General features: G+C 39.5%; 1 protein-coding gene across 2 annotated transcripts; it reads left to right on the plus strand.

The window, feature by feature from the left end:
- The first annotated feature begins 13,309 nt into the window (after window positions 1-13,309).
- ARMC3 (armadillo repeat containing 3) lies at window positions 13,310-105,469 on the plus strand. Of its 2 annotated transcripts, none has more exons than XM_060161461.1 (18): window positions 13,310-13,357; window positions 21,640-21,757; window positions 28,540-28,665; window positions 40,226-40,294; window positions 40,540-40,715; window positions 43,085-43,279; window positions 45,661-45,844; window positions 51,734-51,886; window positions 51,988-52,093; window positions 76,341-76,590; window positions 80,636-80,772; window positions 81,571-81,739; window positions 84,123-84,220; window positions 84,896-84,997; window positions 85,391-85,507; window positions 99,046-99,246; window positions 101,068-101,230; window positions 105,260-105,469. In XM_060161461.1, exons 1-18 carry the CDS (start codon window positions 13,310-13,312, stop codon window positions 105,467-105,469), a joined length of 2,622 nt encoding a protein of 873 aa, XP_060017444.1. The 2 variants fall into 2 exon arrangements, with proteins under 2 accessions (XP_060017444.1, XP_060017454.1); XM_060161471.1 differs by having other exon boundaries at window positions 85,412-85,507.
- Window positions 105,470-144,179: the final 38,710 nt, after the last annotated feature.

Genomic DNA, 144,179 nt, shown 5'->3' on the forward strand with positions numbered 1-144,179 from the left:
TTTTTAGATTCTATATATATGTGTTAGCATACAGTATTTGTTTTTCTCTTTGACTTACTTCACTCTGTATGACTGACTCTAGGTCCATCCACCTAAATACAAATAACTCAATTTCATTTCTTTTTGTGGCTGAGTAATGTTTCATTGTATATATGTGCCACGTCTTCTTTATCCATTCATCTGTCGATGGACACTTAGGTTGTTTCCATGGTCTGGCTATTGTAAATACAGCTGCAATGAACACTGTGGTACACGACTTTTTTTTTTTTTTTTTTTTGTGGTATGCGGGCCTCTCACTGTGTGGCCTCTCCCGTTGCGGAGCACAGGCTCCGGACGCGCAGGCTCAGCGGCCATGGGTCACGGGCCCAGCTGCTCCGCGGCGTGTGGGATCTTCCCAGACCGGGGCACGAACCTGTGTCCCCTGCATTGGCAGGCGGACTCTCAGCCACTGCGCCACCAGGGAAGCCCCCCATGACTCTTTTTGAATTATGGTTTTCTCAGGGTATATGCCCAGTAGTGGGATTGCTGGGTCGTATGTTAGTCCTATTTTTAGTTTTTTAAGGAACCTCCATACTGTTCTCCATAGTGGCTGTATCAATTTACGTTCCCACCAACAGTGCAAGAGGGTTCCCTTTTCTCCACACCGTCTCCAGCATTTATTGTTTGTAGATTTTTTGCTCCATTTATTTTTTAAACTTGTTTTACTTGGCATTTCTTAAAATAAGTGATGGAAAATATAACAACTTTGAAATGAAAGTCTGATGATTCTGCCCAAAATTAAACACAAAACTTCAATAGTTTGTGGAAATTAAACTTACTATACCTGAAATGATGCTGCTTTGGAACCAGATCCATGTAGGGTGGCCCACCCCTGCAAATAAGAAGGGCCTTCCAAATTCAGGCCCAAGAACCCTCCTTGGGTCAAGGTTATAGTCACCAACTGTCATTGGAAAAGCATGAGCTCAGACCTCCTTTTCTAGCAGTAATCATGTATCAGTCAAGATCCAGCTAAAATCTCTGGCCCAATTTGGTTAAGAAAGCCAAGGAGGGATCAGACCCAGCAGCTTGGCCTCAATAGTACCATGTGCTACTGTTTACCTTACAACTCACCATAACAGGCCAAGAGGAGAGCTCAGAGAACCCTCTCCTACTAATGCGTTTGTTTTCTTGGGAAGTCCCCAGACCACATTATATTCAATATAGTTTATTCTTGTAAGTCTGATCTGGGTTGTATTTTAAATCAACCCACTTATTCTCAGTTCAAGGGATCCTTCCTTAAACAGATACAATTGTTCAATTTCTTTTTTAAAAACAAGCTAAATGCCAGAAGCCAACTCGGGGAATGTCTTCATGTGCAGGCGTTACTCCGACAGCAGTTCCTGCTGTGTATCCACAAGCATAGGTTACACATTCTGTGTAGAGGGCTGGTCAGTGGTGGGGAAGTCATTCTGGAGCATCCTTCACAAAATGAGATGTTATCTCAAGTGGATAAGTTGTCTCAGACTTTCTGTAAGTGGGATGCATCCTATTTTTTCTCTTAAACCTCTAACCTGTAACAAACAGGAAGATTATCTCCACAGTGCAAATTATAGAAACTTGAGTTCAGAGTCCAAGAATGTAGAACCTAGACTAAGAACTAAATGACTACTACATATGGAACCAGTCCACTAAGTTAAGCTGATTTTAAAGGCCTGGAGTCAAGTACATGATGAGTAATGTTTACTTTGTAATTCTATCTTTCAGGCTTTTCAATGATCTTTTTTATGGTGTGGCTGCCTTTAGTGTGAGTGGATCTTATTTTTAGCAGTGGGAGCTTAGTCGTATTACCCTTTTGAATGGCCAGCAGGGCTCCCCACTGTTTCATGACCATTTGCAGAACAGTGTCAGTCTCTGGGGCCCTTCATTTTTTTCTCCCCTGGTACAACAAGACAAATGCACTGAAATTGTGCCAAGATTTCGCTTCAACCCTAGCATGAGATAAAGAGGATTTACAGGCAAAGAACTCCCTTGAACAGCAGCCAAAAAAGCAGATAACTTTTAAATAACACAATGTGGTGGAAGAAACTGCCTACAGTGGAGGAAAATAGCAACTATTTACAGTACATGTTGGCAAACTATCTGTTTAAGCTCTGGAAAAGGTGAAGGGTTACCATACTGTTTATGCATTTCCTTACACCGCTAACACTGAATTCAATGTTACAAACAGAAGTCTTACATTTTTATTGTTTATTTTTAACCAAGTTCAATTGACTTACAACAATCAACCACCTGACTAAGTCAATTTGAATGGAAATGAATTCAAAGGATACATTAAAAGGAACATATTATGATAAATTACCTAATATTATACAGAGGTACCCCCTCCACTTTAAGCGAATTTAGATTTATAAAGTAGATAAATAATATATAATTGCTTTCTTTTACTGAAGGGCTCTTTTCTTTTTTTACATAAAATGATTCATCCTCAGATTTCTCTAAATAGTGAACTCTCAATGTTCTTAAAGTATAATTAGATTGCAAAAATTCTTTTCAAAAACATATTTTCTGGAACATATCTATTGAATCAAATGAAGTTTGTTATGCTAAGACTCTCAAGTCATTAACATGGGAGAGTTGATAGTGTTGTGAGGTTTAATTAGTTTACAAAACCACAGTACTTGTGGGTGGAGCATGACAGTGATAATACCTAAAGACACTGATTTTTGTTGTTGTTGTTGTTTTGTTTTGGCCATGCAGCTTAGTTCCCTGACCAGGGATCAAACCTACCCTGGAAGTGAACGCCCAAGTCCTAATTCTCAAGGCAGTATACATTATTATATTTCCTGTGATCTTTCCAATGTTGGCTCATGTTCATTAACACACTCAAAATATTAGTTCATACATTTTTTTTAATTAATTAATTTTATTTTTGGCTGTGTTGGGTCTTCACTGCTGCACGCGGGCTTTCTCTAGTTGCGGTGAGTGGGGGCTTCTCTTGTTGCGGAGCACGGGCTCTAAGTGCGTGAGCTTCAGTAGTTGTGGCACTCAGGCTCAGTAGTTGTGGCACTCGGGCTCAGTAGTTGTGGCTTGCGGGCTCTAGAGCACAGGCTCAGTAGTTGTGGCACAAGGGCTTAGTTGCTCCGCAGCACGTGGGATCTTCCCAGACCAGGGCTCGAACCCGTGTTCCCTGCATTGGCAGGCAGATTCTTAACCACTGCGCCACCAGGGAAGTCCCAGTTCATACATTTTTTTAAGCCAACAAACCAACCTTCCAATTTTCAAAGTAAGAATTATCTATACCCACACTTACAACCAAAATTTTAATTCTTTTAGCTCAGAAACTCTTGAGAAAATTTTTCATTGGTCATCCTCTTTGGTATGAACTGGCAGAGTATTTTTTTAATCTTAATTTTTGCATAAAGCTGTAAACAGCTATGACTGCAGTGGCTTGGATTCACCATTTTGAGACTATCATTTAATGTAGAATATGGATCCATGGAAAATCTTTACACCAACATTTCTCTGTAATCAAAACATTGAGTTCTTTCACTGATAGGATTTTGGGAACAAACTACAGATGTAAACCCTTTAACCTACAATTAAACCATCAATACATACATTTAAGCAGTATTCCTAATACATCTTATTTGTTTCAAAATATTCATTAGCACTTTAAATATTTTACCTTAAGGTCTTTGTTTTGGTGCCTCTTTGCAGAATAAATAATGTCTTTTTTGAAGCATTACTCTTCAGGTTATGTAACTAGATCTATTAACTCGTCACACTTCATAATGTCTGTGGATTCATCAATCATTTGATTTAATTATCTTCTAGATTAGTGCTATTTTTATGGCACCTCACATGCCATAAATGCATCTACTTATGGTGCTCTTCAAAAATCACATCTTTTCGTTGCCTTTGCCTTGCTGGTCCCAAACACAGACAATTTTCACAGAGGCTGTTAAACTGAACGATTCTGCAATTGTGCGTGTGTGACTTGGCTTTAGCTATGAAATTGAGCTTAATTTCATAAAGGTATAACTATTTTCATAAAAGAATTTCATTTTTTATTTTGAGCTTGCAGATGCTTTAAGAAGTTTAAATCTTTCTCTCTTCAAGGTCTAAGTTGTGTGGAGTGGAGCTGGCCTGATTCGTTAGGCACTATTGCTTCACTTGATAACTTTTCCATGACAGCAACAACCAAAAAACTGGCTGAGGCAGAAAAGAATTAATGAAGAAGGTAAATGCTAATTGGAGAAAATCCTCCTTATTCTGCATGAAAGTGACTTAAACTTCCTGATTCCTTGGCTTTCTTGTTTGGCCACTTCTGCAGTATTTTTCGCAAGCTTTACTGAGATATAATTGACATACGACATTGTATAAGTTTAAAGTGTACACTATGATGATTTGATACATGTAGGTATTATAAAATGATTACCACAATAAGGTTAGTTGATATATCCTTCACCTCATATAGTTAACATTTTGTTGTTGTTGTTGTTATGATGAGACTATTAAAGCTCCATTCTTATAGCAACTTGCAAGTATACAATACAGTATTGTTAACTATAATCACCAGGCTATACTTTACATCCCTGGAATTTATTAATCTTATAATTGAAAGCTTATACCTTTTGATCAACATCTTCCCATTTTCCCAGACCCCTCAGCCCCTGGCAACATCATTCTATTCTGTTTCTATGAGTTCGATGCTTTTAGGTTCCACATATAAAGTGAAATTATATTGCATTTGTCTTTCTCTGTCTGACTTATTTCACTGAGCTTAATGCCCTCAAAGTCCATCCATGTTGGCATAAATGGCAAGAGTCCCTTCTTTTTATGGCTGAATAATCTTCCATTGTACATAGATACACATTTTCTTTATCCATTCATCTGTCAGTGGACACAAGTTGTTTTCACTTCATAGTTATTGTGAATTATGCTCTGCAGTATTGTTTTGAAAGTCATCTCTGAAATATCAGCCTAGAACCTGTTTCTCCAGCCTTTGCAACAATGCTATAAATCTCTAATTCCCTGCTAACTAGAACAGATTTTGTTGTCTGCAATGGGACTTCAAATGACACAGTAATTGAAACTAGAAGTGATTATTGATCTTAGAAGTTCAAAGATGTAAATCTGGGACTGGCTATTTGACCTGATTGAATTTGAAAACTGAATATTTGCTTACTTTGAGAGGATGACTTATTGGGAGTCACTTGTGGTCTCCTAAAAAGAAGTACCTATTGAAGAGTTCTGACAGAATAAGTGACTACTGCCATAGCACAGTGTGGTGGACAGAAGGGTTACAAGGGATGTGGGGAGGGTGAACTACTTCTAATTATATTTAGTAGTTCTGAGACAGAAAATGACAGCTTTAAGATCCCAGTAGAAGCCGTGGCTAGAGAACCAGAGAGTGCCTACGCCTGCCCCACAATGATATCTTATCTGTTATAACCATGGTCTGGATCTGTAGATATCTGGTTTATAATGTGTGCTGAATTCAGAGCTTCACCAGGCTTCTGAGAAGGCCTAGAAGGAATGACCAACCTAGTAGCAATGAGCAACGCTAGTGTTTAGATTATGGTCTCTAAATTTCATTTTCCACTGTAATGAACCAGGTCCAAAAATATTTCCAAATTATATATATGATAAATGACCTGATCCAGAATGTATAGCAAATTCTTGCAACTCAGTAATAAGACAAACAGCCCAATTAAAAGTAGGAAAAATATTTGAACAGATGCTTCACAAAAGAAAATGCAGAAATGGTTAACAAGTACAGAGAATCAGCTCATCATGATTAGTCATGAAGGAAATGCAAATTAAAACCAGAAGGAGATAGCACTACATACCCAATAGGAAGACTAAAATTAAAAGCCCTGACAATATCAAGTGTTGTAGGGCATATAAAGCAACTGGATGTCTGACTCATTGCTGATGGGAATGCAAATATAGTATAGTTCCTTTGGAAAACAGTTTGGCAAGTTCTCATAACATCAAACACACACATGGCATAAGATCCAGAAATTACACTCTTGGGTATTTTCCCAAAGAAGGAGAAACATATGTTCACACAAAAACCTGTGTATAACTGTTTAGAGCAGATTTATTTATAACAGTCCAAAACTGCAAAGAACCCAAATGTCCATCAACCAGTGAATGGATGTTGTACATCCACAGAGTGCAACACTACTCAGCAATAGAGAGAAACAAACTATTGATACATGCAACACCACGGACAGATCTCAAAAGTATTTGCAAAGTTAAAGAAGTTAGACCAAAAAGGTAGTGTACTGTGTGGTTCCATATATAAGATGTTCATAAACATGCAAAATTAAAGGGAGAGAAAACGGATCAGTTGTTCCCAGGGAAGTGGGATGGAGAGAGAGATTTGACTTCAAACGGGCATGAAGGAAATTGAGATGATGGAAATGTTCTATATCTTAATTGTGGTAGTGGTCACACAACTGTAAACATTTGCCAAAACTCATCCAACTGTATAAATAGGACCTCAAAAAAAATAGACATGTGCAGTAAAGACTAAGTCTGTGGGGAAAAACAGAATCAAAACAGCAGTTTTAATTATTTCATGAAAACCCTTTACAATTTGTTATAACACCGAATTTTCAGGATGGGCTGGTATGACATGTTGGTTCAGAACATGACTGACAGTCAAGTTGACCTCAGCTCAACTCCTGGCTCTGCCATTTATTGATAGAGTGACCTATGCCAATTACTTCATAGGTACCTTACAGGGTTATGGTGGGGGTTTAATGCTGCATTTTAACCACTTCATAATTGTCTGGCTCATAATAAGTACTCAATAAATGAGTTATTTGAAGAATATTCAGAAACAGCCAAGGTGGGGAGACACACACATTAACAAACGAATTACAATATCATGTGAAAATAGCAGAAATAGAGCAGGTGTAAGGTATAAAATGAGAAATGTTTATTATGTTTGGAGAATTAAGACTTTCGGGAGGAAATCATGACTAAAATAAATTTTGAAAGACAGATAGGTTTCAGGTTGATTAGGAGAGTTAAGAGCATAAAATGTCATGGTGTCCTTGAAGAATTATGAGAATTATTTTTTTTTTGAGTGATTAGAGAAGCTATTGCAGTAGGGAGGAGTCAGCCAGAACAAGGTCTTGAATGCAAATTTAGGAATCTTATTGCATCTCATCATGTATGTGGTGGAGTGACTGGGGACCAGCTAGGAGAGAGACAAATTACAAAGATTAGCTGGGTCATCCTGGAGAAGATGGACTGAAGCCAGGAGAAAGTTAGAGGATGGGAGACGTGTCAGAAGGCTTGTTTGATGAAATCAAGCAAAGGATTGGTGACACTCTGTACCCAGGCTATGGGAATGGAAAAGTGAGAATAAATTCAAGAGACTTTTAAGGGAATCCAAATAACTGCATACGAGGGAGAATAAGTCTAGAATGATTGTCAGACTTCATGCTTGGGTATCTAGGTGGGTGGTGGTACCCCTTGATAAATAGAAAAATGCTTATATTGGGAAAATAATGAGTTTAGGTGGTAAACACCTGTGGACATCCAAGTGGAGCTTTCCATAAAAAGAAGGATACATGATATAAAATATAGGTAACCAACAAGGACCTACTGTATAGCACAGGGAATTATACTCAGTATTTTGTAATAACCTATAAGGGAAAAGAATCTGAAAAACAATACATACGTACATATATGTATATATGTGTGTGTATATATATATATATATATATATATATATAACACACACACATATGGGAATCTCTTCGCTGTACACCTGAAACTAACACAACATTGTAAATCAACTATACTTCAATTTTAAAAAAAGAAGGCTATATGAGCCTATAGCACAGTACTGGAGTCTGGTGGGGAGCTATATATATGGCATTTGAAGTCACAAAAATAAGTAAGATCACCCTGAAAAAGCTATAATATAACAAGAGAACCAGGGACAAATCCTTGGGAAATATCAACATTTCAGGCTGTACAGAAAGGACCTTAAATAATGCTTATGAAACTAGGAGGATCAAGGAAACCCAGGAAGGTGTTTCAAGTATGAGGTATCATCAAGAGTGTTATTTGCAGCAGCGATGTCAAAAAAGATGAAGTCTAAGTAACAGATAATGGATTTGGGTAGTTTTAGTGGTAGGACCAAACCAGATCTCTATGGCTTGAAGAGTGAATGTAGGTTAAAAATGTGGAAGTATCAAATGCAAGCTACTTTGGGGGAAATTCATGGTCAAGAAGAGAAAGAGAAAAACAGAATGATAGCTAGAAGGAGCTACAGGTTCAAAGGAGGCTTTTTGTTTTTTGTATGAAGCAAATGAGAAACTTCACAGTATTCATATACTGAAGGGAAGAGAGAGAGAGGCTGAAGATGACAGGAGTGTATTATTCAAGGTCCAATCAGGAGATGGAAATCACATGTTATTTGACCATACAAAATCTAATATAAAGAACTGTTAAATATGTATAAAGCTGTTTATCAGGTAATTTAAAAGGTAAGAAGAGGACATAAAGAGATAGGAAAGAAGCAATTGTAAGAAGCATCTAACACTCTTAGGACTGGGAGGCCAACGGAGACAGGTAGCAGATGGAGTTCAAAAAGCCTGAGGGGAATTCAGGAGAGGGAGATATTTTTTTGCTAAGATCAATCAAAGAGTATTTTACGAAGATGGCATTGGAGCTGGGCTTCATTATGCAGAAATGAAAGAATATTCCAGAAGTTGTGCAAGTTGCCCATGACCTGGCAAATGGTGGATACTTAATAAATATTTGTTGAATAGATGAAATGATGAAGGAACAGACTGAGCAAAAATCTAAAGGACAAAAGCATGGAAAAATTTGGGGGAACAGTAAGTTTGGCTGGGGCTTGTGTTTGGGACAGGGGCGGGCTGCACAGATAGAACTGGGTGGGGGGCAGATGGCTTTGAAGAACAGGCTAACGAGCTTAGACTTTACTTTAGGAAGCCGCTTAAGTCTGAGTAGGGGAGTGACATGACTAGGGCAATAATTTCCGGAAGGTTGATCTGTGGTACCAAGGGAGCACTGGAAAGAGAAACCGAAACCAACACTTAGAAGGCAAAAAATGATGACCTAGACTGGGGTGACAGTAAAGATTTAAGAGAGGGAGTAGACGGGACAAAAAGTGGAGGGCGGATTGCTTTAAGTGCTGACTGGAGTTGGGGGAGGAGGGGGAAGGGAAACTGAAGTTCTAGGCTATTGGGAGAAATGGCAGAAAGAGGAAACAGGTGTAAGAGGAGGAGGTTCTGAAGGGACATGATACGTTCTGTGGGGACAGACTGGACACCCTCGAGCATGAAAAGTTAGCAATGCTGGTCGGCAGCTCGGCGGAGTCCGGGCAGAAGGTGGCGATTTGGAAGTCACCTCACAGAGACTCTGGCCGAGGCCTGTCGCTGGGAGAACGCATCCGCCCCTCAGAGTATGTGAATCCATAGCCAGTCCTCTGGCCAGCTGCTGAGGCGGCCCTGCCTCCCGATTTACACTTGTCTCTAGGGCTGGCCCTCAACAACTGGAAGGAGAGGATTCCCAGTGTTTATCCTGCCCCGAAGCCCGGGACTTACGTACACAGGTCGCACACGGTTCCTCGGGTACCTACCTCTACTCGCGAAGGGGAATGGAGCGCCTCGGGAAGCCGAGCGCGCGCTTCCACTGACGCGGCGCACGCGGGCGCGGATTGCGCAGGCGCGGCACGCTGTCGCCTAGCAACCAGGCACAACAGTGGACTAGAGACGCGAGCTGGCTGCAGCCGGTGCAGTTGGCCAGGTCTGAGAAGCCGCTGCCCGGCGGGATCTCCCTGCAGGTAAAGGCGGGAGGGCGGCTGCACCGCTACCCCTGCGGTTTGAAGAGCGGCCCAGGGTAGAGGCCCCAGCAGCCTTTGGGGAAGGAGACAGTGCCCCGCGTGTGGGGGGCATCTGGGGCAACTGAGGGAACACCTCGTAAGGACCTCTGGGTCCCTGCCCTACGCCCGCAGTGTTAGACTGTGGTCCCCGTGGATTTCATAAGTGTGCCGGCCGCCTCCTATTTAACAAAGAGGTGACAAAACTGAGGCCCAGAGTGAGGATCTGAGGGTCTAAGATTCCGTTACTTGACTCTGAGCAACTCAAAAAGTGGGCCCCCAATTGTTCTAGCCCTTCTCAAAATAAATCTCGTTAGAAAATGTTTAAGATCGCATAGGCTGAAAGTTCACAAAGAAGATCAATAAATTCGTGAAAAAATGTGACTCCTTTCCAATAACCAAGAAGATGCATATTCAAAGCAGATTTGTTTTCATGTCCAATGCCGTGAAGTTCATACCTTTTCACCTAGTAGTTATTTTACTACTAGGGATTTCTCCTAAAGAAACAGTTGCAGATGTGGATGAAAATTTTATTGTATAAGAGTGTTCATTTGCAGCCTTGTCCATAATTCCAGAAAATTGGAAACAAATGCTCAACAACAGGGGACTGGCTAGATGGTGGATTTTAAAATATTATTTTAAATGACATGCTGATCCACTAATGATGATTGAAGCAATAAATGGAGAATGAGATTTCATGAACTTGTCCATTAGTTTAAGAATTTAGTAAGAAAATGGTCCCAGGAAGGGAAGTTGAGAATAGCAGATAGAAATCCAGGTAAGATGGTAAAATCACTATAGAAAATACACAAAAAATGAGCTATATCCAAATAGTGCTGATCTCCCTGAACTTATTTCTGAGTGATTTTTTAAAAATTCCATATTCCCTTCCTTGTTTTCCAAATTCTCTGTAATGAAATGTTCTACCTTTATAAGTGAACAGTAGACACAGAATTATACACTTAAAAATAGTTAAAATGGTAAATTTTATGTGATGTATATTTTAGCACAATAAAAACATCAATGGGCAGGTGGTAAAATAGTCAAGGAAAACAGGTTTAGTTTGCTTCAAAAAGTCAGAGATTTATTTTCTTAATTTGACGTCTCTGTAGCTTTAAAGGGAAATGAGTCTTTAAAGAATAAAATAAGGTAATTTAGTTGTATCACGTTGATTACAAATTAAAAAAAAACCTTAGGGTCATCTCTGGGGTACACTGCCCCTGGACTATGTCAGCTGTGTATTTTCTCCCCTGTTAACTGTTATATCCAATATGGTAAAAACAAAAACAAAAAAAAAAACAGTGGCTTCCCTGGTGGCGCAGTGGTTGAGAGTCCGCCTGCCGATACAGAGGACACGGGTTCGTGCACCGGTCTGGGAAGATCCCGCATGCTACGGAGCGGCTGGGCCCGTGAGCCATGGCTGCTGAGCCTGCGCTCCACAACGGGAGAGGCCACAACAGTGAGAGGCCCGCGTATGGCAAAAAACCCAAAAAAACCCCCAAAAACCCGAAATGCTTCCTACTTCACCATATTGCCAAGGGCCAGTTCTCTGTAATCCTGTATGTTTAGGCTATTCCAGCCTCTGTATTTTTCAGTGTGCAATTACTCAAAACCACTATCCTGAAATGGGAAAAATAAGTTCCTGAGTGAAAATCAGATGACTTCAAGTAACTTTCTATGAGTGTAATTTACTTGCTTCTTGAATGTTATTCATAAGGAATTGTTTTGTAAAGCAAAGGCTGATATATCTTGGAATTGGTTATAAAGAGCTGTGAAATCTCTTTTTCCTAGAGAAATCACAGGTCAGATTTTCATCTGTCCAGAATAGTCTGTGTGTCTGCCTGAAACATTATAGGCACAAAGTCTGGGATCTGTGTGCTTTTCAAGTATCTGTGAAAGAAAGATATTTGGGGTCTGAAAAAAAGCATTTGGTCTAAAATATGAAAAGAAAATTCAAAAATATTAAGTGTTTTATTAATATTAAAATTACATTTGAAAACAATTTTCTTATTTTGCAAGAATTTCCAGGTGTACAAACCGATGAGTCATTTCAAATGCAAAATTTCAAATCTTTTTTATGATGAAAATTATATTTAACAGGGGATGTGGGTGTATTTTAATGTTTTAACATATTAGGTATAGCATGAGGTAGTGCACAGCATAAGCTTGCCCAGGCCCTCAACGATCTTGAAATTTATGTGACTTCAAGTTAGGGACCTGGAATAGATGTCTTTCAGAAGTCACTATGAGTTTCTATGAACATGTGGCTTTTTAACTTATGTGATCAATTCTTGGTGTTGCTGTTGTCCCTTGGCAAGCCATCTGAACTAACCCTGACATTGTAGATTCTCTCCAAAGATTTCCTACTTCCCAAAATTTTCTTGAGACTATTGTAATTACCTTGAGACTAGAATATACCATCTGAGATTGCCCTAATACCAAACATAACCCCACAAACTCTCATTGGAGAAAACATGAAAGATTTCTAGGGTTATTTATTTATTTTTTGCGGTACGCGGGCCTCTCACTGTTGTGGCCTCTCCCTTTGCGGAGCACAGGCTCCGGATGCGCAGGCTCAGCGGCCATGGCTCACGGGCCTAGCCGCTCCGCGGCATGTGGGATCTTCCCGAACCAGGGCACGAACCCATGTCCCCTGCATCGGCAGGCGGACTCTCAACCACTGCGCCACCAGGACAGCCCTAGGGTTATTTTAACAGTCACCATCTTGGAAAGTTCTCTGTACCCAGGTGGAGTTAGTAACCCCAGTTTCCCTAGAATACATCTTTTGAGATTCTCAATTACTTTTTTATTGAGCTATGGAATGCATTAGAGAAAACATTTTTTTATATGGAATACATTAGAGAAAACATTTTTTTATATGAGAAAATGACACAAATGTTCACTTGGTCTTGGTAGATCTTGGATATCATTCAGAAAATAATTACCCCCAGGAACAACAGAGTTAATGATTTTTATAAATGTCAAATGCCCAGTATGTACCAGACCCTGTTCTAGGTGCTTGGGATAGATCAGTGCAAGAAAGCAGACAGAAATCCCTCCTTTTGTGGCAGAACATTCCTGCAGATCTCAAAAGTAATTTAGATTTAGTCTCCCAAGCCCTACACAAGTGAGCTATAAGCATGGTAAACCATTACCTGTTATGTAAGTAAAATTTATGTCATTTATGTCATTAATGTATTCTCCTTCTTTCCAAACTGGAAGCCAGGACAAATGCCCAACAATCTTATCAATAAGTTCCTTTAAAATTGTGAAGTCTGGGATGTAGGTAACATATTTGTATGTGTGCAATATTTTCTACATGTATTGCCTAGTTTCTTTTTAGGGAAAATTTAGAGGACGAAGTACATCTCCTCCTAGGAATGCAGGTAACTGAGAGATTTGTACATATACAATGTACAAATGACATTTTAACCATTTGTGGCATCTTTTTCCAGAATGGGTAAAAAGATAAAGAAGGAATCAGAGCCCCCTCCCAAGGATGTGGTAAGTTTCTGATTTGAATACTAGCAGCATGTTAACAACCAGTTTTAAAAATAAACTGTTGAAACAGTTTGGCATGTACCAGTATATAGATGAGTGCACGGTGGCAGAAGTCCAAAGTCTGACTAATGATAAGATTAGTCAGAGAAATCTAACATTATGTAAACAAACATTTACAACATTGTCATTACTTGATTAGCACAATTAGAGAGTAATTATTAGCTTTTCCAGTATGTGGACAGCATGTTTATAAGCCTAGTTAATGAACAAATAGTTTTGGTTTGTTCTTTCAAATACTTTAAATTTACATTTGCCAGTCTCTCATTAATGTTAATTATCCAAATGAATTTTAAAAAATGACTGGAAGTTATGCTATAGCTATTAGGTATGTATGTGAGGTTGTCTTAAGATGACTATTTGGACATTAGAAGTCCTGTATTTTCCAATTCTATGGAGAGAAAAATCTGTGTTCATCACCTTTTTCTCTTTCCAGTGCTTGAATAATGCATTCCCCACAACACAAAACCTTGTCTCTCCCTTTTAAAAGCAGGGTTCAACAATGTCCAATAGGTTGGTCATTTGGGACAAGGTGATCTTAGAAGTTGTAAAATAATTTAAAGTGATCATGGTAAATAAGCATGGATCATACAAAAAATTATTTCCATAGCGGTAGTGATTATAGAAGTAACAAAAATGTTTTATAATAAAACCTTAGTTAAATAAATTATTCCATTTTGATAAAATGATGTCACTGAATATTTGATAGCATGGGAATATGATCACAATATTTGAATTAAAAAGCTATGATATAAAGAGGAAAGAAATTGAGTTATTTGTAGTGAGGTGAATGGACCTAGAGTCTGCCATACAGAGTGAGGTAAGTCAGAAAGAGAATAACAAATACCATATGCTAATGCATATATATGGAATCTAAAAAAATGGCACTGATGAACCTGGGGGCAGGGCAGGAATAAAGACGCAGACGTAGAGAATGGACTTGAGGACACGGGGTGGGGTAAGGGGAAGCTGGGATGAAGTGAGAGAGTAGCGCTGACATATATACACTACCAGATGTAAAACAGATAGCTAGTGGGAAGCAGCCGCATAGCACAGGGAGATCAGCTCGGTGCTTTGTGACCACCTAGAGGGGTGGGATAGGGAGGATGGGAGGGCGATGCAAGAGGGAGGGGATATGGGGATATATGTATACATATGCTGATTCACCTTTTTGTACAGCAGAAACTAACATAACATTGTAAAGCAATTATACTCCAATAAAGATGTAGAAAAAGAAAAAGAACCCATCTGAAAAAAATGGAAACTCACCAATTTTTGGTTTCTGCTATGCTTACTGGGAGACTGAGTTAATCAGTTTATAAAAAACTACTATTCTTGAACTGTAGTTGTTCTACAGAAAGTGGAGATACAGAACCTATTCTAATTACAAAAAAAAAAAGCTATGATAAAAAATTAAAGCAGGGTTTTATTGTCTCTCTTTAAAGTTTATGAACTACTGATTATGTTAAAAATAGAAAATGTCCTCAATTTTCAATTTAAAAACTTATTTTGAAACAGACATTTGGTGTGGTTGTCTTCAAATAAAATGTGAATGGGAAAAAATTGTGTATAGTCAAAAGACTCGCAGGATTTTACTGTTTGAAAGAATCTGAAGTTAGTGCAGGAATTTTCCTAACAACACTGGAACATTGTGGTTACAAATGTGACCTCTGTCCCAGCTCTGCCTCTCATAAACTGTTATTTTCGTGAAGTTGCCAAATTTGGCCAAGTTATTTCAGCTTTTTTTTTAATCTCTTAAATGAGAATTGTCATGTCCAAGTCATTTTGGTTGTTCTATCGATTACAATGAGAGTATATGAAGTTCACAGTGCCTGGCACATAGAAAACACTCAATAAATAAGATCTGTTGCCTTTCGAATTCTTTAGATTCTGCTACACACACACACACACACACACACACACACACACACACACACACACATCCCTATATAACTTCTGTATGATCCTTCAATGCAGCTGGAAACAGAGGCTACAGAAGACCTGTCTGCCCAGGTCTAGGAAAGCTTTGCAGAGAAGGTCACTGTGGTCTCCTGATATAGATCATCAGTCTGGCTGCTCTCCTTTGGACATACCCCTAAAATGTTCTAAATTCTCTTAATTTTTCACTGCATCTTATTTGCATTACCCTTCTTTTTGCTGCAAAACAGCATTATTGACATCCTGTTACTACCAGAAAGTGGAGTCATGAACACAGTACTTGACGACAAACACTTTCTGATTAAAATTAGAATTAAGGAACTATTAAACAATAGATATATTTGTCTAATACACTCTCCATAATTTTATAATGTCTTGCTGGTGTTGTCCTCTGTACTCCAGTCCTTGAGGAGCACAATCAAGGACTGAGAAACAATTCCAATCCTCAAGTTAACAAAAATCTAGCTTTTGCTTCCTTGGGTCACAGCAGTCTTGAGGGCAGCCAAAGGCATGTGTAACAGTGACCGTTGCTCTCTGACAGTCCCGAGGATCCTTCCATCCTTCCCCTGCTCTGATTTTATGTTAATAAAGCTGATAGAGTAGTATTAAAGTATCTAACTGCTGTTCTGTCTTATAAATTCTAATACTTCAAAACACTATAGCACAGTTTAAACTATCTGAACTTGGAATTTGTTCCGAGGTATACCTCTTCAAAGTCTGTGAAAGGTTTGTTGTACAAATTAGAAATAAAAACCAGATTTAAAAGAGGGATATATAAGTGCTTGAGAAAATAAACTTTTCTGTGTCAATTCATGGCAATTTGCTTCTTACATATCTCCTAAAACATTGTTTCCAAAGATTTTTATTTTTATTAGTCTTTCATCTACTGGTTAAAATGGGTAACGGGGACAGAAAAAAAGAGTGTTTGGTGATAAGGTTAAAACAAAATGCTCCCTTTGCTTTTGTTAGTATTCTCATTGTCAAAGCATACACTAATGTGTGCATTTATGGTTTATTATTCTCCGTTTCTTCTCATAAAGGAGAACACTAGCTAAGAAGATGCCTAAATGGGGGGAAGCTATGGCTTGAATAAGCAACACAACTATATTATGCTTTCCCAAATCATTTCCAAGTCTGGCTGAAAGGCTGTTTGTGATGCTTTAACAAAAGGCAGACTTTTTCTGTGGACTGATTGCACGAAAGAATTATTAACAGAAACAACGTTAGTAGGCAATGTTTGGTATAAGGCATGATATTCGGTAACTGAGTATGGGCTCCAGGGTTATACTGTCAGAGTCTGAATCCTCACCTCATCATCCACCATCTGTGATCTGGGGCAAATCTCCTAACCTTGGTATTCCCCAATGAGGATGTAATCATGTCCACTGCATACCCACTCACAGCAGCGGGGCAAGGTTAGAGAAGTAAAAGATGCTTAGAACAGTGCCAGGCATTAGGTAAGAACTTAGTAAATGTAATTATTAATGATGTAGTTGAGGGTGCTGTCCATCATTGTACAAAACTGTTGAAGTTTGCGTGAACTGTCCAAGGAGGCAGGGGTATCGGCTGTGAAAGCCCATCCGGCCACTGAAGTTCCCAGAGGCCTAGAGCACAGCCATCACAATTCATGGTCAGGTCTTCGAGTTTAAGAGCACGGAAATTTTGTTCTCTTATGTTTCAGAGGCAGTTGAACTTTAGTGGGTAAATCCACAGTATTTAAACTCACAAGAGACTATGATTTGGCCTTGGAATCTTAGTGGTTAAGTATCAAGTCAACTGAACATTTATGTTAATGGGTCAACGCCTTCCTGCTAGGTGCATACAGGGAACCAGCATGGTGGGTGTTGAATCAGAGGAACGAGCAATAGTGGAAACTGCTCCCTCACCTGGGCAACCAAACCCAGTTCCCTGGAAGAGTGGGATGTCCCCAGGGTCTTGTTTTTCTGGACTCTTCATCAGCCTCAGAACTCAACCTTTAACTCTGTCATAGACTGCCAAAACTGCCATAGACTTTTTTTCTAGGAATGAAGCCTCTTAGGGACTTTATTTTCCTATCTTTCTCCCTCATCACAGATGTATGTATAAATAACGTACATATACAAAACTTTATGAATAAATATCGGCTTGCTCACCTTGCTCTAAAGATTTGCTATTTTGATTCAGGTTGTAAAGCAAATGAAAGGCCATTTTAGCGGTTTTCATTTTAACCTTTACCCTTTTGCAGATTTTAAGTGCTGTCTAGAGAGTCTGTACTAAAAGTCCATGCTCGAGTGGTGCAGTCTACTTCCTTCTGTTTATCTGTCTCCCTTTTCCTGTGCAATTGGCTTCTCATGATCGGAGACCACTGACTTGGTAAACACATTCCAGCAGAAATCAAAAAAGCCTTTTATTTGCACTTAACGGCAGCATAAAAATCACTCAACTCATGATTCATCTCTTTTCACTGAATTCAGCTTTATAATTGTATGTTCCTTTAGACTGGTGCTGTCTATGTATACAGTAGCCACTGGCCACATGTGGTTATTTACATTTAAAATAACTAAAATTGTATTAATTAAAATCAACAATAAAAAATAAAGGGGAAAATTCCGTTCCTCAGTCTCATCAGTTACACTTCGAGTGCTCAGGAGCCACATGGGGCCTGTGCCCGCCGCACTGGACAATGCAGGGTCGGAACATTTCATCGCAGTTCTGTTGGGCAGCCTTATCCTAATAGTCTTATTTCCTTAACAGAGGTAGAAAAGCATCTCTACAAGTCTATGGCTTCTCTAATTGACTGGGTTTAAAACGCAAAGCTTAGCCAAAACGCTTCCCCTTTCTTTCATTCTCTTTGTAAATAATTTTAGTTCATCGTTTATTCAGTACAGAGCACGAAATTATAATTTCACAACCAGCTTGTTGGTGACTGACTATGAGTTCTTCATGGGAAAGCAGATGGAATCTGTAATTACAGCACAGGATTATATATTTAGTCATGTGGCATTCTGTTATAGCTATCATTTTATTCTCGGCGCCCTTTTTAATAAAAAATTACTATAATGCCGCAGGCTCTGTAGGAGAAACACATGTCATGCCAAGTTTCTCCACTGTCTGCCAAACACTGGTATTTCTCCTCCTTTGACAGCCCTTACAGTGGTAACTCTCACGGTCTCAAAGTTCCTCTTAAGCTTCTTGTACCCCCATCACCTTTTTCTTAAGGATGACCAGAAGATATGGCAAAATACTGAAGCGTTTTCTGAACCACTGAAGGAGCATTAAAAGATATTTAAATGTATTTCCACCTACCCTGCTCCTTTGAGAATTGTAGCCATTCTGTGGAGATCACGAGAAATCTATGCTTCAACATAGTTTTTTCATTCACGTGCTAGTAAAATCAGCTTTAAAAATACTGAAATATCAGACGTCTCTGAAGTGGAAGTTCTAAAATGGAAGGAAAGGTAACCAGCCAGGATGCTAGGGAAACTGACTTAAGTGGAAAAGGTGATCTAAGGCTTTGATTCTCAAGGGTTTGGTGGGGGGTTGGGGGCCTTACAAGGGTAGGATTGGTGACTGTGGACTCTCTCCCTGTAGAATGCACACCAAAAGTTCTGCACATAATTTCAGAGAGACAAGCTGTCCCTGGAGCCCACTGATGGCTCCGTGAACCTCAGATTTGGAATCTTCTTTTCTGGCATCAACAGACAGTACAACAGTTAAGGCACTTCAAGGCCACAAATATAAAAAAAGAAGTTTCCAGAGGCACTTTAATATATTTCTTTATAGACATTTATTGAGGATTTCCATATATTGGGTATTGTTCTAGGTAGTGGAGATAGAGAAATAACAATCTTTTGTCTGAAGAAAGTCATTCATTTACTGGACAAATATTGAGTACATACCATATGCCAAGTATTCCTTTACATCCTGGGCATATAGATCAGGCCTCAAGGCAACTTACATTCTAGTGGCGGAAACAGTCAATTAACAAATAATGTAATTCAGGTAACGATAAGGTCAATGAAATTTTACCTGAGTTTTGTTGAAAAAATCTAGAATTTTAATTCCAAATCATTATTAACTTTTTTCCTTATTATGTCCTCATTACTTCAGAAATCCCTTCTTAAGAATTACACTGTGATTCAGACCATCATTATCATCCAGTTTAAATATCAATTTATCAATTTATTGATCCACCACTACTGTGTTTATATTTTGTCCTCCCCAATCTTGGCTTAAGTATTTGCCAAGTAATTTGTTTACGTGTACAGTTGATATACTTGTTGAGTTTGTGAATGCCTGAACATGTCTTCTTCACGTATGAATGATAACTTAGCAAGGTATAAATTTCTAGAGTCACAATCCTTTCCTCTGAACTCTGTTGATTATCCTCAATAGAGGGCTGGTGAAGGGAAGGTCTAGGTCACTTGCTGAGGCCTCATCTTTCCTTATTTTTCAGTAATATTCTGCTTCCTATTACATATTTTCTATTCAGTCAAACTCCTATTTTATCCACCATAAATGCAGCATTCATTCCCATTTTAAACCTTCCTGGTGTCATTTTTCCCATTTGAATATCCTTCCTCCTTATCTCAGCCTACCCCATTGTATCCATTCTTCAAATCACATCTAAAATTCTACCACTACCGCGGACCTTTCTCCATTTATCCCAGTTCAAATTAATTCCCCCTTCCGCATCACAACATTTATTGTCTCTGCCATATGTTTTTGTACTTCATAGTATCCTAGAATTTTACATCTAGAAGAGATCTGAGAGATATAATCCAACTCCCTAATTTTTCAGATTAAAAAAGATGCGGTTTGTGAGCTAGTGATGACTCCAAGTGCTCTGGCATTCTGGGGCTACCCTTTAATGCCTATCTAAGATGTTTCTCAAGCCTCAATCACCAGGTACTTTTAATAGTTCTTCCTTAAAATTTCTCTGGATTTCCAGGCCCTTATGCTCTCCTGGTCAGCGTTGCAGACAGCATCCTAGCCATTGCTCTAGGCTCTTCTAGAGGCCGTTTTTTCTCACTGGTTCATGTCACTGGAACCCGTAAGTGCAGCAAGCCTGGTGCATATGGCAGACTTTTACTGATGATTTGTCTCCCAAAGAGTCTAAGAGGCTTGAGACTTTGATAACTCTTTCAGCTTCTAGTACAGAGCTAGACATGCACAAACAACAGCTTCAATTTGGATGTTAGATAATGCTGTCCTAAAATCCAACAGCCATTTTCCCTCCAAGAGGTATTTTTATCCCAGCCACGTCCTTTCGGGTCATTGCTTACTGCCATCTTCTCTATCTTTACTCTTTTAACCTCACACAGTTATATCTCCTTATTCAGAATAATCTATCTCTCCATCCTCTACCCAAAACTGAACATCAATTTTTGCTATGTCTCAAAACACATTAAGATGTCCATTTAGAAAGGGCCAACACAAAGAACCAGGTAAAGCTTTGAAATTCAATTTTCTTTTTCCTTTAACATAAGCAGAACCTCCTCCTCCATGGTCTCTGGAAATGGAAGAAAAATAGTATAATAATTTGTTTTCTCCTTGACCAAACAAAACCCACGGGGGTCATGCATTTGTTATTGTTCATTTCAGCTCCACATGAATTCTCAAGATCTCACAGCAAGATATAGGACTTCTTAGAGTCCTATACTTTTTCTTTATACTATATAACCTTTTCCCCTGTTCCAGATTTTATCCAGTTATACATTTTGTGATATGCTGTTATCTTTTGCTTTTTAGTTATTTCACATATGTAATTCCTGCTTTTCAAGAGAGGGTATAGTGGTTAGAAAGCAAGTACTGATCACTGAGACTGTCAGGGCATCTAATACATACAGGTTCTCAAGGATTCTTGTGTATTGGCTAAGAACTATACTAATATATGTTATTTAATGAGCATCTATTATGTGCCGGACAATGTGCTAAGTGCTTTACATACATGATCTCTAATCCGCTCCTTAATCCTTTGCAATAGGTATTATTATACCCGTTATTCAGAGAAGGAAACTGAAATTCTAACAGCTTAAGTAACTAGTTTGGTTCCCCATGGCTAAAATGAGAGACTACACCTGCCGGATTCCAAAATACTTTGCTCTTCCCTCCATACTCCAGGAATTCCAAAGCCGCCAATGTTGACAACTGTGATACTTTTTAAATAAAAATTTTACAGTGCACTTTGTGGGCAGTGACCACATCCTTTTTGTAAGACTATGCTCTCTTTAAGTTTCAACACACCACTCATGTTTTATGTGCTTTTAAAGCTTGTATGTGGCTCTGATATTTTTCTCTTTGAATTTCAGTTTGATCCCTTAACAATTGAAAGCAAAAAAGCAGCAACCGTGGTGTTAATGCTTAATTCTCCAGAAGAAGAAATTTTGGCTAAAGCATGTGAAGCCATTTATAGATTTGCTTTAAAAGGTTTGGATTTTTTTCAGTTTATCTTTCTATTTCATTAGTTTCTTAAAAATACTTGCTACATAATGGGCACTTTTCTCCCCAGTCTTTAACTTACTTCCTGTCTGATGAATTCTTTCAGACAATCAGTATATCATTTAATGCATCACCTGAAAGTAATATATCTCCCTATGTGCCTAACCCAGTCTTAAGGAGCAATTTAGTCAATGGGTAGAAGAGTCATTTTGAAGGCTTTATTGCAGTTTAAAAAACTGTAAATGTCACAGGAGCTGAAAGAGCTCCTAAGGATCAAGGCTGGAATAATTTGAGCAACAAAATAAACAAAGTATTGGATTTATAGCCCGATAATTTATATTAAAGAAGAAAATAAATATCCATAAGTCTATACAGACAAATAAATGATTGAATAAGTAAACAAATGGGAGAGAAAAGACAAATCTCCAATGCAGAAGGATCCCAATTTATGCAGATACTCTGCCCTTGAGGAGGTGGGATGCAACTTCTATTCTTTAGGGGCTGTGCATAGTGACATTTTTCCAAAGAGTGCAAGATGGACACAGGGGGAAAAGAGTAAGTTTGTAGCAGAGAAACCTGACAAACACTTCCTCTGCCAGGTGATCGAAATCAACATCAACAGAGATAAGTCATTTGATAATAAATGCCCTTGACATGACATAATGAAAATGGCATTTCTATGTTATTTTCCCCAAAACCTATAGCCCCAGTCTAAATATGATTTAAAAAAAAAAATAAAACAAATTCCAATTCAGGGACATCCTCCAATTACCTAACCAGTACTCTCAAAACTGTCATAGCTATCAAAAACAAGGAAAGTCTGAGAAACTCTCACAGCCAACAGGAGCTAAGGACACACAGTGACTAAATGTCATGGGGGATCCTGGATAGGATGCTGGAACAGAAAAAGAAAAACTAACAGTAAGGAAATCTGAATAAACTGGAATTTCATTAGTAATAACATATCATTATTGGTTCATTAACTGCATCAAATGTCCCTATTAATGTAAAATGTAAAATAACAGGGGAAACTGGGTGTGGGACACATGGGAAGTATCTGTATTATCTTTGAAATTTTTCTGTAAAACTAAAACTGTTGTAAAATATAAAGTTTACTAAAATGTTGTAAATGTTACAAATTAGATTTTGTTGAAAGACTTGTTCATAGAGGATTTACAAACATAAGAGATAGTTACATTTTAGTTCATTCCAAGTGGTGATAAAATCAGACTTTTATTATACTGTGTAACATTGAAATTGGAAATATTTGAAGAGTTTAGTGTAGCTTGGTATTTTTAACAAAACCTTTTTAAACTAAAATGGGAGCAATTTGATTTTAAAGAAATGGTACTTCAAAACATTGTTTGGACCGCCTGGAGGGGTGGGATAGGGAGGGTGGGAGGGAGGGAGACGCAAGAGGGAAGAGATATGGGAACATATGTATATGTATAACTGATTCACTTTGTTATAAAGCAGAAACTAACACACCATTGTAAAGCAATTATACCCCAATAAAGATGTTAAAAAAAAACATTGTTTGGGGGACTTATATGAGAGAACAACAAATCATTCAATTAGCAAATGGTAAAATACTCACCTGGCTAGTCATCACCATCACCTCACTCTAGTCATCGTTGGGAATTCTGATAAAAAACAGAGTGGTTCTGGAAGGTATGGTTCATGAGTAGATTGTGTAGAATACTGGGTCAAATTTCAGGGAGATATTGGACCATGCATCTATAGAACAGAGTCATCACATGTCATCTCTTTTTATATTGTAAGTCTGATGTTCAGTACTAGCAGTATTTTCTGAAATATTTTCTTAAGTTAAATGATGGGACTTTGCCTTCTTGCCAAGATGAAGTAAGGGGCCAGATTTAACCTCCTTACCAGAACAAGTAAGAAAACAGAAAAATATATGAAATAAGAGTTGGCAACACACTGAATATCAGGCCATTGAGAAACAGGAAACAAAGGAAATTAGCCCTCTGATTGCCCCAGCCTATTGATTTCAGAGAGTTTCCAGGCCATAGCCCAGGAAGGGGTAACCTGTGCAGAGCCTGGTGGACTCTCTGAGTTGAGACGATAGACCTGAAAATCCAGGAAGATGAAGGCAGCAAGTTTTCAGGACAGAGTAACAGAGAGGAAAGAGTTGCACAGAGAGAGAACTCAGGAGGTCTGTAAAGGCTCCCACTCAAGTGTTCAGCTTGATCCACATGTGTATGTGTGGGGACTACTTGAAGTCAGACAAAGCACCCAACAGGATCAGAGGTAACAGTGCCTAGTGCTCACACAGGGTCAGAAGTAGTGCCTGTTCGCATCAGCCAGACTGCAAAACCTCAAGATTCATGGAGAATTGTGCAAGTACACAGAAGGGTCTTGCCTCAATAGTTAGAAACAATTAGGCCTAGATTGAGCCCTGTTCTAGTACTATCAAATAAATATTTTAAAAGCAAACCTGAAAGGATCAAACTTTCTCCAGATAACTGTGTCCCAGAACAAACTTCAAGGTAACAACAATATCCATTGCCCAACTAGGTAAAATTCACTATGTCTGGCACCCAGTAAAAAATTACCAGGTGTGACAAAAAGCAGGAAAATACAATGCATAATGAGGATATAATTCAATTTGTAAATCAAAACTGACCCAATGTATGTGTAACTTGAGTCTCTGAATAAAGGAGTGAGGAACAGAATAAGTATTTCAGAAAATAATGGTTAAAATTTCCCCCAATTTGATGAAAACTCGAAGCCCCCAGATCCAAGAAGCTTAACGAAACTGAAGCACAATGAATATGAAGAGAACTACAAGGCACGTTATAATCAAATTTCTTGAAAAGACTGATAAAGAGAAAATCTTAAAAGCATCCAGAGGAAAAAAATGTTACATTCAGGGTGACAAAAATAAGGATGACAACATATTTATTATCACAAATGATGCAAGCAAGAAGTCAGTGGAGCAATATCTTTAAACTGAATCACTTTTCTGTGCACCTGAAACTAACACAACATTGTAAATCAACTATATTACAGTAAAAGTTAAAAAAAAAAAAAGTACCGGAAAAAACCCCCAAACTTTCAACCTAGATTTCTACACCCTTCAAAAATATCTTTCAGAAACATAAGTGAAATAAAGTCTTTTTCAAACATTCAAAAACTGAAATAGTTCATTGCAAGCAGACCCGCACTACTAATTATATTAAGTAGGTCCTTCAGGCAGAAAGAAAATGGCACCAGATGGAAATATGGATCTACACAAAAGAATAAATACAGAACACTATAAATGGTAACATATAAGGGTTTTTTTGCTTATTATTTAAATCACTTAAAAAGCAAATTGGTTATTTTAAACAAAACTAATAATCATATATTGTGTAGTCTGAAACATATAAAAGTAAGATATATGACAACAGAACCAAGGTAGAGAGGTGAAAAATGGAAGTATACTATTGTAAGTGTACTATATGTGAAGTAGTATACTACCACTTGAAAGAAGACTGTGCTAAGACATACACTACAGACCCCAATGCAACCACAAAAATAACAAAGCAATGATATCAAATAAGCCAACAAAGGAACAAAATGGAATCATAAAAAATTCAATTCATACAAAGAAGGCAGAAATGAAGAAAAGAAAAACAACAATGACACACATAAGAAATAAGTAACAAGATGGTATATTTAAACCTAACCACATCAATAATCAAATTAAATGTAAATGGTCTGGATACATCAATTAACAGGGAGAGAGTGTTTTATTAGGAAAAAAGCAAGACCAAACTGCATGATGCCTTCAAGAAATGCACTTAGAATATAATGACACAAATAACTTGAAAGTAAAAGGATGAAAAAGGATATCCTATGCTAGCACTAATCAAAAGAAAGCTGAAATAGCCATATTAATATCACAAAAATAGACAAAAAAAGGAGTGGTACCAGAGATAAACATGGCCATCTTATAATAATAATAAAGGGGTCAATTAATCAAGATGCTATGAAAAATCCTAAACAATTAACGTACTTAATATCAGACTTTCAGATTACATGAAGCTAGAAATGCAAGGAGAAATAGACATCTACAATTATAGCTGAGGATTTTGATACTCTTCTCTCAATAAATGAAAGAACCAGTAGACAGTAAATCTGTAAGGATATAGAAGATTTGAACAGCAATATAAATTAATTTAACCTAATTTATATTTATAGAACACTCCAAGAACAGCAGCACTTTTCAAGTGCATACAGGACATTTATCAAAATGGATTATATTCTGGGCCATAAAACAAGCTTTAATAAATTTAAAAGAATTCCAGTCATACAAAATATATGCTATTCCACATAAGAATTAAATTAAAAATCAATAACACAAAGAACTCTAGACAATCACTAAATAGTCGGAAAGCAAATAACACACTTCTAAATAACCTGTGAGTAGGGGCTTCCGTGGTGGTGCAATGGTTGAGAATCCGCCTGCCAATGCAGGGTACATGAGTTCGATCCCTGGTCCGGGAAGATCCCACATGCTGTGGAGCAACTAAGCCTGTGCGCCACAACTACTGAGCCTGTGCTCTAGAGCCCGTGAGCCACAACTACTGAGCCCGCATGCCACAACTACTAAAGCCCGCACGCCTAGAGCCCGTGCTCCACAACGAGAGAAGCCACCGCAATGAGAAGCCTGTGCACTGCAATGAAGAGTAAACCCCGCTCACTGCAACTAGAGAAAGCCCGCGTGCAGCAACGAAGACCCAACACAGCCAAAAATAAATAATTTTTTAAAAAAAATAATAATTAGTAAATAACCTGTGAGTGAAAGTAGAAATCAGAAGGAAAATCCAAATTAAAAATGAAAACACAGCATATAAAAACTTGTAGGATACTACTAAAAGAGTATTTAGAGAGAAATTTATTGCACCAAGTGCCTGTTAGAAAACAAGAACATCTCTCAAGTCAATGACCTGAGCTTCCACTTTAAGAAAATAGAAAAACAAGAGCTAATTAAACCCAGGCATCAGTAATAAGGATATAATATATACCTGAGCAAAAATCAATGAAACAGAAAATAGAAAAACAGTGGACAAAAGCAGTGAAATGAAAATGTCTAGCCAGATTGATAAGTAAAAAGAGAGAAGACAAATTATTGATATGAGGAATAAGAGCATCACTATAGCTCCTATAGATATTAAAAGGATAATCTAAATGTTATGAACAATTTAATGCCAATAAATTCTACAACTTAGATGAATTGGGCAAATTCATTTTAAGACACAAACTCTCAAAGCTCATTAAAGAAAAATAGATAGCCTGAATAGCCCCTTATCTATTACAAAAATGGAAATTTGTAATTTAAAAATCTCACAAAGAATACTTTAGGTCCAGATGTTTTCACTGCTGAACTCTGCCATACACTTATGGAAGAAATAATACCAATTGTACACAAACTCTTTTAGAAAATTGAAAAAGATGGAATATTTCTCTATTGATTCTATGAAGCCACCATTTATTTAAGTATCCTAAAATTTATCCTTAAATTAAAATTTGGGACTTCCCTGGCGGTCCAGTGGTTAAGACTCCGTTCTTCCACTGTAGGGGGCGAGGGTTCCATCCCTGATCAGGGAACTAAGATCCCACATGCTGCGTGGCGCAGCAAAAAAAAAAAAAAAATTTATTTGACAAAATATTTTCATCTAAGAAATTCACTTTTAGAACCCCAATAAAATGCAAACATTATGGAAGGTTTGAGAAGGACGTTTGTAATAGTCAATAATGCATATTTCAGCATATTCTTATCAAGTGACAGATTTAATCATTTAGATACAGGGCAGTTCCACAGGCTATAGGAAGGTACAAGTCTGTGTTCAGAGAACTGAGTTATCAGAATGAACCTATAACTTCAAGTATAAAATATTTTAATTTTAAAAGAAAACTGAGGCAAAAATGTTTAAAAGACTTTATTTTACTCAAATTAATTTTGAAAATGAAATTTGCATTTTCATAGCTGGTGAAATTGAAAAGCTGAAGTTAATCAGGACCTAAATATTATTCCAGACTTTGCAGAATGATATCCCACTTATTGGGGTAGGGATAAACTGCTTTTACAGTTAGGCCAGATGCTGGCCTTCACTGACCTTCTGGTTCTGGGGCTTCTTGCCACAGCTAAGGAATCCCAGTAACCCCGGTGGCTCTGCTTTGTGTGTGTGCCTCCACGCTGGCTGCAGGCAAACCCACTGGGTGAAAAATGAGCACCCTAAACTCGACCACACTTGAATTTGAAGAGGGGACTCTGTGTGTTAATTTTTATAATTAATTATGCAAGTAAGTATTATTGAGTTTCCATTACATGCCTGGCACTGTGTTAGGCACGACGTTATAAGAGAATAGAACAGAAAGGGTATCTGTCTTCATGGAAAGTTAAGTAACAGGGGTGTAAGCGAACAATGCACGGAGATCGTTGAGTGGTATGAAGGAAATAAAGCAGCATAAAGAGATATCAGAAAGACTGGGATGTAGTGATGACATTAGGTAGGGTGATCAGAAGAGACCCCTCGGGAGGTTCAGTGTGAGCTAAGAACCAAATGAGGAAGCCAGCTTTGTAAACATCCAGGGAAGGGAGAGTAGCAAGTCTAGGATACCTGAGCTCTAAGGTTTATTCTGAGAGAAATACGTGTGGAAGCAGAGGAATGTGAAAGACAAATAAGATATTGAAATGACACAAAGAAGAACTTTGATGAGATTGCTATCCATGTCTGATTTTATTTTACCTGTGATGTCAGGTGAAGAAAATAAAGCAACCCTCCTTGAGCTTGGAGCTGTGGAACCGTTAACTAAGCTGCTCAACCACGAAGACAAAATTGTGAGAAGAAACGCTACTATGATATTTGGAATTCTGGCTTCTAATAGTAAGTATCTGCTTTTAAAACTAATCAAATAATCTCACATGATGCATTATACTTTTAAATTTAACCTTAAAGGACTCGTTTTAATTTTATTTAAGCTGACTTTAATGTCAACAAGAAAGTTAAATAAGTGTAATGTGCAACAAATGTATGATTTCATATTTTAAGTGATATTTTTAAATACAAAAATATGTGCACATATATCCATGGAAAAACTCTCAGAGTTGGTGATGTAGTATATTCCAGTCTTATAAGTTAGAACAATCATTGTCTCTTAAAATTAAAATAGTTTTTTTCTTGAGTTAGGATAATGTAATTTGAATGTCTGCCTGTGTAAGTTACACTTCATGTGTATTTCATTGTAACAAGCCCAGAGTAAAAAGTTTTGATACACTTATTTTTTGAAGCTGCAAGCTATATTTTGCCAAACATAAATTTAGATATGTATTTACTCCTTAAATCAGACCTATTACTTGCTTTACTATTTTCACATATTTAATATGGTGGAATAACAGTATTACTTAAAATATGCTGTCACTTCTATTAGAATATCAGTTTGACTAAAACCATGCAATACAGGCAGTCCCTGACTAGTGAACAGGACGTGTTTTCCGTTTGTAAGTCATTTTCATGTTACGGTGGTAGATTTTCGAGTTGGACAACAAAAGCCTTGTTATTTATAATAAAAAATGACTTTCTTGGTGGAGACTGAATTCTGTCATGAAACTTGGGCTCATAGGAATAAACATGTCTCTATCATGGCATGTGGCTAAAATCATCCTACCTTCTCCTTTTTACCATGGTCTCAGCAAACACACAAGCACAGATTCCTCCTTCAGCTTCCTGCAGTGTCCCAGCTCACATACCCTGGACCCTCTGTGATGCAATGGGGGCCCTTCATTCCATGGTGTCCAGCAGGGACTGTGGCCTTGGTGTCTTCAGAGACAGTTATGAGTGGAGGAAGGGGGAAGGGAGGGGAAGGAGAGCCTTCTCTGGCATCTGTGGCATCACAGCCTCAGCTGCGGAGACCACGTGAACAGTACCTGCAGTGTTATGGGGTTGGCGGGGGCACTTTGCAGTTAGTGGAAAGGTTTCTGGTGGAAACTCCAGGGGCCCTAGCAGTGGCTGTGCTACAAGGCGGGGGCTCTGGGAGTATTTCCGGGAAGGACGGCAGGATGAGGACAGTCAGTGGGCAGTGGATATTCCACCAATGTAGATTACAGTAACATTGGTCAACACTTACAAAGTACTTACAATGTGCCAGGCACTGTCGTACATAGTATTTATATATTAAATCGCTTAATGAGGTTGGTGCTATTATTTCCTTTACATATGAGGTGACTGAGGCACAGAGAAGTTAAAATAAAGTAGTAATCATTCGTATTGTGGGGCCTTCATAAATCTGTCTCGGGTTGTCTGTAGACTAATTCTGCCATATTGAATGTGCCATATAGATTTATAACCAAAACAGGGAAAATATTTAAATTTGTTCCGTTTTATTCTGCATGCATACCACAGAGTTTGAAAACCAAAGGTGCTTTGTAACACCCCATGTGCAACTCCTTATTTTATTTTATTTATTTTAATTAATTAATTTATTTTTGGCTGTGTTGGGTCTTCGTTGCTGCACGCAGGCTTTCTCTAGTTGTGGCGAGCGTGGGCTATTCTTTGTTGTGGTGCGCGTGCTTCTCATTGCGGTGGCTTCTCTTGTTGCAGAGCACGGGCTCTAGGCGCACGGGCTTCAGTACTTGTGGCATGTGGGCTCAGTAGTTGTGGCTCGCAGGCTCTGGAGCGCAGGCTCAGTAGTGGTGGCGCACGGGCTTGGTTGCTCTGCGGCATGTGGGATCTTCCCAGACCAGGGCTCGAACCCGTGTCTCCAGCATGGGCAGGTGGATTCTTAACTACTGCACCACCAGGGAAGTCAAACTCCTTTTTTTTTTTTTTTTTTTTTTGCGGTACGCGGGCCTCTCACTGTTGTGGCCTCTCCCATTGCGGAGCACAGGCTCCGGACGCGCAGGCTCAGCGGCCATGGCTCACGGGCCCAGCCGCTCCGCGGCATGTGGGATCTTCCCGGACCGGGGCACGAACCCGTGTCCCCTGCATCGGCAGGCGGACTCTCAACCACTGTGCCACCAGGGAAGCCCCAACTCCTTAAACATCAGAAAGATCCCTCGAAGGATTGGGTTCCTTGCCCAAAGTCATGCAGGTGGCTAGTAGCAGAACTGAGATGAGAGCTAAATTACAACTTTACTCTCTGACTCATAGTTCAGTAGACCTTCTGTTCACTAAAATCTTTTACGATCCTTAACATTAGTGTCCATGCTAAGTCAGATTCTCCTTCTAAATGATTTAGAAAGGAGAGTTATAATTTCCTGTTTACATTTGTATTTTCAATTTAATATCTAGGTCTCTGTGATTTTTTCCCTTTTTATGTCAATTTCTGTTATTCATTTTATTTTGTATTTTCATCTTCTAATATATACAAGTTTATCATCTGTGAAACCCTACAATTTGTTTGCAAATTTTTCTAAGTAGGTTTTTAAGTTGAATTTCATGAGTTTCTAAAGGAGTCTGTGGCCCCCAAATGTAAAGAATACTGTTACATTTGGGTGCTAAATGAGATGGCTCCCTTAGACCCGTCAAACCACAGTCTGTAAGCTGGCTGGCTGGGCTATAAACAGCTCTAGAACCAGTGCAGTCTGCAACTGCAAAGCTTAACCATGGAAAGAGCTTTGCTGTCTTCAACGTCTCCACTGAGTACCTGGGTCTCAAGTATACTGCATGAACTTGTAAGGACCTTCTTTTGATTCTGTGAAGTGGGTGAAAAAAATCAAACCATTATTGGGATTAACTTACCTGATTTTCTCTTTGAACTATCTGATGACATGGATAAAACACATGGCATCCTCAACTGCTTGCAGAGCTCCTTTTTTGGTAAGAGAGCCAATACAATAGCTAGTGCTTCACTTTTCATACATGTCCAAGGAAACTTGGAATAAAAAATAAGCAACAAGTCTTTTGACCTAAATGCAAAGTCATGTTTCCAGACCAGTATGTAAATAAATGCACCTCTGAACCTGCATGGTTAAATCATCATCTTTGGACAGTCTTAAAATAACTGATGCTTCTTCAGAAATTTGTATTTTCGTACGGTTTTCCACCACTATGCTCATAGTGGATGAACCAACAGAATGTTCCAACATTCCAGGTGCTAAAGGATTGCTATGAGAACCATCTTTTCCCTTTTGCAGTTGCAAATAAATTTTTTTTTTCTAGAGTGATTGAGCTATGTGTTTGTGCCATGCTTGGGTCATTCAAGATAGGAATTTAAATTACTTTGTTAAACCTTTTTATCAAACAGGAGCTGCTGGGGCTTCCCTGGTGGCGCAGTGGTTGAGAGTCCGCCTGCTGATGCAGGGGACACGGGTTCGTGCCCCGGTCCGGGAAGATCCCACATGCCGCGGAGCGGCTGGGCCCTCTCAACAGTGAGAGGCCCGTGTACCGCAAAAAAAAAAAACAAAAACGGAAGCTGCTATCTTCTTTCACCTTCCAGTTTGTATTTAGTTCAATGAGGCCATACAACAGAGACTCATTTAATGAAGAGGGTTCAGCTAAAGAGAGAGTTCATTAGGATCCTCGTGAGGAGAAGTAGCCTTGGAAGCCCAGACATTACATTACTTAAGGCAGCAGTCCCCAACCTTTTTGGCCCCAGGGACCGGTTTCGTGGAAGACAGTTTTTCCACAGACCAGGTTGGGGGGCTGGCGGGGAGGTCAGGGGATGGTTTTGGGATGATTCAAGTGCATTACATTTATTGTGTACTTTATTTCTATTATTATTACATTGTAATATATAATGAAATAATTATACAACTCACCATAATGCTGTCAGGAGGCAGAGCTCAGGCGGTAATGTGAACGATGGGGAGCGGCTGTAAATACAGATGAAGCTTCGCTCACCCTCCTCTCACCTCCTGCTGTGCAGCCCAGTTCCTAACAGGCCACGGATCAGTACCGTTCTGTGGCTTAAACGCCTGATTAAGGCAATCTGAAGAGCTTGCCATCTTAGGAAAAGGTTGATGTAAAAGAGTATACAAGATCAAGAGTAAATTAGGTGGTCAATATTATGCAACAAAAAAACTGTAAATAAGAATTAATCCAAGAGCATGGGATATCTTTCCTTTTTTTTTTTTTTGCGGTACACGGGCCTCTCACTGTTGTGGCCTCTCCCATTGCGGAGCACAGGCTCCGGACATGCAGGCCCAGCAGCCATGGCTCACAGGCCCTGCCACTCCGCAGCATGTGGGATCTTCCTGGACCAGGACACGAACCCGCGTCCCCTGCATCGGCAGGTGGACCCTCAACCACTGCGCCACCAGGGAAGCCCCATTTCTTTTTTAAAATTTATTTATTTATTTTGGGGGGTCATCCTTGCTGCACGCAGACTTTCTCTCTAGTTGCGGCAAGCAGGGGCTACTCTTCGTTGTGCGCAGGCTTTTCTCGTTGCAGTGGCTTCTCTTGTTGTGAAGCATGGGCTCTAGGAGCATGGGCATCAGTAGTTGTGGCATGCAGGCTCAATAGTTGTGGCACACGGGCTTAGTTGCTCCACGGCATGTGGGATCTTCCCGGAGCAGGGATCGAACCCGTGTCCCCTGCATTGGCAGGAGGATTCTTAACCACTGAGCGACCAGGGAAGTGTCTCCATTTCGTTGAATCATCTTCAGTTTCTTTTATTAGTGTTTTATAGTTCTCAGCATATAAGTCTTTCACCTCCTTGGTCAAGTTTATTCCTAAGTACTTTATTTTTTGGATGCGATTTTAAAATGGATTTTTTTTTTTACATTCCCTTTCTAATATTTCATTGTTCGTGTAAAGAAATGCAACAATTACTGTATGTTAATCTTGTATCCTGCTACCTTGCTGAATTCACTTATCGCTTAATTCTAGTAGTTTTTTGTGTAGAGTCTTAGAGATTATCATACTAAGGGAAGTAATTCAGAAAGAGAAAGACAAATATCATATGACTCCACTTACATGAGGAATCTAAAATATGACACAAATGAACTTATCTATGAAACAGAAACACACTCCCAGACATAGAGAACAGTCTTGTGGTTGCCAAGGGGGATGGGGGTGGGAGAGGGATGCATTGAGCGTTTGGGATTAGCAGATGCAGACTATTATGTATAGAATGGCTAAACAACAAGGTCCAACTGTATAGCACACGGAACTGTATTCAATATCTTGTAATAAACCATAATGGAAAAAAATACGTATATATTTGTGTAACTGAATCACTTTGCTGTGCAGCAGAAACGAACATAACATTGTAAGTCAACTATACTTCAATAAAATAACCTTTTTAAAAAAGGAATGCACTTAAAACAGATGGCATGGGAACTACAATCCTGAAGCTGTGGAACAAAAACCACATTCACAGAAAGATAGACAAGATGAAAAGGCAGAGGGCTATGTACCAGATGAAGGAACAAGATAAAACCCCAGAAAAACAACTAAATGAAGTGGAGATAGGCAACCTTCCAGAAAAAGAATTCAGAATAATGATAGTGAACATGATCTAGGACCTCAGAAAAAGAATGGAGGCAAAGATCGAGAAGATGCAAGAAATGTTTAACACAGACCTAGAGGAATTAAAGAACAAACAAACAGAGATGAACAATACAATAACTGAAATGAAAACTACACTAGAAGGAATCAATAGCAGAATAACTGAGGCGGAAGAACAGATAAGTGACCCGGAAGACAGAATGGTGGAATTCACTGATGTGGAACACAATAAAGAAAAAAGAATGAAAAGAGATGAAGACAGCCTAAAAGACCTCTGGGACAACATTAAACGCAACAACATTCGCATTGTAGGGGTCCCAGAAGGAGAAGAGAGAGAGAAAGGACCCGAGAAAATATTGGAAGAGATTATAGTCGAAAACTTCCCTAACAGGGAAAGGGAAATAGCCACCCAAGTCCAGGAAGCTCAGCGAGTCCCATACAGGATGAAGCCAAGGAGAAACATGCCGAGACATGAAGCAAATTGGCAAAAATTAAAGACAAAGAAAAATTATTGAAAGCAGCAAGAGAAAAATGACAAATAACATACAAGGGAACTCCCATCAGGTTAACAGCTGATTTCTCAGCAGAAACTCTACAAGCCAGAAGGGAGTGGCATGCTATACTTAAAGTGATGAGAGGGAAGAACCTACAATCAAGATTACTCTACCCGGCAAGGATCTCATTCAGATTCGACGGTGAAATCAAAAGCCTTACAGACAAGCAAAAGCTAAGAGAATTCAGCACCACCAAACCAGCTCTACAACAAATGCTAAAGGAACTTCTCTAAGTGGGAAACACAAGAGAAGAAAAGGACCTACAAAAACAAACCCAAAACGATTAAGAAAATGGTCATAGGAACATACATATCGATAATTACCTTACACGTGAATGGATTAAATGCTCCAACCAAAAGACACAGGGTTGCTGAATGGATACAAAAACAAGACCCATATATACGCTGTCTACAAGAGACCCACTTAAGACCTAGAGACACATACAGACTGAAAGTGAGGGGAAGGAAAAAGATATTCCATGCAAATGGAAATCAAAAGAAAGCTGGAGTAGCAATACTCATATCAGATAAAATAGACTCTAAAATAAAGAATGTTACAAGAGACAAGGAAGGACACTACATAATGATTAAGGGATCAATCCAAGAAGAAGATATAGCAATTATAAATATATATGCACCCAACATAGGAGCACCTCAATACATAAGGCAACTGCTAACAGCTATAAAAGAGGAAATCGACAGTAACACAGTAATAGTGGGGGACTTTAACAACTCACACCAATGGACAGGTCATCCAGACAGAAAATTAATAAGGAAACAGAAGCCTTAAATGACACAATAGACCAGATAGATTTAATTGATATTTATAGGACATTCCATCCAAAAACAGCAGATTACACTTTCTTCTCAAGTGTGCACAGAACATTCTCCAGGATAGATCACATCTTGGGTCACATATCAAGCCTCAGTTAATTTAAGAAAATTGAAATCATATCAAGCATCTTTTCTGACCACAACGCTATGAAAATGAATTACAGGGAAAAAAACATAAAAAACACAAACACATGGAGGCTAAACAATACGTTACTAAATAACCAAGAGATCACTGAAGAAATCAAAGAGGAAATCAAAAAATACCTACAGACAAATGACAATGAAAACATGACGATCCAAAACCTATGGGATGCAGCAAAAGCAGTTCTAAGAAGGAAGTTTATAGCAATACAAGCCAACCTCAAGAAACAAGAAAAATCTCAAATAAACAATCTAAACTTACACCTAAAGGAACTAGAGAAAGAAGAACAAACAAAACCCAATGTTAGCAGAAAGAAAGGAATCATAAAGATCAGAGCAGAAATAAATGAAATAGAAACAAAGAAAACAGTAGCAAAGATCAATAAAACTAAAAGCTGGTTCTTTGAGAAGATAAATAAAATTGATAAACCATTAGCCAGACTCATCAAGAAAAAGAGGGAGAGGACTCAAATCAATAAAATTAGAAATGAAAAACGAGAAGTTACAACAGACACTGCAGAAATACAAAGCATCCTAAGAGACTACTACAGGCAACTCTATTCCAATAAAATGGACAACCTGGAAGAAATGGACAAATTCTTAAAATGTATAACCTTCCAAGACTGAACCAGGAAGAAATAGAAAATATGAACAGACCAATCACAAGTAATGAAATTGAAACTGTGATCAAAAATCTTCCAACAAACAAAAGTCCAGGACCAGCTGGCTTCACAGGTGAATTCTATCAAACATTTAGAGAAGAGCTAGCACCCACCCTTCTCAAACGCTTCCAAAAAATTGCAGAGGAAGGAACACTCCCAAACTCATTCTATGAGGCCACCACCACCCTGATACCAAAACCAGACAAAGATACTACCAAAAAAAAAAAAAATTACAGACAAAAAAATCTTAAAATTTGTATGGGACACCAAAGACCCCGAAGAGCCAAACAAGTCTTGAGGCAAAAGAACGGAGCTGGAGGAACCAGACTCCCTGACTTCAGACTATACTACAAAGCTACAGTGATCAAGTCAATATGGTACTGGCACAAAAAGAGAAATATAGATCAATGGAACAAGATAGAAAGCCCAGAGATAAACCCACGCACCCATGGTCAACTAATCTATGACAAAGGAGGCAAGGATATACAATGGAGAAAAGACAGTCTCTTCAATAAGTGGCGCTGGCAAAACTGGACAGCTACATGTAAAAGAATGAAATTAGAACACTGCCTAACACCATACACAAAAATAAACTCAAAATGGATTGGAGACCTAAATGTAAGACCAGACACTATAAAATTCTTAGAGGAAAACATAGGAAGAACACTCTTTGACATAAATCACAGCAAGATCTTTTTTTTTTTTTTGTGGTACGCGGGCCTCTCACTGTTGTGGCCTCTCCCATTGCAGAGCACAGCCTCTGGACGCACAGGCTCAACGACCATGGCTCACAGGCCCAGCTGCTCTGCGGCATGTGGGATCTTCCCGGACCGGGGCACGAACCCGTTTCCCCTGCATCGGCAGGTGGACTCTCAACCACTGTGCCACCAGGGAAGCCCAGCAATATCTTTTTTGATCCACCTCCTAGAGTCATGGAAATAAAAACAAAAATAAACAAATGGGACCTAATGAAACTTCAAAGCTTTTGCACAGCAAAGGGAACCATAAACAAGACGAAAAGAAAACCCTCAGAATGGGAGAAAATATTTGCAAACAAATCAACGGACAAAGGATTAATCTCAAAAATATATTAACAGCTCATGCAGTTCAATATTAAAAAAACAAACAACCCAATCCAAAAATGGGCAGAAGACCCAAATAGACATTTCTCCAAAGAAGACCTACAGATGGCCAAGAAGCACATGAAAAGCTGCTCAACATCACTAATTATTAGAGAAATGCAAATCAAAACTACATGAGGTATCACCTCACACCAGTTAGAATGGGAATTATCAGAAAATCTACAAACAACAAATGCTGGAGAGGGTGTGGAGAAAAGGGAACCCTCTTGCACTGTTGGTGGGAATGTGAATTGATACAGCCACTATGGAGAACAGTATGGAGGTTCCTTAAAAAACTAAAAATTGAGTTACCATATGATCCAGCAATCCCACTACTGGTCATATACCCAGAGAAAACCATAATCCAAAAAGACACATGCACCCCAATGTTCATTGCAGCACTATTTACAATAGCCAGGTCATGGAAGCAACCTAAATGCCCATCGACACATTAATGGATAAAGAAGATGTGGTACATATATACAATGGAATATTACTCAGCCATAAAAAGGAATGAAATTGGGTCATTTGTTGAGACGTGGATGGCTCTAGATACTGTCATACAGATTGAAGTTAAGTCAGAAAGAGAAAAACAATTATCATATATTAATGCATATATGTGGAACCTAGAAAAATGGTACAGATGAACCGGTTTGCAGGGCAGAAGCTGAGACACAGATGTAGAGAACAAACGTATGGTCACCAAGGGGGGAAAGCGGCGGGTTGGTGGGGATGGTGGTGTGATGAATTGGGCGATTTGGATTGACATGTATACACTGATGTGTATAAAATTGATGACTGAGAAAAAAAAAAAAAAACCCAGATGGCATGAAGGTACTCCGGGAAGGAAGGTGCTGGCAGTTCTGAACCAAGCTAGAATTGTAGGTGTCCCACTGCTTGCCTAGAACGTGTTCATGTGGCCCAACCACAAGTCCAAGTTGCCATATCTGAGAGTGTTCTCTGCTGAGAAAGAAGGGGACAGAGATCAATATTATATTTAAAGTGACAGAAGTAGCAGCTTACCCATTATTTCTGCTGATTTAACCTCAAGAACAGAAGGACTATTTGAACAATCTGGTGTCAGAAAGTTGAATAACAAGTTAATCAGCTATGCCACCAATTTACAAGAGCTGCCATTGAATCTGAATGATCCATTGAGCCTTAAGAAAGTGGTGTAGTGGATAAACCTCCTAGATCTGTTGTTGAACAGACCTGGGCTAAATTCATATGTAGAAAGGAATTTCGTGGCCCAGAGAAGCCTCTGATGAAAACTTTTAACTTGTTTGGGCACAGCAAGGGGGTGGTGGCACATACAGATGCAGCAAGGGGCCCTCTCCCTGTGGGAGCAGATGCTTCCTGCAGGGAAACACAAGGAGCAGAGAGTACACAGGGCCAGAATCTTCCTGACCTCATGGTCAGCGTTGTAGCAGAAACTCTGAAGTAGATGTAAGATTATCTTGTATACTAAGTGGAGAATGTACTTGGAGATCTAAAAGCCCAGAAATGCTTTTCTTCTAGCATGTAAAAATAGGGAACTTTGGTACAACCTTCCAAAAAATCATTGCAAACAACACAGACTGGACTCATAAGAGTGAGAAGAGAATGACAGCATGCTTTTCCAGAGGGGGCACCTCTGCCTAGTTTACCAGGACACTTGGAAGGATCTGACTATTATGCCATGGCTATTATTTCTAGACCTGTGGAGGTAATGCGTTTTTCAGAGGAGTTTCGACTGTAAAATATGAAGTCCTACACTTCCCCAAAACTCAATTATTCTTTTGTGCTGAAAGCCTATCCATGTGCATATATAGCTAGCTGTAAGTTCGCTAGCCCTCTTTGAGCCATTTTGAACAGAACAGAGAGAAAGAAGTTTTGACAGGTTGAGGAACAGCCACATCCCTGAATCACACAGGAAAAGGTGTCCAAGAAAAGGCAAACGTATCCAGCGGTTAATTCCCGAGACCATCTGCTTCAGCTGCTGCAAAGTGAATTTTTCCAAACTTCTGGTAACACTAATTTTGGCTTACAGAAGAGATAATCGACCAAGAAGAGAAATTGCAAAACTGAAGTAGCAGCTATGCCTTATTTCTCAGAAAAAGGGGGTTAAGGATGGCAAGAAAGAAGCAGGGGCATAATTGTCTAGCTTTAATTAGGCTCCTGTAAATAATACAAAAGTGAACTTTAAAAAATTAATATACTTATCTTTAAGCATCTTTGGCATTTCTGATAAGCAAATGGAACATATACAAGATGTATTTATGGGAAAAGGCTGAGGATAATTCTTATTTGCATTTTATACTAGTTTTATTAAAATCTAAATTTAAAAATATCCTCCCAACAAAACAAAAAGAATTACTGTTATATCATAAGCAAGTGTAGGGCACAGTAACTCAACTTTACTGATGGTGTTCTAGGCACTTTCGTGCATTTATGGTTATCTTTTCTAGTGTTTTGGAAGGTCGTACAGCTGAGCAATCAAGCAACATGGGCTATAGTCTGTCTGGGGTCAGACAGACCTGGGTGTGAAACCCGTCCCCACCTCTTACTTGCTGTGTGATTGTGAACCTCAATTTCCTTATCTGTAAAATTAGGTAATAATAGAACCTATCTCATAAGGAACTATTCCACAGACATTGCCATTATTATTATAATTAATAAACATTAATATTCTGTTTCTTCTTTTGTAGATGATGTCAAAAAATTGTTAAGGGAGTTAGATGTCATGAATTCTGTGATTGCTCAGCTGGCCGCAGAAGGTAACTCTGCATCCTCCATCTATCAATATTTCAAAAATGGGGAATGATTTATTTTTCGCATCTGATTAAAGTACCGATTGAAAATAGTTTATGAAACACCAATTCTGTATTGTCATTAAACTCTCTCAAACTAAGATGGGCTCCAAGCAAGGTAAGATCTGTGGAGCTTTGGTTTTCACAGCGTGGTTTAACATAATGGTTGAATACGCCTTTACATACTTGTGTTATTTGTTTTTGATACACAGAGGAAGTAGTTATCCATGAGTTTGCTAGTCTTTGCCTAGCAAACATGTCTGCAGAGTATACCAGCAAAGTGCAAATATTTGAACAAGGTGGATTAGAGCCTCTCATCAGACTGCTAAGCAGCCCAGACCCGGACGTGAAGAAGAATTCTATCGAGTGCATTTACAACTTGGTCCAGGTGAGATTAATTTCTAACAATGAGTTTTGACAAAAGCTGGTTATAGAATTTATTTTCCCATTAAAAAAAGGACAAAGCTTTAAAAAAAGGTCCAGTTTTAATTAAAATCACTCCTTCTCAGTACTATTTAGTAGTTATCATTCAGAGGAAAAATAATGGAAGTTTAGAGTCGATACCTTTCAGTTTTCACGTTTTGTAAGTAATTGTCCCCCATAAAAGGGCATTTTAAAAGAATAGAATGGGCTTGCAAATTAAGGCAGGATTATACTAGGTAAGTACTATTTCTTCCAAAACAGGAAATCTAATATTGGTGTTGAACTAGTTTTGACCTAGGCAGTTAACTGTTGATCTAATCTTGGTGATCCAATTGGTTGGTATCATCTGCCTTACACAATGTACCAAGATTTTGGATTCAGCTTATTTGTTGGTGAAAAGTTGAGTTTTGCTGAACAGAACTCATCATTCACAGTTGCAAGATGCTACCTCACTGTGATGCTTTCCTTCATAATGGAAGAAACACCCTACCCACCCTCCGCCCACAACCTGTCCTGTCCTCTGGCCCCTCCCCTCCAATCCCCAACCCAGCACACACACCCTCACACCCCCAGCAGGTCAGCTTGCTGCCACTTTGGACAGCCTTCTCTGCTTCTTTTCCTGTTCAGGTTCCTGAACAATTCCCACACACGTTTGATAAGCTTTAGATCACCTGGAAGTACAAGACACCATTTTAAATAGCCGTCAAGAGAATGTGAAAGAAGAGATATGGAAGCAAAGGTGAAGGAGGTTTCATTGAGAAGCAAAGTATCTAGACAAAATATATAGAAAAAGAGGACAAAGGCACTCATGCCAAAAGGCACCCAAAGCATGCAACCCTGGCCCTGGCATGTCCTTGCCACGTAGCTGGGCACCCACTGGTGTTACCTTTCCTCTTCCTGAAGAGCAAGTGCAGCCATACCCCTTCTCTGGTGACTTTACTTCATCCTATAGGCCTAAATAATCCTGAAAACGTGTCTGTGTGTTTCATGCCAAGACTCCTCATTAAGTCTATTTCTCTATATTTTTTATCAAGTGGAAATGAAAAGACTTACCTCCACTATTCTTCATAACAGAAGGACTAGCTAATAACAGTGTATTCATTTCCTAAGGCTGCTGTAACAAAGTACAACAAACTGGCTAAAACAACAGGAACCTATTCCCTCACGGTTCTGGAGGCTGGACTTCTGACATCAAGCTGTCATCAGGGCCATGCTCCGTCTGGGACTCTGGGTAGAATCCTCCCTTACCTCTTCCCAGCTTCTGGTGGTGGCTGTGAATCCTTGGTGGTCCCTGGTTTGCAGCCTCATCACTGCAATCTCTCCCTCTGTCAGCTCTCTCGCCTCCTGTTATAAAGACACCAATCTTATACGGACACCAATAATTACCCACCCTACTCCCCCATGACCTTAGCTTAACTAATTACATCTGCAACGATCCCATTTCCAAATAACGTCACATTTTGAGGTACTGAGGAATAGGACTTCAAGATATTTTTGGGGGGGTACAATTCAACCCATAGCAAGCAGCAACCTACAGTTTTTATGTCTGAAGGAAGCTGACTATGAGAGGCCAGTTGAAGGATAGAGGGAAGATAAGCTGGAAGTGGGGTCTTTTCTGTCTTTAATTCTATTTTAAGTTTACCCTGTTTTGATTTAAAATGTCATGATTTAGTAGTCAGAGTTTGGGGGCTTTTCATGACTTTTTTGCTTTGTTTTCTCTGTCGCTCACCCCAACGACCCTCCCTCCACCACTCACCCAGGATTACAGGCACACCATGCAGAGCGACTTGTCTGGACTCTAATGACCCCTTGCTCTTGTAAATGTCTTAAATTAAGGTTATGTGTCAGAACTAAACCTGATGTAAATTTGCATGCACAGGTCCTGCCAACAGCACTGCATGCAGATTAGCATTTTATAAACCATCCATCTGAATGACAATAATAAGGAATGGATACCGTAATTTCATTTTATCGACTACTATTTGAAACAGGGTATAGCGTGTGAAAAGAATTTCATTATGCATAGATTTTATTGTGATGCTGTTTGTAGTAAGAGGAATTTTCTGTATAATAAAAAAACAGTAGCTGCTGAGAAGTCATAGATCATGCCTATTTCCTATTATTGACAAGGTCTGTATAGTTAAAATGAATATTTTGGTGTCAATCCAGGGTTTGCTTATATTTGTTTGTGAGTTATTTTGGAAGCAAATCCAGAATAAAAGATGGGAACATTATAACTTATAATGTTCTTTGTTAGAAAATAGAATCTCTCCATTCTTAAGACTGTATTTTGCTTTAAAAACCACTTATTTGAACATTTATATTTCCTGGCAGGATTTTCAGTGCCGAGCGACACTTCAAGAACTAAATGCAATCCCTCCTATATTAGATCTCTTGAAGTCAGAATATCCAATTATTCAGTTGTTGGCTCTCAAAACCTTAGGTGTTATTACAAATGATAAGGAGTGCCGGGCAATGCTAAGAGACAGTCAAGGAGTGGACCATCTTATTAAGATCCTAGAAACTAAGGTACCTGTAACATTCATTCAACTCTCTATGAGGAGATGTATCTCTCCTAAGTGTTGTTATAAAATACAAATTATAGAATATTTTTAAATGAAATTTTATTATATTTAAGCATGATGCTAAGTAGAACGGACTAATTTGCTTATTGCTACATAGTTTACCAGCACAATTAAATCAGAAAATTGGTAGAGGGCATTCTAAAATAATTTAATTTTTTAAAATCTTCTGATTTAAGATTTTTAAAGTTTTGTTTGTGATCTTATGTTTCTTGAAACACCTGGAATTAGTCTTTTAACCTTTGTCTGCCCCAGTTTTCTTTAGGGTAATGCAAGAAGAGTCATTTACCACACATGATGGAGGGTAACCTGCTTTACTCAGTCTACTGATTTAAATATTAATTTCACCTAAAAAAATGCCTTCACAGAAACATCTAGAATAATGTTTAACTAAATATCTGGATACTGTGGGCTAGTCAAGTTAAAACATAAATATTAACCATCGCTAGTCAATCTGGCATCCGTACACAGCTCCTAAATCATTAATCTCCAAATAAAGACAAAAAAAAGATCATACTTCTACTTAACATGGTCCAGCTGTCCTGTGTACAACAAAACACACACTGTCCCCTTCCCCATAGGAGGATGCAAAGTCCTTGGATGATGTTTCCTCTTCTCCTTGACATCCCATAATAAGATGTAAAATTAACCGTACTTAAATACCATATTGTAAAGGCAGTACATCTCATGTTGCCTGAGGGGATAAGAGAGAGAAGAAAAGGATATTTCATACACACACACACACACACACACACAAACGCACATTCATAACAAAATAAGGAAGCAATACTCATGACAATTATAGTCCTCTTTTCTGTAACTGATCACATGGTTGTAGTTGGTATTTATAACTACCTTCTTCCGATACCCATTCCATATTCCGCTTGCCCTCAGCAAGCACCTCAGCTCATCTTGATTCTTTTTTTTTTTTTTTTTTTGCGGTACGCAGGCCTCTCACTGTTGTGGCCTCTCCCGTTGCGGAGCACAGGCTCCGGACGCGCAGGAGCCCGGCATGTGGGATCTTCCCAGACTGGGGCACGAACCCGTGTCCCCTGCATCGGCAGGCGGACTCTCAACCACTGCGCCACCAGGGAAGCCCCATCTTGATTCTTTACTTGATGTGGTGACCCAAACCTTCATTCCTGAAGAGCCTGGACCATTAGTAGTGGTACCCAGATTGGGTCATTATAGTTTTCCATCAACCTTAATCACAGGGTATGGTATTACTAAGAAATGCCATAAGGGACCCCCTGTATTCCAGGCATAGTCTTCCTCACCTCTGTTGTGGAGTAGCAGTCCAATTTCCCTTGGATAGGTGGGCTCTATCACCCCAAACAGCACAGTAACTCTCTTCTTTGCCTGTTGATTCAGAACCATGAGGCTCCCAAAGAGGCCAGGTGGCAGTCTTAGCTTTTAGTTCTGTGGACTCATGGTTGTGTCTCCTGGTGGAAGTATCCCTCCCTTTGGATCTAAGATTTCTAGATCAGCAGAGCATAAGGTTTACAGGTACAGGAAACAAAATTTTTGCTACTGAATTGCTATGGGTAATAGTGAGTGGTGCCACTCCCATATCCATTCCTTGGTTCCTGGGAGTAACAGCAACATATAGGATGCTGTTCCAGAGAACATATAGCCCTGCAAGTTAGCTAGCCACTTAGCTAGCACTGTCACTGTGTCTTGCATAGGCCATTCTATCAAGCCAGCTGCTTCAGGATGGTAGGGAACATGGGAAGGCCAGTGATTTCTGTGACCATCTGCCCACTGCTGCATTTCTTTTGCTGTGAAGTGAGTTTCTTGATCAGAACCACTGCTGTGTAGAATACCACGGCAGTGGAGCATCTTTACTGTGATTTCTACCTTAAATTTCTAACTGTTCAGAAAAGGCTTCAGTTTTCCACTGCTATGGGGATTCTGGAGATTCCTCAGGCAAGAAAGCCACACACTCACAATACCTCCCTCTACCAACTGGAGATTTTAAGGAATATACTTTCAGCTTCTGTCTGCTTTTTCAAAAAATATTTTCTTTAGATTTTAAACTTGTCGGTGGAAGGCTGTTTGAGCAACATCACTTGGATACCATTGCTGGAAGTTTCCAGCAACTATTTTTTATCTGTAAAACATTTTGGAATAGGGGAAATAAGAGATGGGACTAATGGTCAGGGAGAGAGATGTCACATTAATAAACAGAACTGTTTCCTTGGGCCTCTGTCACAACAAAATTAATTACATTATGTTCTGACTGATCTGAGTCCCTCTTGTAATAAAATTTGGAAAGTGTGGATTGCTTTTATTACAATTTTCTAAAGTTGTGTTTGCTTTTATTATTAGGAATTGAGTGACCTTCATATAGAAGCGCTTTCCGTGTTGGCCAATTGCCTTGAAGATATGGATACCATGGTGATGATTCAGCAGACAGGGGATCTTAAGAAGCTCCTATCATTTGCAGAAAACTCTACAATTCCTGATATTCAAAAGAATGCAGCAAGAGCAATTACTAAAGCCGCTTATGATCGTATGTCTCATTTTGTATAAACTAAGCATACCTATTTCCTCCTGTAGTCTTGATTTCAATTAGTACTAACAAATGCTACAGCATTTGTCTGCTTTTAGATGGTCATTTGAGGATAGTGCTATACTTACTATTCAAGATCAAAATTCATCTCAATGCTAGTAAGTAAAAGTAGAGATTGCTTTGTCCAGGATTTAATAAACTCAATATGATTTAATTATAACCTATTTTTAAACAGTTCATTCCTAAATTAAGTTTTAAGCTTTTATTTCTCCTGATTTTGAAATTTTACAGAATGTATGCACTCTCTGTAATCCCGAAAACATCATTTCAATAAATCCACATTTGGAATGATATCTATACAGTAATTTCGAGTTGCAGCTGGAGTCTAGCTGTTCCATGTTATATAGCTGTGAAAAATAATATGCTCATACTATACACAAAATACAATTTTCATTTCACTGGCAAGCTATGTTGACATAAATCTGTAAAATATGGGAGATTAATTACATCGTGAGCACTGAAGATAAAATTATAATTTCAATATATGTATATGTGGAGTATTTTATTTAATAAAAGATGTGATTTTATTTTCCCCCTTCCACATCACCCCTCTTATAAATGATGACAGCTTTGACTAGTTTAAGTGATTTATATTCTAAACATATATACTCACATCTGTATATATGTCTATATTATGGGAAACATTTCCTTTTCAACCCATACTGGATTTCTTCAAAGTTTTAATGCAGTGTGCCAAATTTCACCTCCCAGTACTAAGTCAATAGAGAGGGGCCTCGTGAGTTACATCATACAGGCCAAATCTAAAGACAGCCTGTAAAATTAATTTTGACAAAATTGCTTAATTCAGAATTCTCCCAAAAGGAACTTAGGCGTTGTCATTACCTGGTCAGTTCTGTTCTCCATCTATCCCAGGCCTTCTTAGTTATTTGAGACCAGATGAGAGGGCAATGGAAAGACATGAGCAATGTCAAACCTAAAATTTTTACGTATCTCAACTTCTCTTTGGGTTTCGGCCCCTCTTGTGATACAAGTTTCGTGAGTTTATTACCCATCACTCGATACAGTAGTGAAAAGAGCACGGGATGGAGAGCTCTTGCACTCTAGTTCTACTACTAATTACGCTATTGGCACTGCAGTGACCTAGGGATGTGTCTGTGAGTGAGCTACAGACTATCTGGACTGTTTATGAATTCATTTATTAATGTTTATTAAGCCCCCAGTTTGTATCAACAAACCCAGGGCAGGCAAGTAAGCAGGCAGTCGCGATGCCGTGTTAAACGTGCCTGATGATGGGGGAACAGGATCCCCCAGGAGGGTCCACCTAACGCAGACTCGGGTCAGACAAGCCTTCCTGGAACAGGTGATTTACAGGCTCAGACCTAGAGGAGATGAGGGAAACTGGCTGGGCAAAGAAGGTCCTGGTGGGTCGTGGGTGCTCAGCAGTGCTCTGAGGAGAAAGGACAGTGTGTAGTGGCCAGAGAGGGACAGAGCGTGGTGAGTTCCAGAGCTGAAAGTTTTCAGAATGGCCAGTCAATAGAGTGCAGCAGAAAACTGAGAGTCCAGGCCGGAGAAGTAGTGAGGCGCCACATGCTAACGGGCATCACGAGCCAAGTTTAAGAGCTTTGGACTTTATTTTCATGGCAACAAAGCACCCCTCAAGTGACTTAGAGAGGGGAGGGAACCCTACAGATTTTCACTTTTTAGAGAAAGAGCACTCTTGCTGCAAAGTGGAGAAGAGATTAGACATGCACAGGACCAGATGCAGGAAGACCGGGAAGGGGACTGCTGCAGTGATCGAGGTGAGAGGAGGGGGGTCCTGAAGCAGAGCCGAGGTGGTCGTGATGGACTCAGAGGCGTCTGCAAGGAGACCCAGCAGCACGGTGCTTGAGGGTCCATATGGGTTTGTTGAATGACTCTGTGGGTTGGGGGAAGAAGAAGGTAATGCCAAGGACAAGGCCTTCTGGCTTGGACAGCTGGACGTAGAATGGTGCCACTCACAGAAATGGGGAACTCAAGAAGAAGGGCAGGTTTTGACTGAAGGAAAGGAGATGAGGTCTGTTCTTTTTTGAAAAATTGTAAAATACACATAATATAAAATTCACCGACTTCACCATTTCTAAGCGTACAGTTCAGTGGTATTAAATACATTCATGTTGTGCTACCATCACCACCATCCAGCTGCAGGCCTCTTCGTCTCACAAGCCTAACCTTCTGTACCCATGAATAAATAACTCCCCCCTTCTCCCTCCCTGCAGTCCTTGGAAACCATTCTTTCTGTCTCTGTGAGTTTGACTACAAGTACTTATATAAGTGGAATCATACAATATTTGCCCTTTTGTGATTGGCTTATTTCACTCAGCATAATGTCCTCAAGGTTCATTCATGTTGTAGCATGTGTCAGGATGTCCTTCCTTTTCAACTCTGAAAAATATGCCATTGTATGATTATATCACATTTGTTGATCCTTTCATCTGCTAATAGACACCTGGATTGCTTCCACCTTTTGGGTACAGTGAATAATGCTGCTATGAACACAGATGTACAAATATCTCTTTGGGCCCCCGCTTCCAATTCTTTAGGGTATATATCCAGAATTGGAATTGCTGAATCATATGGTAATTCTACGTTTACTAATTTGAGGAACTGCCATACTGTTTTCCATAGCAGCTACACCATTTTACATTCCCATCAACAGGGCACAAGGGTTCCAATTTCTCCACATTCTTGCCAACACTTGGTATATTCTGTCTTTTTTTCTATTTTTAATAGTAGCCATCCTAATGGGTGTGAAGTGGTATCTCTTTGTGTTTTGATTTGCATTTCCTTCATGGTTAGTGATGTTGAGCATCTTTTTCATGTGCTAAATGGCCATTTAAAAAATCTTCTTTGGAGAAATGCCTATTCAAATCCTTTGCCCATTTTTAAACTGGGTTTAAAATTTTTTTGTTATTGAATTGTAGGAGTTTTTATATTTTCTAGATATTAACTCTTTATCCGATATATGACTTGCAAATATTTTCTCCCATTCTGTGGGTTGCCTTTTTAACTCTATTGATTGTGTCTTTTGATGCAGAGACATTTTAAACTTTGATGTAGTCCAGTTTATATTTTCTTAACTCCATTCATAAGTAGGTTTTTACAAATGTTGCTCCTTATACTGTTCCATATTCATTTATAACATTCTCTTTTTACTTTCCATCATCATAAAAGTTTTTTGTAGGCTAGGGTTAGGGTTAGCATTGTCACTGCATGTCAAAAACACAGTTGAAACAAAACCACATAATATATACTCTTTAAGTTTTGTTTGCTGAGTAAAGTTTTAATATGCACCCCTAAATTAGTATGCCTTTGACCTGGCACCAGGAGGAGGAAGGTGTTAACTACCATTTTGCCATGAGGTTTATGAACTGCGTTAACATCTCAGCAGGAGCACAGGTGGCCCACTAGCAACTTCTGAGAATGGGTAAAGAAAAGCATCATTACATACAGATTTATTTTCAGATACAAAACCTCATGCTTTTAAATTTAGTGATACTGAACAAATGTTATTTTTAAAGGACATTATTCTATTAGTAGCATAATTACCTTGCCATCTTTACTTTCTGTGTAATTAACACGTAAATACTTCTCAGTGTAGCAATTCAATGAAGGTACTTGGTTAATATGTTAATTCATCTTTTAAATCCATTATAGCCACGCTGCAGTCAGCACTTTTGAGGTCTGGTGAACACAGCTGGATTTTGAGAACACTCCCAGCAGGGTTGAGAAACTAATTGCCCACAGTATTTAAATTAGTTTTTAAAAATTGTTCCAATAATTGTGTATACACTGTTTATTGTAACCATCACATACTCCAAAGTTAGTCTTTTCAAATTAATTCTTTTGGTCGATTTTCTTGATAGAATCCACTCAGAGTGTTCTGTTTAGTGAAGTTGATTGAGCATCATCTCGGAAGTTTTTTTTTTTTTTTTGCGGGACGCAGGCCTCTCACTGTTGTGGCCTCTCCCGTTGCGGAGCACAGGCTCCGGACGCGCAGGCTCAGCGGCCATGGCTCACGGGCCCAGCAGCTCCGCGGCATGTGGGATCTTCCCAGACCGGGGCACGAACCCGTGTCCCCTGCACCGGCAGGCGCACTCTCAACCACTGCGCCACCAGGGAAGCCCATCTTGGAAGTCTTAATTATAAATCTGAGGATTTTAAGTCAGAGATTCTGGAAAAGTTTGAGATCTTGTTTATTCAGGGAAAACTAATAAGGACTACATATATTTTAAAACATTTTAGGGGCCATATACTTGAGATTTAAAGTATTAATCGCAGCTTGTTAATGAAACAGTTATGGCCTGACTGAATTCCAGTTTTAAATGAAAGGAGCAGGGATTAAAATGATAGGATTATAGGACATGGTTCATGATTGCTTTAAGATGAATGAACAGAAGTGTTAGTGACTTAGCTTGTGCCAGTGATGGCCAGATTGCTCCGGCATACATCTGTGTATCAGAGGAACAAAGGCCAAAACAGTATTTGCAAAGGTGGTGACATCTGACCATGATACCGCTTCTGTGAAAAAGGTAATTTTTAAAAATCATTGTTGAAAGAAGACAAAAATCAATAAAAGTGGAAACCTAGTTGCTATAATTTCTGAAGATATCTCTGGGAAAAAAGTTAATTAAAATATGTACAAGTAGTGAATTATTTCCACATGTTGATGTAATCTAAGGTAGTATCAGCATTTTTTGCAGAGATCTTTATTCTAACAAAATATTCTTCTCTTGTATATCAACATCCTAAGAGCACATATCACACATTCTTCCATTTTAATCATTTACATTGACTTTATAAAGGTTAATTAATGAGAACCAAACCTATGACAAAATTTTCTTAGGAACTGTAAATAATTTAGCAAGGAATTATTTGTAAGCTGTTTCTTTTCCAACTTGTCTCTGGTTCTGTTATAGCATTAAAACTGAGTTCGGTTTAATATATATTTTTTCTAGTACATGCTTTTAATAAATAGTAATTTATTTAGAATTAACTGTAGAACACAAAACAAAAATTGTTTAATGTTCTAATTTAATTCAATGCAGTATTTGCTTTTGTATAGTGATGAGATTGTCATTTATTAAAAAATCAAACTAAATAGAGGAACATCGGGAACAAAAAGAACATTAAAAATACTTTGGTTTTGGTTTTAATTTAGTGTTTTATAGTGGGGTTAATATCATGGTATGTACTTAAGAGTCATAACTTTGTTTTCAAACGGAACTGTCCTATGTTTATGTTATTTTATGTTTATGGCAACTTAGCAATTAAGTAATTATTATAGTTTTTGCTATGTCAGCATGTATTGTAACAAGATAAAAGATGATCATAAATTCCTTAAGACTTGGGATCATATCAATACTTTATTACTCATTTTGACTTTCTCCTCCTCTCTGCTCTGCTCTTGAGCATCCAGCTCACAAGTTTGTGCGTCTTAGGCATTCTTCAAATATAGGGCTTTGTATTTAAAATAAACAGGTTTTTGTATTCAGTGAGAAGACAGCGCATGTGAACACAGCACCATGACAGGCACATGACTAATGTTAAATAAGTTCTTGCTAAGTCTGAAGCTTGCCTCTTTCTTATTACAGAATTTTCTCTGCCATAGTACTGATATCATATGAGGGAATATGAAAAAAATGCAATGCCCATAATTCATTTTGCATAATCACTGTGTTCTAAAGGATAAATAGGTATATATTTTAGACTGTGACTAAAGCTAACAAATAGTTTGAATTCCTATCATATTTTGGATGCGGAAGTCTTTACACTTGCACAGTTTTTGCAGCAAAATTCTGATTTTTTTTTCTCCCTTTTGGTTTATGAAAGCTGAAAATAGAAAACTTTTTCACGAACAAGAAGTTGAAAAATGCCTTGTAACCCTTTTGGGTTCTGAAAACGATGGAACTAAAATTGCCGCTTCCCAAGCTATTTCGGCAATGTGTGAGAATTCGGGCAGCAAAGAATTTTTCAATAATCAGGGTAAGCAAACTGGAAAAGGCCACTTTGAACATTTTTAGGTTGCCATATTCTAGTTCACATCGATGTCTGTAAAGTCACATTTTACCTTTCTTTTTCTGTAGGGATCCCACAGTTAATTCAGTTACTAAAAAGTGACAATGAAGAGGTAAGGGAAGCTTCGGCCCTTGCCCTGGCAAATCTGACCACTTGTAATCCCGCTAATGCAAAGTAAGTACAAAAAGACTCATTCAACAGGGACTTGTTTATGGGATATTTAACAGTCCAAGATGTGCTCATCGTAATCTCCTGGCTTTCAAGGCAGTTTACATATTCTTTCAGATGCTTCTATGTTGAGTTATTTATTCCTTAGGAACCCTTATGAAAATAAGAGTCAGCAGATAAGCCTGTTTTCCAAAGACATTACAAAATCTTGAGGGTTTCTGGGCTTGCTGGGAAAATGTGCAGGCCATTTGATGCAGGTAACAGGCTAAATCTTGTAGAAGGTTCCAGAACAGAGAAAACTGGCTAATGTTGGAAATATTAAAGACAGTCTACAAATATTGGTAAATCAAGAAAAAAAATTTAAAGAACCAATTTTAAAAGGACATAAACGTTAGATAAATCGAGAAACATTTTAAAAGTCCATTGAAAACAACATATATGGGTATATACTTATGGAGAAGGGTTGAAAAGGAAGGTCCTCCGTATTCCAAACACTGTGAAATGTAATTTATATTCATTTAAAATTTTAATTGTCTAGATACTCCATCTACTAATGAGGAAACTGAAGCTCTGCAAGTTTCCCTAATTTTCCTGGGTACACATATTCATTCAACTAGATGCGCTAGAAATTAAAGCCAGATCTGTTAGACCCCAAAGCCTTACTATTTCCTCTACAGAAGATACAGTTGCCTTATAAAGCAGTAAGAATTTTTAGAAGGCAACTTTCATAAATAAAATGATTATTGCCATTTGCGATAACATGGATGGGCCCTGAAGATATACTGAGTGAAGTAAGTCAGATGGAGAAAGACAAATATTCTATGATTTCACTCTTATGTGGAATATAAAAAACAAACCAACAAAATAAATGAACAAGCCCAATCAAACAAAAACAAATGTATCGATACAAAGAACAGAGTAGTGATTACCAGAGGGGAAGGGGCGGGGTGGTGGGGCGTGGGAGTGGGAAATGGGTAAAGGGGATCAACTGTATGGTAACGGATGGAAACTAAATTTTTGGTGGTGAGCACACCATAGTGTATACAGAAGTAGAAATATAATGTACATATGAACTTACATAATGTTACAGGCCAATGTAACCTCAATAAAAAGTAAATCTAAATAAATAAAGAAGAGTAAAAAAAAATTTATTTACCTTCCCTAAATATGGTATGAGTATTAGTCAGGGTTCTCTAGAGAAATACAACCAATAGGAGATATATATATATGAGATTTATTATAGGGATTGGCTCATGAGCTTATGAAGGCTGAGAAGTCCCACGATCTGCTGTCTGTGACGTGGAGAACAAGGTTGTAAAGGTCAGTCCCAGTGTGAGAACCAGGGGCACTGATGTCCAAGGAAAGGAGAAGATGGCTGTCCCGTCTCAAGCAGAGAGCAAATTTACCCTTCCTCCTCTGTTCTGTACAGTTCCTCAGTGGATTGGATGATGCCCACCCACGTTGATAAGAGGGATCTTTATTCAGTCTGCGGATTCAAATGCTGACCTCTTCCAGAAACACCCTCACAGACACACTCATAAATAATGTTTCACCATTATTGACTGGGCATCCCTTAGCCCAGTCAAGGTGACACATAAAATTAACCATCTCAGTACGTTAGTTTTTAACACTCATTTATTATTGTTTTGTGGCATTGTGCCTAAAATTACCCATTTCTTACTTGAAATAAATCCTCCTCCATCCCCATCATATAGTTCGTCTGTCTCTTACCCTTTCTTTCTTTTTCCATACTCCCACACAAATATTTTATAAGACCTTAATGGAATGACTAAAAATCTAACAATGTCCAATAAAAACGTAGCTGAAATGCATAAGCATCAAAACAAAATTACGTTCCTTTAATAGCTACAATCTTTGACATGATAATTTCCTAAATTCAGGGCCATCATCATCTGTATGAAAGCACACACATTTCTAGAATATTGGGTCATAGTAAGTAGCAATTTGAAAACAACATATTCAGTGATTTTTACAGTGTAGTCATGCCAGTGCAAAAAAATCTTATGACACAAAACACTTCTATCTCCAGTGCCTTTAGATTTATATATTACCTAACACACACTAAAAGGTCTCCAGTGTACACAGCCCTCTTGATTTGATGTGAGTTTGCCTGGCTTACGTCGTTTTATATAAAATCATAGAAAATTAGGATGGCAAGTAGTTCTAAAAGAAGCTGCCTTCAGATCTTCTCTCTCAATTACCTATTTATGAGATTTTTGTCTTCTGCCAGTATAGTTCCATTTTGTCAACACAGGGAGGCCAATTAGGGCTAAATGTTACCTGACTTTTCCTCTATGACAATCAACCTTATTTTTGTAATTTAATTTTTTATAAATTTTAATTGTTGTTATTTCTTTAACCTATTATGTACCATACATTGTGATTTCTTTTTTCCAACTTACGTTTGGTGAGGGAAATGGGACATGAATAAAAGTGTTTTATGGATTTTTTTTGAGGTCTGTATAGCTTTTACTTTGGACTTTTTTGAGCTAAAAGATACTGAAAATTAATGGTTTTGAGGAGGAAATGGAGTCAGATTTGACCTGTTTGTGCCAAATGCTGAAAACTGGGGTTGAAAAAGATTTTATAGTCAATCAAAAGGAATGAACACAAACAAGCCCCATTGTCGATCTTTCTAGGGTGGTACTTACTGAAGTCAACCACAGCAGAACAGACAACAAAGATGACTGGTTATTTGTAGTAAAAAAATGTTTCCTACTCAGATCATTTTTAAAAGATTATCTTAAACTCGGCATTGGTGAGTGTTTCCAGCATCGATTTTTAGAAGCAGTCCATTTCATCAGCTTTCCTAGCAAAGTGCTAGCTATAGGAGCAAGGCTGAGTCCCTGCCTCTGCTGCTGGGGGGCTGGAGCTGAGGGTTAGAAATAGTTAGAAAGTTGCTTTTCCACCACACCTAAGTAGTAAGAGAAGAAGGCAAAAACCCAGAGCTATTGTCTTCCAGGTGCATTTGGTAGCTGTTTGGATACCTGATAATTGCTAGCCTTTTTTTTTTTTTTTTAATGCAGTTAAGCCCTGAGAATTCTAATTTTGTTTGTTAAAATGTAACCCCTTCCCCTATACTTCTATCTCAAGTGCCTAAAATGGATTTCTAATTCTTACACTCAGGGTACCTTCTGGAGCTGGAGACTCATTTCATGAACTGAGTAGTAACTGGCATGTTATGACAACATATAATGCTGGTATAATTTCCTTTATGTAACTGAGTTTTGCTTGGAAAGTTGTGGGTAAATCAGAATTTTCTGAAGTAAAGAAAATAATCAACCAGAGGAAAGAGGAACATACTTTGCTGTGACTCTCTTTGCAAAACTGGCAAATGCTTTTTTAAGTCAAAGTATTTTTATAATCTAAAAACAGAATTTTATAATATACATAAAATAATTTACAATCTAAAATACCTGGATTCAGATTTGTGCTCTTGCAAGAGAAAACACACCCAAATGTAATAAAATAGGAGAATGATGAGAAATTTGGTAGCAATGATAAATAAATAACCAGGTCATCCATACCCCTTGGTGGAAGATTTTCAACTTGAATTATAAGTATCTCTTTAATTGGTACCAAAAGATCTTGCCTAATTGTTATTTTCTGTGAATGAGGCTTCCTAGATAAAGTCTTCTAGACACTTAAAATTTACTTCTATAATCAACAAAGCTTTTAAAAATTTGTAATGAGTTTGAATCAAAACTTTGGGGGGGTGGGGTATGGTTATCATTTTGAGTAAGTGGCTATCGTACGCTCCACAGTGGTGTCGTCAGGGCCCCTTAGGGAAGGTGGGTGCTTGCCTCCTCTCTGAGTGTAGCCTCTAGGTGGGGTGCCTTTGGGGTTGGTGCATTTTATTGACTCCTACTGGCAGGCTGGCAGTGTTAATATTCACTGCTGTCTGTAGATCTGATTGGCAGGCACAACCCTGCCGAGGTTCTCTTCAGATCCCTTCCTTTCAGTCAGTGAAAAGCTTGGATACCAGGTAACCAAGCTTTATCAAAGTTTACATAAAAGCAGTAAGGGAGGACCTGAGGCTACTGCTCTAAGGGGTGTTTTGGTCTTCACAGGCCATTTCTTTCTTCCTTTCTTTTTTTTCTGATAGTTCTCATGTGTGTTCTGGATACGTGAAGTCTCCAGGTATTGAGTTATGGATAAGTGAAATTGTAGTTAAAAAAATAATTTAACAAACACAAATCCCTTTACTTACAAACAAGCCAATGTCAGAGAGTAAAATGATGAAGCGTAAAATAGATATATTCTGAGAGTACATTCACCTCCCAGAAGTGTTTTGCTTTAGGCCTTTTGTATGATCATCCTCTCTGCGTGGAATGTTCTTCTACTCCAGGATGCCCACCGCTCAGTCCCTCACCCCCTCAGGTCTGCCCAAATGTGGTGACCACAGTGGTTACAACTGTACCACCCACACACATACTCCATCCTCCTTTCCTACTGCCCTTTTCTCATAACTCTTATCATTTTCTTACATACCATACAGCTCACTCATTATGTTCTCTGACCAGCACCCAACACCTTTGTCTGTTTAATTCACTGACACACACCAAGCATCTAGAATTGTGCCCATCGCATAGCAGGCTTTCGGGGGGAAATACAACCAAAAGGAGAAGGACAGTGAAAAACAGAAGGTCTATCTGACAATGCCCATAACTTGAAACAGAAAGTGATCATCTGTATTGTGGTGTCTGTTTGTTTTCACATAATTTGGATCACAAAGTGGAGAGCTACTTAGCTCTAAGAGTCTTCTAGCCATACTTTTCGTTCTTTATTATGTGCAGAAAAAGGTCACTCAAAGTGGACAAAAGGCAATGAATAAGAATAAAAATAACTATTTGAGGGTATAGGAAAAGAGGACAAGAATAGCCAGATTCACTTATTTAAAGTGACTGGGGGAAAACAAGTAATATCATTTTTAAGTGAATAAGTAAAAAGTGAGGTTAAAACAACCCCCATAGAAAGAGATAAAAAAGGAAACCAAGAAGCAATAATGAATTTTAAATAAAAATGTAATCCACTTAGTTAATTTGGACACCATTATCTGTTTTGGTTCACTGTTAATCTTTCTGACAATTCCAATTTATAATACTTTTTGGAAAGGAGAAAGTTGTTCGCTTTTGAAAGAAGTACTATTTCAGCTAAATTTCATGTTATATTTACTTTGTACTCTTTTATCCAAGTAGTCATATCAAAGTTTTATATTATGTATGCAAGTACTGAGAGAATTTATTCTTGGTTCACATTTTCTGAGGGGCAGAGTCTACATATTATAAGAATATTTTACACTATTAATTTATAACATCACTGCCATCTGTTGGATCTGATCAGAATTAGAGTTTTTAAGTTATTCCAAGAATGAAAAGAGTTCAATGCTTCTCATTTCCCAATGTGAACACTAACTAAATGTTGGCTATTGGTAAACAATGAAAAGATTAGAAAATAATACGATTGTTGACTAGATATTTTTCAAAACATACAATTATTTTAAGAAATAAAACAGTGAATAAAATTAAATTATAAAAAGTAATAACTACAATTGATAGGTATACACTACTATATATAAAATAGATAACTAATGAGAACCTACTGTATAGCACAGAGAACTCTACTCAATGCTTTGTGGTGACCTAAATGGGAAGGAAATCCAAAAAACAGTGGATACATGTATACGTATAACTGATTCACTTTGCTGAACAGCAGAAACTAACACAACATTGTAAAGCAACTATACACCAATAAAAATTAATAAAGAAAAAAAGAAGCGGTATATATATATATATATATATATATATATATATATATATATATATATATAATGGAATACTACTCAGCCATAAAAAAGAATGAAATTTTGCCATTTGCAGCAACATGGATGGACTTGGAGGGCAAAACGCTAAGTGAAATAAGTCAGAGAGAAAGACAAATACTGTATGATATCACTCATATGTGGAATCTAAAAAATACAACAGGCTACTGAATAAAACAGAAAAGAAGCAGAGTTAAGCAGATTGAGGGAGGAACCAAGATGGCGGAGTAGAAGGACATGCTCTCACCCCCTCTTGTGAGAACACCAGAATCACAACTAGCTGCTGGACAATCATTGACAGGAAGACACTGGAACTCACCACAAAAGATACCCCACATCCAAAGACAAAGGAGAAGCCACAATGAGATGGTAGGAGGGGCACAATCACAGTAAAATCAACTCCCAAAATTGCTGGATGGTTAACTCACAAACTGGAGAACACTTATACAACAAAAGTCCACCCACTGGAGTGAAGGTTCTGAGCCCCACGTCAGGCTTCCCAACCTGGGGGTCCAGCAACGGGAAGAGAATTACTAGAGAATCAGAGTTTGAAGCCTAGTAGGATTTGACTGCAGGATTTCGACAGGACCTGGGAAAACAGAGACTCCACTCTTGGAGGGCACACACAAAGTAGTATGCGTATCGGGACCCAGAGGAAGGAGCAGTGACCCCAAAGGAGACTGAACCAGACCTACCTGCTAGTGTTGGAGGGACTCCTGCAGAGGCAGGGGGTGCCTGTGGCTCACTGTAGGGACAAGGACACTGGCAGCAAAAGTTCTGGTAAGTACTCCTTGCCCTGAGCCCTCCCAGAGTCTGTCATTAGCCCCACCAAAGTGTCCAGGTAGGCTCCAGTGTTGGGTCACCCCAGGCCAAACAACCAACAGGGAGGGAACCCAGCCCCATCCATCAGGAGACAAGTGGATTATAGTTTTACTGAGCTCTTCCCACCAGAGCAACAGTCAGCTCTACCCACCACCAGTCCCTCCCATCAGGAAACTTACATAAGCCTCTTAGGTAGCCCATCCACCAGAAGGCAGACAGCAGAAGCATGAAGAACTACAATCCTGCAGCCTGTGGAACAAAAACCACATTCACAGAAAGATAGACAAGATGAAAAGGCACAGAGCTATGTACCAGAGGAAGGAAAAAGATAAAACCCCAGAAAAACAACTAAATGAAGTGGAGATAGGCAACCTTCCAGAAAAAGAATTCAGAATAATGATAGTGAAGATGATCCAGGACCTCAGAAAAAGAATGGAGGCAAAGATTGAGAAGATGCAAGAAATGTTTAACAAAGACCTAGAAGAATTAAAGGACAAACAAACAGAGATGAACAATATAATAACTGAAATGAAAACTACACTAGAAGGTATCAATAGCAGAATAACTGAGGCGGAAGAACTGATAAGTGACCTGGAAGACAGAATGGTGGAATTCACTGCTGTGGAACAGAATAAAGAAAAAAGAATGAAAAGAAATGAATACAGCCTAAGAGACCTCTGGGACAACATTAAATGCAACACTATTCGCGTTGTAGGGGTCCCAGAAGGAGAAGAGAGAGAGAAAGGACCTAAGAAAATATTTGAAAAGATTACAGTCAAAAATTTCCCTAACATGGGAAAGGAAATAGCCACCCAAGTCCAGGAGCGCAGCGAGTCCCATACAGGATAAACCCAAGGAGAAACACACCAAGACACATAGTAAACAAATTGGCAAAAATTAAAAACAAAGAAAAATTACTGAAAGCAGCAAGGGAAAAATGACAAATAACATACAAGGGAACTCCCATCAGGTTGACAGCTGATTTCTCAGCAGAAACTCTACAAGCCAGAAGGGAGTGGCATGATATACATAAAGTGATGAAAGGGAAGAACCTACAACCAAGATTACTCTACCTTCAACAATCTCATTCAGATTCCATGGAGAAATCAAAACCTTTACAGACAAGCAAAAGCTAAGAGAATTCAGCACCACCAAACCATCTCTACAACAAATGCTAAAGGAACTTCTCTAAGTGGGAAACACAAGAGAAGAAAAGGACCTACAAAAACAAACCCAAAACGATTAAGAATATGGTCATAGGAACATACATATCTATAATTACCTTAAACGTGAATGGATTAAATGCTCCAACCAAAAGACACAGGCTTGCTGAATGGATACAAAAACAAGACCCGTATATATGCTGTCTACAAGAGACCCACTTCAGACCTAGAGACACATACAGACTGAAAGTGAGAGGATGGAAGAAGATATTCCATGCAAATGGAAATCAAAAGAAAGCTGGAGTAGCAATACTCATATCAGATAAAATAGACTCTAAAATAAAGAATGTTACAAGAGACAAGGAAGGACACTACATAATGATTAAGGGATCAATCCAAGAAGAAGATATAGCAATTATAAATATATATGCACCCAACATAGGAGCACCTCAATACATAAGGCAACTGCTAACAGCTATAAAAGAGGAAATCGACAGTAACACAATAATAATGGGGGACTTCAACACCTCACTTACACCAACAGACAGATCATCCAAAATGAAAAAAATAAGGAAACAGAAGCTTTAAATGACACAACAGACCAGATAGATTTAATTGATATTTATAGGACATTCCATCCAAAAACAGCAGATTACACTTTCTTCTCAAGTGTGCACAGAACATTCTCCAGGATAGATCACATTTTGGGTCACATATCAAGCCTCAGTTAATTTAAGAAAATTGAAATCATATCAAGCATCTTTTCTGACCACAACACTATGAGATTAGAAATGAATTACAGGGAAAAAAACATAAAAAACACAAACACATGGAGGCTAAACAATACGTTACTAAATAACCAAGAGATCACTGAAGAAATCAAAGAGGAAATCAAAAAATACCTAGAGACAAATGACAATGAAAACACAACGATCCAAAACCTATGGGATGCAGCAAAAGCAGTTCTAAGAAGGAAGTTTATAGCTATACAAGCCTACCTCAAGAAACAAGAAAAATCTCAAATGAACAATCTAAACTTACACCTGAAGGACCCAGAGAAAGAAGAACAAACAAAACCCAAAGTTAGCAGAAGGAAAGAAATCATAAAGATCAGAGCAGAAATAAATGAAATAGAAACAAAGAAAACAGTAGCAAAGATCAATAAAACTAAAAGCTGGGTCTTTGAGAAGATAAATAAAATTGATAAACCATTAGCCAGACTCATCAAGAAAAAGAGGGAGAGGACTTAAATCAATAAAATTAGAAAAGAAAAAGGAGAAGTTACAACAGACACCGCAGAAATACAAAGCATCCTAAGAGACTACTACAAGCAACTGTATTCCAATAAAATGGACAACCTGGAAGAAATGGACAAATGCTTAGAAAGGTATAAACTTCCAAGACTGAACCAGGAAGAAATAGAAAATATGAACAGACCAATCACAAGTAATGAAATTCAAACTGTGATTAAAAATCTTCCAACAGGGCTTCCCTGGTGGCATGGTAGTTGAGAGTCCGCCTGCCGATGCAGGGGACACTGGTTCGTGACCCGGTCCAGGAAGATCCCACATGCCGCGGAGCAGCTGGGGGCCCGTGAGCCATGGCTGCTGAGCCTGCGTGTCCGGAGCCTGTGCTCCGCAACGGGAGAGGCCACAACAGCAAGCGGCCCACATACCGCAAAAAAAAAAAAAAAAAGAAAAAAAAAGAAAAAATCTTCCAACAAACAAAAGTCCAGGACCAGATGGTTTCACAGGTGAATTCTATCAAACTTTTACAGAAGAATGAACACCCATCCTTCTCAAAGTCTTCCAAAAAAATTGCAGAGGAAGGAACACTCCCAAACTCATTCTATGAGGCCACCATCACCCTGATACCAAAACCAGACAAAGATACAACAAAAAAAGAAAATTACAGACAAATATCACTGATGAATATAGATGCAAAAATCCTCAACAAAATACTAGCAAACAGAATCCAACAACACATTAAAAGGATCATACACCATGATCAAGTGGGATTTATCCCAGGGATGCAAGGATTCTTCAATTTACGCAAATCAATCAATGTGATACACCATATTAACAAACTGAAGAATAAAAACCATATGATCATCTCAATAAATGCAGAAAAAGCTTTTGACAAAATTCAACACCCATTTATGATAAAAACTCTCCAGAAAGTGGGCATAGGGGGAACCTACCTCAACATGATAAAGGCCATATATGACAAACCCACCTCAAACATTATTCTCAATAGTGAATAAATGAAAGCATTTCCTCTACGATCAGGAACAAGACAAGGATGTCCACTCTCACCGCTATTATTCAACATAGTTTTGGAAGTCCTAGCCGTGGCAATCGGAGAAGAAAAAGAAATAAAAGGAATACAAATTGGAAAAGAAGAAGTAAAACTGTCACTGTTTGCAGATGACATGATACTATACACAGAGAATCCTAAAAATGCCACCAGAAAACTACTAGAGCTAATCAATGAATTTGGTAAAGTTGCAGGATATGAAATTAATGCACAGAAATCTCTTGCATTCCTATATACTAATGATGAAAAATCTGAAAGAGAAATTAAGGAAACACTCCCATTTACCATTGCAACAAAAAGAATAAAATACCTAGGAATAAACCTACCTAAGGAGACAAAAGACCTGTATGCAGAAGACCATAAGACACTGATGAAAGAAGTTAAAGATGATACCAACAGATGGAGAGATATACCATGTTCTTGGATTGGAAGAATCAATATTGTGAAAATGACTATACTACCCAAAGCAATCTACAGATTCAACGCAATCCCTATCACATTACTAATGGCATTTTTTACGGAACTAGAACAAATAATCTTAAAATTTTATGGAGACACAAAAGACCCTGAATAGCAAAAGCAGTCTTGAGGGAAAAAAACAGAGCCGGAGGAATCAGACTCCCTGACTTCAAACTACACTACAAAGCTACAGTAATCAAGACAATATGGTACTGGCATAAAAACAGAAACATAGATCAATGGAACAGGATAGAAAGCCCAGAGATAAACCCACGCACCTATGGTCAACTAATCTATGACAAAGGAGGCAAGAATATACAATGGAGAAAAGACAGTCTCTTCAATATGTGGTGCTGGCAAAACTGGACAGATACGTGTAAAAGAATGAAATTAGAACACTCCCTAACACCATATACAAAAGTAAACTCAAAATGGATTCGAGACCTAAATGTAAGACTGGATACTATAAAACTCTTAGGGGAAAACATAGCAAGAACACCCTTTGACATAAATCACAGCAAGATCTTTTTTGATAAACCTCCTAGAGTAATGGAAATAAAAACAAAAATAAACAAATGGGACCTAATGAAACTTCAAAGCTTTTGCACAGCAAAGGAAACCATAAACAAGACGAAAAGACAACCCTCAGAATGGGAGAAAATATTTGCAAACGAATCAATGGACAAAGGATTAATCTCCAAAATATATAAACAGCTCATGCAGCTCAATATTAAAGAAACAAACAACCCAATCCAAAAATGGGCAGAAGACCTAAATAGACATTTCTCCAAAGAAGACATACAGATGGCCAAGAGGCACATGAAAAGCTGCTCACATCACTAATTATTAGAGGAATGCAAATCAAAACTACAATGAGGTATCACCTCATACCAGTTTGAATGGGCATCATCAGAAAATCTACAAACAACAAATGCTGGAGAGGGTATGGAGAAAAGGGAGCCCTCTTGCACTGTTGGTGGGAATGTAAATTGATACAGCCACTATGGAGAACAGTATGGAGGTTCCTTAAAAAACTAAAAATAGAATTACCATATGATCCAGCAATCCCACTACTGGGCATATACCCAGAGAAAACCATAATTCAGAAAGACACATGCTGGGAGAAAATATTTGCAAATGAAGCAACCGACAAAGGATTAATCTCCAAAATTTACAAGCAGCTCATGCAGCTCAATAACAAGAAAACAAACAACCCAATCCAAAAATGGGCAGAAGACCTAAATAGACATTTCTCCAAAGAAGATATACAGACTGCCAACAAACACATGAAAGAATGCTCAACATCATTAATCATTAGAGAAATGCAAATCAAAACTACAATGAGATATCATCTCACACCAGTCAGAATGGCCATCATCAAAAAATCTAGAAACACTAAATGCTGGAGAGGGTGTGGAGAAAAGGGAACACTCTTGCACTGCTGGTGGGAATGTGAATTGGTTCAGCCACTATGGAGAACAGTATGGAGGTTCCTTAAAAAACTACAAATAGAACTACCATATGACCCAGCAATCCCACTACTGGGCATATACCCTGAGAAAACCAAAATTCAAAAAGAGTCATGTACCAAAATGTTCATTGCAGCTCTATTTACAATAGCCTGGAGATGGAAACAACCTAAGTGCCCATCATCGGATGAATGGATAAAGAAGATGTGGCACATATATACAATGGAATATTACTCAGCCATAAAAAGAAACGAAATTGAGCTATTTGTAATGAGGTGGATAGACCTAGAGTCTGTCATACAGAGTGAAGTAAGTCAGAAAGAAAAAGACAAATACCGTATGCTAACACATATATATGGAATTTAAGAAAAAAAATGTCATGAAGAACCTAGGGGTAAAGCAGGAATAAAGACACAGACCTCCTAGAGAATGGACTTGAGGTTATGGGGAGGGGGAAGGGTGAGCTGTGACAGGGCGAGAGAGAGTCATGGGCATATACACACTAACAAACGTAGTAAGGTAGATAGCTAGTGGGAAGCAGCCGCATGGCACAGGGATATTGGCTCGGTGCTTTGTGACAGCCTGGAGGGGTGGGATAGGGAGGGTGGGAGGGAGGGAGACGCAGGAGGGAAGACATATGGGAACATATGTTTATGTATGACTGATTCACTTTGTTATGGGGCAGAAACTAGCACACCATTGTAAAGCAATTATACCCCAATAAAGATGTTAAAAAAAATAAAAAAATAAAAAAAAAAAAAAGAAAGACACATGCACCCCTAGGTTCATTGCAGCACTATTTACAATAGCCAGGTCATGGAAGCAACCTCAATGCCCATCGACAGACAAATGGATAAAGAAGATGTGGTACATATATACAATGGAATATTAGCCATAAAAAGGAAAGAAAGTGAGTCATTCATTGAGACGTGGATGAATCTAGAGACTGTCATACAGAGTGAAGTAAATCAGAAAAAGAAAAACAAATATCGTATATTAACGCATGTATGTGGAACCTAGAAAAATGGTACAGATGAACCGGTTTGCAGGGCAGAAGGTGAGACACAGATGTAGAGAACAAACGTATGGACACCAAGGGGGGAAAGCCGCGGGGGGTGGGGATGGTGGTGTGCTGAACTGGGCGACTGGGATTGACATGTATCCACTGATGTGTATAAAATTGATGACTAATAAGAACCTGCTGTATAAAAAAATAAATAAAATTTAAAAATTTTTAAAAATACAAAAAATATTAAGAAAAAAAAGCAGACTCACAGATAAAAAGAAAAAACTAGTGGTTACCACTTGTGGGCGTGGGCAATATAGGGGTGGAGAAAAAAGGGTTATCATGGGTTTATATGAAGTCACGTGTGTGAAACTTTGGGAAATTGTAAAGCACTATATAAAATTTTTTAAATCTTTCATTCAATAAATAATTATTTACAATACAATTATTTTAATACCTATAGAGAAGTAAGTCAAAACTGTGATTTTGATATAGAAAGTAATCAGGTCTCTGTTGTCTACACATGGATCATACTAACTAACTCTGATTCTTCATACTTACTTCATGTTCTCTCCATAAAGAACTGGGCGATTTCCTTAAATCTCCTCTTTCTTATTTTTTTAACTCTTTTTTTTTTTTTTTTTTTTTTTTTTGCGGTACGCGGGCCTCTCACTGTTGTGGCCTCTCCCGTTGCGGAGCACAGGCTCTGGACGCACAGGCTCAGCGGCCATGGCTCACAGGCCCAGCCGCTCCGCGGCATGTGGGATCCTCCCGGACCGGGGCACGAACCCGTGTCCCCTGCATCGGCAGGCGGACTCCCAACCACTGCGCCACCAGGGAAGCCCTTACTTTTTGTTTTTAATACCCCTTCTTGACTTCCCACAACAGCAGTGACTCAAGGAAGTTTTAAATGGCAGCACATATAGTGGTTACTTAAAAAAAATTTTTTTTGATTGATTGCTGGGCCACCGCTTGCTTCCACAATACCAGAGACAAAGAACTCTTCCCTGGGGACCATCCTGCCATCATGTAACCTACAGTCAGGACCACAATAAAGGAAATGAGGGAGATGAGTAAGGATTATGCCCCAAGGGGACTCCAGAAAGAGACAGAATGCCCCTAAATTATATGGATGTGCATTTTGAGTGCTTTGGGAACTTTTCAGCGTCCTCATTCTACATGGATGACGTGTCATTTTGTATTATCAGTATTAATATTTCTCTTCACTAACATAGAAATAAAGCATTTACTGAATAATTTTAATACCTAGTAGAATTATTCATGGGGTACTATGCCTAAGAAAGCCATGTAATGTGTAGAGAAAAATTTTGAAAGATATTCCACATACAGAACTTGCAAGAAAAGACAGCACTTCATTTATTCACAGTGACCCAACTCCCTATCCATTCAGTATTGTTAGGGAAGGGCCTGACCTTGAGTGAGTTCTTGGAATGTTAAATCTCTCTAGTGTGCGTACAAAGCACTTTTCAAAGCTTTTTTAAATTCCCACCCCATTAAATAGAGTTAGTGGAAGTTAGTATACATATTTATTTTTACAAATATTTTAATTCCTTTTATTCTGTAGACTTAAGTATAGACTAGTGCTGTTCCTTAAAATTGCCTATATTTTCCTGTGTACTTGAGGCTGTAGTGCAGTGAATGATGATGGTCATTTTGAAGGAGGGAAAAAACCACCTCTCAAAGCTGGCAAAACATCACAAGATTCACTTCTGCATCTCCATTCCTCTACAGGAAGAGATGGGATACATCTCTAGAGATGGCTAGAGATGTGTACCATCACCATTTGAGAATAAACTTTAACATCCGTTCTAGATCATACTTCTTGGCCAATATGCACAGATTCACTTAGAATAAGTGATCTTGTCGCTTACAGTACTTTATTTTTATCAAAGAAACATTGACTATAGAAATAATACACTGTGATTTACAACATTAAAATGCAGTCTCGGGAAAAATGAAAACTCATGTTACAGACGTGGTGTATGGCTTGGACTTGATAATGCTAAAGTTCTGCGGTTATTGTCTTTGTTAGGGTTTTTCACAGGGAAAATGTTTTCAGAGTTCCATATTCCTTCTAACAGTGGAGGAACTGTGTCTTCATACTGACCCCTAGTGGCAGTTTAGGAAGAAGTTGGGGGAGGGGCAAAAAAGGTAATAGAAGGTTTGTTCTGTATTTTAGTGAAAAGGCACATTAATTTAATTTGAAATACTCTTCACTGTGTCTAAAATAATATTTTAAAACATTACTGAAAGATTGTGATTTGGAAAGCATTCCATTGTGGTGCTTTTAAAGAGATAGTATTCTACTGCTAACTGTGTGTTAATAGATGCTTGTCTTCGTCTCTTTTTAAGGTGAAGTCATTTCAGAATATTTTGACACATTAATTGTCCTGATGACTGAATATCGGCTGTGCTATATAACCATATAGGATAAATATAATACACATAACTGACATAAATTAATCTTGTTGTTAGGTACTTACTCTAGAGTTGAATTTTTGCTCTTGACTTTATATAACAGAAAAGATTATTTTGTTTTAAAATTCTGACATATCACTTTGTTGTCAGATGCTACCTCCTTTGAATTAGAATGCTCACAATATGAGAATCCTGCAAGAAAATTTGAGTTAGTTTCCTTTTAGAAAGTTCAGTTTTGTAGTAAGGATGTTTCAAACTTTTGTATTCAGTATGATACCTCAAAGAACTTTATTTAAAGTGTTCTTCATTATTTTAAAAGCCTTCTGAGTTAATAGATAAAATAGATGGGAAGCATCTTCATGGTCAATTTAAGTATTATTCTTGCCTTATTTCCATCCAGGTTTACTGAGTGGATACTTTCCATTTCTACCCCCCTTAAGTGCCTAGATTCTTTCTCTGCTGTGTGTTGATAGATGCCTCTGATTTGAAGGAATATATAGAATGAAAAGCTGGATTTTGCAATAAAAACAAGTTGATTCCATACCCCCATTTTGTGTCAGTTGATGCCTAGTCGACCTTCACAAACAGTATGAATTTTGTCGGCTACAAGTTTTGTGAGGCTAGGTGAATCCCATGAAATGTTCATTTAGAAACTTATCTATGCTGCTTTTATTATCTAGAGAGCAGAGACTAACATTTGCATAAACTTATTTTAAATTTGCTGCTACATCCTTCAGGTTTAATTTCCACTGTTACTGATTTTAAGAGGAAATTATCAAAGTTTGGATACCTTTATATTGTGTGATTTTTCTCTTAAAATTTGAAGCAGTGCTTAAAACGTACATAAATTCCATTTTTACTCGTCTTTGACTTCTCAATATTAATCCTTTTCCTTGATTTTTCTTCCCTCTGAAAATGGCCTTTATTACTCATTTGTTGCCTAAACAAAGAGACTTGGGTGGGATGCTTGAGGAAACTGCTTCTGCTCTAGCCCTGCAGGAGTTGGAGATTTGACCGTCTAGCTGAAAAGTTGTCTAAAAATGAAAATTTCATACACACATGCAAATTTGGATATAGGATCCTATTTTCCCATGATCCAAGAAATGGAGACAGGATATAGGAAAATCTCTGCCCCTGTGGCTCACTGAGTATGCATGGATGACGGTGATGATGATGTTGATAGTGATGGTGAAGGTAATGATGATGATAGTGATGATGATGGTGATGATACCTGGCCTGTGTGGCCAGGCGTTGGGCTAAGTACTCCAAACGGAATGTATCACTAAATCCTTGAAGCAGTCCTGTGAGGTAGGGAATATTATCATCACATCCATTCTGCAGATGAGGAAATATAGGCACCGTCTTTGCTCAAGTTCACAGAGGTGGGATGGACACTTCACACCGAGGTAGTCAGTTATGTACATCCAGAGGGAGCTCGTGACTTTTCTCTCCCTCTGCCTCTTGCTCACTATCTCTGCGACTTTGAGCTTCTCCAAATCTTCCAACCAAATGTTTCCCTTTGCCTTCCTGGTCTTTTTGGATTCTTCCAGACTGCAGGCACCTTTGGAGAATTGAATTTCAATCCCCTCCTTTCCTTCCTTCCTCCTTCCTCCTTTCTTCCAGGTTCCTTTCCCTGTTTTCCCTTCTCTTCCTCCTCTTCCTTATATTCTCTTTATAAGAGAATGTGAAAGAGGAAAAAATGTATCCAATGGTTAGTAAGAATTTCCCACTATGCTATACATCAAAATGGTCTCCCTTATTTCTCATTCCCTGAGGAATGATGAAGTGAACCAAATAGATTCTGGTTCTTTTTTTTTCTAGAAAATACAGTACTTTTTAAAGCTTAAGAGACTGATAATTGTAAAAAAGATAGTCAGATCATCATGGTTTTAATTCTGTGTCTGTTGACTGACTTGCTTCTTGAGCAAGTCTTACTCTCACTAAATATTATCTTTCTTAACTCTAAAAAAAGTGAATCTGGATTATCTATTATATTTTGTGTGTCTAAGCGATTACCCTTGACCCAGGATCACAGGGAGCCTGGAACATACCTTTCACTAGGAACTAGATGGGGTCACTCTTTACCACTTTTGTAATTTTATCCCAGAGGCTAAGGAAGTTATTATCTGTGAATTTTGGTTTCTTTTGTAACTATTTCACAGTTACTTGGGTGTTCTTTATGTGCCAGGTACTGCTCTAGGCTGTAGGGATCATGACAATGGTTCCATGAAACTGCTTTCATGAAGTCTACAGTTTGGACAGGGAGACAGACAACACACGAGTAATTTTAAGGTAATTTCAGAAGTGATAACAGTATAGATGAAATAAAACAGCACGAAGTCATAGAGAGGGGCAGGCATGACACCAGCGTTGTGAAAGAGGTCACAGGAATGACACAGCTCGTCAATGACTGTCTCTCTGACATTAGAGCTGATGAGATGAGGGTAGTCCTGGCAAGGGCCAGGGGGGGTTATGTGCCATCACACTAGAGATTTCAGCGTCCTTATTTTTTTTAGTTAAGAAAATCAACAACGTGATATCTCTAATTACTTTGGGATTGTGGCCCTTGTCATATCCAGTTATGTAAATAGACTGCTTTCCAGGCTAAACAGAAACATTTGGTAACTGCAGAAGCCATTTATTATGAATGTTCTAACACCTTGACCATTATTCCTATTTTATCAGGAGACAAGTCAGCCATGTAAAATGACGACAGTTGTTCTTTCCTGATGGCAGCTAGTTAATTATTGGCAGGCATTCCAGCGTTTTGAAACAGAAGGTGGCATGTATGGAAGTGAAGTATCGTGACTGAACAGATAGGTCAGTAAGGATTCCACGTCACTTGTAAGAAAATTACATTTGATTTCCCTGCACCTTGACTGACTGCCTCGTAATTGGTAACAAAAGCCCGCATGCTCTCTATGGAGGTGCTGGGTTGGCGTGTGCTCATCTCTTTGCAATTAGCAGTTTTCTCTTGAAAAATCATGATGTCACAGCAACTGTAGCATAAAAGCATGTTCTGGAAGTTCCCAAATCATACCTGCTAGGACACATCGATATGATGGAAACAATTTGGTTTCACATACTTTTAAATATTTTTTTTGCATTTTTTTCTTCTTTTGCTATAGGATGCAAAACTTCCCACATCTGTTTCTATGTCTGGGTTTCACTTTAATAATAGTGTTACTTTACACTCTTCATTTTAAGCTTTTTGCCTGCAGCTAATTGTGATTCTCTCCCTTACTATGGATAAGCATCTTTAAATAATACTTTTTTCAAAGGAGACAATACTCTTGGATACTTTTGTCAATCCTGGGGTTCAGCCAGAGTTGGGGGGCACATATATTAGTCTTCTTCAACTGTGGGGCTGCTGCGGGGTGATGGTTCTTTGGGACTCAGAAACTGATCAATTTAACACCCTCGACTTCTCGGGTCATTACCTTTGAAAAACTGGCTGGGATGAGAGTCAGGAATCCTGTTCACAGCATTCCAGATCCGGCTGTGATAACCAGGAGATCTGCTTATCATAACGGCCAGCACCCCACCCCCCTCGCACCTGTATAGACTCGCCGGGAGCCTGCAATTAAACTCGCCAACACTGAGTCACTGCTGCATATGCACCTCTCTTCACCACTTGCAGCGTGTCTGCCACCAATATGTCTTCCTTGGTGTGACAAACCTCACGGAGACATATGAAAAGCCGTGCTGGTGGGAATGGTTGTAATCACTGTTAACAAACAAGGTTCTGATTGCCAATATTACCATCTGTTCCAGCGGGTTCCACATATCCCCCTGTATATGGGCTCTGTTAAACAGATTTTCTATGCGGCCCAAGGTCACCCTTGATTCATGTAACCAGCCTTTGCAGATGAGTTAAATGTGAGTCTCCAAACAGCAGCAAGGATCAAAATCTGAGAGGTACCAAATCGTGTCCTCTGATGACACAACCCAAACAAACTGTGTTTGCAGAGAAAGAATATCCACATCCCTTGATACATGAGAGGGACGGATCCCAAAAACATTGTCTAAAGTGCAAGATTTCATCTATTAAACTTCATATAAAAATGACTTCATGGGGGGACTTCCTTGGTGGTGCAGTGGTTAAGAATCCGCCTGCCAATGCAGGAGACACGGGTTCCAGCCCTGGTCTGGGAAGATCCCACATGCCACGGAGCAACTGAGCCCGTGCACCACAACTACTGAAGCCCGCGCACCTAGAGTCCGTGCTCCGCAACAAGAGAAGCCACCACAATGAGAAACCCACACACCGCAATGAAGAGTAACCCCTGTTCGCTGCAACTAGAGAAATCCCGCGCACAGCAATGAAGACCCAATGCAGCCAAATAAATAAATAAATAAAATAGTTAAAAAGAAAATGACTTCACTATATAATCCGAGAAGCCTAGGCGTGAGGAGGAAATAAACTGCTTTTAAGAACAGCTATAAGTGATACAAGCGGAGATCCCCATATTGTTGGATCCCACCCCTTCTTGCAAACTTCACACTGAGCTAAGTACTTTTCCCTCTCCGCTTCTGGACGCCAGCAGAGGTTTTCATCACTCCCCTTGAGTTGATTCAAGTCAATTAAAATATATCGATCTTCTCGGCACTGGGGATATAAAAAGACTCACATGCTGCCTAAGAAGTAGGCACCAGGCGTAGACATGGCAGAGGAGGGGGTGATTAATAAGGAGGGGCAGTGATGGACGTGGGTAACCTCACCCAGGAAGCGGTGAGTGAGCTGGCCTTGCGGGGTCCTCAGGCAGAAGTTCGGGAGGGATCTGGGGGCAAAGGGAGCACGAGTGCAAAGGCACACAGACATGAAATAGCACTGTACTTTCCGGGAAGCATAATAGTCGCTGTTTGTGCAATTGAGCTTTTCCTTAGTGCTCTTAGTGCCCATGCTGTAACTGTGGGGCTTGGGGACTTAATATGAAAAACTATGTGCTGAATTCCTTTCCGTAACAGGCGCCGTAAAATAATATTTCGAGATTGTGACTCTTCTCTGACTGTGAACACTTGTGCCCAAACCTCATTTTTTAAAACAAAAGGAAATGTATACGTTTAGCAGACGAATGCTCTGAGGACATGTGAAAAAGAGACCTAACCTAGTTTTGGGGGTCAAGAAATGCTTCCTTGAGGAAGAGACATTTGTGCCAAACTTGGCAAGATGAATGGGAATTATCCGGGGGAAGGGACGGCTGGGAGTGAGACCAGAGTGTGGGCACACGCCGAGGTGAGACGGAGCCTGGCGTATGGCAGGTTGCCAGAAAGGCCTAGGACACGACAACAGGAAGAGGTGGCGGGGTGCACGGGCTGGTGAGGGAGGTGGGGTCAGCTCATGCTTGGCCTCAGAGGCCACGTGAGAAATTTGGGGCTTTATCCTGAACAATTGCAAACCGTGGAAGTTTTAAGTAGGGGAGAAAGAAAATTATTTTTAAGAAATCACTTAAGCTGTAAGATGGAGAAGGGATTGGAGGGGATGAGGGGAAACCTGTTAGGAGAGTACTTATATCAATCCACAAGATACAGGATGTTGAATTGGATTCAGTGGGAGAGATGGAGATGGAGAAAAGGAAGCGTTCTGAGAAATATGGAGGAGAGAAATAGTCAGGACTTGGTAACAGATTGGATACACATGACATGTCGAACTTCACTTCTATTTACATATGTCAAATGACATAAACAGATGTTTTTATACATTCCCATATTTGGTTTGTAGTTTGGTTAATTTCTGTTTTAATTTACATTTTAAACTCTTAATTGATTAAACTCCTAATTGATTAAACTCCAGCCGGATGCAGACTAATGATAGTAAATATCAGAAAATAGTTTCAGATTGCTGTGATGATATATGGCCCTGTAATTCTGGATTTTGTAACAAAGCAGTTTGACTTCTGTCCTCCTATTCATTTGGATAATGCTCTACCATCTAGGAGACTAAAATGTGTCTTAAAAATAGGATAGGGAAAAAAAATAGCATAGGCTTCAGCTTGTGTATATGTTAGACTTGGGGAAAAATAAGACAGAATATCTTGGGTTTGAAAGCACAAAATTAATGCAATTCTTTTTTAAAAAAAAAAGTACAAATTCTGCACTCTATTTCTATGACTGAAATTAGTTTTTTTTTAAGTAAGACTAATAGCTTGATTTTTCATATCATAAGTTAATCTCAATTATGCTTTTTGCACTTAGAGCTGCACGTAGCAAATTATGGGCAGATATGCACATACAATATACGTTGCTCTCCCAGCTGTGCCTGTATGATTTGTCTTTCGGTGCTGGCAGTTATGTTCAATTTAGTAAAAGCTATATTCCACTGTGTACTAGAATCTTTGGTTTTTTTAAACAGCTAGGTTTTTATGTACTTCCTTTACTGCCTCCATAAAGAGCAAAGAAAAAGCAGAAGGTAGAGTATAAATGAACCAGGGCCAGACATGCCTTCGTACAGGAGAAAGGGAGAAGCAAAATCCAAGCAGAAAGGCTGAGAGCAGAGACACACTTGATGAAAATCCCTGTGTCTCCATGACCCAGGTTTGTTTGTTCGTTTTTACATAAACTAGAGAAACTAAAACTATGGAGTGTGATCCTGCATACTTACTTAAATTTTCCCTAAACTCCCTGATACACACAAAAGATAAAGCCTTTCAGAATTTACTAGTATGCATTTACCTAAAGCATTTCTGGCTTCTATCATGGATGCCGTTGAAATACCTCCATTGTGTGCTCTTTCTTTACTCTCCAAGATGTGTTAAAAAATGAACATTGTCAAAGATAAAAACCACTAAGTGACAAAGGAATCGTGCATTTTAGCCAAGGTGTGTTTATAATGATTAAAAAACACAGAGTATTTGATTTAAGGAACTGATTGCATCAAGTGCATGAAAAATAATTCAAAGGAAACATTTTTTTGAGAAGGTTTAAGCTTATGTTAATTAATTAGAATATATGCATAATTAAAAATTCTTCCTGGCATTTTTTTTTAATTCAGTGTTGAGTATGAGAAGTTCCTGGTGAACTAATATATTAGAGCCTTCAAATTTTCCCTTATTCATAAAATCAAATGACCACCGTGTCAGTTAATAATAGGAGAGAGATGTAAATGTGAGATTATCTTAAGAGTGTTTATTTTATCCTCTAGGAAAGGAAATTAAATGCTGTTCCTCAGGCTGCCATAGTGAGATGCAGGGTCTTCCTTCCTCTCAATATTTTTCTTGGGCTTCCTCCCAAATTTTGGTCACATGTCATCTAACCAAATTTTAGTTTTAAGGGACACCATCCCAGAGAAAGACTAGGAGATGCCACAGAGGGTTAAACAGACACCAGGAACTGCAGGAGGGGAAACACGGAACTGAGTGCTGACTTTAACTTGGTATCAATCAGTAGGGTGTGTTTTCTGGAATGGATTTATATAAACCGGGGGTAGGAGGTGTGTTCAAGGTCAACACCAAGGAGCCCTTCATTCTCCAGAGATGTTGCCTCTAGTCATTCTGTTCCTGCCCAGTGGCTGCTGTTCAGTCTCCTTCAGAGCTGGTTTGTGCCTGATTCACAGCTTCCTTTCACCTAAAGCTAGCAGTCTCCTTATTGAGGTTGTGTGTGTATTCTGCTCTCTGATGAATAATTGTGATACCTTCTGTTCTTGACACTGTCAGTTCTCCTTCACAACCAGCAAATTCAAGTGACAGAACCAAACTGAACTCATGAGAATACAGAGTGATGGGCTAAACTACATAGCCTCACTTCTTTTTTTCAGTGTTGGTTACTACTGTGATCCTAAATTTTTTTAAAAGTGGCAAATATAAACTAGAAAAAGATGTTCATATTATTGAAGACTCAAGTGTATTTTTATTGTCTTGATTAACTCTTTCTATGATGATTTAGATGGATTTTTAACATAATTTGGGGTTTTCCTTTAAAACCAGGATGCTCTATATATCTTACTGCTTGAAACATCTCTTATTTGAAGCAATTCCAAACATTAAAGAACATAATTAAATCAACTTCCACTCTTTAAAATGATCTTTTTTTAAAATTTTTACTATTTTATGAGCTTTTTGAGTGATTACAAAGCAAGGACTATAGAAAGTACAGTGTTTTTAAAAGGAGGTTTAGGATTTCTAATTGTGGGAAAACGTTTTTATACTAGAAATAGGAAATTTAACAACTGAATATGCCTACATTACTAAAATTATTCTTGTCAATATCATGACTTTTATCTTGATATTTAATTTGTAAAAGCAACATCCACCCCCAAAATGATTTGCTGCCTTCAAACGTGTTAACGTCTGCCTACAGTTAACAGCCTCACTTAAAAAGAGGGAAGATGAGCTGAAAAATTTTTAATTCCCATGCTCACTCATTCCTCCCATTTAAACCTTTGTTTTCTTACTGGTTAGGAATATTTTAATAGACTTTCTTGGAATAGAATTTCCTGGTCTTGTAAGTATCACTGAGTTAAAAGATGAATAGCTGTAGTAGGGTTTCTAAGAAGCAGTCATGCATTTTCCTATAACCCAAAGCTGCAGACACAGGAAAAGGATTATTTATATTCATTCATAACCCCCCAGACTCCATTTAAATCCCCAGAGCCTCAATTCCGGGTTCATCGCCCAGATAAATTAATTTCTTTCTGAAATTGTCTTTAGGCACTCGTTTGTTTTATAAGCTTAGTTGTATGCTCCAAACATCATTTCCTGAACAGGGGTGAACGGCATTCATTTCTCCTTCATTGACCCAGCGCTGCTGCCGAAGGTGATGGTATCGATGCGTTAATCAACGCCCTGTCCAGCAAACGAGATGGAGCCATAGCCAACGCCGCCACGGCGCTGACGAACATGGCCACGCAGGAGTCTCTGCGTCTGAGCATCCAGAGCCATGACGTCATGCACGCCCTGCTCAGCCCGCTGCACTCTGCCAACACTGTCGTGCAGAGCAAAGCCGCTCTCACCGTTGCTGCAACTGCGTGTGATGTCGAGGCCCGGACAGAGGTGAGCATTTGCATCACTTTCCTTTTCTCTTTCTTCTGGTCCGTACCTACTGGTGCAGTAATTTGAAACATTTTCAAGTATTTGAACCTACCCATCATTTAAGTCCCTCAAAACTGGTGCAACACATTGGAAAACAAATTAGCATCACCCAGCAAAGAAGGTGAGCGTACCCTATAATGTGGCAATTCTAGGTATAAAACTAGGTGTATACCTAAGACACTCTCTTGTCTCTGTGCACCAGGAAGCATTGTTTATAACATCTCAACAGCTGGAAACAAACCAACTGTCCAGTTGTTAAGAGAATGGATACATAAATTTGTGGTATATTCATAAAACAGAATCTTGCATCAGTGAAAATGGATGAACTGTAGCTACAGACATCAACAGAGAAGAATCTCAACCAGCATAATGCTGAGCAAAGTCAAGTTCAGAAGAAAACAGATGTGTGAATTCTATTTATATAATGTTCAAAAATATGCAAAGCAAAGCAATATGTTGTTTAGCACATACATATAAAACTATAAAGAAAAGTGAGAGAATTATTGACCCCAAATTTAAGAAATTGGTTGCCTCTTGGGGGATCAAGGGGGTGGATGTGTTTGAAGAGGAGCACATGGGGGTTCAAGGTCATTGAAATGCACCATTTCTTAAGCTGAGTGGGGGACACTCAGGTGTGCCTTTTACTATGATGCTTGAAATTATAAATATGGGTTACTCACACTCTTCCGTTTCTCTTGTATTTCAAAAATTTAAAACATGGAATTGTAGTTTTTACAAGTCCATCATATAAAAGTGCGTTTGGCCCATTTCATAAAGACTTGATATAAACCTACAAACGTACCTTTTTCTCTTGCTTTTTTCCTGTTTGCGTGTCGTGTGGCACTCATTCAAACAGCCTAGGACTCTGTTCCTCTCGCACCAGTAAAAATAACAATATGGAGCACTTATTATGCACAGCCAGTGTGCTAAGCACTTAACATGCATTTAAGCCTCACTTGAAATAGGTATGTTTGTCACTACTTTGAAAAGATACATGCATCTCAATGTACATAGCAGCATTAGTCACAACAGCCAAGACATGGAAGCAACCTAAATGCCCATTGATGGATGAATGGATAAAGAAGATGTGGTGTTTATACACAATGGAATATTACTCAGCCAGAAACAGAATGAAATTCTGCCATTTGCAACAATGTGGTTGAACCTAGAGGTTATTATGCTTAGTGAAATAAGTCAGACACAGAAAGACGAATACTCTGTTATCATTTACATGTGGAATTTTAAAAATAAAACAAACGAATGAATACAACAAAGCAAACAGACTCACAGATATAGAGAACAAACCAGTGGTTACCAGGGAGAGGGAAGAAGGGAGGGGCAAGACAGGGGTAGGGGAGTAAGAGGTATAAACTATTAGGCATAAAACAAACAAGCAACAAGGACATACTGCACAGCACAGGGAAATATAGCCATTGTTTTGTAATAACTTTAAAGGGAGTATAATCTATAAAAATATTGAATCACTATGTTGTACACCTGAAACTAATATAATAAACCAACTATATGTAATCTATGTAGCATGTAAACCAACTATACTTCAATTTTACAAAAAGAAAAGAAATAGGTACATTTGCAATCCCTATTTTATAGAGGAGGAAAATGAGGCTTAAAGAAATAATGTGCTGAAAGCAGAGTTGATGGGTCGGGAAATCAGGGACTGCGAACACACCTTTCTGAGTCCAGAGCCCCCGTCCTCACACTGTGCTGTCTGCTCAGACAACTAACAAATCTCTTCTGTCTCTTAGATATTTTTTCTATCCCCTTCTTTGTTCCCGTTGACTCAGTTCATTTGTATTCATCCATTAAGGTAGTAAGATACTCACCAAATATTTTTTTTACCAGCTACCATGTGCCAGGCGCTGCAGTAGGCAGCGGCAACACAGTGATAAACAACACTGTGTTAGTTGGTCATTCCTCCATGCGGCTCACTGAGCAGTCCATCCGTTTCCTGGAATATTGCAACTGACTCTACGGCCCTCCCTACCCCTGCCACCTCCTATTCCCCAAACTGCCTCCAGACTGATCTTTCAAATTTATGACCCTCATCACATCATTGCAAGTCCCCAGGGGTGTGCCACTGCCCCATGGGAACAGCTAAGCTGCTTAGTGTGCTATGCAAGGGCTCGCAATGATCCACCCCTACCTGCCTAAGCCTGAACTCGCTTCCCAGGTGTAACTCTACACTCCAGAAATACCATACGATTTGAATTCTAAAATTCTCTTATTTACACCTCCTTGATTTCTCTGCTTGGAAAGCTAGTCTCACCTTTGTTCACCTGATAAGTGCCTGTTTCTCCTTCAACACCCAGCTCAGCCATCCTGTCCTCCATGACGGCTTTCTTTAGTCTTCAAACGTGGACTCCAACGTCCTGCTCTGTGCTCACACCACCCCCTATGCATGCTTCCCTTGAACTCTGTTTTGCACTAGTTTTTGTATGAAAGACCATAAGCTCCCTGAGGCTTTAGGGAAGGGAACTGAGGTTTTCCTTCCCTGCATCCATGTCATTGATCTATACCTGGCACACAGTATATGCTTAATAAACAGTTGTTGAATGAATGAGTGAATGCATGAATGAAGGAATGAGTGGTGAAATTAATAAATGAATTAGATATTTGCCGAAAGAACACGTGGAGTCAGATTGCTATCTTATACTCAGATATAAAGATGTTCAGAAATTTGGCTTGCTAAGCATCAGATGCTTCAAGTAAACTTTTCAAAGCTTGCCCAGGTTACGTGTGCTAATGTGTAATCCCTGTTAGAGTCCCTGTGTTTGAGAAGAACATGATTGAAGTGGATCGTATCTCACAAGGGCTCCTGTCTTCAGATACTACACAGAGAGACCTGTAGAATATTCTTTTTAGTCCTCCGGGCTCAGATAATACTGTATTACATTTCAAACAGTGAGACAAGAGCTCTGTTGAATCTTCTTTTTTTTTCCCCTGATTGGAACAATTTTATACATGTGTGACTTCTTTTAAGAGTGTAATTAATGTAGTTCTCCCCGATTCTCTTCTTGTTCTTTTTCTTCTCTTTTTCACTCCTTGAAGCAATATGAGTGATAACAAAATGGATCTCCTTCTGGTGAACTGCTTCAGCATTGCTTCGTCCACACTGCTGACGTCATGGCACTGTCCAGTGACACAGGTGGCACTAGCCTGCATTGGTTACTCCTGCCTAGCTTTGGAGACTGTGTCCGTTTCCTATTGCTGTTGAAACAAATAACCACAACTTAGTGGCTTAAAGCAATAAAAATCTATTATCTCATGGTTTGGGAAGTCAGAAGTCTGAAAATGGGTCTTACGGGTTAAAGTCAGGATATCAACAGAGCTGTGATCCTTCTGGAGACTTGAGGGGGAAATCTGTTTCCGGGCTTTTACCGTCCACCTGCATTCCTTGGCTGTGGCCCCTTCCTCTGTCTTCAAAGCAGATTACTGCAATCTCTGTTTCTACAAGTCTCCTTTCTCTGCTTCTCACACTCTTATCTCCCTCTTGTAAGGACCCCTGTAATTAAGTTGGGCCAACCTGATAATCCAGGACCATCTCCCCATCCCCAGATCCTTAACCACATCTACCAAATCCCTCCCAGGGACAAGGGCATCTCTAGGGGCCCGTGATTCTGTCCCCCACAGGCCAGATGGACACGCAGTGGTGAGCAGCAGAGTGAATGAACATGGGACATCCCGCTTGTAGAGGGAAGAGGACAGGCTCTTTGCCCTGCACCCACCCCATGTAAACTCACAATGACCTCCCTCAGTAACTTACTGCAGCCTCTTCTTAACTTTGAACAGAACACCGCGCTCCTGTCTGTAAGGTTTTTGCAATTGATTCTTTCCCCTGAATTTAATAAATCTAAACATGGACGCATCCTAAAATGTTTTTACATAGTCAAAACCCTTTCAACAATCAAAAAATTAGATTTTTTTTTAAAGCATGAATGTTTATGTTCTGTGCTCTTAATGTGTAAAATTTTGGCTTCCATTCTAGTTGAGAAACTCAGGTGGGCTGGAGCCACTGGTAGAGCTCCTGCATTCCAAGAACGACGAGGTACGACGGCACGCCAGCTGGGCCATAATGGTCTGTGCCAGTGATGAGCCCACGGCCGCTGAGTTGTGCAGGCTTGGGTGAGTGGAGCGGTCTGGAGGGTCTGGCTCAGATGAAGGACACACAGTCTTCAGGCCCGAGGAAGGTCGAGCAGAGTCTCCACGCCCACTCTCAGGCTGCAGGGCGTTCAGAAGCTCTGCGGGTCACAGTCCCTCTGAAGGGACCGCCTGCAGAAGCGGGAGAGATCTCCCCCGCCACCTCCACAAAATCATCTTCAATGTTTCCTTTTCCACTTTTTCATTCTGATAAACGCTTCTTTCACCTTCCTCTGCTTTGCTAAACACAATCTTATTTGTCGCTCAGCTTTCAAGGCTAAATTAAAACGGGCAAGCCATGAGTGCCACCTTTGTTTTCTCCCCCACAAACCGCTCCCCACAATGACGCCTTTAACCAACCTCACCACGTCGGTTCCCTTACCAACAGCCTGTGAGTCAGCTGCCTTTAGCAACTCAGCCAAGAGGGTTTCAAGGTTCCACAGATTTACCCTGTTTGAGCCATTTTTGTTCTTCGTATATGTCACCTGGTTAGCTGAAAAAATTGGAGTCCGATACTAATTTTGCTTTGAATGAAGAACTTTTTCTTCCTAAAGTGTCCTTTTCAACTGTTTGATTATGAGTTTCCACATGGCATGTATGTTCTCAAAAAGGGCTGATTTGTCTTCATAATTCTGGCAGGATTAGTTTACCTAAAAGGGTGGAATGGTTTTAACCTTTCCATCTCAATCCTTCATTCAGGATCTTAGTGAGGTGTATGAATGGGAACTTACTGTTGGATTGCTTATATAAGGCAAATAATGTCTTTTTTGCTTTTATTGACAGGGCTTTAGATATCCTTGAAGAAATTAATCTATCAGTAAGTCGAAAAAATAAATTCAGTGAGGCAGCTCATAACAAATTGCTCAACCACCACCTGTCTCTGAAATACAGCCAGACTGGCTATTTGTCATCAAGTAACATAATTACTGATGGAGTCTATGATTATGGTCGGGTAAGTGGCAGCACTAATTTGTATTTTAGTATGTGTGATCAGTTCTTCTTGCATCGTGATGCCATTACGTTGCAATTTTATAACCGCCTAACATAATTTATATTTTTATAGGCAGAAACTTGGGAATCAGAACTTCATCCTTAAACTTTGTCTGGCTATAAGATTTTGCATCTGTGTACAGTTTTAACTAGAATCTGATGACCTGAACTTACATTAGTTTGCTGCTGCTAGTCTCAAGTTTCAGAGAAGATATAAAGCAATCGGCTTTTATATTACTTCTAGGGCTCAGTGTTAATGATAATGATAATGTCAATAATAGAAGTATAAGTTTTTATTCTATTAATTATCTAATTGAAATTAACCAAATTGTAATACTGAATTTTAAAATGTAATGTAGAAGAATATTATTTTACTTAGCTGCGTTTGTGATTACGATTTTAAAACAATACAGTGTAATTCCATGTTAATGTTAAGAGAAATGGGAAGCTAAACGTTAGAGTCTTGAGGGCTTTTTGACATTACTGTCTATGTCAGCATGTTCTACTTCTGGAAACCAAAAGCAATAAGGAGAATAGGGAAATTTTTAAAAAACCTACAAATCCCATTTTAGGCAGAAGTAGGAAATTGGTATGATCTGCAGACTTCAAAAATATTTAAAAGTCCCTGGGATCAGGCAGAAGTTACACAGGAGGAAGAATGAAAAGGGGAAAAAAAGCACAGAGAGGGACAAGAGTGGTAGCAGATCTCAGAAAGCACCATCAAAAGTCTATGCTTCCCAAGGGGATGGAGAACTCAGACATACAAAAGCTATATGCTTGGTTTGCAAGGGGGTGGGTGGGCAGGACCTCAGGAACCGGGGTGAGCAGGGCTGGTAGCAGAAACCCGCTTGGACAAATTTGGTTCAAAGAAGCAGAGGAGACAGGGCCATAAAAGAATCACAGCTAAGCTGTATTTGCAGGAAACACTGTATCGTGGTAACAGAATTAGAGACATGTTGAATAACCAAAACTGCTAGCCTAAAACTTTTTCTCTTCCTTCTGCTTCTGCCAGCCACTGCCACCACCATACCCTCCATAACAGATACACACAAACCACCGAGAAATTACTGCTCTCGTTCAATGATGAGTAATTTTAAAAGAACAGGTGCCACATTATTAGCATAAAGATGCTTTAAGAAAAATGAGGAAAAGAGCAGAAAAACCACCAAAGAGCACTTACCAGAGCACTTATCTGTTGCCATGGAACAGATAAAACTGTGACAAAATATATTTGTTCATGAGTTTTTTAAAAAAAAAAAGTAATGAGACAATGTCCTTATGAAGGAGAACTCGCTGATTTACTCTAAATATTAAGTTTCTAATATTTCAGGCTTTAAATGTGTCAGTGAACAAAAGAGACAAAGATCTCTACTCCCATGGTACCAGTGAGAGGAAACAGACAATAAACAATAAATCTCACCAATACATTCTATCACGTGATAGAAATGATAAGCGCTGCAGTGGGTGGGGAGGAGGATAAAGGGGCTTAGGACACTGGAGTTGATGTGGTCAGGTAGCCCCACTAAAAGGGTAATATCTGAACAAAAAATTTGAAGGAGGTGAAGGACTTCTTAGCCTTGGGGATAGTGGGGAAGGAGCTTTCTAGATGGAGGAAAGAGCTAGTGCAGAAACCGTGAGTGGTTGGCACACTCAAGGAACAGCAAAGTCGGTGTAGCTAGAACTGAGTCAACTAGGGGTGGAATAACAGACCAAATCAGAGCAGGTAAGAGCAAGCAGCTCATGGAAGTCTTGTAGACCACTGGAAGGATTTGGGCCTTTACTCTGAATGAAGTGGGAAAACACGTCAGGGTTCTGGGCAGAAGAATGACACGCTCTGTCTTACTTTAAAAGAACCATGAAAAGTATCTTGGATGAGAGAAGGATCTATTACTTGATTGGAAAAAGAGCTCACAGGGTGATCTGGTCTAACCCTCTTCACCAGGCTGACAAAATTGCTAGTATAGGGCTTTGTCTAGCTTGTTGTTAGTTATCCTCACAACATTTTTAGTGATCTGTTTAGTAATTAGTTACTCTTACAGATGATAAGCTCTTCCTTATGTATATGGATAGATTTTCAAACTCAAATACTTCCAGGGCCAAGCTGATAATTATGGTATGAAACAGTTGAGTATCAAGTTACAGAGACTGGGGTGGGGGGAGGGGGAATTGGAGGGTGTACCTTGCCCAAAGATATCCACAAGCTTCAGTTTCCTATTTTTAAGTGTATGTGTGTGTGTGTGTGAAATTAGATACCTCAAACAGTTAAGAACCTATTCTATCAGTATTCATTAAAAAAATATATAATGCATGCAGATATTACTTTTCAATTCTTAAATTATCTACAGATAAATCCTGGCACCAAACTTTTGCCTTTGAAGGATCTCTGCTTACAAGAACCAAGTGACCGACGTGCTATACTCTTAGTTAACAGTAAATGTGATGCGTGAGTCTTTGCGGGGAGGAGGAATGAAGGGAAGCAAATAATTTTTTTTGTTTGTCCATCATCATGTGAATACATAAAGGTTCCCAGTATGGTATCTTTTCTTACTTCCTGTATCTAGCAGCACCATGAAAGTAAACACTGGTCCATAAACTCATAGCCTGACATAGTAAAGAACACAGAATAGTCACCACTGTGGTTTTTCCTTTGACTCCATGTTACCAGTCAATTCCATGGGTATTTCTGCAATCAGGGCTTCTTACCCTTCTGGCAACATGAAGTAACTGAAGGAAGTATAAACAGATAGGAGCAAACCAAGATGAATTATGTTTACAAATCTCCAGAACTAAATCCAGGAATACCACTGCTGCCCAATATTTTTTTTTTGCCCAATATTTTTAATAAAATAAGGAGAAAATAGTAGAGCTAAAATGAAAGCTTCAACAGCCATTAAAATGGTCTTGTATTCCTATATATCTATATAATACATTTTATGTGACACATTTTATAAAACTATTTCTAGTTCTAGCTCATGAAAAGGTTTATAATATTCATTTTATCTTATTTTAAACTCTCCTTTTTGCTTTTAAAATAATGTGTCACTGTTAAAAGTAGGACAAAGTCAATATTGACAAATTATTTTAATTTGTACATAATTTCAAATATGTAAAATTTTAGTTCTCCAACTCCATCTATGGAAGATAAGTCATCAGACGTTGGTTATGGACGAAGTATTTCTTCTTCATCTTCTTTAAGAAGAGCAAGTAAAGAAAAGACCAAGTAAGAAAATGATGTTTTGTCTACACTCAAATAATTCTCTCCCTTAATTTGAGAGTAAAAAAGAAATTCAGATTTTAGGTTTTGGCAACTTAAATTTTAGTCTTCTCACAGTCACACAATTTCAGGATGAAAGCCAGGAAACCTGGTTTGACATTCTGTCTTCTGTGAACCCAGAGTGAGATCTTGAGCCCCTGACTCAGTGTCCATGATCAGGCTTAGTGTCCTTATTTGTAGATGGAATAATGCCTGGTGCCCTGCTTCTTCTCGGTGACTGGGATCAAAACATATAATGGAAGTGAAAATGCCTTATAAATTATAAAATGCCTTGCAAATGTAGTGCATTGCTATTTTCTGTATGATTGAAATTGGTTGTGGTGTTTTTCAAATGACAAGAGAAAACAGTTATCATTTTAGTGCTGGATTTGGATCTCCCACCGAAGAGAAATCAGAACCTACTTCGGGACGCAATACTGCTCTTAGCAAAAGCGCCACTAAAGAGAAAGGATCCAGGTAGAAACCTCCTTACTGTATTCTTCTCCTAACTGTAATCCTGTCAAGTTTTAATTACCCACAGAGTTGGTGAAAGGGAGGGGTGGCTTTTAACTAGGAAGCTCTTCTTATGGAATCAGATGTAGCACTAAACAGGACTCATGAAGTATAATTAAAATTACTTTTATTTGTGTCCCTTGTTGTCTCTTTAAAACTTACCCAGAGGGAATTTCTTCTCCTGCCTCTGGGTGAGAACTCAGGGTACTTTGCTCACTGTAAAGTCCTACGGTCACTTTAATGCAGAGACAACGGAAACAGCAGTCTCCAGTCAGCCCTTTAAAAGTCCAACCATGTGTAGGAATCAACTTAAAATGAACTTTTCTGCCCCCCACCCCCACCCCGTGGCTGCCTCGGCAGCTGATGAGCAGCACTGGCTGCACCGTAAGCCTCCCTCGTCCCTGCCTCTTGCTTCCACATCCCCTCCCCGTCTTGCCCATGGAAACCCCTGACCCTTCAGGAAGCAATGAGAAGAGGAAAGGGAAACGGGACCACATTCTGAATTTGGCTGGAACCATTATAATGTGGTTCCACGCTTTTTAGGCCTGGCATATTTTAAAACACTGTCTACATGTTTACATATTTTTAAACATATTCTTTCTCTTGTCAGCGTTTTCCTGGATTCTTCAAAAAACCACTCAGACCTCCTGCCCCGCTCCATGACCTGTCAATTATTGTTGACTTAAGCCCTTGAAAAACACTGGGGTGCTGGAGGCTATTTGGCACACATGTATATAATTGAGCATCTACCTTCTAAACCGAGACTGTCTCCTAAGGTCTCCTAAGGAGTGGTCTGCCCTCCTCCGCAGACCTCGGAGCTGTGTATGTTCTATTTCTGACTTTATTTTCTCCTGTCAGTCTCTGTTGCTCACTGTTCTGATCTCTGCTTCTGATCATCCCTCATCCTCTCTGCCCTCCTGCCCCTCCTCACCTCTTCCCTTCCCTTCCCCTCCTCACTTGGCTTCTCTTGTTCCTCCTCCCCTGGACTGAGAGTACCTTGAGGACAAGAACATGCTCGGACTCGAATGATTTCTCTTTTCATCGCCAGCACTTAGCACGGCGCTTGGCTGGCATACATAAGGCATTTGTGTTTATTCAAGAGAACAGAAATCTCAACTTTTTGCAGGAAAAGGTTATTTTCAACAAGATCCACACTTATAAACTGTGTCTCTTGAGCAAATAGGTTACCTTCTCTTTGGCTGAGTTCACTTATCAGTAAAATGCAAAACAAAACAAAACTGTAGTTTGGGGCTTCCCTGGTGGCGCAGTGGTTGAGAGTCCGCCTGCCGATGTAGAGAACACAGGTTCGTGCCCCGGTCCGGGAAGATCCCACATGCCGCGGAGCGGCTGGGCCCGTGAGCCATGGCCGCTGAGCCTGCGCGTCCGGAGCCTGTGCTCCACAACAGGAGAGGCCGCAACAGTGAGAGGCCCGCGTACCACAAAAAAACAAAAAACCTGTAGTCTGTTCCTCACAGTGTCTTGAGAAGATTAAATAAGTTAATGAATGAAAAGGGCTTAGAGCAGGGCCTGGCCCAGAGTAAACATTCAACAAATGTTAGTACTATTGGATGAAACAGTTGCAGGGAGCCCAAACCCACTCCAGCCTTGCAGGGATGCAGAAGAATCCCCAGAATCCAGCGCACGACAGGAGCTGGGAGTAAAGTAGATAAACGGTTAGTCTGCTTGTCTCTCTCCCTCTCTCTTTTTCTCTCTCCACCTGCACAGTGTCTGTTTACAATTGCTTTGTTACCTTCCTTGACTTTCTTTTGGTTGCCACCTCACCCATAACTGTAGCTTATATGTGACTTTGACTTGCCATGGGACCAAATCTGGGCCCAATTCCAAGGCAGTCTTTCAGTTCTAAAGCCCAACAATAATCAAGTACAATCTGCGTCTCTTGTGTGTATTTGTGGGGGAGACCATCTTATCTTCACATGCTTGACAGGACAAGGCTGGCTCTGAGGCAGGTGTCTCCCTGTGGTCTCCTGAACTCCTCAGCTTCCTGGGGAAGAATCCACCTGGCTTATTTAAGTGATCAGTGTGTCCAGGCTCTTTCCCCTTCTCAGCCCTTGGTCCACTGGGGGATAGATTGGTCATAATCTCGTTGTCCTGTTGTTTATCTTTTGGTCAACCTTTCTTGTCTTGTGACTGTTAAAGACCCCTGGACATAGAGTAAAATATTTTAACTCTACTCATCTGAAAATGTCATGGAGAATGTTTAATGTTGACCAAAAAGATACTGAGCAATACTGACAAAGAATAATGAGACATCTAGAACCACAAAGCAGCTGAATTTCTGAAAGGGAGAGGAGAGATGGGAGACAAGTCAGTCAACTGTGTGTGAGGTACCAGACAAGGAAAGTGAAAGTGCGGACTTCTTTTTCCTGATGAATATTATTACCATATACCATGTAAATTAAAATCATTGAGCAACAGGCTCTCATTAGGTGACCAGCCACCATCTTATTTCTGTTTTCGAAGGTTTTAATTGCACTTTCTTTTATGGCATAGCACTCAAAGGAGAGGTGATTAATTTATATTTTGTTTATCCAGACACCTTCTTGATACTTCCCTAGGCTTCACAGAAACCAACATGTGTAATGCTCTCTAAAGCTTTTCCTTGTAAAGACCATTCTCCTTACAATAAACACTTACTATACCCATTTGTGAAAGGAATTACAAGTTCTATCTATACCATATTTTTTATTGAGACTAGTTTTCATAAATATTTAAGTTGATTGCACATGAGTTTATTATACACACTTAAAAGTGTGTTTTTCTGTCCCCAAATAGGAGGATATGAAATACATATCCTTCCAGTCTGTTCATCTTTGGAGACTTTTAGATCTTTACAACATATACTTTAACATTTCTGCTACTTAGGTCATCTTGATCCCACCACAATGACTTCCTAAAACATTTTTGTTTTTAAAATGATTTTCCTCAGAAAACTGGACAGCCACATGCATAAGAATGAAAGTAGACCACTATCTTATACCATAAACAAAAATTAACTCAAAATGTGAGACCTGAAGCCATAAAACTCCTAGAAGAAAACTTAGATGATAAGCTGTTTACTTCAGTCTTGGCAATCGATTTTTGGATCTGACTCCAAAAGCAAAGACAACAAAAGCAAAAAATAAATAACTGGGACTACATCAAACTAAAAAGCTTCTGCACAGCAAAGGAAACCACCAACAAAATGAAAAGACAACCTACTGAATGCGAGAAAATATTTGCAAATCATATATCCAATAAAAGGTTAATATCCAAAATATAAGAATTCATAAAACTCAGTAGCAAAACAAAGCAATCTGATTTTTAAAGGGCAGAGGATCTGAATAGACATTTTTTCAAAAAAAGACATGCAGATGGCTAACAGGCACAAAAAAAGATGCTCAACATCACTAATCATCAGGGAAATGCAAATCAATACCACAATGAGATATCACCTCACACCTGGTAGATCGGCTATCAGGAAGACAAGAGATAGCAAGTTTCGGCCAGCATGTGGAGAAAAGAGAACCCTCGTGCACTGTCGATGGGAATGTAAATTGGTGCAGGCTTTATGGAAAACAGTATGGAGGTTCCTCAAAACATTAAAACTTAAAATGATCCAGCAATTCCCCCTCTGGGTATTTATCTGATGAAAATGAAAGCACTAATTTGAAAATTTTCTACACCCCCACATTCATTGCAGCATTATTTAACACAGCCAAGATATGGAAACAACCTAAGTGTCCATCAATGGATGACTGGACAAAGAAGAAGTGGTATATGTATACGATAGAATACCACCAGCCATAAAAAAGAATGAAATCTTGCCATCTGAGACAACATGGATGGACCTTGAAGGAATTATGCTAAGCAAAGTATCAGACAGAGAAAGACAAATATTGTACAATTTCACTTATATGTGGAATCTAAAAAACAAAACAAATGAACAAACAAAGCAAAATCATAGATAAAGAGAATAGAATGGTGGTTGCCAGAGGGAAGGGGGGTTGAGTGGGCGAAATGGGTGAAGGGGGTCAAGAGGTCAAATTTCCAGTTATAAAATAAAGTCATGGGAATGTAATGTACAGCATGGTGACTACAGTCAATAATATAGAGCATATTTAAATGTTGCCAAGAGAGTGAATCCTAAAAGTTCACTTTGTATGGTGACGGATGGTAACTAGACTTACTCTGGCGGTCCTTTCACAATGTATAGAAATATCGAATCATTGTGTTGTACACCTGAAACCAATATAATGTTACATGTTAATTATACCTCAATTTAAAAATTTAACTAAAATTTAAAAAATAAAAGAATTTCTCTCAAACCCTCTTTTTACCCATACCTTACCTTTTTTTTTTTTCCCTTCTCTTAAATCTTGACTTCAAAAGTCTTCCAAAAACACATATTGTCTCTTGGTAATATTTAAATACCTTCTGACCTTCTTTTCTTGAATTTATTCATTCATTCAACAAATATTTACTGAGCACTTAGATGCCAGGAATTATTCTAGTATTAGAAGTATAGCACTGAACAAATACCTCTGCCCTAATAGAACTTACATCCTAGTGGAACAAACAAAATAAACTACACACACACACATCACACATCTCACACACACACACACACACACACACACACACACACACACACGATGTACCTTCCTAAGACCAGAATAAATCATATCTCCACTTTGTACAGTACTCCCTTCTCATCCTTTTGGAATAGATTGGGTAGAACAGGACACCTAACTGGAATAGATTTTGTTCAGTGTTGAACTGCTTGAGTTTCTAATTTTTATTCCTTGTGGAATGTATTGAATGCTACATGGTATTGTGATTATTTTTCACATACCAAAATCTTCTCACCTAAATTGAAACCACAAGTGGGCCGGATTCATGACTTACATCTCTCCCACCAGCTCTGCCCTATAATTGATACATTCAAATAGTTGGCACTTCCCTGGTGGTGCAGTGGTTAAGAATCTGCCTGCCAATGCAGGGGACATGGGTTTGAGCCCTGGTCCAGGAAGATCCCACATGCCGTGAAGCAACTAAGCCCATGCGCCACAACTACTGAGCCTTCACTCCAGAGCCTGTGAGCCACAACTACTGAAGCCCACGGGCCTAGAGCCCACGCTCCACAACAAAGAGAAGCCACCACAATGAGAAGCCCGCGCACTGCAAGGAAGAGTAGCCCCCACTCACCACAACTAGAGAAAGCCCATGCACAGCAACAAACAACCAATGCAGCCATAAATAAATAAATAAATTTACTTAAAAAAATAGTTGATGGGATCAAGAAGGAGCAAGTGGTTAAACTTTGATAATGTCAATACACAATTTTGAGCCAATTATCTCTCTCTACTTGCCTATCTACCTACTCATCCACCTGTGAACATAGAAAATATCCTTATTGTTTTGGGTTCTCACAGTAAATCTCTGTTCTCTGAGGTAGTTTTGCTAAAGTTTCTGCAAGAAAGCTAGAATTTGTTATATCTTTAATCATAAATTGATGTTCTTTCTGGAGATTAATTTTACAGGAGTTAATTTTGTAATTTCCAAGCTCTTGTTTCCATGTTTATCTAGAAATGAAATTCATTTAAGTACTGAAGCCCTTATTTACACCACTTGGCAGCCTTCATGGGAAAGAAGTCCAAGTGAAATACTTCTATTTATAGCAGCAGGAAATTACAATTCAGGGGTTCCCATAAATTATCTCTTTTTAATCACTCAGTCAGTTTCCCTCTGATGCGCTTAGCCCAGGGTACTGGACGTCATCTTCTCACACCAAATGATTCTTCTCACTTCAGGCAGCATGCTCAGGGAGAACTACACCTGCTTTGTTTCATAGGTGGCTCTGAGTAATCACAGGGTCGAGATCTCCAATCTTACAAAGCTACCCTGTAATTTTAGAAAACAGGTAAACCTATTTATGCTTTCTTGCCATTCTAATTGACCTTCCCAGGATTAGTTCCTAATTTACTAACATCTGACTATGCACTGTAAGGTGTTCAGTTTATTTATCTTACAAAAAAGGAAAAGGGTTAAGATGATATAGCTGGAAAGTAGTCATTTTTGCTTGGAGATTTTATCACAATATATCGTTAGTGCATTTAATGCATGATTAGACTCTTTCCTCGGCTGTAGTAAATAGAATATTGGATTAGAAAATATAAAACTTTTTTTTTTTTAGTATTTGTTATGATTATAGAGTTTTGTGTGATTCTCCAATAGCAGCTGATTGGATTATTTTTGTATTTTTTTCTCTAAATTAAAGGGAAAACTCAAATGGACTTCAGTTGATCCTCCTCCCACACCATACTTCAAATAATACTTAAAGATAATTCCCACCCCTAATTTACTGCTAGTGGAACAGAATGCTCCATACTTGTAAATACATAATTTAGGAGATTTACCTGCCTACACCAGCCTAGTCCCATTTTGGGGCTTTCAAATATATAATCGCAGCTAAGATTTATTATAGCAAAAGATACAATGCAAGATCAGCAGGCAAAAGATACACATAAGAAAAGGCTGAAAGAAGTCACACACAGGCTTCCTAGTCCTCCCTCTGTCTCTGCTAGCATAGCAGAGATTGCTCCACCCAAGAAAGCCCACCTGAGTCATGGGATCCAGACTTCATAAAGGTGTAAATTCCAATTACCTATAGGGAAACACCAATTTGAATGATAGTAGATTTCTCCCAGACCAGAAGGAAATGGCACAGCATTTTTCAAGTGCTAAAAGAATCAACCATGTGTTCTCTATCTGATGAATCTATCCTTCAGCAATAAAGAGGGAGAAATAAAGACATTCCCAGATGGGGGAAAACAATTTACTGCTAGCTGGCCTACCCTTACAGACTGGCTAGCTAAAGGAAGTTCTTCCAACGAAAAGAAAATAATGAAAGAATCTGGAAGGATCAGGAAGAAAGAAGGAAGAGCTGAAATATGGGTATATACAATAGACTATTTCCTCATGAGCTTTATACATCATATTTGATGATTGAAACAAAAATTATAAAAACATCTGATACTCAAGACGATGGTATTTAAAACTGGAGACAGTAAAGAGACCTCCATGGGTGTGAGGTTTCCATATTTCCCTCAAAGTGGTAAAACATGGATACCAGCAGACTGTGATAACCAATATATGTATATTATAATACCTACAGTAACCACTACAAACCAATACAAAGAACTACACTCAAAAGCAATGTAAATAAATCAAGATGGATAAATAAAAATGTTCAAGTAACCCACAGGAAGGCAAGAAAAGAAAAACAAAGGAAAAGAGCCAATCAAAAAGGCAGAGATTGGCAGAGTGGATTAAAAAGTTATGATTCAACTATATGCTGTTTAAAGAAACTCAAATGTATCGATATAGGTGGGTTGAAAATGAAAGGATGGAAGAAGATACCATGTAAACATTAATTTTTTAAAAAACAGGAATGTTTTTTTAAATATGTATTAAGGCAGACTTCAGAGCAAAGAAAAATTCTAGAGAGAAAGAGGGACATTACATATGATAAAATGAATCAATCCATGAAGAAGATATAATGATCCAATGTATATGCACCAAACAACAGAGCCTCAAAATACATGAGGCAAAAACTGATAGAGCAGAAAGGAGAAATAGAAAAATCCAAAATTATAGCTGGGGACTTCGACATGCCCCTCTGAGCAACTGATAGAACTACTTGACCTAAAATCAGCAAGGATATAAACGAGTTGAACAACACCAGAAATAAATAGGATTTAATTGACATATTATGGAACATTCCATCACCAGCAACAGAATACACATTTTTTCAGCTGCACTTGGAACATTTACAATACCCTGGGTCATAAAACAAGGCTCAGCAAATTTAAAATAATTGAAATCATACAGATTATATTCTCTGACCATAATAGAATCAAACTAGAAATTAATGACAGAAAGACAAGAAGAAAATCTTTAAGCATATGGAAATTGAATAATACACTTCTAAATAATCTCTGGGACAAAAGGAAGCCTCAAAGGACTTAAAATATACAAAGAACTGAATGAAAATGAAAATACAACTCTCAAAATTTGTGGGATGCAGCCAAAGCAATGCTGAGAGGGAGATTTATTTTACTAAAATGTATTAGATAGAGAGGTCATAAATCAATAATCTAACCTCAAGAATCTAGAAAAATAAACTTAATAAAATTAGAAGGAAGAAAATAATAAAAACAGAAATCAATGAAATTTAAAACAGAAAAACAGCAGAGAAAGTCAATGAAATCAAAAGCTAGTTCTTTAAAAATGTCAATAACTGTGTCAACAGTACTATGAGAACTTTAATTCAGCACCTTAAATGAAATGGACCAATTCATCAAAAACTGCAAACTATCAAAACTCACCAAAGATGGAACAGATGCCAAAATCATCATTTAACTATTAAAGAAGTTGATTTCATAAAACCCTTCCAAAAGAGAAATCTCCTGACCCAGATGATTTCATTAGTGAATTCTGCCAAATATTTCTAGAATTAACACCAACTCTAAACAATCTTTTCAAGAAAATAGAAAAGAGAATGTTTCCCAACTCATGTTATGATACCAGCATTATCCTAATGTCAATACCAGAAAAGGACATTATAAGAAAATTACAGCTCAAAATCCATCATGAAAAAAAAAAATCCATCATGAACATAGATGAAAAAAAACCTTTCTGAAATATTAGCACATCAAAGCAATATATAAAGAGAATAAATAATTCATCTCAGAGTTTATCCCAGGAATGCAAGGCTGGTTCAATATTTGAAAATCAATCAATGTAATCCATATTAACAGTATAAAGAAGAAAAAGCACATAATCATATTAATTGATGCAGAAAATCAGTTGACAAAATTCAACATCTATTCATGATAAAAACTAAAACTGTCAGCAAAATAGGAAGAATATAAGGGAACTTCCTCAGCCTGATAAAAGGCATCCACAAAAATTACCATACTTAATGGTGAAAGACTGGATGCTTTCCTGCAAAGATCATGAACAAGACAAGTGAGGAGAGAAAAACTGTTCCTATTTGCAGACAACATGATTGTCTAAACAGAAAATCCTTAAGGAATCCACTTAAAAACAAACAAAACTCTTAGAACTAATAGGTGAGTTTAGCAACATGTCAGGATATAAGTTCAACACAGAAAAATCAATTATATTTTTATATACCAGCTATGAAAAATTGAAAACCAAAAACTTTTAATACCATTTTAATAGGGCTGAAAAATGAAATATGAAATTAAAGTGAAAGAGAAAATGAAACAAAACATGTATAGAACTTATATACTGAGAACTGTAAAACACAAAGGAAATCAAAGAATCACTAAATATGTGAAGGGATATACCATGTTCACGTGTTGGAAAACTCAACATAGTGAAAATGTCAGTTTTCCCTGAGTCGATCTAGATTTGATACAATTCTATCAAAATTCCAGCAGCATTTTTGGTAGACAGAGATATGCTAATTCTAAAACTTTTATGGAAAGGTAAATAAATTATAATAGTGAAAAATCATTTTGAAAAAGAATAAAATTGAATCATTCTACCTGATTTTATGACTTACTGTAAAGCTACAGTAACCACAATAGTTTGGTATTGATGAAGGGATAGACCGGGACATGAATGAACAGAATAGAGTCCAATAATAGATGACAGAAGCATGGTCAATGGATTTTTTAATTGAAAATATTATGATATAATTGTAAATTCACATGTTATTTTAAGAAATAACATAGAGTGAGCCCATATACCCCTAACCCAGTTTCCCCCAATGATAACATTTTCAAAACTATAGTACAATATCACAACCAGGATAATGACGAATACAATCCAATGGTTTTATTCAGGTTCCCCCAGTTTTACTCCTACGTGTGTGTGTCTGTGTGTATATTAACTTCTATACAATTTTCTCACATGGGTAGGTTCATGTTAAGATAATCAATAGTTCTATCACCACAAGGATCATTCATGTCTAACTGCTCAGCACCATTTGTTGAAAAGTCTATACTTCTCCCATTGAATTGCTTTTGCACCTTTGTTAAAAATAACTGAGCATATTTGTGTGGGTCTGGGTCTTCTGTTACATTAATCTGTGTGTCTGTCCCTCCACCAGTATCATTCCATCTGGATTACTGTAGCTACCCAGTAAGATCTGATATCAAGCAAAGTGATTCTTCCCACTTTATCCTTCTTTGTCAAGTTTGATTTAGCTATTCTAGCACCTGTGCCTTTCCATATAAATCTTAGAATAAGATATTCTATTCTACAAAAAAACTTTGCTTGGATTTTGATAGGAATTACATTAAACCTAGAGATCATTTGGGGAGAATTACATCTTTAATATGTTGCATCTTTAAATCTATGGACACAGGATGTCTCATCATGTATTTATGCCTTCTTTGATTGCTTTTGACAGCACTTTTTAATATTCAGCACACAAATCCTACACGTTTTTTAGAAGTTTATACCTAAGGATTTAATTTTCTTGGCATAATTGTAAGTGCTCCAAATTTTTTTTTGGTTTTTAATTTTGGTTTCCACCTGTTCATTGTAACTATATAGAAACATAATTGATTTTGTATGTTGTTCTTATATCTTCAGATCTTGATGAACTCAATTCTTAGTTCTGGGAGTTTTTTCAGTAGATTCTTTGGGATTTTCTACATAGGCAATCACGTCATCTGCTTTGTCTTTAGTTTTCAATAATTTGATTTCAACGTGTCTGGAGTGGATTTCTTTGAGTGTACCTTATTGACATTCACTGAAATTCTTTTTCTTTTTTTAAATAAATATTTATTTATTTATTTATTTTTGGCTGTGTTGGGTCTTCATTGCTGCACGTTGGCTTTCTCTAGTTGCAGTAAGCGGGGGCTAGTCTTCTTTGCAGTGCATGGGCTTCTCCTTGCGGTGGCTTCTGTTGTTGCGGAGCATGGGCTCTAGGCATGCAGGCTTCAGTAGTTGTGGCACACGGGCTCAGTAGTTGCGGCTCAAGGGCTCTAGAGCACAGGCTCAGTAGTTGTGGTGTATGGGCTTAGTTGCTCCGCAGCATGTGGGATCTTCCCAGACCAGGGCTCGAATCTGTGTCCCCTGCATTAGCAGGCAGATTCTTTTTATTTTTTTTGGTGCATGGGCCGGGAAACGAACCTGCAGGCAGATTCTTAACCACTGTGCCACCAGGGAAGTCCCTGAAATTCTAGACTATGTAGATTTATGTCTTTAACCAAATTGAGGAAACCATTTCAGCCTTAATTTATTCAATTTTTTTTTCTGTGCTTCATTCTTTCTCCTCTTCTTCTGAGTCTACGATGACACCAATATTAGCTCTTATTTATTGCACCACAAGTCCCTGAGACTCTGTCAGCTGCTTTTTCAATCTTTTGTTGTCCAGATTGGATCATTTTTATTGATTTATCTTCAAGTTCATAGACTGTTTCTTCTGTTATCTCCATTCTGCTATTAAACCTATTCAGGGAATTGTGTTTTTTAAGTTTTGGTTATTGTATTTTTCAGCTGCAAATTCTATTTTTTTATCTTCTATTTCTTTCTAAGACTTTCTAACTCCCTGGTCATTTCAAGAGTGTTTGACCCACTTGTTGGAACAGTTTACAGCTGAGTCATCTCAGCACTGATGTGTTTTGATTGTCTTTTCCCATACGAGGTGAGATTTTCCTGGTTCTTCATATGTTGAGTAATTATATAGATTGTGATATTATGTTATGAGTCCTTCAGTTCTTATTTATGGGTCTTACACTTATGCTAAGAAGAATGTTTCTTTTGTGTGTGTGTTTTAGCAATCAATTGGCCCAGATGCTCTCAGTCTTCAAATTTCAACCAGTGTTTTGTGGGTTGTCATTCCACCATTAGTCCCATTTTCAAAGGCTTTGTGGTGCTATTTGGATCAGCCCTGCACGTGTACCAAATAGTGTCCAGTATGGGACTTGGGCGGTAGTTTATACCATAGTTCCATCTTCAAAATCTACGTATGTGCCGTTTAGGATCAGAACTATGCACACACAGCTTGGAAGTAAGCCTAGGAATATATAAACAATTTTATAGGGTTGCTTTCCTGAGCTCCTCCCTCTCCATGATCTCCCTTGTCTTTTTTGGTTCCTTGGAGCTTCCCTTTTGGTCCTCAAGCCAAAAAACCCTTTATTTACCCTGCGCTGCTACGCTCTTGCCATGACTGCATCCATGTCCACAGCCAAACAGCAGGAGGACTGAGCAAGTATAAGGCAGTTTTAGACTCTTAGGGACCTTAATGTCACCGCTGCCACCACCGTCACAAGCTTCCTTAGAAGATGGGGTACAAGATAATGGATAAAAATAAGAAAAAAAATCAAAAAAAGGGTTTTCCTCCACTGTCCCTCTTTCCTGCTTCTCAATCGGGCTTCTCCTTGGGCTCTCTCTGTGCTGATGCCCACTTCCAGACCTGGGACTATGTTTAGTTCAGCTTGGAGAATAGTGGAGGAAAATTAAAATATAAGCTCACCGTCAGTTCCATAGTCATTCAAATGTCAGTCTTCTCTGATCTTCCTGCTGTGAATTATTTTTCAGAGTTTTCAAATAGCTATTGCATGCACCCTGTCCAGGTTTTATGACTGTATTCAGTAGGAGACACAGGGTGAAGTGTGCTTACTCCCTGTTACCTGGAATGAGAACCCCTGTCATTGTTTTGTTCCACTCATGAGAGAATTAGTAAGATATTAATACTGGTTCAAAGATCATTTGAGAATATATGCATTTCTATCCAATTTAATTAAGGAATGTTAGAAAAAGATTTTAACCTTTGGGAGTATCTTTTCCATTGAAGAGAAATAATTTACATCTCTACTAAACAAAAATCTATATGTTAACTAGTAACTTCTCTAAGTCTGGAACTTTTCATTAAGAGTATCTTTTAATTAAACAGTATCTTTACTGTTTACTAAGTACATTCTATTTACCCTAAGTACAGAACTAAATACGTTTCCCTAGATAAACTTTGCATGAATCTTTGCCCCTGCATGACATGAAAATTCCATGCCATCCTTATTTTGTTTTTGTCTTTTTCCATGTTTTGGATAATTGTTCTTAAAAGTGGGATCCAAATTCTTCTTGCAGAAGGTCTCAACTGAAGCAAGAGATGATATAAGACTGGCATAGACTCTCTGAGGAGGCAACCTATTTTTTCCCAATTCCATAAATATTTATTACATACCTACAATGTACCAAATATCTTGATAAGCAATGGTACAGAAAAGCAATGATTTTCATAATATGTATCAGTCGTGTAGTAATCTCTTGAAAAATAATTTCTCCGGCAAAATATAGAGACTATAAAGCTCTTTGTCGTGGAAAATTTGAAAACTCTGTATGGTATTGTTGTTGAGGTATATATAAAATACTATATTTCTGCAATGCTCTTCAGATCAACTCAGAGCACAGTTAGTGCTTATTCACTCTGTGATATTGATTGCTATTGTTTACTCTCTAAGGAAAGGCAGAGTAAAAAAAGAAGAGGAAAAAGTGAAGGAGGAGGAAGAGGTTGCAGTAGCACCAAAACTGACTGGAGAAGGAAGTCCTGATAAAGAATGGCTCCCTCCCTCTGATCCTGACTTCTGTGTTTATGTGTATGAAGTGACCAGATCCATACTTCCCATCACCAGTATAAAGGAACAGGTTGAGGTTCTTGCAAAGTAAGTGTCTATATATACATACACATTTTCAATTTCTGAAAAATGTTTTTGATGTTACTGATTTGCACTTTTTAGCCAATTTTCAAACAACTACACCATAATAAAACCAAACTTGTATAGCACCCTGCCTCTGACTCTGAAGCAGAAACACAATGAATTGGATATAAATCCTCCATTTCTATTTTAGATCATATTTCTGCCAAGAATCAGAGCTAGGAGCTGGAAATTACTTAAAGAAAAATGCCTAGGTCATTTTCTCCAGCTAAACCAGGAAAAGCATCTTTCAGGGTGATCCTAAAGAAGTTATGAATGAAGGAATCCTATTTTGAATTATTTGTAAACTCACAAGTTGTTTTCTAATACAAATAGCCATCCCTTATTTTTATGTTATATGTCTGATATTTTGTGTTTCATGTTGCTCCAAAGTGGGATTGTGGGTATTCTAAGAGATGGTTCGGCATGCTGTATAAGCTAAGTGAGGTCGCCTCCTAAACAAGAGCAGTTAATCTGATTCCTCTAAGAGAAGGCTGAGAACCTGACTTTATGACTGACAGGAAACCTCTAGAAATGGAGGCTTGCCTTCATGACTGACACCAGCCAGTTGTGAGCTCCTGGCTTGTGCAACAGCTGCAATCTCCGTGGGAGCTTGTACCTTCTCCAAATAGAAGTGAATTGCAGGCACCAAACCTGGATGTGACAACTGCAAGAAACACAGCCGCCAGATCACTGACTTCTTGTCAGGCGACTCTGGAAGAGAGCGTTTTTGGCTACCGAAGTTTTCCTTGGTGTCCTTGAGAAATGATGACTCAAGCAGAAATCTGACTTAGCTCATTTCAACACTTGTCAAATTTCCTCATGCTTTGTTCCTATCAGAAATAGTTTTCATCATTCCCAAATAATTGTTTTCTTAACCTGAACCCACACCAAGAGAGCAATACAGAGATGTGTCCCCATGCCTTTGGCTCCTAGAGGCTGTTACAGGACATCTGGCTGGCACTGAGGGTCAGTTTTCTGCCTAATCCTTTCTCTTGGTTTTCACCACTGTTCTTCTTCACTTGGTTCCACGTACAGCAGGAGGAAGTTCTTTCTTTACAATGGGCAATCCTGCCTTTAGTCCATGATGTAGCAGCCTCAGCTGACAGAGGATTTTTGCAGGTGTGCTTACTGACATCTTCAGTGAGAGCCTAATCTTAGGAGAAACTCACAGGCAAAGTACACCCCCGCACCTCACCTCCTCACCTAACTGTTAGTAATTTTTCCCTTTTTGCCTCTTCCTGTCTCCTCTAACCTCAGTGTTACATAAATGCCATGTCTTTCTCTAAATTAAAAAAAAATGATAAAATTTAAAAGAAAAGGATGATAAAACTTGAAAAGATTTGTGAACCTCAGGGTTCACAATGGTCCTATATGTTTGTCTTTGTCTCTGAGTTTAAATTCCTTAAAAGAAGGACCACATGTCAAGACAATGCCTTGGATTTCAGATTCAAACATTTGAAAATACTTTCCAAGATTAAGATAACATTTAAAAACTGTGTTGATACAAATGTAGTGTGATATTGATTTGTATCTGGCTATACATATTGGGAAAATTAGCATTCATTTCCTTCTTCCTGCTGAATGAAATGTTAGAATTTCAGTTTATGTAAGATAGTTTAAATATAGTAAGCATAATGTTAACTTATAGTAAATACATTTTTTAAAGCAAACAAAAATCAGACGGAAAGTATCTTTTACAAGTATAATTACACAGATATTTATACTCAAAGCATCCAAAGTGAGATATTAAACTTGACTGATTAAATCTCACTGTAATTGACACAGGTACGTGGCAGAAAAAATGGGCGGTAAAATTCCAAAAGAAAAACTACATGATTTCAGCTGGGAACTTCATATAAGTGAACTAAAGTTTCAACTTAAATCCAATGTTGTACCAATTGGACTGATCAAAAAAGGAATCTTCTACCATCGAGCTTTGCTTTTCAAGGTATTTAAGATGTTTTGCTCATTTCCCACTAGGTAAAAATGTTTTGTCTGTATCATTGTGGAGTAAGCCAGTTGCTAACAATTAACTGGATGATATTAATCCTATCATTTAGATGTACTTATATTTGGCATGTATATGTATGTGTATATATACATACACACACGTATATTCACCAGACTATTGGAAACATATTCATTCAATATTTATCATACACCTACTCTAGGCCAGGGCCTCTTCCAAGGTCTGGGAATATACAGATACTAAAGTGACAGTCTCGGGACTTCCCTGGTGGTGCAGTGGTTAAGAATCTGCCTGCCAATGCAGGGGACACAAGTTCGAGCCCTGGTCCGGGAAGATCCCACATGCCCCAGAGCAACTAAGCCTGTGTGCCACAACTACCGAGCCTGCGCTCTAGAGCCCACGAGCCACAACTACTGAGCCCAAGTGCCACAACTATTGAAGCCCACGCACCACAGCTACTGAAGCCCACGCACCCACAGCCCCTGCTCTGCAACAAGAGAAGCCACCGCAGTGAGAAGCCCACGCACCACTATGAAGACCCAAGGCAGCCAAAAATAAATAAATAAATAATTTTTTATAAATAAATAAATAAATAAATAAAGTGACAGTCTCTGCATTCAAGGGGGACCTAAGCCAGACTTGCGGGTTCTCAGGTGACGTCAGGGAAAGTTTCAAGGGAGGAAGTGATATGTGGCCTCAGAATTAGAGGCTACATAGGATTTCAGCAGGTAAAGAAGGAAGACAAGGGTGTTCTAAACAATACAAATATTTATTTAAAATAACATGTATGAGAGTCAGTGGTCCATTTGAGGGATGTAGAGTAGTTGGTCTGGATCCAGAAAAGCGGGGAGGGGTTGGATAAGGCTAAAGCACCAGACAGTAAAGCACCATGTGAGTTTGTACTTGACCTTAAAATCTGTGAGTAACCACCGAAAGTTAAGGGGAAAGTGATTTTGAAAGACCACTCAGGCAACAGAATGTGGAATGAACTAGAACAGGGGAAAGACTGGAGATGGGAAGACCAACTGGAAGGTCACTGAAGCAAGAAGTACAGGTGCCTGATACTAAAGCCATGGTGGAGGCTGTGAACGAGAGGTGAGTTTGGCAGGAGATATAGAAGATAAAACTGAAAGGAGCTGTTGACTGCCTAGCAGTGGTGTGAGAGACTGCATGAGAAGAAGAAAATGATTTCCAGGATTTGGGCAGGGTAACTGGAAATGATGGCATCATTCACAGAGATGTGGACACTGGGGCAGGATTAGGTTTAAGGGAGGGGGTGATCTTCTTTTTTCCTCCATTGTGTCCAGTGTCTGGAGTATAATAGGAGCTGAAAAAATTGTTTCAGAGCCATAGACTTAAATGTATAAACTTCCTACCCTCTCCTGAATACCTATAAACCTCATTGCATCTTACCTCCAGTTCCAAGCCAATTCTGTTTATAATCCAAATGCCAGTCTTTCCTATTTCCTTGGATTTCTTGCTCTATCAATTCCTCTCTCCCATCTTAAATCTCTTTCTCTCTACTAGCTGTTTTACCTTTAAAATCTAAACTTAAGTCCAAAACATTTAAAGAGAAAACATAAATCTTTTCTCATTATATCTACAACTACTCCTATAAGCGCCTATCACCATGACCACCATCATTTTGAACTTATGTGCCAGGCACTTAATAAATATAATTGTGAAGAGTCTCAGATATGCCAAACGTTGAAATTACTACCTTTGTTTTAAAGATAAGAAAATTGATACTTAGAGAAGGAATTTACCCAAGGACAACCAGAGATACAGCTGGAATTTGAACCCATGCCTATCTGAGCCAAAACCTACCATACTGCTTCTATCTGAAGATAATTCTCATTCCCAGCCAAAATTCTGAGTCTTCTCAACTCCTAGTCACTCCTTGACCTCAGTTTCATCCTCAACTCCCTGCAGTCTGGCCCTTGTTCCCTCCCAAGAAGGATCACAGTGATCTGTTTTCTGTCTTGCTTGATACATCAAAGAATTTGTCACTGATCCTTCTCTTTCTTTAACACCACTTTCTTTAGTAACTTCTGTCCTCTCTTGCCATTTCATCTCAGTCTCCTTTGGAGACCTCTTTTCCTCCACCCTTGTCTTAAATGTTGGGGTCCTGACCCAGAACTCAAGGTTCTGTCCCAGGCTCTTCTCTTTTCTCCCTTTACATACTTCGTTTGGTGAGGTCATCCTCCTACATCACCTTAAATACGACTTACATGTCTCAGGTTTCTAGATCATTTCCTCTCTCCCACAAGCCGCTCCTGATTCCAGGTCTATCTGTCTGTCTACCCTGTAGCTAGCTGCCCTTGTGTGTCTTGTAGGAACTGCATTAGTCTTCTCAGGCCACTATAACCAAGTACCACAGATGGGGTGGCTTAAACAATAAACAGTTATTTCTCACTGTTCTGGAGGCTGAGAAGTCCAAGATCAAGGTGTCAGGAGATTCAGTGTCTGGTGAGAGCCCACTTCTTGGTCGGCGGTTGCTGCTTTCGTACCGTATCCTTATATTTCAGAGTGGGGGGAGGGCCCTTCCTCCTCTTATAAGGGCACAATTCCCATCGTGGGGGCTTCACCCTCATGACTGCCTCTTAAGGGACCCACCTTCAGAAAGAAAACAGGAATCTCAAGGGGAAACATTTCAGTTCACAACGTTACAGCAGACTGAATTCATTACCCTCACACCTCACCTGAGTCACGCAGTTAATCACCCAGGTCTTGCCTACCACTGAATCCTGAACACCAACACTCACTGGTAAAACGTGTTATCCTTCTATTCCTCCCAAAAGCGTTTACTCCCCCTACATAAACTCTTCATCTCCCCGTTTTCTTCCGGCTCCTTTCCTCCATGGAAGCCTAGATAAATCGTCCACAGACCGTGTAACCTGCTCACTGATTTCCTTCGTCTTCGTGCCCCCATCCTTCTGCCCCTCCACCTTGCCTGCCCACACTGGACCAATCCGACTGCCTGCCCTTCCCACAATGACACTTGGGCTGCAGAACGTGACAGTGGGATGTGCCACAGCCAATTCAGGATCCAAGGTGGTGGATGTACGTGCTGCCTGGCCATCTTTTCCAGCTCCTGGCTACAGGCTTTTCCTGTTTTCCTCAGCAGCTGTGCCCCACATCTGCCTTCTTTCCTAAGCCTTTTCATCTTCACCTCTTCCTATATGCAGATGACCTTGTTTCCCACTTCACAAAGAAAATAGATACTTCCAGATTCAACTCAGCTGAGGTTAAGAACTCAGACTCTGGGAACTCCCTGGTGGTCCAGTGGTTAGGACTTGGCGTGCTCACTGCTGGAGCCCTGGGTTCAATCCCTGGTCGGGGAACTGAGATCCCACAAGCCAGCTCTCTTATCCACTATGATGTGGCTAGGAAGTTTCCAGATTATTTAAAAAGTGCTTTTAAAATCAGGACAAATTGAAGAGACAGCTTCCGAGGAACATACGCAACCCCTGAGGACAGGGCATCAGGCAGCCCAAGAAGGACCAACCGCTCACAGTTCTGCCCCCCCCCCCGGCTCAAAAACACCTGTCTACACCACACAGAACAAATGGGCTAGAAACAGGTCCCTGCCATTCCAGTCCTGCCATTCAATCCCACTGCATATCACACCCAAGGAGCAGCCCAGGAGCATGGAAAGATTGATAGATGCACTAGAGCTGAAAGCCTGTGGAACAGCTTTTCTCCAATTACGTTATCAATCTTGTGCTGATACAATGCAGCGCAACTGCCTGAAAAATGTCCCTTCCCAGCAGGACCTACACAGAGATTTTGAGTCCACAGAATCTTGAGCAACAGGGGAACTTATCACATTTTACCAACTCCTATCACAACACTCCACCTTTTTTCCAGCCTCCTTTCTGAGCACTTTGTTGTTGTTCTGCAAGAGTGTATATTTCACCTTCGAGCAAGGTGGGTCTTTCAACCAAGGCTTTTTCTCCGCCCCTCCCCCTCCTCCCTCCTGGTTGATCTCGCGTTTTCTCCCCACAGGCTCTGGCTGACAGAATTGGCATCGGCTGCTCTCTGGTTCGCGGGGAGTACGGCAGAGCCTGGAATGAAGTCAAGCTGATGAATGAATCCCGAAAGGGGGTGATTGGGGCTCTTCCTCCCCCGGAAACTTACATAGTTGACCTCATGTTCCATCCAGGGGCACTGATAAAGTTAAGAAGCCGAGAGGCAGATCTTTACAGATTTCTCTAAACTTCCAAATGAACACAAAAGGTGTTGAAACAAGAAATCCATTATATACCCTTTCTATGAAGTTCACTGGTAGATTTTATCAGTATTTCTTTAAATAAAAATATTAGAAATGCTCTCCTTGTGTAGAAACGAGGTCACTAGGATTGGACTTGGTCGTGCTTCTGAGTTCAGGCTTTTGGCAAGCATTCAGTCTGATGAGATCAGATTACACTTGTGTAAAGCTTATTATTCTCGAAATTAATCCACCCCGCTGTTTCCTAAGGAGCATCTCTGCCCTTTGGGAATCACGTGTAAAAGCACCCAGCTACTGTTCCCAGCACAGTGCTCTATGACTGTCATTCTTCATGTTCCGGATGCTCCAGGAAGACTTGGTTAAATCAAGTCCATGGTTTGTTGTGTCTTCAGTCGCCTTGTCTCACTCCCATAAAGTAAGATTATTGATATTTTGAATATTTGTAGATCTATTTTAGTATCACAAATTCCTTTCTAAAATTTTTTGTTATATTTTCCCAAATTTATCATTAAGAACACTGTTTAGTATACTTCACTGAACTAAAAATATTTCTAAAAACTATTTCCATACACTGCACTTGTCTATATTGACTTGGAAACATACCTTCATTTAAAAACAATTCTGATTTGCTCTTTGCACATTTGAATGCTGGGTCACAAAAATGTGACTTCAAATTTACATGACTTAAAAGTTCTTTTCTGGAAAATTCTGAAATCTAAGTATAAAGTAAATCTTTGCTGAGGAATTGTGTTTTCAGTATTGAGCACAAAATGGGGAGCAAGCACCCATTTCAAATGGCAAGAGGAAATGAATCTCATGAAGTATACATTTTCTTAGCCAGACTTTAAGTCTAAAGTTGACCCATCTAATCATTTTGCTAGAAGGTTTTCAAAAGTGAGTTTGATTTTAGAAATTAAGGTGAAGATTATTCTGTATGAACCAATGTGTAATTTCAAAGAATGTGTAATTATTTCAATATAAAGTTCCTTACATCAAATGGTGTGGTAATTATATTTATCACCCAGTTTCATGAAGAGAGCACAGATTATAGGATACATATCCGTCTAAGCATTTCCAAGTCTCTCTCGATCCAGAAAGCGTTCAAAGTGGATTAAAAAGATATATAAGATGTAAAAGATAAAAATAAATGAAAATCAGGCATAAGTGTAGGAAAGAAAGTTTGACAAGGCCAGGAACAAGCTTAGAATTCAAAACGCAGTCCATGAAAATCCTGCGTATTTGTTAGAGGTAAGTGAAAATTTGACTCAAAACTTTCTAGCAGCCAGTGCAGAGGGGAATGCTATCAGTTACATGATTGGTAATAGGGTCCACTAGATAAAAGCACAAAACGGCTTCCCAAGAGGAACAAAGACCAGGGGAATTCTTCTTTGGGAGCTTCATACAGACGACAAATGCAATACAGAAAATAACATCTTTGAGAAACAACCTCCTGGCAAGTTCTGGAAATAGTTTTCACAGGCCAATGGCCAAAACATCAAAATGGAATGAGGGAAAAGTTCCATGCAGAGCCACTAAGATGTTGTTCAGGTAGACACCACATTTTTTAGTCTGGTGCAGACCAAAGAGGCTTTTTTTTTTTTCATCTTAGAGATGATTTTTTGTATAGTGTCTCTCTCGCTTAGGTTCTAGGTAATAATTGCCCTCCACTTTTAGCAAGTACACATCAGATTGCACATGTATTATTTCCTTCTCAAAGAATCAGCATTGTCAGTCATGGAAAATAGAAGCTCAAAATACTATGTCAAATTAAATGGATATTGACTTTTCCTTTTTATTGACATGAAGTTCTTTAAATAGTCACATTTCTCAGCAAGATTTCCCCATACTATCCCTCCACCAAAGGCAATAATCTGGAGATAAGAGATAGGGGGTTTCAGGAGACAGTACATTTTCCCTTAGAACCATTCCCAGAAAGGCTATAAACCAATTACTGGTGTTTTGTTTTTTTGTTTTTGTTTTTGTTTGTTTGTTTTTTAGCTCAGTTGAAAAATAAGGGTAAGATAAACTGACAATATGAAAAATATATAGAACATATCACCAGTTTGGGTATATTTTTAGAGCAATACAATAGTATCAAATCACTTATCTAGAGTTTAGTATTTAAAAGTACTATTCTTAATTTAAAATTACCTTATTATTATATAGATCACTAGCAAAACCTTTGCCTAGGCATATGCTTTTAAAGCCAGAAACATCATTATTTTAATAATAAAAGTAGACTTGACTTCAAAGGACAACTCTCGAGTGTCAGGCATGAATATATTAATATAGTGAATTCAAGTAAGACCCTTGTGGAACTCACACAGTACAAAAGACCTGTAGGATATGCCAATAAGCCACAAATCACAATTTGAAAAATAGGAAGCATTGTTGGAAAAGGTAAAGAAATTTTATTATGGTGATTTTCCTTATAAATTTAATAAGCCTTTATTATTGACAAGCAATACAATGATAGTGGCAAAAAGCCCAGATTTGTGAGTCAGAGCTGAGATTAAGTTCTGCATCTACCTTTTTCTACTTATGTGATTTTGAGAAAATTACTCAACCTCTCTGTCCCTCAATTTACTCACCTGGAAAATGGAGATAAATGATAACAAATAGTTACATGTTGTTTACTATGTGTCAGAGGCTATATTCTACACCTTCGTTTAATCCTTCCAGTAACCCTATGATGTATAGGTGATATTACCCATGTTTAGCAAGTGAGGCACAGAGAAGTTAAGTAACTTACCCCAAAGTCACTCAGCTAGTAATTGGCAAATCTTTAAATTTAAACCTAGTTTTTCTGTAGAGGTGATGCTCCTAATCTATATGCCTAATAAAGGTGCTGCAAGGATGAAGTAAGACCACGCATGTAAATGACAGGTGCGGGTGTACATGGAGGGGCGGGGTTGTACATGCCTATATGTGAGTACATGTGTGTGTTTATAGCTTTCTTTTCTTTTCTCAGATAATGTTCTGTTCATACCTTGGCCTCTAGCATGTTTTGAGGGAATTCTTTATTCTTCAAGTATCTGTCTCTTCTTTTAGATCAGAGGTTAGCAAATATTTTCCTTAAAGAGTCAGATAGTAGGGGCTTCCTTGGTGGGCCAGACTCCACGCTCCTAATGCAAGGGGCCCGGGTTCGATCCCTGGTCAGGGAACTAGATCCTGCATGCCACAACTGAGAGCCCACATGCCGCCAACTAAGACCTGGCGCAGCCAAATAAATAGATAAATAAATAAAAAATATATATTTTTTTAAATACTCTAAAAATAGAGTCAGATAGTAAATAGTTTAGGCTTTGCAAGCCATACAGTCTCTACTGTGACCACTCAACTCCGCTATTGCAGCACAGAAGCAGCAGTAGATGCTGCTAGACAATAAACTTTAATAAAACAGGTGTAGGCCAGATTTGGCTCACGGGCCAGTTTGCCAATCCTTGTTTTAGATGAGGATCACTCTGAGGGTATGGCCATGGAGAGGCTGTGCTGAGCCTAGTCCCTGGGCACCCTGACTAAGCGTCGAAGGGAGACTCTCACAAGAGCATTCTGTCTTCCTTGGTTTCTCTGGGTTCTAAGATCAATCTACTTGATATTAATCCAATGGATGCCAAAGGAGATGCATTATTTTTCAGTAAGGATGAGGACAAATTTGACCTCTCTAAAAAAGAAAATTTTCCTATCTTCTGAAGCGTGAAGGGTCTGAGATTTCACCCCAGTTGCAAGCTAACTGCCACTGTTTCATGGTTGCTGGCATAAGACACAAGATACCTGGGTCAGAGATAAAGGACTTTACTCCTCACTGCACAGCAAGCAGCATGAGACAGCATATTGTGTCAGGTCCCCTTGCTCCCAAGTCTCATGGGGGCAATGTGGACAGACCCAGATGGATGCCTGCAAGCATGGTGTGTTGTGCTCCAGGAGAGGAACACTGAGCTCAGAGAACCTAGCTTTTACAATACACAGGCAGGAAGCATCTGCCCTTTTCACTATATCTTCCTGGGCTGTTCACTAACATCCTTGAAGAGATAGTCTAGAGCAAAGGGCAGTCAGTGTTTATAAAACATGCAGAAAAGAGGGAGATCCATGGAGAATTATCTCCCAATAGCTTCATCAATTCTTACAGTATATGAGGCTTTATGGAATTTCTCATCTAAGTAGAGATGATTGATATATTTTGATACAAAATTTATAAAATGTTAAAAATATATATATAATTATATATATAATATATATAATATATATATAATTATATATATAAAATTATATAATTATATATATAATTATATATATAATTATATTATATAATTATATATAATTATAATTATATATATATAATTAATTATAATTATATAAGAAAGGTGACAGTAGATCAACTCAGTGATTCATGAGACCAATTTTCGTTCTCTGGCAGCACCAAAGGAGCTTTAGTGATAAAGTATGGTAGTTATCCTCAATATCATCCTACTAATATTTGGTCTACAAGTTCAAATCCAAATTCAGGTTAAGCCTTACCTTCCCTGAGCTTCCTCAGTATGCGTTTTGCTCTTCTGGTGACCTTCCATGACACTGCCTTGGACACTCATCTCAACATTTTCCCACGTGCTTACTGCCTGGCACTGCCCCTTTCCTCATGAACATGGACACCATGTAGTAGTGCAGACCATGCATGGTCCTTGGGGTCAGAGAGACTTGGGTGTGAGAATCCTGCTTCTGCTATTCTTAACAGTGAGATGTTGAGCAAACAGCTTGGTGTCCTTGTCTCTAAAATGGGCATTTAGCTATAATAATGACCTCATAAGGCTGCTCTGAGGAACAAATAAGATAGTGGTTGTACACGCTCAGTACAGTGCTAAAATAGTAAGCATGTGACAACTGTTGGCAATTATGCTCTGATCTCTCCCAGTGAGACGGAAAGCTATTTCAGGTCTGGCATCCACCTTACCGGCAGAGTGACCAGCACAGGGAAAGCCTGAACAATATTTGTTGACTGTCTTTGTGCCATAAATGAACTGACCTTAAAGACTACAATGGGATTCTCATTTTCATGTGGATCCTTTTGAAAGTAGCTGTATGGTAAAGAAAATCATTCCCATCTCTGACTTCCTTTTGCCTTTCAGTGTAGAGGGTACAATGATGGCACAGCTACTTTTGAACTTGCTCTACGGGAAGTGAAAACACAGAAATGCTCAATGTCTTTGAAGCTCATAGTTGAAATCATTCCCCATTTTGCTTCTCTTTTCTTTTGATTCCATAGTCTTTGAGAAGAACTTTGAAAAACCCAGATGAATCCATTTATATCTGTACTATCAAGTCATTTATCTGCTAAATCATGATCCTGCATACACAATTTTCTAATTGTGAAGTCATGCCCCCATCACCAACACCTTGCCTACACCCAGGATGTGACCTGTGTGTGGTCGCTTCATTGGGAAAGGACATAGTATTACTTCCATGGTTTGATGATTTCTTATTGCTGCTTGATCCAGCTTGTCTGTGATTTTGAAAGACTCATCTTGTATATTTACCTTTGAAGGTACTATCAATTCATATGGTTAAGACTACTTAGGTTCTTTTTAACTTGCTAACCACGCAATAAGGCTCCCGATTGGCTCAGACCTTTCCACCAAGCAGAACCTGCACGTGGGGCAGGCCCTTGATTTACAAGCCCCCAGTAACAAGCATCTGTTTAGGAATATATTTCAGTCACACGAGTCTGGGTCTGATCTCATCAGGATCAGCTAAGAGCCATCCATTTCCTTTTCTAACTCGCAGGTATCAGCTCTCAAACCCTGCAGACAGTCCCGCTCTGATCATCTTGAGAAAAGTCCCAGTTTGTTTTACACAAGAACAGCTGGCACACAAATGGGATCAAGCACTTTAAAGTAGTCATTAATCATACTGATGAGAACAGCTGAAACAAACATTGTTCTCTCAGTACTTACATATCTGACATACAAATCAAGTGATAGCCCAATTAGTTTATTTATAGGTTCCTTTCTTTGAAAAGTCTGAGTTAGTGCCTTTCTTTTCTTGCCATGGTCTTTACTTTTAGAAAAACTTTGAAAACACAGATGAATGTATTTGTATCTCTATTATCAAGTCATGTATCTGCCAAATCATTGATAGTCATTATCCTGCATACAGAATTGTCTAGCTGTGTGATTTCATTTATTTGGCTTTCTAGAAAAAATTTTTTAATATCTTTTTATTAATACAAATCAAAGAGGTACAGACAGAAAGAAAGATAAATATGCTGGTCCCTTAGACTCACAGAATAGAAAGCTTGGCTTGTATCCTTTGTATGCAATTATTTACTTCTTTGAGAATTAGGATGAAAGGGAAAAAATGAACTGCTGCATGAGATGGGGAGATTTTCCTTGTGCAGTTTTTATTTTCCCTAGCTAATAGGAGAATTAAAAAATAAATAAAAAGGAAGATAAGAATTGCTAGAAATGGACTTTAGTCCCCCACTCAGAAGTAATAATATTATTACTTTAAGGAATGGCACAAAATTTCACAACAGGAAAACCATCTCCATGCCCAGGATCCATGATTGTTGCATAAACGTTATTCGTGAGTTAAAAACATTTACAGGATAACTCAAATGCTCCCTTCTGATGCATGTTCTTCATGAAATGAGTGCCCTGAGACTCAGGATTGCTGAGTCTAACACTGCTACACCGTCACATTCAGAGGATATGCTCACAAATATGAAATCCCACAGAAAGGAAATGAAATGAGGAAGGTCATGGAAAATCTCTTAATACAGACCATCTGCTTCCTTTTAGGCTTAGTTTCAGGCTCACCATTGAGTTACTGGCACAGTCCCGAAGGCCTGGGCTGGGCAGGGGGATGGCGTCTGTCTGGGAACCTAGTCCAGAGCCTTAATGTAAGTCACTCCAGGAGAGAAGCCAAATCTCGCTTCAGCCTGCCACTGGCTGAACTTCAGAGCCCTTGGAGTCAGAGGTCTTGAAAAGTGGCTCCTCCAAGGACATGTCCTGTTATCATTTTTCATGTACAGTTGGCATCATTGTCAAAGACACCGTGTAGGAAGGATGCAAAAGCACACAGAGTTCAACTATGAACCAGAAACTTCCACAGAGAAGGTCAGAGTCAATCTTTGGTGAGTACTCCAAAGTGTTCCTTCAGCTCACATTTTCACATTCATGGTTAAGTGTGGTTATTAAGACCTTAATCCAAGCAGAGATTTGCAAATAACTGTTCTTCAAAATTAAAGAAAAAAAAATTGGAACCAAACTTTTGTCTTAATGTGTGTTCATGTCTATAAAAAGCCAATTAAAAAATACATGAAATAAACTGTCTAGGAAATTTGAGACCCATGTTGTATTGAACGTCTTGGTTGCGAATGCCTTCAGCTTTACAAAGTTTTCTTATTTCACCTTCATTGTTTCCTGATGGCAGGGCTGAGAACACACTACTCCAAAATATGGCAACTTGGAAAACTGAATATTTTTTGCTGAAGGAATTTGAGAAACGGCAGGTGCAGGCAGGTCTCCCTGAACCGGGTTGAGAGACCCCCATGTGAGAGGCAACCTCCTTATACCGGGAGGAAAGGAACGTCCTTATCTCCGAAGACCAAGGGGCTCTGAGGGGCATCTGAACAAACAGGCCTTGCTAACTTCTCCTCAATTTACTACAATTAACACATATCCTTTTGCCCCATCACGTTTTTTCCCACAACCTTCCACTCTTCATCAAACCTAATATAAAGACCCTCAGGTTTTACCGGCCTTGGTGGGATATTCATTTCCTTACGAAGGCTCCTGTGTCATGTAAATCTTATATTAAATAAACATGTAGGAAAGATTAAAAACTAACTATGCCACAAGTTCCATACTTTAGGCCAGGGGTTGACAACATTCATCTCAAATTTGAGAAAACAGGAACCCAAATATTAATTGGGGAGTGTCTCTTAGGTTTCCCAAGGCGTTAAAAGCTGAAAAAAATTCCTTACAATTTTTCAATTTTGTATTAACTGCTCTTTCATGTTGTTAGAAAGGTCTTGTAGACTATGGACGATTGTTTGCTGGCTTAATTGAAAATCTCCCACTTTTGGTAAAATATCACTTACAGTAGTTTCCTCATACGTTTTTTTAAAACATTCATAAGTAAAATAATAATTCATTTTATTATCTATCAAAAAATGGTCCTGTATATGTGTGTGTAAGAATCTAAGTCATTTCATAGCTGGCCAAAATTACAAGCTCAGATTCTGTTAAAAATCTTTAAAATTGTTATTGATCGATGTTTAATTCCAATATCAGGTGACTTATTTAGTCGATTATTTTTTTGAATTTTATTTTATTTATATTTTTATACAGCAGGTTCTTATTAGTTATCCATTTTATACATACTAGTGTATATACGTCAATCCCAATCTCCCGATTCATCACACCACCACCTTCCCCACCACTTTCTCCCCTTGGTGTCCATACGTTTGTTCTCTACATCTGCGTCTCTATTTCTGCCCTGAAAACTGGTTCATCTGTACCATTTTTCTAGGTTCCACATACATGTGTTAATATACGATATTTGTCTTTTGCTTTCTGACTTACTTCACTCTGTATGACAGTCTCTAGATCCATCCACGTCTCTACAAATGACCTAGTTTCATTCCTCTTTATGGCTGAGTAATATTTCATTGCATGTATGTACCACTTCTTTATCCATTAATCTGTCGATGGGCATTTAGGTTGCTTCCATGACCTGGCTATTGTAAATAGTGCTGCAATGAACATTGGGGTGCATGTGTCTTTTTGGATTATGGTTTTCTCTGGGTATATGCCCAGTAGTGGGATTGCTGGATCATATGGTAATTCAATTTTTAGTTTTTTAAGGCACCTCCGTACTGTTCTCCATAGTGGCTGTATCAATTTACATTCCCACCAACAGTGCAAGATGGTTCACTTTTCTCCATAACCTCTCCAGCATTTGTTGTTTGTAGATTTTCTGATGATGCCCATTCTAATTGGTGTGAGGTGATACCTCATTGTAGTTTTGATTTGCATTTCTCTAATAATAATTTCTCTAATAATGTTGAGCAGCTTTTCATGTGCTTCTTGGCCATCTGTATGTCTTCTTTGGAAAAATGTCTATTTAGGTCTTCTGCCCATTTTTGGATTGGGTTGTTTTTTTAATATTGAGCTGCATGAGCTGTTTATATATTTTGGAGATTAATCCTTTGTCCGTTGATTCAATTGCAAATATTTTCTCCCATTCTGAGGGTTGTCTTTTCGTCTTGTTTGTAGTTTCCTTTGCTGTGCAAAAGCTTTTAAGTTTCATTAGGTCCCTTTTTGTTTGTTTGTTTTTATTTCCATTACTCTAGGAGGTGGATCAAAAAAGATCCTGCTGTGATTTATGTCAAAGAGTGTTCTGCCTATGTTTTCCTCTAAGAGTTTTATAACGTCCAGTCTTACATTTAGGTCTCTAATCCTTTTTGAATTTATTTTTGTGTATGGTGTTAGGGAGTGTTCTAATTTCATTCTTTTATATGTAGCTGTCCAGTTTTCCCAGCACCACTTATTGAAGAGACTGTCTTGTCTCCATTGTATATCTTTGCCTCCTTCATCATAGATTAGTCGACCATGGGTGCATGGGTTTGCCATAGATTAGTCGACCATAGGGGCGTGGGTTTACCTCTGGGCTTTCTATCCTGTTCCACTGATCTATGTTTCTGTTTTTCTGCCAGTACCATATTGTCTTGATTATTGTAGCTTTGTAGTATAGTCTGAAGTCAGGGAGTCTGATTCCTCCAGCTCCGTTTTTTTCCCTTAAGACCACTTTCGCTATTCGGAGTCTTTTGTGTCTCCATACAAATTTTAAGATTATTTGTTCTAGTTCTGTAAAAAATGCCATTGGTAATTTCATAGGTATTGCATTGAATCTGTAGATTGCTTTGGGTAGTAGAGTCATTTTCACAATATTGATTCTTCCAATCCAAGAACATGGTATATCTCTCCATCTGTTGGTATCATCTTTAACTTCTTTCATCAGTGTCTTATAGTTTCCTGCATACAGGTCTTTTGTCTCCCTAGGTAGGTTTATTCCTAGGTATTTTATTCTTTTTGTTGCAATGGTAAATGGGAGTGTTTCCTTAATTTCGCTTTCAGATTTTTCATCATCAGTGTATAGGAATGCAAGAGATTTCTGTGCATTAATTTTGTATCCTGCAACTTTACCAAATTCATTGATTAGCTCTAGTAGTTTTCTGGTGGCATTTTTAGGATTCTCTATGTATAGTATCATGTCATCTGCAAACACTGAAAGTTTTACTTCTTCTTTTCCGATTTGGGTTCCTTTTATTTCTTTTTCTTCTCTGACTGCCATGGCTAGGACTTCCAAAACTATGTTGAATAACAGTGGTGAGAGTTTACATCCTTGTCTTGCTCCTGATCTTAGAGGAAATGCTTTCAGTTTTCACCACTGAGAATGATGTTTGCTGTGGGTTTGTCATATATGGTCTTTATCATGTTGAGGTAGGTTCCCCCTATGCCCAATTTCTGGAGAGTTTTTATCATAAATGGGTGTTGAATTTTGTCAAAAGCTTTTTCTGCATCTATTGACATCATCATATGGTTTTTATTCTTCAATTTGTTAATATGGTGTATCACATTGATTAATTTCCATATATTGAAAAATCCTTGCATCCCTGGGATAAATCCCACTTGATCATGGTGCACGATGTTTTTAATGTGTTGTTGGATTCCGTTTGCTAGATTTAGTTGAGGATTTTTGCATCTATATTCATCAGTGAAATTGGTGTGTAATTTTCTTTTTTTGTAGTATCTTTGTCTGGTTTTGGTATCAGGGTGATGGTGGCCTCATAGAATGAGTTTGGGAGTGTTCCTTCTTCTGCAATTTTTTGGAAGAGTTTGAGACGGATGGGTGTAGCTCTTCTCTAAACGTTTGATAGAATTCACCTGTGAAGCCATCTGGTCCTGGACTTTTGTTTGTTGGAAGATTTTTAATCACAGTTTCAGTTTCATTATTTGTGATTGGTCTGTTCATATTTTCTATTTCTTCCTGGTTCAGTATGGAAGGTTATACCTTTCTAAGAATTTGTCCATTTCTTCCAGGTTGTCCATTTTATTGGAATACAGTTGCTTGTAGTAGTCTCTTAGGATGCTTTGTATTTCTGTGGTGTCTGTTGTAACTTCTCCTTTTTCATTTCTAATTTTATTGATTTGAGTCCTCTCCTTCATTTTCTTGATGAGTCTGGCTAATGGTTTATCAATTTCATTTGTCTTCTCAAAGAACCAGCTTTTAGTTTTATTGATCTTTGCTATTGTTTTCTTTGTTTCTATTTTATTTATTTCTGCTCTGATCTTTATGATTTCTTTCCTTCGACTAACTTTGGGTTTTGTTTGTTCTTCCTTCTCAAGTTCCTTTAGGTGTAAGGTTAGATTGTTTATTTGAGATTTTTCTTGTTTCTTGAGGTAGCCTTGTATAGCTATAAACTTCCCTCTTAGAACTGCTTTTGCTGCATCCCATAGGTTTTGGATCATCGTGTTTTCATTGTCATTTGTCTCTAGGTATTTTTTGATTTCCTCTTTGATTTCTTCAGTGATCTCTTAGTTATATAGTAACGTATTGTTTAGCCTCCATGTGTTTGTGTTTTTTATGTTATTTTCCCTGTAACTGATTTCTAATCTCACAGCATTGTGGTCAGAAAAGATGCTTGATATGATTTCAATTTTCTTAAATTTACTGAGGCTTGATTTGTGACCCAAAATGTGATCTATCCTGGAGAATGTTCCATGCGCACTTGAGAAGAAAGTGTAATCTGCTGTTTTGGGATTGAATGTCCTATAAATACCAATTAAATCTACCTGGACTATTGTGTCATTTAAAGCTTCTCTTTTCTTATTATTTGGATGATCTGTCCATTGGTGTGAGGTGTTAAAGTCCCCCACTATTACTGTGTTACTGTCAATTTCCTCTTTTGTAGCTGTTAGCTGTTGCCTTATGTGCTCCTATGCTGGGTGCATATATATTTATAATTGTTATAAATTTTTCTTAGGTTGATCCCTTGATCATTATATAGTCCTTCCTTGTCTCTTGTAACATTCTTTATTTTCAAGTCTATTTTATCTGATATGAGTATTGCTACTCCAGCTTTCTTTTGATTTCCATTTGCATGGAATATCTTTTTCCATTCCCTCACTTTCAGTCTGTATGTGTCCCTAGGTCTGAAGTGGGTCTCTTGTAGACAGCATATATACGGGTCTTGTTTGTGTATCCATTCGGCGAGCCTGTGTCTTTTGGTTGGCGCATTCAATCCATTCACGTTTAAGGTAATTATAGATATGTATGTTCCTATGACCATATTCTTAATTGTTACGGGTTTGCTTTTGTAGGTCTTTTTCTTCTCTTGTGTTTACCACTTAGAGTAGTTCCCTTAGCATTGTTGTAGAGCTGGTTTGGTGGAGCTGAATTCTCTTAGCTTTTGCTTGTCTGTAAAGCTTTTGATTTCTCCGTCGAATCTGAATGAGATCCTTGACAGGTAGAATAATCTTGGTTGTAGGTTCTTCCCTTTCATCACTTTAAATATACCATGCCACTCCCTTCTGGCTTGTAGAGGTTCTGCTGAGAAATCAGCTGTTACCCTATGGGAATTCCCTTGTATGTTATTTGTCGTTTTTCCCTTGCTGCTTTCAATAATTTTTCTTTGTCTTTAATTTTTGCCATTTTGATTACTATGTGTCTTGGCATGTTTCTCCTTGGCTTCATCCTGTATGGGACTCTCTGCACTTCCTGGACTTGGGTGGCTATTTCCTCTCCCATGTTAGGGAAGTTTTTGACTATAATCTCTTCAAATATTTTCTCAGCTCCTTTTTGTCTCTCTTCTCCTTCTGAGGCCCCTATAATGTGAATGTTGTTGTGTTTAATGTTGTCCCAGAGGTCTCTTAGGCTGTATTCATTTCTTTTCATTCTTTTTTCTTTATTCTGTTCCACAGCAGTGAATTCCACCATTCTGTCTTCCGGGTCACTTATCCATTCTTCTGCCTCAGTTATTCTGCTACTGATTCCTTCTAGTGTAGTTTTCATTTCTGTTATTGTATTGTTCATCTCTGTTTGTTTGTCCTTTAATTCTTCTAGGTCTTTGTTAAACATTTCTTGCATCTTCTCGATCTTTGCCTCCATTCTTTTTCCGAGGGCCTGGATCATCTTCACTATCATTATTTTGAATTCTTTTTCTGGAAGGCTGCCTATCTCCACTTCATCTACTTGTTTTTCTGGGGTTTTATCTTGTTCCTTTTTCTGGTACATAGCCCTCTGCCTTTTCATCTTGTCTATATTTCTGTGAATGTGGTTTTTTGTTCCACAGTCTGTAGGATTGTAGTTCTTGCTTCTGCTGTCTGCCTTCTGGTGGATGAGGCTATCTAAGAGGCTTGTGCAAGTTTCCTGATGGGAGGGACTGGTGATGGGTAAAGCTGATTGTTGCTCTGGTGGGCAGAGTTCAGTAAAACTTTAATCTGCTTGTCTGCTGATGGGTGGGGCTGGGTTCCCTCCCTGTTGGTTGTTTGGCCTGAGGTGACCCAACACTGGAGCCTACCCATGCTCTTTGGTGGGGCTAATGATGGACTCTGGGAAGACTCACGCCAAGGAGTACTTCGCAGAACTTCTGCTGCCAGTGTCATGGTGAGACACAGCCACCCCCCACCTCTGCAGGAGACCCTCCAACACTAGCAGGTAGGTCTGGTTCAGTCTCCTATGGGTCACTGCTCCTTCCCCTGGGTACCGATACGCACACTACTTTGTGTGCGCCCTCCAAGAGTGGAGTCTCTGTTTCCCCCGGTCCTGTCGAAGTCCTGCAATCAAATCCTGCTAGACTTCAAAGTCTGATTCTCTAGGAATTTCTCCTCCTGTTGCTGGACCCCCAGGTTGGGAAGCCTGATGTGGGGCTCAGAACCTTCACTCCAGTGGGTGGACTTCTGTGGTATAAGTGTTCTCCAGTTTGTGAGTCACCCACCCAGCAGTTATGGTATTTGATTTTATTGTGATTGCACCCCTCCTACCATCTCACTGTGGCTTCTCCTTTGTCTTTGGATGTGGGGACGCTTTTTTGGTGTGTTCCAGTGTCTTTCTTTTGATGATCGTTCAGCAGTTAGTTGTGATTCCAGTGCTGTCACAAGACGGAGTGAGAGCACGTCCTTCTACTCTGCCATCTGGAACCAATCTCCTAGTCGATTATTTTTTGACTGTTGAGAAGGAACTTCTTATCAAATTCATCATATTTGCTATAAATGTCTCTAATGTTTGTGTTTTTTTTTTTTAACAAAACAGAAATCTTCTCTGTTTTATTCTGTGGTAAATTGCAATTGTCATTCACAGTAAAGTTTAAAATATTTTTCTTCCAGTCTCTTCTTTTCTATTCTGATCATAGTATTAGTTTTGCCATCTCCACTCAATTCTGCATCAGTAATCTGCTTTTGTTTTAAATTTTAAAAATTTGTCCATACTTATTTTTGTACTAAAATATAATTTCATTGTATTAGAATTAAAATATTAGCAAGTATTTCAATGTAATTATCAATTAAGATTTACATAGTTGTCACAGTAACTGGAGGTGTCAGAATAAAGTATTCCAAGAAACACAAAAATAAATAAATAAATAAAAAACAAAATAAATAAGTAAATAAATAAATGTGTATGTCTTTCCTTTGTTAATCTGAATTTTGTCAGTCCAATTTATAGGGTCCCAGCCAGAAAACCTAGGAAGGTAGTGAAAAACACTTTTTCCTCCCTTGCGCTGAATTGGGCTGACTTAAGTGGGTTTGCCCACTTTCTTGTCTTTATAGATTCATGCCACTGGGATATTTAATCACTAAAATCCTTAGACGTTGAAAATATTTAGATGACGGGCTTCCATTGGGCACCAGTATTCATTGGTATGCTATTTTTATTCTTGCAATTTGGGAATATAGTTTCCACAGGGAGTCATATTTGTACCTTACCTTCTCAAGCAACAGAATCCCTCACTCCCCAGTCTCCTAATTACAGATGTAAATTGTTAGCACATTATAATTAGCATAGTGCCTGGAAAGGTATTCCATTATAATTATTTTTTAAGACTTCTACACACAGATGTAAGCAAAATTTGAAATGACCACCTGCAGACACCATGGTGGGAGACATTGTATGTCGTGGTCATAACTGAAGGCCATCAGCGAACACCCAGGTTTGTATCCTGGCCCTGCTACCCACTGACTGAGTGGTCTCAGGCAAGTGACTTCCTGGCCCCCAGTTTCTTTGCCTGGAAAATGGCAATGACAATGGCTCCCTTCTCACTGGGTTGCAGAGAGAATTAAATGGATGAATAAATGTAAAGCAGTTAAAAGAGTGCCTGGCACAGAGGAAGCACCAGATAAACGTTAACCCTCCTCGGCTCATTTGTGCCATGCCCTGGGACCCAGATTTTCAGACATAAACAACATAAAGGGGAATGTGTGGACAGAAACAATTCACAGCCTCCTTTCATTCAGTGAGGGCTGCCCTGGATATAACGAGAACAGTCCATCAAACCACCTCCCAGACCAACCGGAAATCCTCCTTCCTCTCCTCAAGGAGGTTTGTAAAGGTGAGCTGGGGTGAGGACAGGTATGCCCTCTTGCTTTTGCATCTAAAAATGAGACTAGCAAAACCTGCTCAGATGGTTTCTGACAGCCTCAAGAGTATGACAAAAGGTGTCTTTTTTCTTAAAAGAAAAATCACTTTTAATCAGGGTCAGGAGCTGGGACTCTCTGTTGTCAAACACCTGGAGACTCTGGCTTCCTTTTTTCCCCCCCTGCAGAGTAAGGACAGGAGAGGGTGAGAACCTTGACAGAACCCTTGAAGCTCGAGGGCAAGGGGGGTTGGCCAGAAAGTCCAGTGTTTCCTGATCTCTAGGGCTCCAGACAACAGCCGGGCTTCCCAGGAATTCAGCCCTGCAAAAGGGGGCGCGTCCTCACATTTGTACTTAAGATTCCCAGGTGCACCCCTGGCAAACCCTGTGGTGGGCAAAGCTGGTTTCCTTCCACTCTTTTCTCCTAGCCCCCCACCCCTCACCCCTCAACAGAGCTTGCCCATCAATCCCAAAGCCTTCTTTCTAGAAGAATGAACTCCTCAGCCAGGCTGTAAAAGACGTCTTCTAGAGAATCTGCATTTTAAAAGCAGAAAAAACTTGAAGCTAAATGAATGACTCTTTAATTGTGGAATTTCAAGTATCGGTGAATACTTACAAAATGTATCATTTTGTTTTTAAGAGATATGCGCTCGGGGCTTCCCTGGTGGCACAGTGGTTAAGAATCTGCCTGTCAATGCAGGGGACATGGGTTTGAGGCCTGGTCCAGGAAGATCCCACATGCCGCGGGGCAACTAAGCCCGTGTACCACAACCACTGAGCCTGCACCCTAGAGCCGACTAGCCACAACTACTGAGCCTGCGCACCACAACTACTGAAGCCCACTCACCTAGAGCCCATGCTCTACAACAAGAGAAGCCACCACAATGAGAAGCCCGCACACCGCAACGAAGAGTAGACCCTGCTCACCGCAACTAGAGAAAGCCCGCACGCAGCAAGGAAGACCCAACACAGCCAAAAATCAATAAATAAATTTTTTAAGTGATATGCGCTCATTCTAGACAGTATGGAAACTATTGCAAAGAAGAAAGCTTTTTTTTTAATCAACCAGAGTATTTGTGCTTTGATATCTTTCTTTCCAGTCTATGCAGATTTTGTTCCTACTCCCCCAACACAGAACACACTTATTTAGGAAGGATATTGGGGAGCAGGGCGGGGACAAGAGAGATCCTCCCAGCAGCCGGCAGTGTGGCATCCAGAAGTCCCGCTAGGATCTGCAGCTCCCTGCCCAGGATGCAGCCGCTGTCCCTCCCCCTGTTCAAGGGAGCGCTGAGCAGGAAGAAGCAAAGTGGGGAGAAAAGAACTTGAAAGTGTTACATTTCCTAAGTCCTCTTCCTGTGCTTTGAGTCACTGGCCCCTCCTCAAAGGCCTTGGCTTTATGGAATAGCAGCCACAACCTGTGACAAGCTGGGTGATAAATAGGATATTGATGGGCAATTACCTGACACCAAATAGCTCTATAAATCAATGTGCTAGAAGCTGGTACCCCAGTCAAGGGCAGCTCTCAGAAAAGGAGGGCCCCGCAGCCCTGTGAGGTGAGGCTGGGGAGCAGAGGTGGCCTTCTGACCACCTTGCAGAGGATGGGAGATTTGCTTGGTGGGGAGCAGACAGCCCCATCCCTGGATGCTGCAGTGTCAGTGTGTGGGGAGTCAAGGGCAGGGTCCAGCCCAAACGGGGCTGCACTCCTGCCTTGGTGCCTTCCTGCAATTACCAGCTCCATCATACCTCCTGACCTCCTCCAGGATGGGGAGCTTTAAAAATAATTACTGTTTTAGGATTCTGAGAGTAATACCTTCTCATTGTAGAGAACTTTTAAAATGTGGACAAATATATAAAGAAGCAACTGTCAGCCACAGTCCCACAACCAGAGGTAACTAATCACTCTTAGCAGGTTGTCCCCTTATAGGCTTTTTAAAAAATGATGTACCTGTCATCCTGGATGCTAAGAAGTGGTACATTTTCATCCTCTTCCCCCCCACCCCCGCCAAGGATACCCACTCAAGGACAAAGCCTTTTCCCCGACCTGGAGCCAATGCAGCTTTCCCTTGCTCCAAAGGCAGGGAGCTCAATTTCAGGCAGCCACTTTCTTGCTGAAAGAGGGCCCAGAAGCTTCTAGCTTCTACCTTGATGCCTAAGAGGCTAAATCCTCCCTATTCAGTCTTATTCAGGTACGACAGGATGTGTCATCCCAGCCACAGAATATCCCCCCGACAGGAAATATATCTTCCCACAAACAAAAACCAAACAGCTTGGAAATCTGGTCTTAAAGATATACATTTTAGAAGCTCCAAGCAGAACTGTTTACAGAAGAGAATGTTGCCAGAGAAAACCTAGACAGACCTGTCTCCAGTGAACCTCCTTCCAGGTACGAAAAGAAGACAGAACAAAGGCCTGATTCCCTCGCTCCCATGGGAACCATATTTAGAAATAATAAATGAAGTAAGATTGTATGATTTAATAAAGTCCCCTAGTACAGTTATTTTGCAGATAATCACTGAAGGTTTTTTAAAATTCCTTTACAACAATATTTTAAACACATGAAAAGCAGGAATTGCCCCAGACGAACATTCCTTGAGAAGCCCACATCTTCCAGCCAGTCTATGTTAGACCAATACAGAGCACAGATATTTTGACTTGCTGTGGGGCAAGAGCTCATTTCTCATAAGGTTCCCTCCCAATTACAGCTGAGATGGAATTTACCCCTTGCGTTGATAGTCACGCATGTCTTAATGAAAAACACACCTTCTCGGGCCCTCTAACAAAATCAGTCCCTCAGTAGGAGAGTGAGAGCTTGTCTCCAATCCTGCATGGAAATGCACATTTGCATGCTAATTATCCAAAAAGCTCCTCCAATTCACTGAGGTGTTATAGAAATGCTAGGTCAGAATTCTAGAAGTCCCCACTTTACCATCCACGTCCACGGAGAGGAACAGGAACTGAGGATGGTTTAGGTGGAAGCAACTGGGACACAGTTTATTTTTAGCCATTTAAAAAATCCACATTAGCTGAATTAATCATGTCCACATTAAGCAGAGAACCCTCTCTTGGAGTTACTCTGATTGTGGGTCGGAGCAATCAGCTTATTTTTCTCCCATCATTTACAGCTTAAGGAGGCCCTTTCACTCTGAGCCCAAATACAAGAAAATACAATTGTCAAAACTGGCAGACCGCTCCACTTGATCACGGCTCCAAAAGCTCTGTTCAATGGCTAAAAATACGTTGTTTTCAAATAGGGTTATAACTGAAAAGAATTATTTTTCGATGGAATAAAATGAAGCTCATCTCTGCAGCAAAGTCAATCTGTGAATACAATTTGGAAACGGCCTTCTTTCGAGGAAAACAAGGAAAAGGTGGGAGACCTACTTTTACTCACACATATAAATGAGAAGTAAAAGGCTCTCTGGTCTTCTTTTCTTCATCCTCTATATTTGCAGGTGTTGGGCAACATTTTTTCCTTTTCAGAAAGATGCTGTTTCTTTTGTTCTGCCATTTTTCTGTTTTGCTTCCAGAAGGCTTTGCAACCCTGAGAATGCCGAAGGGAAATGGACATTTTTCATAATGTTTCTTAGACTTTGACCATTGGTGATTTGTGTTCTGACTTCTTTCCATTTGTGCCAACCTTTCTTCTGTTCTAAATGCTCTTTCACCCACTTGTGAGCCCCATGATTCGGTGCCTCTCAGAGCAGTGTTCCCATATTAAACAGAAATTCCTGGAAGGCAGAGCCAGTGTGCCTGCCTTCTCATCCTTATTGAATCCCAAACCAGCCCGACCCAAGCCCCTGGAGCCAGAGGCCTGGATGGAGGGCACAGGAAATAACAGATATCTGCTTTACTGACCCCTAAGCTCAAAATCTTTCTCACGAAATTGTCTGCATTTTCAAATCTTGAATTAAAGTAGTGGGGCTTCCCTGATGACTCAGTGGTTGAGAGTCCGCCTGCCGGTGCAGGGGACGCAGGTTCGTGCCCCGGTCTGGGAGGATCCCACATGCCGCAGAGCAGTTGGGCCCGTGAGCCATGGCCGCTGAGCCTGCGCGTCCAGAGCCTATGCTCCGCAATGGGAGAGGCCACAATAGTGAGAGGCCCGTGTACCACAAAAAATAATAATAATAATAAAATAAAATAAAAGAGTGGATTAAAGTCCAAGAAAACATGTTCCCCTTTTTGAACTGTTTCATAGGCAGTTATCACTGAACTCCCCAAACCTAAGTATACACGGGGATGGAGCAATGATGAAGAGAGCAGGGTTTAGAAGCATGCAGTGTAGACAGTGTGATATGTGTCTACACTGTGATGTTCACTTAGCACTTTCTGAACACCAGTCAACATTTCACAGGGTTATTCAAACTTTTTTCCCCTACAAAATGGTGGAATCGTGAGCAAAACAATAAATATCCTGGCAGTTGTCTTTACATAGTAAACACTATGTAATGGCAGCTACTTTTCATAGAAGTGTAGGGTTTGGCCTGGTCTAGGGGGTTGATTCAGATGTAGTTTCACCCCAAGTCATGTAATCCAAGATTCCAAGCCACCTGCAAATATGAGTGCTCATCAAACTGGTGATCTGAGGATTGTGTCTCATTAACCAAAGAGGAACCTATCCTTCCACTAAACCCTCGTCCCCTCCTCCATCATTTAATTTATTTGTAAAACAACTATGGAGAACTTATTATTCGATAATTATATGAAAAATTCACCTAAAAAAAGATAATGCTGTCCTAGAAATTAGATTATTTCTTCCCACTGACAAAGATTCTTTCCTTGTCCAAACTTGAGCCTAGTCTAGTTGTAGCAAAAGTCCTAAGTAAGTTTAGCAAAAACCCCCCACCCTTGATTCATGTCCTCTCAAGTGATCCATTGACCCACTCAATCTGCTACTTAACTGTAACTCCCCAGCAGTCTTTACTGTATTGGGAGTTAAGCCCAATCTTTCTCCTCTATTGCAATAGTCCTGAATAAAGTCTTCCTTACCCCTTTAACAGCTGTCAAAATAATTTTTTCCTAGCACCTCCCAAATACTCTTAGAGCACATCTTTATGAATTATCCATTGATATTTCAGTGTTTTTACTTTTTCAGAAAGAATTTTTACGTATTATCTTCCTCATTGCACATAAACCACCATTAAAGATGGAAATGACATCCATAATATGCTTAGAGCAATCAAAGGGTCCCAGAGCAAATGTGTGTTTCAGATCTACAGTTACTAAATCAAAGACTGTTGCCCTAATTAAGTTCAGTAAGATTATAACAATAGAGTTTTAAAGTTTGAAGAATTCCTAGAGACCACCTTGTTCAAACTTCTCATTTGACAGCAGAGAATAACTGAGGACCAGGGAAGCAAAGTGATTTGCCCTAAGTTTTTAATAAGTTCCTGGCAATGTTGATTTTGAATACAGGTCTCAGTAACGCTGTAATCATAAACAGCGTCTTCTTTCTGGTGGCCTCCACCAGAGCCTGTTCCCCTACACACGAAGCCCCCTCCCCCAGGAGTCAGCACCATTCTGGGTGCCGTGAGGGTGTCTGCTACACCCTGAGTGAGCTGGTGAGACCTGGGACCAAGTGCAAGAGCGAGGCTCCCGCCTGAGCACTGCAGGGGACTGCCTGCCTCACCGATGCGATCGAAGCGCCGGCACACGCGCCTGCAAGTGCTTTCTGGTTTACCAAGCCCTGTCGCCTTGGGATTCACGGGATGCCTACAGAGACCTGGGGGGCAGGGCAGATGCTGCTCATCCCCATACACACCTAAGAGAAGCGGGGCTCAGCGAGTTTGTCGCCCGCCCTGTTTTCCATAACCACTGGGTGCCAGGAGCACAACAGCCCTTGACTCCAAACCATTTGTTCTTTCCTTTCTCCCATGTGGATACCACTCCAGGTGATTTCCAAGGTCTTCTGGTGCTAGAGACAGAAGATAGAGGAGGACGAGGGGTAGGGGGAAGACGAGGAAAGAAAAGGGGATCGAATCTACGGCTTTGTGTGCGCACGTAACTTTCTACATCTCCTTACTAAGATGATTTACGAGAAACCCTCCTTATGTCATCACTGGCACAGTTGAAAGAAAATAACTTACAGTGATCCTAGTTAGACTCACGGCACTATGTCTACATAATATATTTCCCCAAGGAGTTCAAATAATCCGGAAATCACGGCAGACGACTGGCCTTGAGCAGTAACCACAGTGGCTGGCCTCCTCTACTGAGCAGAATATCATGGGGCGTGTCCTGGGGCCCAGCTCCTCTTCCTTGGTACCTTCATAGAAATTCTCCCACAGTCCAGCCAAATCAGAAACTGGCTGGTGTGAGGGAACTCTCTTAAGCCAGGGAGAGCACAATTTCTCTCTGCCTGGAGTGTGTAAAACATGAACAACATAGCATACAGCAGCTCTTAAATCACTTATATTTCCCCTTTTTATGATGCCACTGCAAATTAGCTATTCCTTGCGCTTGTAATTAGAGGCTAGAACAGATGGGGAGGCTGCAGTTCAGGGAGAAAAATCTGCAGGCGCGCAATGGCTGTGCAGGACCTCCTCCCTGCAATTCACCCAGTGCTGCCTCCGGAGAATCCCTTGCAGCCCCACCCCTCCCAGTCGGGGAGAGTCCTGCCTGCCAATGAGAGCACCTTCCCAGTTGCCCAGGGGGAGCCTCCAAAGCAGAAGCTGCATTTCTCACAAAGCCCTCCCCCTCTCAACTTGATTTGGAGCAAGTCCCAAGAACTCTATCCATCACATGTAAACCCAAAACTAAGCATTTTCGAACAAGAGCTGATCATAAGTCAAGAAGCACTGGGGAAGGAAGCAGGGATCACTGCTGTTGTCTCCAACGTCTGGTTTTGCCTGGAAAACAAATTCCAAGGAAATAATGCAAACAGCTCCTGAGTGTCTTGTGTGGCTTGGTGTCTGCCACACAAGGGCGTCCTTAATAAACACTCGTGAAAGGGTGCTTGGCTGGGGAGATAAAATATATAGGAGCTGAAAGGTCCTTTTGTTGTGCAAGGCTCTTCCTGGAGAATCCAATCAGCCCAGGAATTCCTCCCCCGTCTTGGGCTGAGACCTGGGCCCCGTGACCTACCCCAGAGCTGGGAGCCAGGCAGGGGCACACTATCCCGGGAAGGCTCCCACTCCCACTGCCCCCAGCTGGACTGGCCACCCCTTTTCTTTCCCAGGCTATCTCCTCTGCCCTGAGAGCTCATCCAGCTGCGACCAAGAAATTGGAAAGCCTCAGAAAATGAAAGGTAAACTTTCCAAAAGCCTCAGCCCCTTTTTCAACCCCGCAGGAAGCGGTTTACGTCTGGGATATTGGATAGCACTTTGGGCCCAGTTAACACATCTCTCCCACCACAAATCACCCGGCCGCATTCTCAGATGACACTGGCCAAATAAACTCTGGGATCATAAGGCGCTGCTGCCTTTTGTTGAAATGTAAAACAAGGGAGGGGAAACTGGATATAGGACATTGGCTTGAGAATCAGGAACTGATTCGAAATCCACTTGGAATCCCTTTCCTGTTCTCTCTGCCGTGAAAATGCAATTTTGGTTACACAGCATGTGGGTGATACCACTCAGCCCTCCATTACAATCGGTCCTGTCCAACTTAAACCAGCCTGCAAAGAGTTGCTGACAGCCAACAGCTGAAGGAAGACGTTTTAACTGGTAGCGGTGAGCAAATGTTTGCATGCTGAAGTCTTGGATGGGTTATGGCATTTTAGGCTTGCTTTGCAAACTAAAACCCTCCATGTGTTACCATTTGGAGAAAACAGTATTACAAAGAAGGGAGTTCTAAGGAAGAATAAACTACGCTCAGGAATTGGTTTAAACTTCTTTTTTTCTTTTCATTTTTAAACTGAAATATAGTTGACGTATGGCTTAAACTTTTTTTTTTTTTTTTTTTTTTTTTTTTTTTGGCCGCCCTCACGCCTTGTGGAATCTCAGTTCCCCGACCAGGGATCGAACTTGAGCCCTCAGCAGTGAAAGCACGGACCCTAACCACTGGATGACAGGGAATTTCCTGACTTAAAGTTCTTAAGAGCACTCTCCACAATACCCAGAGTAGCAAGGAGAAAACTTAAGCTTTGCCACTGTGGTTTGATATTCCTTTGAGGGTGATCCAGCATCTTTAGGATCATCTTTTGGAATCTTTCAGGCTCAAGGTGGCAAATTTCTCCCCTGCATTGCCTCCCACCCCATTTCTCCCCAAGATGGCATCTGAGTGGTCACAGGTCTGCAGAGCCACTGGGCCCTCTGAGGGGACCACCGGGGGAGGGGGAGCTGCTGGCATCTAGCTTTATTTTAAGGAGGGAGGGAATACTAGCACCACGGTCCCAGCTATTTGACTCTGGTCACAAATTCCACATGTTCTCTGGTTTCTCTGTTCTAACCTGTCTTCCATCAGCCCACTGACCTCTTCAGCCCCTTGCTGGGGCATGCAGTTAAGTTCCAGATTCCTGTCAAACACTTACGAAGACTGGGAGAGCCAGGAGCACCACGTGCCGTGGCCACTGGCCCAGACACCTCCCTCTGCCAAAGCTGGATGATGGCTCCCTGGTGTCCTGTATGACAGACTCCCTCATGCTATACCCAGGAAAATTGGCCGCTGAGTCCTGATGTTCTCAGGTTTTCCAAAACCCACAGGATGTTCCTTGCCTTTCCAAACCCTGATACTCAAGAACAAGGAGAAAATAAGAAGCTTGACATTGACCTCCCCATCTTACTTCCCTGACTCCCCACATTTAACCAATGGAGGGAACAGGCTTTTCTCTTACTATCATACCTGCCTGCTTCCTTACTCCAGCCTCATGATGGGTGAGTGTATCAGTTAGCTATTGCTACGTAACAAACAACTGTGTATCTTAGGGGCATCTAACTTGTGAGCATTTATTTAGCTCACATGTTTGTGGGCATGCTGGATGTTGGCTGATCTATGTGTCTCTCACTCTCCTTCTCAGACCAGAGGGCCTGCCTGAGCCATGTTCTCATGGAAATGGTCGAATCACAAGAGAGCAAGTGAAAACACCCAAGTCTTCTTAAGACCTAGGTACAGAACTTGCACCCTTTTACTTGCACCTTATTCTTTTGCCCAAGGCAAGTCATGTGGCTAAACACAAGGTCATAGGTTTGGGAAATACACTCTGCCCCTTTGGTGGGAGAAACTGCAAAGCCACAGGGCAAAAGGAGTGAACAGAGAGAGGAGAAAAGTTCTGGGGGCAATGAAAGACTCTACCACGGTGCAGTAAGGGGGAGAAACTGGTTTGCTAACAATGGAATATAATTTGGGAATTCTTTCAAAATTATTAGATCCATTACATTCATCTGTACACACTGGTGCCAAAAATACATGGTTACTTGACCTACTAGGTAGATTAATTTATCCTTGGGAAACATTTTTGCTTTTTCCTCATCTTGCTGGCAGGTTACAAGTGGGAATCTTCACCAGCCTGTCAAGGCGTACAATTGTTTATGAAAAGTGGTCCACTCCCCCAGCATTGTCCATTACAAAGAGAAGACTGCTTCTCCACAGTGGTGTCCTCCTGGCCTCTGCCTCTTGTTGCCCACCCTTAGAGGATTTCCAGCCTCCAGACCGTGAAGGAGGCTGCTCGTAAAGCTAGACTGTGCACCATTAACTTGTCCATTTAATGGACATGGAGTAATAAGTACCCACCCCTTCCTCACACAGAGATCATGTATTCTAACCTCACCTCTATATAACAGATTACTTACAGGAGAAACACAGATCTTTTTCTGCCTAACCTGGGGATCCACAACATCTATGTCTTTATCAGAGACTCTGGTACGGAAAGAAAACTGCAAATGATAATACTTAGAATAGACATCATGATCTTCTGGAATTACATATTATACCAGGATGCGTATTATCTCTGTCTCCAGAATTGCCTTATTATTTAAGATTAAACATACCAACATACAATAAATATTAAAGCCAAAATGAGCATATGATTTAATAGGGAATATATAGGGTGCCAGGAATCATTTAACATGGTGATAATACTAACATTTTGAATACTTACATTCCAGATACTATTCTAGGCATTTGTATACATTCCTCATTTAATCATCACTATAATTCTTTGAAGGTACTATTATTATCTCCCCTGTAGAAATGAAACCTGAGGCTGGAAATTTAGGTAACCTGCCCAATTCCAGGGTCACTTGGATAGTCAATGGTGGGGCTATGATTCCAACCTGTATATACAGAAATATGAGGTCAAAAGTCACTCACTTTCCCCTCTAGGTCTTAGCTCAGCCTTGAGATATCCTACTCTGATTTTGTATAAATTCTTTAACTGTTGTGATTTAAGTTTACTATTTTTAGTGTCCGGAAGACACAATGTCTGGAATTCATAGTCTTTCCAGGAGGCTAGAACAACATACAAAAAATATTCAGAGTGGTTCTCTTTTAGGTGGTGGGATTTCAAGGGATTTTTGGTTTTTTCTTTTCTCTGTGCTTTTCTGTATTAAGTTTTCTATATCAAATAATATTACGTTTACATTGAGTAGAAAATTGAAATTTTCTTCTCACGATTTTTTTAATATAAATATAACTGGCATGAAACTTTATATTAGTTTTAGGTGTACAACATAATGACCTGAGATATCTATATATATCAAAATGGTCACCACGATAAGTTTAGTTAACATCCATCACCTCACATAGTTACAAATTTTTTATTATTTAAAATTATTTCTAATTTTTAAATTACTTTGGAAACTAGTTATTTTTGGTAAAAATGTGTTATTTATACACATGAATGGGTTTATTACTGTTATTTTTTAATGAACCAATAAATAATTGAATTTCTGTTGTAATTTCTAGTACAGTAAATGGTGATTAATATAACCTACAGAAACAATTACTCTTTAAAATCTTCAGTAATTAGAGTGTAAAGGGGTTCTGAAGCCAAAACATTTGAGGAATGGTGATGGATACAGTACAACAGGATTTGAAGATGAAGGTTCTAAATTCAAATTCCAGTTCCATCACTGAACTGACTTTGATTTTCAATAAGTTACTTAAGGGTAGGCTCCAAAGTCAGACTGTCTGGGGTCATAATTTTGGCTCCACTGCCTGCTGGTAGTGTGACTCTGAGTGAGTCACTTTACCTTTGTAAATAGGAATGACTATAATACTCCTTCATCTGGATGCTGCGAGGATTAAATGGCATTATCCTTCTTAAATGCTAACAACTATTCCTACCACAGAGTAAGAGCAATTATTATGAGTCTCAAACATTTTCAAATAGAAAAAATTTCCTTCTTTTTTCTTCAGCTTGTGGCTCAAAATTGTCCATCATAACTACGTGTGATTCTCAAGGGCTGGAAGCTATAAAAAGAGTGACCTTCTCCATCTTCAGCTCCGTTGGGCAGGTACGGAAGTCAAAACGGGTCATTGTTATTTTCCAGAAGGAGGACGTGAGCAAGGCAAGTTGTGACTCTAAAGCAACAGAAAAATGATGGAGGTTGCAGGTTGACACAGGAGCTTGGAAGGACCCTGGGGAGACCCAGACAGCCAGGCCCCCAGGATGTCTGAGACCTCCTGTACCTGGAACATCCTGGTCCCCTAATTCAGCCCAAAGCTGGTTCTTTCCCTGTTCCCCCGCCACACCATATGGTCCACAAAAACACCATATCCCAATGTCTCTGGAGCTCCCCAGTCCTACAAAAAGCATCCTTCCCACCCCTCCTCCCTTCCCTTCTCCCTGACCCCCCTCCACACCCTCCCACCTGGAAGCTGGCAGCCCTCTTCTCTGTCAAATCCTTTAATAGACAGATGAAGGCCTTCCCAGAACAGTTCCAGAGCCTCTGGAGTTAGAAGCCTCCCAGCACCAGGGCCGGCAGCCCGCCTTCTCTTTGCACAGAGGTGAACTATTCTGAGGCTCTCAGCGCCCCCTAGCGGGCCCTTCCTTTTACCAAATCCCACAGACACAGCAACCTCTTTATCCACAGGGGAGGATGCCTTTCGTTAGGAGCAAGAAGGTTACAAAATAATGATTCTATTCTAATAATACAACAAAACCCTAGAAACCTTCTCTGCTCCCTCACTCTCCAAATTATTCTTCTAAGAAGGTAGACAGAGGAGAAAGAAAGTTGTTAAGCCAAGGGACACCTCACTCTACAACAATGTTCAATTTGTCTAGAAGTCCTAGTAAGATTCCCTAACACAAAAACAGAGTAAAACAGACTATGGAGTAAACAGGGATGCAGAGACGGGACCGGAAAAAATAAAGGCAGGAAAGATGTGGATTCAGCAACAGCTGAGGCTTGACCCAGCTCTGATACTTTGAGCTGCTGGTTTATATTTGAATGTAAGTTCGTGTCTGTAAGTTCAAGACCAATGAATGGAAGTTCAAGAGCATTAAGAATGCCCTTTGGGGAGACTCACAAGCAGGACGGTCAGTGTCTGCTTTTCTGCAGTTGCCCTACCCAGGCAGTAAAGCTATGAACCCCAGATTAGGAGAGAAAATTTCTCTGAGTATAACACCCTGTCTCTGAAAAGCCACACTTTTCCAGGCTACAGCTGCCTCAGGAGGCCCCGAAGGAGTCCCAGCCAGAGAGTCTGACCCCCTCCACTGTCAGAGACCCCACCCTCTTTAAATGGAAGATTGTTCCAATGGAAAACCTCTTCTGTACATTCAGCTCAGGATGAGAGCAGATTGCTTTCACTTGTAACTTTCAAGGTCAGGTTGTTATAATCTAGAACTCTGGGAAACAGTGTCATGAAATCGTAAGAGCTGTGTTTAGCCAAAGTGGTATGTTCTTATATCAATCATTCACGCAACCCTGTACAAATGCAATTTTAACAGATGTTAGTACGTACATGAGCTGGGAGAGCATCTCCATTAATAACTGTCTGCTTGTTCTGGGAGACTGGGGAGACCTTTTCTCAGCTACAGGCTCAAGTTCGGGGTAGGCTGGGAATAGTATCTCCATTTAGACATTTTTAAAGTAACATTAGTAGAGGCTTGAAAGTCCCTGACAAATGGCAGGACATAAATATGTGACCAGTGTGACTGTTTTTTAACCCGTTCATGCAGGGAGTAATTACTCCTTGGTCTTATTTGATGCGTGCTAATTGCTACCTTTTTCAAATTGATTTGATTTGAGGTCCCTGGTCTCTTAGTGACAATAGGGAAATTAAGAGGAAAGGTGACATTTCCTGAGAAAGAACAGCAATTCCCACATGAAGAGGCTGCCATTGGGGCCAGGTGGTGGCAGCTGTGCCCCCAGCACAGGGAGAGACCAAGGGCAGGTGGGCAGGGGCTGAATATCCTGGAGCCAACCTTTTCCTTGGCAATTGCCCATCTCACTAATAAAAGAAAGCTCATGAAGGGGGAAAGACTCTTTTCTGGTCAGGCTGGGTATAAACACTCTTCTGACTCTTCCTAAAGTGAAGGCCCAGGAAGATCTGTTAAGTAGCTGACGCCAGCACTTATCTTTTTGATGCAAAGTTCTTGTCATAATGTTATAGGACCCACCGTAAAATGCCAGCATGGACATATGTTTAAAGCTAGAGCCAGGGAGACTGTGTCAGAAAAATATAGAAAGGACAGAGATTGGTTGATTCAAGAGCTAAACTACTTCTAGCTGCAGTATCGAGTTTACTGCAGTTCAAGAAATAATTTGTGGGACTTCCCTGGTGGCAGAGCAGTTAAGAATCCGCCAGCCAATGCAAAGGACACGGGTTCGAGCCCTGGTCCAGGAAGATCCCACGTGCTGCAGAGCAACTAAGTCCGTGCGCCACAACTACTGAGCCTGCACTCTAGAGCCCGTGAGCCACAACTACTGAGCTCGTGTGCCACAACTACTGAAGCCCACGCGCCTAGAGCCCATGCTCCGCAACAGGAGAAACCACCGCAATGAGAAGCCTGCATTCAGCAACGAAGAGTAGCCCCTGCTCGCCGCAACTAGAGAAAGCCCGTGCGCATCAATGAAGACCGAACACAGCCATAAATAAATAAATAAATAAATAATTTGCAAGAAAAAAATGTATTATTAAACTTAAAAAAAAGAGGGACTTCCCTGGTGGCACAGTGGTTAAGACTCTGCGTTCCCAATGCTGGGGGCCTGGGTTCAATCCCTGGTCCGGGAACTAGACCCCACATGCGTGCTGCAACTAAGAGTTCGCATGCCATAACTAAGGAGCTGGCAAGCTGCAACTAAGGAGGCCATGTGCCGCAACTAAGGAGCTGGCAAGCCACAACTAAGACCTGATGCAACCAAATAAATAAATAAATATTTTTTTAAAAAAAAGAAAGAAGTAATTTGCCCAACAAGATCTGGTTGTTTGTCACCTGTCAGAATGGCTATCATCAAAAAGAACAGAAATAACACGTGTTGGTGAGGAGGTGGAGAAAAGGGAACCCTCGCACACTGTTAGTGGGAATGTAAATTGGTGCAACTACTGTGGAAAACAGTATGGAGGTTTCTCAAAAACCTAAGACTAGAACTATGATATGACTCAGCAATTCCACTTCTGAAAAAAACAAAAACACTATTTCGAAAAGATACATGCACCCCAGTGTTGTAGCAGCATTATTTACAGTAGCCAAGGTATGGAAGCAACCTAAGTGTCCATCAACAGAACACATGAATGGATAAAAAAAGATGTGAGATATATATATATAGATAGATAGATAGATAGATAGATAAGATAGATACACACAATAGAATACTACTCAGTCATAAAAAAATGAAATGTTGCCATTTGCAGCAACATGGATGGACGTGGAGGGCATTATGCTAAGTGAAATAAGTCGGACAGAGAAAGACAAATACTGTATGGTATCACTTATATGTGGAATCTAAAAAATACAACAAAGTAGTGAATATAACAAAAAAGAAGCAGACTCACAGATATAAAGAACAAACTAGTGGTCACCAGTGGAGAGAGGGGAGTGGGGAGGGGCAATATAGGGGTAGGGGATTAGGAGGCACAAACTATTATGTATAAAATAAGCTACAAATAAAATAAGGATATATTGTACAACACAGGGAATATAGCCAATATTTTATAATGACTATAAATGGAGTATAACCTCTAAAAATTGCGAACCACTATATAGTACACCTGTAACTTACAAAATATTGTACAGCAACCATACTTCAATTAAAAAAAAAAAGATTTTGTTCTTTATCGCTGATGTGCCCTTGGTCATGCTCGGGGAATTAGCTGTGGGATGTGCCCACATTTAGGCATCTCTCCAGAATACTGGCTACTAACCAGTCAATTTGTTGACATCATTGTCTAACTGTAAACAGTTAAGCGATTACTGACACCATTAACTTAGGCCAAGGAGTTGTGCCCTCCCAAAACCACAAACCACTTTAAAAGAAAAGTAATCCTTTATGTTCCATTCATTAACTACTACTACTTTGCATTGGCCAAACCTGGACATACTCCAGTACAAGAAGGGAAAGTGCGTTCACTGCTCTCATAGCAGGATTCGATTACAAGCACTTGTTCTCACTCTAGACTCAGAGCAGTGGTCTCAAACTTCAGTGGCATCAGAATCACCTGTGATCTGGCGATTACTGGGCCTCACTCTCAAAGTTCCTCATTCAGTAGTTTTTGGGTAAAACGTGAGCATCTGCATTTGCAACAGGCTCCAGGTTGTACTGATTCTGCTGGTCTGGGGCCACCCTTTGGAAACCACTGACCTAGAACCAGAAGAAATCTCGCACTTAGGCTAGGCTGACTCTCTCCCAATATATGGAAACACAGCAGATGCTACTCACTTCTGAAAAGTTAACTACCATTTTGACTTATAAATGAAGGAGACAGGCAGTTTTGAGAATTTCTAAATTAAAGTCTTTTCGTTAATAACCCATGGGGATTTCAATTTTAATCTTCTTCATGCCCTGGAAAGATTGTCATTAGAAACAAGGAAAACACTACATTCAGAAATGGGCCACAGCTGCCACCACACTGAGGGCATCTGAGCCAAATAAAGGTACACAACTACTATTTGCCCTGTTCTTCACATCAAATATATCCGAAGAATACTGATATATTCTATATCAGTAGAATCTCTAAGATGTCTAGGACTAAGAAGGAAAAGTAAAGAGTTAAGATCTAAATGCAACAATTCAAGAGCAAGGAAAGAGATTCAGAAGCACCCAACAGCTTTATCATTTTTTAAACTGCCCATTTTAGCACAGGATTTTTAAATTGGAAAAGAGATAGCAAATTCTACCTATAACTGCATCACAATGACACTTCATTCACTCCTTGGCCCTCAGCTTTGCAGATTTGTAGATTGATGATACAAATGGGCTATTGTTTAATTATATGCATAACTAATGAGTAACTATATGCTCAGGGTGCAGCTTTAGCTGAGTCCTTTGTATCAGGAAGATGCGTTCAACCATGAACTCTGCAGTCAGGGTTCTGAAGGTTTGGCAACCTCAGCAAAGAGCTTAGCCCCAGTCCATGTTCATTCATTGATAATTTCCATTGGCATAGTTAATGATGGTGACAATATACCAAAGACCACCTCTATAACTGCCTAGATGGGACTCGGTGATTGGATTGTTTAAAAAAAATGACAGAATGAACACATCCAAATTCAGCTGGAGGCGTAAGTTCCAGTGTGTTAAAAATTCTGTCAAACTATTCAATACTTCACAGTGAAACGTTATATTGTTTCACATACTTAATTACATCGTTGCTATATTCACATGGTGAGACTGGGTTTTTAGGGAGGAATGGCCATGTTTGCCTTTGAGTTTCAAGACTGTATGTCATGGGCTAGTGAGATTATGAAGTCTGGGGTCCTGCTCTTCAGAACTGAGAGGAGGAAGAGGAAAGAAGAAATCGTAAGAGCATGGCGCTCCGAGCTGGGCGTTTTCACGGGTGCAGGCAGGAACTGGGAGCAGAAGATGGAAGGACATGGAAATCCACAGATGAAACAACTCTGGGTGTTCCTTCCCCACGTAAGGTGGTTATTTGGAAAGGCCAGACTTACACCTCTTCCCAGCAGGAATTTTCTCAGTATTGAAGGGAACGATGCTTCCTGTCTGAACCCAAGGTACATGAGCCCATCTCTAGGCACCCCCAGCAGTTTATACAGCACTCAATAAAAAGCAGTTGTTATAATGAAACTTTTGCCAGGAACTGATGCTCCAGTGCTTTGCAACATAGCTGAATATAGCTGGATATTCATCCAAGTTCAATAGATGGGGTAGATGTTGTTTTCCAGGACTCAGAATGATGGCGCTGGGGCTTCCCTGGTGGCGCAGTGGTTAAGAATCCGCCTGCCAATGCAGGGGACACGGGTTCGAGCCCTGGTCCAGGAAGATCCCACATGCCACAGAGCAACTAAGCCTGTGTGCCACAACTACTGGGCCTGTGCTCTAGAGCCTGTGAGCCACAACTACTGAGCCCATGTGCCACAACTACTGAGCCCGCACTCTAGAACCCATGCTCCACAACAAGAGAAGCCACCACAATGAGAAGCCTGCGCATCGCAACGAAGAGTAGCCCCCGCTCGCCACAACTAGAGAAAGCCTGTGCACAGCAACGAAGACCCAATGCAGCCAAAAATAAATTAATCAAAAAAAAAAAAGAACGATGGCTCTGCCTCCAGAAACCTAAAGCTGTCAAATGCCACAAATTTGCTTTTTGTTGTTGTTGATATATTTATATCCTACCTTGTTCCACAAATAATTTGAAGAGGCATATGCATGCCACCTTAAAATACGAAAGTGTGAATAAAAAAGGTGAGGAATAATATAGATAGAATGGAAAGACACGATCAGAAGGCCTCATGCAATCTCCAAAATTGAAGACTAGGCCAGAAATTGGGCTCTGAGCTTTTCAGCAGCCAAAATAATTATAATAATAATAGAAATGCAAAATTCATATTGTCTATCAAAAGGAAACGTAACAATTCATCCAAAGAAAGGCTTTTTCCCAATTCTTGGGTTGAAAGTACATTCCTATGGGAGATGGCCTGGTCATGGTGCATTAACCTCACCCTTCCAGTCAAGCCCATCAGGGAAAGGACACTGGAATTGATGTCAGAAAACCTGCGTCTGAGTGGCTGTTCCAGTTGATCTTGGGTTAGTCACTTGCCTCTTATAAAGCAGCAAAACATACTCCACAGCTGGCATGAGAATTAAGATCTTGAGATAAACAAAAATCACAAAGTGCTGTTCAAGGAGAAAACATTTTAAAATCATGTTTTCTTTATTACTCTTTTAGTTTCCCTTGCCATACGGTCAGGCATACCCCACACACATCCTCCTGGGTCTCTGAGGTCCACAGGTGCATCTCTGGATTCAAAACCAGCCTACATCCTGGAGAGCTGATTTACTTCGGGGGCTTGCTCTCCATAATCAGTAACTGTGAACAGTCCCTGATTTATTACAGCCCTTCTCAAGTTCAATCTCTTGACCAGCAAGTCAGAGATTAATCTGAAAAAACTGTTCTGTGTTCATTTGTCACAATTTCTACTTTTTGCCCAGCTCACTCCATCGTCCTTTCTCACCATTCTTTCTTCACGGTGAAGAACTAACACACATCCCAGGAAGCCTCTGCACTTACATAAAATCTAAAGCAGAACATCGGCAATGACTACAATTTTATTTTGTATATTCATTTCTTTAAAAGTCATTATGCTTTGTTCCTAAAGTCACAAAAGAGATGACATCAATTGCTTAATTTGAAAGGTTCAATATAATGAAAGATTGTCTTTAATCCCAAATTCTCAAATACCAAAGATAAAATACAAACTATAGAAAAAGTGTTACAAAGCCAAGATGAAAATTTTACCAAATGACCATTAAAACAGAGGCTCAGACTTGTAACTAGTATGCTAACATTATGGGAATTTGTCTATTTTTACTTTGGTATTGGTGGTAGTGACTGGACCTCTTAAGATGATAAAATCTCTTTACTCAAAGCAAAGGAACTCATACAAAAGGAGAACGGTTATCCATTTCTTGTTATGTAATTTTTTAACACTTCTGCTTCCTCTTTCTCATGACATATGGGGATAGGTTCTCCAGGTGAGAGAGATTCAATGGCTCAAATTTGTAAGATGCATGAGTGCATTTTATCAATGAGGTCACCATGTGGAAAACTGCTGTTTCAAGGCACTAATCACAGGTGAATGAATAAAAGTGGTACTTTCTTCATACTTAAAGAGATAAGATGTCTTCTAATTAAGGAATTTATTTCATTTATGACAATATCCATCCCAGAGTCCAGTAATTTCCCTGTATTTTATTTTCTAAGACAAGGGATGAAATAAGAAGTATATTAATACTTTATCCGAAAAAAATGTTGGTAACTCCTAAATTAATTTTCTAGATAGAGTAACCTTGCTTCTTTAAAATCCCAAACTTAGAAAAAAATCTGCCACCGTGGATGGCAATCTTTCTAAAATGAATTATATATGTAAATGATTTACTAAGGAATTTCAATTCTTTGAGAATGTAAAGGCAGCACCTTCCCCTCAGTCCCGACTTTCAGTGGTGCTATGTCAAATGAGTTTTTCCATTCTCCTAATGATGTCTTAGGCAGAATCTATAATTTCTGGTTACTTTCAGTTATTAGAACCTAGCTAAATTCAAAGCTCCCTCTGTACCTGACACAGGCTAGGTTTGGGGGCCAAGAGCCAGGAGTGGGGTCTGGGCCATGGTTTGCTTATTCATTCTTTCTCCCACCCTAGCATGTTGATTTGGTAGATGATGGAGAGGATGCTGGCCCCACTGCTGGGTCCAGCTGCTCTCCGGTGGGAAGGTAGAGGAAGGACAAGGGAAGTACCACTGAAACACTGTGCTCACAGCACTTAATAAGCAGCAGTTGTTATGATAATAAAATGTTTTTCAGGAACTGATGTTTGAATGTATATAGCTGGATATTTATCCAAGTGCAAGTGAACAGATGGGTTTGACATGCTGTTTTATAGAACTCAGAACGGCGGCCCTCTGGCTTGCCTTTGGTTTGGTCTAATAGTTGGTGACTTAGACTGATGGGGTAGACTTCTCATAGGTGGCTTCTCCCCCTTTAGTTGGGTGGTGTTCAGCTCCATCTCAGCCCCCTCTGTCACTGAAGACCACTCAGAGCAATAGTCTAAGCTCCCTCTCTGCCTCTCTAGTAGTCCACACGTCCAACCCTTTCTCAGGATGGACCACACCATCACTTGACTTGGGGGTCTCCTGGGAAGCCCCACAGCCCTTACCCTTTCTCTGGGTTCCATACTCCTTCATGTGGAGCCATGGGTATGACTAGGATACTTTTCCCTTCTCTCAGGGGGCAGAGAGAGTTTGGTTGGGGTGGAGCTGTATCCTACTTCTTCCAGGCCACTACCACGGTTCAAGACTTGCTGGTACAGAGTACTCCACTGGGCACTCCTGAACAAAAACTGACGACAGCTCCCTTGTGCTTGTATGCCCCCAATTGCAGAGAATTCACATCAAGTACTCTTAAGAATTCTCTCACCACCCTCTGCTCTAACTTGTTAAGCCTCCAGCCAGGGGATCAGAAGCAAGTCTCTTGCAAGTACTGCAATTTCTGTAAGTAATTATCCTGGGGAAAAGGAGAGAATTAAGTTAAAGAAAAGAAAAAGGAGTCAGAGTTTGCTTAAGTCCTCTTCTGGAATACATTTGACTGGATCAAGAAGTGGAATAGAACCACAGTCCTCAGGGAAAGAACTAGAATGTTGTTTCACTTCTCTTAGAAAGAGTAACTCCTAAAAAGTTCACTATACAGAAGAAAAAGAGACACTTGTGATCTTCAGATTTCCACTATTTATCATAAGGTACGTGCTGTGGTTTTCTCTTTCATTGTCTCTTAGCCCTAGAGAAGAAAAGTTCTTTATGCATCATGTCGTATGACACAGGAAAATATTGCCTCACGGCCCAAAGAGAACCTTCAACTACCTTGACTTGTCAGGCGTTAGTATGTCAGGATTGATGGAGTGTTCCTCAGGGGGAAATTAATGAATATGCATTCGTGACTAAAGCTTTTCATTAGTGCCCTCTCTCTCTCTCTCTCTCTCTCTCTCTCTCTCTCTCTCTCTCTCTCTGTGTGTGTGTGTGGGTGTGTGTGTGTGTGTGTGTGGTGATGGTTTAAAAACTCTGACTTATACAGTTTGGTCAATGACTCAAGTCAAGTTAGAAAGTAAATAACAGAACTTTCCATTGAAGAGATGGCCCAACAAACCAAAGTTAATGCAAGCATTTTATATCAACTACTAAATATATATACCTCTCTCAGTATAGGGTGGCACCCCAAAAATGTTGCTGACATTATTAGTCCACATGGATACTCTTATCTTATACTTTCTTAAAGAAAAAGGCTTTTTACTCTTGTATGTATGTACTAGGAAAATTTTACTTCCATGAGTAAATATCCACAACTTTGGTGGATTAAAGTATTAACCAATGTATTGCCTTTTGGAGATTAATTAAATACTGGTTAGTATGTTGATATTATTTGCTGGCAATCTCATTAACCTCAGATATCCCATCTGAAAGCTTAATGTTCTTTGTTTATATGTAATGTGACACATCTGCAGAATACAGGTAGAAATTCAGATGTGATCACATCTCAGGTTTTATTCTTTATCGTAACAGAGTAGAATTCTGTAGAACTCTGCTGAAGCCAAACTTTGGCTGCAAAGGACTTCTGACCACCTAATCAGAAGATATGATTTCCAACACATATTAACCTAGATGTAAATTTGTACAGTAAACTAGAAATTTAATGCCAGCAAAAGGATTTTTCGTGCAGCAGGTCCAACCAATGGTTTTTCTTTTTTATCGAAGTACAGGTGATTTACAATATTATAATAGTTTCAGGTGTACAACACAGTAATTCAATATTTTTACAACTAGTGGGGTTTGATGAGGGTTTTCCTTCATGCCTGTAATGCTCATTACTCCTTCAACTTGACTTCTTCAAGACCTGTTTCAAGTCTCACCTCTTCTACGAAATGGAAATTATAAATTCAAAATTGGAAGCTGTAATAATCATGGTTATGATAAAACTTTATCCACAACTAAACAGTAATCTTAAAATAATGCAGGGCAGAGGGCAGAGCTAAGTCTGGAAACTGGAGTGAAGGTGAATTTAAGGCACTTCCCGTTGAGTGGAAACTGAAATATACTATTAAATGGGTGTAAATCTTCGCAACCTTCTGGTTTGCAAGGCAGGTGAAAGCATACAGGGTTAGTGTTATTTGCAAAATCCTAAATCAAAATCAGTCCCACAGTCTCACACAGTTAATAAGAATAGATACTTGGCTGCTATTATATCCAATCCCCCTTGTGGAAGCAGTATGAGAGCACAATGGTTAAGAAGAGCACAGGAAGTAGAGCCAGGCATTCAGACCATCAAATTCCCACACCCCTCCCCCCCTCCACTGGCTGTGGAGCCTGCAGCACATCACTTCTATCTGTGAACTTCAATTTCTTCATCTATGAAAGAGGGGCAGGAATGATATCCATCTCCTACAGAAGTCAGTTAACGACTAATGCCTCATCCTTGGGGAAGTTAAACGAGATAGCATGTACAGGGACGGGTAGAGTGCTTGGTTCTGTGTCTGTTTGCTGTGGTACTCTTGCTTTGAATGTTTTCCTTCCAGCTTCCAAATTCTCTCTCCATACCTACTTCAATCTCACTGCTATAAAACTATCCCTGACTTTCCCAGCTTCTCCACAAGGATGTTTCCATTCATGTGGGTTGGCTGACTGCCCAATTTGGTTAGAGGCATCATGAAGACAGAAATACTATCAAGTCCTTTATTTTATGACTTTTCACAAGCACTTACTAAAGACTTGTTGACTTAAGTCCTTAAACGAGGTAGCAGTTATAGTATTGAGTGTCTACACACGATGCCTCTTAAATCATAACGTGAACACATAAAGTTCTAGAAAATTATAAATGCTAAGGAATCAAGAAGTAAACGATTTTTATTCAAGGGAAGATTATTTATTTACAAAGGCATAAAAATAGATGACATCCTGTGTGGATAATTATGAGATTTGTGTGAACTTGGCTTTCAGAGAAATGGCGTGTGATGTTCTGCTTTTTAA

This window comes from Lagenorhynchus albirostris, chromosome 1, assembly GCF_949774975.1.
Source record: "Lagenorhynchus albirostris chromosome 1, mLagAlb1.1, whole genome shotgun sequence".
NCBI classification, from domain to species: Eukaryota; Metazoa; Chordata; class Mammalia; order Artiodactyla; family Delphinidae; genus Lagenorhynchus; species Lagenorhynchus albirostris.

Coding starts and splice junctions, on each gene's coding strand:
- ARMC3 (XM_060161461.1), top strand. CDS start 13,310: ATGGGTAAAAAGATAAAGAAGGAATCAGAGCCCCCTCCCAAGGATGTG. Junction 43,280..45,660: donor TTAAGATCCTAGAAACTAAG/GTACCTGTAACA, acceptor TTTTATTATTAG/GAATTGAGTGACCTTCATAT. Junction 101,231..105,259: donor ATCGAGCTTTGCTTTTCAAG/GTATTTAAGATG, acceptor TTCTCCCCACAG/GCTCTGGCTGACAGAATTGG.